The sequence below is a fragment of the Thermobia domestica genome, chromosome 1, assembly GCF_964235325.1.
Source record: "Thermobia domestica chromosome 1, izTheDome1.hap1.1, whole genome shotgun sequence".
Classification (NCBI taxonomy): Eukaryota; Metazoa; Arthropoda; class Insecta; order Zygentoma; family Lepismatidae; genus Thermobia; species Thermobia domestica.
The window spans coordinates 342,759,277-342,883,205 of record NC_137454.1 but is presented as its reverse complement, the minus strand read 5'-3'; the positions used below and the strand labels follow the sequence as shown (position 1 = coordinate 342,883,205).

The 123,929-nt window shown below is 34.8% G+C and overlaps 2 protein-coding genes across 2 annotated transcripts; one reads left to right on the top strand and one right to left on the bottom strand.

Annotated features, from left to right (window-relative positions):
• Nucleotides 1-5,071: 5,071 nt before the first annotated feature.
• LOC145681292 (histone-lysine N-methyltransferase SETMAR-like) lies at nucleotides 5,072-5,461 on the bottom strand. The gene has a single exon (XM_081752936.1). The coding sequence runs from the start codon at nucleotides 5,459-5,461 to the stop codon at nucleotides 5,072-5,074; it is 390 nt and encodes a 129-aa protein (XP_081609062.1).
• A 17,714-nt stretch (nucleotides 5,462-23,175) lies between these two features.
• LOC145681288 (uncharacterized) lies at nucleotides 23,176-86,685 on the top strand. Its single transcript, XM_081752922.1, has 6 exons — nucleotides 23,176-23,231; nucleotides 24,685-24,864; nucleotides 40,167-40,289; nucleotides 60,059-60,149; nucleotides 73,528-73,825; nucleotides 86,627-86,685. Exons 1-6 carry the CDS (start codon nucleotides 23,176-23,178, stop codon nucleotides 86,683-86,685), a joined length of 807 nt encoding a protein of 268 aa, XP_081609048.1.
• The last annotated feature ends 37,244 nt before the right edge of the window (nucleotides 86,686-123,929 follow it).

Here is a 123,929-nt window from a genome sequence, read left to right as displayed (position 1 = left end):
GGGGCTAAGGGGTTATAGTCCCCCTTTGACGCTCAAGTTTACACTGGGTGAAATGGGCTTCAATTCTGCTTTACACTGGATAAATCGGCAAATTATGGTTTAGCCTTTGCCTTGATCATATCCTGGATCCGCCACTATATATATATATATATATATATATATATATATATATATATATATATATATATATATATATAGATAGATAGATAGATAGATAGATAGATAGATAGATAGATAGATAGAGAGAGAGAGAGAGAGATATGATCACATATATTTCGTAGACTAAACTCACTTTATAGGAGCTTAGTCTCCCATCTTTAGTTTAGGTTATCTAACTAAACAACTGGAAAAATTAAGTGAATTTAATAGAATCAACTAATCTAAGAAATACGCTAAAAGGTAGAGAATAATAAAAACGCTAAAACGCAAATAATAATAATAAACGCATAAAAGAAAAATAATAATTATTATTTAATAATTTTAATGCACTTAAAGGCAGGAAATAATTCGTTACTAAGTATTATCTATAAAAAAAATTGAAATCTGTTTCAAACCAAATAAATTAATGCCTCAAAAAATTGACATCGAAATTAACTATTTATTAGATATTAATTTGTTTGACTTGCCATCGACTTCAGAAATTTTCTCTAGATAATAGAAATTAATTACTTTATACTTTTATGCTCTTTAGTACTTTATTATTATTTTCTACTTTCTAACGCTCTTGTTGAAGTCAATTAATATTGTTCTTTAAAGGAACATTTTTAGCTAGAAGCTTTACTTTTAAGTTATCAGTATGAAATGGAGCTAAACGGGCTGAGAACTCTAACCTTCATTAAATTACTGCTACCAGTAAAGTAACACACCACTGATGGAAGGTATAGCAACAATTGTACTCTTTCCTCTACAATTAACTGCTGTATCCACATTATAAATCAATAAGGATGGGAATTGCTTATTCCTGCATTAAATTGGAAATTTCTACATGCAATTATTGGCAAAGGGCATATTAGAATAAGACTTTATTATTCATTAAATTTTCATGGTCAATGTAATGAACTCTTATTACAGAAGCGTGTATACGACGGTAGAAGCGAGTGAGAAAGTGTGCAAGTCTATATAAATGAAATGAAAACAAAGAAATTACTTATTGCGTATATTAGTTTAACCTTAATGCAAATATCCATTTAAAAGGAACGAAACTTTTAGAAAACAGTAGCGACAATATATATTTTAAAAAGCATATCTTCTTGAAATTACTTAAAGTAAGTAGAAAATTTAATGTGAATATTTACGCTGCAACGTGTTTGTGCCATGTTTTGTTTCTGTTATAAACTACGAGCTCCTTCGTGGCTAAGCGGTTAGCAGATGCGCCTTTGGTGTGAGAGAACCAGGTTCGATTCCCGGCGGAAGATCATGTGGTTCGGAATTCACGTTAATCAGTAGGTCTTGTCTTATATATCCTCGCTACTGAAAGGGACATTAAACTCAAAATCAACTCAACTGTTACGGGTTATGTCCCATTGGTTAAAAAATTCTGTTGATTAAAGTTGATTATATATGTTTTTCAGGTATTTGTAAGTTCACCGTTTGATTATCCGGAGAAATTACATAACTACATAACTTACGAACTTAAAGGACAGAAGAATACGCATGTATACAGCTTGGAGCTTTTCTCTATTGTAAGTTCTCCTAGTTTAAAGAGATTGACAGCACATCAGAGAAGATGCTTATATCAGAATGAAATAAAACTGGATACTGGTTACATATACAGCAAAGAAGCCTGCAGTTTACAGTGTCAATACAGAAAGATAATGGAAAGTTGTGCATGTTCTCCGCAATTGTTTTACAGCACAAGTAGGTGATGCTTCCAGCATTTTATAATTTCCAAGTGGGGGATAAATTCTAGTTACTTTGTATAATTTTGTATATGAAGAAATTTTGATTAACCTTTTTCAATTTGTTGTCGATATTTTTGTTGCGAGCGGTTCCAAATTACAAGAGCATATTCCAACTTGAAACGTACATATGAGTAATACATTTTCATGAGTGTTCCAATGTTGCAGAGTCCTTTCCACTTCTAATTATGAATTCTATTTATTTAAAAGCATCACGAGTAAACTTTAGGATGTGATTATTGAACATTAATTATTGATCAAATATAATATTTAGATATCTAACAGTGTTAGGTCTGTTTATAGAAGTATTACTAAATTTATAATCATATTTGACGATATATTTGTTTTCGCTCAAATATAGCACATTGCATTTGTTTATGTTTGTTCCAAGTTTACTAACTGAACGTCAGTTCACCATACTCTCTAATACGTATTGTACTGTACAACGGTGGACACTTCTAAATGGTACACCTTAGCCGTAAATCTCCATATGGCTGTACCATTTAGAAGTGTCCACCGCTGTACAAGACAATCATTAGTGCATTTTATATTTTGAAATCTTCGCGTAAATCTCCAAACCTTTCTTAACAAGTTAAATTTCACTTGCAAATCCTTGCAAACACCTCCAGAAGAGACAAATATATTCACCTTGCTAATGAGGCGGCTCCAGGCATTCAGTTAATGTTGCCCTCAAACGCTTTTCATTTGGATTCAGCTTTTCTTCTGAAGCAAGGAGGTCTTTATTAATTGAGAAGACTACCAAACTAGAGAATTATTTCACACGATTGTCATTAATGTCGGCACACTTAGCTTATAATTTATTAAGAACTTCTTATATCATGCCAAGGTTACTATATTTTCTACGATGTTCACCTTCTTGGAGGGAAAAAGATCTACTTGAACGTTACGATAACTTCATCAAATCAGGTTTAGAATCCATCCTCAATTGTTTTCTTCCTCATAATGCATGGCTACAGACATCCGGTTAATTTTGGAGGATTAGGCATCCAACGTGCCTTAGATATGGCTATTCCCGCCTTCTTGGCATCATTCTATGGTTACAAATGTCTAATCAAATCAATTCTCCAACACGATATTATTTCTCCCGGAATTTCTGAGATTGAGTATTGCTCTACAACTTGGTCACTATTAGTTGGCTTAGTATTACCGGAAATCAACACCAGATCAAAACAAATAACATGGGATATGCCTATCATTAAATCACACCCTCCTTTTTACTCCAGTAGGCAGATAACTGCAAAGCCAGATTAGTCTCTTTTTCCTCAAAGCCCTACCTTCGCCCACGCTCGGCCTTCACCTAAGTAACGAATGCTTTCGAATAGCCATTGTGTTACGACTAGGGGCAGATATATGTGAAGACCACAAATGTCAAGCATGTAAGAACGAAGTAAATAAAAAGGATTTACATGGCATCTTGTTTCAAAAGCGTAGATAGACACTTTCGTCACTCAGATGTTAATGATAACATAATGAGAGCGCTAATCTCGGCCGGCATATCTGCAACAAGAGATATCATAGGGTGTAGCAGAAAGATGGGAAAAAGACCAGATGTGGCCTCGACTAGCTTAATCGCTAACGCTCTCGCCCTCGATGTGAGCGGTCCCGGGTTCGATTCCCGGTGGGGGCACTCGGTCGAAAAAGTGTAAAACGCTTTTTCAGGCCAACCACCCTGAATGAGGTTTTCCTGAGAGTTCAAACAGGCAATGTTGGCTCAATACAGGGTTCCATACCCAAAGGTAAAGACCTAGAAGAAGTTTTCGTAATATAAGACACTGAAATGAAAGATATGAATGACACGATAGAATAAACTGAAGGACTTTCTATCGTCTGTTAGAAATATTGTATTTACCATTGTTGATATATATTTCACTTTTAAGAAAATGTATTATTTTCCAGCTAGATACAAGGCATGTGATGTGAAAGGTTTGGCTTGCATTGCAACTGAAAAGAGTAAGTAGGAGAGCGTTAAAATAAAATTAAAAGTTTATTTGCAAATTCCTTTATTTTTAAAATTATACAAAAACATAATTAACTTAAACACTTTAATGATTAGCACGTCTTAGACTCGATAGAAGATGATATTGACTCAGTAAATTCAATTATTAATTTTGAAACTTTGCCTAGTAGTTTTGGCTTCTATGCTTGGCATAATTCTACCATCTATGCTACTTTCTTTCTTATCCCTTCTTTCAAAGCATCACAAACATGACCCCATTAAAAGAGTTTATGTTACATAATGTGTAAATGGAAGTAATATCAATATGTAAAAGAGCCTAAAATTATTAAATCATAAGTTTAACAAAGGTTCTGCTCAATATTAATGTATGATTGACCGAATATATTAGTTTATAATGTTAAAAATATCAAATAACATAATCATTCATACACACAAAATATTTTTCACTTTCAAAATACGAGGGTCATTTAATTCGAAGTGGCAACATAGTTGTGAAATAGAGAGTAGTGAATCACTCACCTCAAGAAGCTTACAGTCCTTCGATGTAGTCTCCGCCAGCCTGTTGAATCCTTCGCCAGATGTCTGGTAACCGTTGAATACCTGTTAAAGTCCCACTTTGTGAGAGAGTGTTGACAGTGCGCCCTAAGGCACGAACAATGCTGGAAATGTCTCGGAAACGTTTGCCTCTGAAAGGTTCTTTCATTTTTGGGAAAAGATCAAAATCGCAGGGGCTCATATCGGAGGGTATAGTGGGTGCTCCAGTACCTCCCAACCCCATTGTCGTAATACGGCCTGTACTGGATTGGCTGCATGGTATCTGGCATTGCCGTATAGGATAATTGCTCCAGATTCCAGGAGGTGTGGACATTTGCACCAGAATGCTGGTCGCAAATGGTGACTGAGGTATGAAGCATAGTATACAGCATTAACGGCAACGCCCGGTGGAACCTGATATGATAGGTTAATGTCATCGTCGTCGTATGACATGATCATCATCACCGTCACGTTTGCTGGCTCTTGCCTAAGCTATTTTTGGTCATGGAGTTTCTGGGTAGCTCCATTCACTCGACTGACGTTTCAATTCAGGCTCGTAGGATCTTCCCCACGTTTCGTCACTTCCAATAATGCAATGAAAGAAGTCATCACCTTCCTCATTGTAACGTTGAAGATGTAGGCGTGCACATTTCCACCTATGCTACTTTTGAACCTCGGTCAGAGCATGGGGTACCCATCTGGCTGCAATTTTCCGCATGCCAAGATCTTGTATTAGCACACGGAACACTGACCCGGAAGAAATGTTCAGCTCTTCCGGCAATTCACAAGTCCAGAGCCGATCACCGTCAAGCAGTGTTAGTAGTCTTGCATGAAGAACTTCGTCCGTAGCCGGTCGCATATGCCCTTCATCGTGCATTTTGTCTGTTGACTGTCGTCCCGCCTGAAATGCTGCAACCCATCTCGCCACTGCCCGATACCGTAAAACACCCTCAACACAGGCCTCTACTAATCCTCTGTGATTCGTCCTAGCATTTCGCCCTTGTGCCACCTGGAATTTGATAAACACATGCTGTTCTGCACGCGTGAACATTGTGTTAGGACAGTATTTCACACAACAATCACTTTAACAATGTCTACTCGCCACAACACCGTAATATGGGACCGCAGCAGCGTTGAACTGACTATTACACATCCACGGAACACACTACGTTCGTCATTTGTCTCCTTACCTCACGACACTCAAATCACATTACCAGTTCGAGTTAAATAACCCTCGTATTTCACATTGTAAGTCCTTATTGCGTATTATGTTACCCTAGAGGTAACTGCACAAAATAGAGTTTTTAAATTATATTTTAGATAAAGAAATGAAGAAGATTTTGTACAAGATATTTTTCACAAGATGAGTGAAATATATACAATACTTAGTAATTCAATGTGTAGAATTAGGAAATAAATAATGAATATATTGGAAATTGCTGAAAATCATTAGTTGTTCTTGAAAAGTAGGTAAAACTGTCATCCATTTTTACAATAATAACAACAAATATACATACGGATTAATAATCTTTACAGACCTCCAGTCGAAGGAAACATGTTCTTGTTATGCTGGATGTGATGAGTATAAATTTCAATCAGGATTACTAATGTCTATAAGGTAAAGTATGGTATTATGTGTTTCAAAAATTTTTAATGTGTAACGGCTAAATATTTCACTTGTTTCAATCAATTTAATTATTTTCGAATCTTTTATGTGAGTTCCTTACAGAAGTTAGAGTGAAAATTATATACAAGATTGGCTACGAAGATCATGCTACTCATTACTTTCTTAATGAAGATAGAAAGAGATACTTTAAGACAATAATAATATTTGATGAATCACGCAGTATCAAATAGAAAATATCCTGTACTTTAACATAGTTATTACAGAAATAACATTTCAGCGTTTGCTGTAATATAACATTCTGTCTTTAGCTAATTTCAGCTTTATACTAACTAGTCGGAAGATTAACCTTTTTAAAATATTGTGATTAAAGTTGTTGCATTGAATTTTCTTCAATACTGAGGTAAAATATTTTTGTAATTAATTTATTTATTTATTAGAGAATTTGTGAGGATATTGGATATTTTGTTATTTATATTTGAAAGAGTGCCATAAATAAGTTATTTCATTTGGGGGGGGACCTTACTTATTTTTAAGTATTTCGATTAAGTTCTTACCCGTTACCCTTATGTTTTCTTATAATATATTCTAATTAGTAAACATTGTATATTGCCTTTGTCCGGTTTAATAAAGTGATATTCATAATACAAGTATTTTAAACTCCTTGCAAGTGTTTGATTTTAACCGAGGCAAAATAAGAAATTTATAGTTTAATGGATACCACACATGCACACAGTACTTTATACATAATAGTTAACAACTCTTATTATACAAAGAAATACCTTATTGAACTTATTTAAAAGCAGAATAATATTTTCCTGATATGTTATTTAAAAAATGGCTTTTCACAACTATTTAACTGTTTTTCCACTTTAAAGAAATGAAATATCAATAGCAAAGATCTGTGCTTTTATTATAAAATCCCTGGGAAAAGGAGAACCTATTTTCATTCACCAATACACCAACACAAGAATATAACATCAGAGATGTAAACAACGTATATAGATTACTTAATGCATTTAGTTCTGATTATTAACAAAAGTAGATATTTATAAGATAATAAGACTAACCTGGTAGTGTTTTAAACTTTCACAACAGGAGCTACAGATAGTACTACTAATCAAGTTCTCCATAATCATTCTTTCAGAAAAATAGCACAGTTTGCTGTCCGAAAGTGCAGTTTACACTTCACACATGTGTCCTCCCATAACATTTACACTCTCACAAAACTAGGAGAGACAATATTCGTTATGTGCTCCTGAATCAAATAAGGTATTTAGAGCCACTTTCAACATGTTAGGAATATTACTAATTTCTGAAAGTGCTAAAATTTTACAAACGACTAGTTTATATTAATTTACACACTTCGCACACAAATACATACATTAAATTGTTTAGGAATACTTGTCCATGGCACCATGTGTTTCATCAGCGGTATCAACAGATACAATTACTAACAAACTTCTTGAGATAGTTTGAAAACTGAAATGAAATCTTTGAGTTTTACGTCCCTCTTTTATGCCGGCTAGGATAAGGAGACAGTGATGATGAAATAATGAACGAAATGGTGGAATGAAGAAAGTAGAAGGAAACGGAAGAACTCCAAGAAAACCCACGCACACGGTGTTGGTTCAGATGGTTTTTGTTTAGAAAAAAGTGTCGTAGTCTTGTTTTAGTTGGAAATGCATCAATTACTGTATTTGATGCACATATAAAGTAGCAGTTCTTGTTCCATTCACAAAACAGCCAAACAATATGTTCACTCCTGTTCTGATCTATTGTGCAGATATGATTTTAGTCTTTTCGGAACATTAAACGATATTTCTCAATGCACATGATGACGGTAGAGTCAGTGTGGTTTAAAATAAGGTTCTGTTCTGTGGAAATATAAGCTTAGGAAGTAAAGCATAAACATCAGATATGATGTTCAGGTTAGATTAAATTTCCACACTTTTAATATAGCCTAATTTCGCACCATATTTGTTTCCGACTCATTGAATTTTGTTCCAAATTTTTCAACAAAACTTTCCAATGTATTTTATTTAGGAAAATAGATTATTTAGGGTGCCAAATTTGCATACCTTGCAATATGATATTGCGTTTATCACCTAAATTGCTCACGAAGCATATAACGTATTAAATAATATCAACTCAATAACGGTTTTCCCCAAAATGTGCCGAAGTTTTGGTTGAGACCTTGGCTGTAATAGTGAAATTGTTAATTGGACTTTCTCTTAGACTCGTTGACTGATATAATCAATGGTACTTTCCTGAGGAAATGTATCTTCCGGAAGAGATATTTCTTTGATTCATATATCCTTTTCATTTATTTATTTGTTTATTTTTTCAAATAAATACATTGAGTATCTGCTAGAATAATACTCTTACCTTGCAAAATACATTCAGTCCATGATTCCAAAAATGTATGTAAAGATAAACAAATATACAATGTTGTGTAGAAATATCAGTTGTACGTATAGACCCCTAGTGTCAGACAATGAGTGCTGCTTTTCTTTCTCACGTAAAGCTTCAAGAATTAGATGGTATGTTTTCAACGTATCTGCTGCAGTTTGACTGCGAGATGGTGAAGTCAGTGTTGAAGAACTCGATATGCCGGGAAGTTTCACAACACGTGATATCTGAATATCTTGAAGGTGACCATGAAAAACCACGGACGAAAAATGCAAAGTAATTATGGACAAATTTTAAAAGTTAAAAAATTCTTTGCAATCCCTGATGAACATATATGTAAAAATACCAGATTAAGCTGATACAAATAAGAATGTGTATAGGCCGCATGAAGATACCCTTCTATTAAAATAGCTTGAACTCCTGAAATGTACCTTCTAATAACGATTGCACAATCATGAGTCGGCCAACACATAAACATATCACCTTTTCTTCGGAATCACGCAAAGCAATTGCAATAGCTTTTGATTTGGCACGAGCGTTTAACTCATGTTTTAGAAATAAAAAAGTAAGTATTCTACTGGTTTATCATCCTTGACACACCTTACACATACACTAAACTGTTTATTGATATTAATATCACGTGTTTTATCAGCTACAGAGGTTGTTCAGTATACATTTGGCCAATTTCGACTTATCTAAAAAGTTTCAAGGATCCATGACGCCAGGTCCGTAAGTACTTGATGTGTTTCCCTGGGATCCTGGCAATAGCCCGAAGGCGTAATTTCCACTATAATTGGCTTCTCTGAAGAACTGGGATAGGAATCTTGTCCCATTCCCTTTAAACAGCTTTCCAAAGTCCTTCCACAGTTGTCACACGCCGTTTTCCCAAAGCCCGCTTCAGCAATCCAATTCCACAATAGTCCAAAGGACTTGCATCTGGAGATTTAACAGGTACCTCATTGAAAGGTATCACCTGTATACCACTTGCCTCCTCCATCTCAATGTAGAATGCGAGGGACGATCGTGAGGTATGTGATGAGGCCTTGTCCATGTAAATGTGCACCAGATTGGCGTCATTTCCGTACATTGTTGGAATCTCATGCTCGTAGATCGGCCGCATGATCTGTTCCTGAAAATACTGCGAATTTATTTTGCAGTTCTTTGAAGCCCTACGAATCTTCAGTTTACCTCGGTAACAGTAGCTAGTAACGACCATGAACCCTTTTGGGAAGGATTCTTTACAGAACGGACCCACTTTCTGAAGTTCTTGACACCTTTCTCTCAGTACATGACGGCTCACGTTTTGCCGCAGTCGGAAAGGTAAATCCATGCTTCATCGAGCGTTACGACGTAATACATCCATCTTTGTTTTGCCAGATGCCGTTCGTACAGGTGCCTGGCGTTACACTTTCTTTCCTTTTGGAGGGCATCAGTGAGAAGATGGCCGCGAGCTTTCATGACGTTTTCCTGCTTGAGTTGATGGTGTAACGTCCGCCTCATAGTCCCCAGAGACACGTCAAAACCTTTGTCTTGGCATATATATATATATATATATATATATATATATATATATATATATTTGCATTGCCATTTTACGAAGTTTCCTCTGCATGGTGGAGGTGGCCTTGGTGCATTCCCGCTTCCTAGGCAACTTCGTTGGTGATCCAAATGGTGGAGCTTCGTTGTCCTTGTACTTTTTAAATAACATTTTTTATTCCACTTAAACTGATGTTCCAACCATTCTTTATGCACTGTTTTCTAATGACAGAAATACTAAAGTGGGTGTCATAAAGAGCCGCAACATAGCCTTCCCAAAACAGACTTCGTTTGGGCGGCATTTTGACCACAGAGAGGAAACCCACACATTTGGAAACAAATTTAACACAACACTCACAACAATGGCCCTGTTGTGTGCGTTATTGTCGTCCGCGCGAAATCAACCCTGTTCCCAGAAAGCAACTGCACAACACTGCAGGACGCCACGAGCCAGGTCGGGTGAGTCTAGTCTGCCCGGGGAGGTGGAAGGAACGAAATCGGCCAAACGTAGGCTGAACAACCTCTGTATAATACTGATTTCTCAGCTCAACTTAATCTTGCAGTAATAACTTTTTTGACTGTTTCACCATAACGCGACAGAAGTCCATTTTGCATTCCAGGTTGTGTTTGCTGAGACACTATATATTTTTTGGAAGGAATCAAAGTTAGATGGGATGAATAATAAATGTAAATTAAAGTTTCAAGTATTACCCTTTCAAACTCCTTCAAAGCAAGATAACTGCTCCTTTTCCCTAAACGGTGTTCATGAATAATAATAATAATAATGATAATAATAATAATAATAATAATAATAATAATAATAATAATAATAATTATTATTATTATTATTATTATTATTATTATTATTATTATTATTATTATTATTATTATTATTATTATTATTATTATTATTATTATTATTATTATTATTATTATTATTATTATTATTATTATTCAAAGAACGATTGATAAATGAACAAATCTAAATCAATAAATCATATCTTGGGGACACATGAGACTTGTAGACGGGCAGGAGCACCCTCAGGTCTAGCTCTAACGTAGCCATTTATTTGAAATAAAGGAACAAAAGTTAAAAAAGTAGCTAACTGATTGCAAGCGTAATTTAAACGTCTGAATGCGCGAAAAGGTCAAGCAATCCTATTTAAATTTTAGTGAAGTTACGTGGTAATGGTTAGTAGTGAGAAGATAACGTCAGTAAATAATACAATGTGCACAAATGCTTTTGAAATAAGTTAATTCAAGCAATTGCAATTCAACCTTTTAGCAACCCTTAGTACATAACACATACTACAAAATTTTACATGATATAAATTTTATACCTAAGTGATTGTACCGGAATAAGGAAATAGCGGTACATCGTTCATCGAAGAGAACTTTCACATCCTGGAATGAATGTGCCCAGCATTGTCCTACTGAATTAAAGTGCCCGAAGCTGTCATAAGAAATGGTACCAGTTTGACCTCTAAAATTATCTCATATAAATGTCACTTGCTCAAGGTGCTAAAAACGTTACTATAAGTATACTCAATAGTTTCGATAATGATAAAATTATGTAAACAAACACGTAAAAGTGTCATGTTAAGGAGTTTAGTTATATTGAATGTAACTGAATCGCACCCAAACAACCTGACGTTTTGTAACAATTGGCTTGTATTCTACGAAAACAAGATGAGGAAATGACTAATAGATATGAGGGAAAACCCTGTAGAATAATACACGCTTACATTCCATACCTATTCTGTCTATCAATACAAAACTAGGTACACACATTTCCTACTCCCTATAGTATTTTCCGAGATATATTTAGATTGTGTGCTTTCACCCGGGGCCACTCCAGGGGGTTTCAAAGTTGATGAGAGGGTTTTCTGGAGGGAATTTTCCCAACATTCACTCAATTTTCCCCGTTCAAGTAGATTATGGACCCCAATAAATAGCACCTCTGGAAAGCTTGTTTCATGCTGAAGAAAATGAACTATAAACCATGACTTTTCAATGAACAATGTTGATGCAATAGCTATTTCACTGTGAGTCTACGATTTTCCTTATAGTAACAGGTTCAATGGACCCCAGGGGCTTACTCTCCTATCCATGGTACCTAATTCTTTGTGCATGAACATATTTTGTTATGTTTATCGAATAGACTAGGTTTGATTCGGATGTCCGGATGACACGTTCATGTCCGTTCCTTGTGAGTTAAGTGATAGTTTTGGTTTGGCTACACATATGTAGTTCTCCAGATATGAGGTATACAAGAAAAATTTTAATTGAGTGAAATATATTGGATTTTTTAGAACAGGGGCCACAAAATTTTTTGAACGGCCCCCTAAATCGAGGTTTCGTATTTTTTTACGGAATAAGCACATCATACCGAATTAAGTGATATTGCTGGTTTGGCTACACTATATGTAGTTATCTAAATCTAAGGCTTACAAGAAAATTTTAGCCTGAAATATATTTTATCTTTTGATTCAAAAAGAGAAGATAAAGATTAAATTAAGTAAGGAATTAATTCGTAACTAATTGATAGCATCCCTATAGTGGACTCTAAATAAACTTAGTATCGACTGTTATGCTTAATTTTGTGAGTTATTACAACCTTAGTTGAAATTTGGTTCTATTTAAAGCTTGTTTTGTGTACTGTTTCTCCATATCCACTCTGTATTTTCCAGATTGCTTTAGCAAATATTGTGCTCCAGGTATTTTTTCATGCAATGAATATATTGCAATATTGTCAGCATTTGATAATGGCAACGTAGAAAATGTATTCGACGTACAAAAAGAGTTAACTTTGAAAACAACTCAACATATATTTTGCACGATCTGCGTTATTAATATTTACACTCTTCCTTTCAACAAACATACGTATATGTGTGTGTCAAAAATAAATGAAATCTTTGAGTTTTACGTCCCACGTTTATGCCGGTTAGGCTAAAGGAGACGGTGATGATGAATAATGAATGAAATGGTGGAATGAAGAAAGTGGGAGGAAACGGGATAGCCCCGAGGAAACCCACGCACACGGTGTTTGCCCATCACAAAGATGTGTGTGTAGAAACAGAATTAGATTCGAAAATGGCTAAACAATGTCTGAAGTATAATTCTTGTAAAATCATTCATAAGCATAATTCACTGGGAACTAAAGGAAAATTAATAAAACAAAACTTCTATAGAAAGTCAGATTTTTAAAGTGTGAAATTATGAAAACAATTACACTTTTTGTTCAACCGTTTCAACCGTTTACAGAAAAAAGTGTCTGTTTTTCAATTTTTAAAAAATGTTTTCTTCGTAATAATTGCGAATTAAGGCAAATTTGTGACTACACTACGGATCCGTCCACAGCTTTCAACCAGCACTTTATACCTCAAAATTAAGAATAGCAGCAGATGTGATAAATTAATTGATTATTTCAATTGTCAAATGAGAAAGAATTTATCAAGTACAGTTAATTAATGGAGCAATATCGAGTACAAAGTTATTAATCCTTCTAACAATTCCGACAGTCTTTATATTTTCAAGCCAGGTATACTTTGTAAAGCAAAACATAATAAAATAGAGTATTTCAGTGAAATTTCCCACTTTTTGAATACACAGATTGATGCATTAAAACGAACATTAATGCATTAACATAACCAAGTATAAATGATAGCTTACCTCTGGAAAAAATAATTTACAATTACAATATGTGCTGAAGTGTCCCGATTTTTTTAGATACACAATTTGCCCGGTTCACTGTTGTTAATATACATTATCTGTTTACATCAATATTATTTAATTCGGATACGACTTTTGTCCATAGGCCTTCAGTGCTAAGTGGTTTGTTTCTGTAGACTTCGTATATTCACAATAAATAATCCACTGATGTTGCATCAGGTGATCTCGGAGGTCACGAGTCTTAAGAGATAAGAAACTCCTCGAAAAAGTTGAAAAAACTGTGGATTTGGTGACAAGGCAAAGACTGATATGTACAGAAATCCAAACACCTGATTTTGTGTATCAATATACATATATTTTATTTGCTAACTGTGGATATAAGAGTTATAACTACTTAAAAAGTGAGGAGACCAACTAAAATTCCGGTATACTAGAACTAATATACAATGTACACTAATTATGTAATCTAACCTATGTAGTAGATAGTAGGAGTGTTCAAAGGAAAGTAAACATAACCTTTGTGAAGCGGTAAGCGCAATAGCCTTTTACTTTGTTGTATTTTATAGATTACCTGATCCTCTTATAGTGTACCAAATGGTGACATTTCCTAAAATGCGCTTTAAGCGTGACGTTTTGTTCGGAGATCTCGAGATGTTAGGTAAGTCTATAACTATACACTGATTGAAAAGGATTTTGAAATCATACCCAATTCAGAGAAATAAATTGACATACTACATTGTGGGAGTTTATAATTAAGAATTCGGAACATTCGATTTTTTAAATTAAGAAATGAAAAATGATATAAATTATTCAAGAGGAACCATGAAAATACTACCAAAATTTATGTTTTACATATATATCTATGAATTAAATCTTACGTGAGTGATTAAACTGAATGTTTTAAAAAGGCAATGAAAGAAACAAAGATATATATATATATATATATATATATATATATATATATATATATATATATATATATATATAAAGGTAGATCATATTTTATGAAGCTTCCGTTTACATGGATATTAATCAGTCTTCATATTACATTACTAAAAGTAAGTTTAGAACTCAAATGTAAAAAATAATGACATAAAATATACAGTGCGTCCCACTAGCTTTCGAATCCGAAAAAAAGTTATAATTTTCGAACAAATGTACATAAGAAAATGAAATTCACAATACACGTACCTCGTTTCATGTTAAGAAAGGGTTGAACAGAAGCGCACACGTCAAAACAAAGACGATAGGTGGCGCCAGGGGAAGTGCTGCTTGGCGTGGTGCGCGTGCGTTAGTGTGACTCGAGTCGCTGCATCGCGAGGATGGTTCTGTATGCCGTACAGGAACGCGTGTTCTTTGTTAAAAAATATTGGATATCGGGATCGTATCAGACCGTTCAACGTGAATTTTGCCGAAAATCCGCATGTGTACCATGAGATTCCACTTTATCCCTTGAAGGTGGGAGTTTGGTGTGCAATTTCCTGACAGCGTATCATTGGACCCATCTTCTTTGAAGATACAGTAAACACTGTAATTCATCTTCAGTGAATTTGTGAATCAGCTGGACGATCAAGAACTGCGTCACGGTTATTTCCAACGTGGCCATGGCAGAAATTGAGTCCTTTTTTGATGACAGGATAATCTTCAAAGGATTGTGGCCGCCAAGATCCCCGGATTTGGCACCACCTGATTTCGTCTTATGGGGTTTTCTTAAAGGTTGTGTCTACAGAAACAACCCACGATCACTGCAAGAGTGCGAAAGAACATTGAGAATGCGATTCATGAGATCACACCGGAGACTATAACGGACCTTTCACAATATGGAACGCCGTGTACAAACATGTCTTGACGTCCAGAGAGGCCACTTTCAGCACCTGCTGTGACAGTCATGTATTCAGCATGAAACAAGGTACGTGTATTGTGAATTTCATTTTTCTATGTATATTTGTTCGGAAATTATAACGTGTTTTTGGGGTTCGAAATCTAGTGGGACGCACTGTATTTACCTGTTTTATAATACTGTACATCCAGAAGTTTGGATTCGTAACACAACTCTTGCTTCATGGAAAGTTAACATGTTATCATACTATTGATACATGGTACCTAACCACATTTTTAATAGACACTGTTCATGGATCTTGACAATTATACTTGAACTATTTTAAGATCTCTTTAAAATGCCATTTGTCACATGTATAACAGAAGAAAAATACTAATCATTTAAAAAGGAATCTATTGTACTCAAAACCTTTGAAGAGAAATTCTAAAGTTTTAGAGACGTAGTGACAAAGAGGGATTTTTAAATGAAATTTCCAGTTCCCACTACTATGCAATTTAGGGCAAACGAGACAAATGATTTATAAAAGAAAGTCACTATGAAATAATTACCGGTATTAGAATTAGTGGACACTGAAAACCCAGAGAAAACCCATTGACACGATATTGTCCATCACAAACTCGTGTAACTCTGGATCAAATCAGAGAAGAGTGTACTACCACTTAGCATTATTCTTTTTCGTAAACCTCCTACAGATGAGAAGCCATAGTTTTATTGAGAATGTGAGTACAGCAGTCCATCTTTACTGCAAACTCAAGTTATATTTAAATGATTACGTATTGATCAAAATGAAGTTTGTAAAGTTTTCAAAAGTAAATATGCATTTTCCGAAGATGTGTTCTAACATTAGCTGCTCAATACCAACATAATATGTTTACTAAATTTGTTTTTGTGTAACATTAAATGAAATTTTTAACTTTCTTTCCTGTATTTCTTTTAAACGTAGGGAAACACAAAGTAATGAAATTCAATGAAATATTTTGTATTACAGTTTCCTTTGGTGGCATTGGTGGTCTATTTTTCGGAGGAAGTTTGATATCAGTAATCGAGTTCTTTTATTTGTGTTTTCTGAAAGTAGTGGGAATTTCTCGCCTTCAGAATGACAGAAATCCAAGCAGCAGGTTAAGACGAGAATGTGCTCAGATATTTTGTAAGTCTCAGGTAGTCCCTATCGTAGAGTTTAACAGAAGAGAATATGCTGAGAAGAAGAAATTAAGAAATAGGTATGCTAATACACAAAAATGCTATATTATTAATACATATAGCTCTTATTATAGAGATAATAAATAACAATAAAGTCACCAAAAATATGAAGCAAATATCAAGGTGGGTCTTGAGAAGCCACGTCGGCAAAAAATTATAGTTTTATCGCTATAAGCTGAGAGAAGTACATTAATCTTGACTACGACAATGATGATATTGGGTTAATTTTACTACCTTAGAGTGTTGAAATAAAAGTTGTTGGTTATAGAGTGTGTCTATAAAAGAACTTCGGGGTTTTAAGGCAAAATATTTTAATTAAGTAAAAAAACTTACATACATGTGTTATACATGATTGGAAAGCTTACATTTTCACGTTTGTTTTAACAATTTAATAAAGTTCGATATGAGCCCCGTGAGTATCACGGCACACAACAGACTTAGTTTCTATGAGCCAAATAACACATTGAGCCTTTTGTTGTGGCGTCACCATAGCGCGAAGCGCAACAATCCATACGGCACTGATTCATTGACTACCGCAGTCGCTACGTCGTCTCCAGGTCAACGCTCCGCACCGCTGGCACCTGTTGATAAAAACATTTCCAATTAGTATGACTAAAACTTTTTGAGCTAGTCGTTTCAGAGAAATTAACTAAATTTTGCTCTCTTTTATCGTTAATAAGATATGAATTTTTAAAACCCCAGAGTTCTTTTATAAACACCCTGTATTATACCTATACTCCACTTAGAATGTGTATGAATCAACATTGTATTCCACTTCGCTAAATTCAATTTTCCATACTTTTTCGGTACAATTGAAAATATACTGTATTTTATATCAGATACTATTGAAGGTTTGAACATAAGTGCTCATTCCTTTATTTAATTACTTATGTTTCGTCAAGACAGTGGTACCAAGGTATAAGCGAACAAAATCAGGAAACAAATATTTTGTAAGGAAAGTTTGCAAAATTCACTTTATTACTTCCTTGTTTTTAGAAGTAATTAAACTAAACTTATGTTAACGCAAATATCATTTAACTGTAATTTAAATTAGGTATAACTTGCACTTCTACTTTAATTAGGGCCTGAGTTGTATCGTTATTTATCTAAATACAAGCCTTCAGTTTTGTCGCAATAGAAAAATATTATTAAAAAGTAGAAGTTCTAAATACGAATTTCTGTCAAGCCAATGACGAGATCAAGTTCGGAGTATTTGAATGACCACTTATTTCATATGCTGGATACAATCAAAGTAAACGATGTTTTTTTGTCTGCATACGATTGCTATGTATTTTGTGAAAGAATTCAATTTCCGCGACTAATACCAAAAAGATTACAAGAAAAATATCTACGAACCAGTAATTATGGCCATAACTTTGTACGGAAGAGAAAGTTGAGCCTTTGCTTATAGAGAAAAATAGCTACTGTAAAAGAACACAACAAATGGTTCAATGGATTAAGTTATAAAATAGAGAATTTCATGAGAGAGAGTGCAACTATAAATGGATTACGTTAGAGTCACAATTCGCGGCAGGTTTATATTCCCTAGGTTTTCCACATACATTTTCCTTCTTAGATATGTTTCAAATTCTACTCCCAAGATTGTTTAACTGACAATTTAGTTTCATCATCTACATTATCCTGTATAAAGAATACCATAATGCATTTAGACATATGGAGCACTGTCCATTATGCTAGCATCCGAAGTGGCTTTTAATGTAGAAGTTCTTATTTCTCATATATCGTGTAGTATTCTTCTAACAATATTACAAAAGTATGTACCGGGTATTTATGTGCACATGATACACTTTAGAACTTCAAACTGTTAACACTAGAGTTGAAATCAGATTCCAACGCAATGAATTGGCAATGCAAAGTTTTGTAACTCCTATATATTACACTCTAATCATTCTGAAATTCTGAAATCTACTGAATACAATACTAACCTTCTTCTTATGTGAATTTCTGTATTGCGCTACGAAACGGTTCACTCATAACATTCATAGTTATTGTCTTTGATAGATTGTCACAGTAAGATAACATAAACCGTGAATTTCTATAGTAGAAAACTTATTTTCTGATTATCTTGTAATAACTTAAGATAATCAGAGGACCAATTCTTCCTGCATAGAGTTCTGTATTATATTGGAAAAGCTGCAAAATTAGACCTGATATAATAATTCTCTATACTATATGCAAAAAGGCCTAATTAGAGAAAGTACCTATATACACTAGTAAAGTATTACAAAAAGCAAATATTTAGAGTTAACGTTAAGACTAGTAAACTGTAGGAAATTGGTACTACTACTACTAATACTATTAGAGCAACAATTGGAGCTTGCAACATTTCTTATATAATGGTAACACTGGGGATGCATGTGCAGCACCTATCCGTTACTATTTAGGAATCATCTGTGACAATATATTATTAAAATACTTATTTTAGTTTTTATTAGAAACTTTTCTTTAACCTTATATTTTTCAAACCCATTCCGCCCAAGAGAGGTCGATAGTCCAAGCCGACTTTTCTAAAAAAGAAGATTTCATAGAGTTAATTCCAAATGTTCGTTGCTCAGGCCTTATCTAGTTTAAATACATGAAACAAGAAGCGTGATATGCAGAATTGAACAAGATCCTGAGAATATATAGCTTTCTGGATATCAAGCAAACTGCCAACTCAGGTGGACAAGAAAATATGTGTATTCATTTCATTGATTATTAGCCCATTATAAATAATGTCAACAGCGAGTTCCACACTTTGTGCAACATCTCAAACAATCATTTTTTAAACATTTTTAGTATTTGATCAGAAAATTTCCGCAGCAGTGATGAGACACTTTCTCACGAACTCACCTTCCATTAGCGTTTTTTTTTTTTTTTACCTATTTCATCATTATGCTGATGATGTAAATTTAATAGGGGATGATAGGAGAACAGTAGAAATAAATGCAGAGATCTTATTAAACGCTTGCAGGGACATGGGTTTAGAAGTAAATGCAGAAAAAACTAAATACATGGAAGTGCGTCGGGACCGTAATACGGCAAATTGTGGAGGCGTTAAAATATTAAATAATGCTTTTGATAAAATAGATACTTTCAAATATTTAGGATCAATATTAACAGACGAAAATCATATTCACGAAGAAATTAAATGTCGACTAAAAGCAGGGAATTCGTGTTACTATTCGGTTCAAAATCTCTTGTCGTCGCGAATTCTGTCGAGGAATTTGAAGCTTAAAATATATAAAACGATAATCATGCCTGTTGTTCTGTATGGTTGTGAAATATGGTCGCTTACTCTGAGGGAAGAACATAGACTGAAAGTATTTGAGAACAGGATCCTGAGAAGAATATTCGGACCCAAGAGGAACGAGAATGGGGAATGGCGGAAGCTTCATAACGAGGAACTACATAGTTTATACGGTTTACCCAACATTGTTAGGGTCGTCAAGTCTAGGAGGCTTAGGTGGGCAGGTCATGTAGCTAGAATGGAAGAAAGTAGAAACGCTTTCAAAGTCTTGACTGGTAGACCCATAGGAAAACGACCATTAGGAAGACCTAGGCGCAGATGGGAGGACAATATTAAGATGGATCTCGCAGAGATAGGAATACAAAGTAGAAACTGGATGCAATTAGCTAAGGATAGAAGTCAGTGGAGAGCTTTTGTGAACGCGGCACTGAACCTCCGGGTTCCATAGGCCATAGAGTTAGTTAGTTAGTTAGTTATTTCATAATTATCACGGTTGCTTTGACCTCTTCCCTAAACTTTGTAAGAAATTCTGCTGTCATTTTAAATTACTTTCTATGCTGTCTACTGTGTTCACATCGAGCTACTGTTGAAGATGATGAGAATTGGATGCATAGTTTATCTCATAGTATCATTTCAATTGCATTATTTTTTATACTGACATTACTCATTATTCTGGAATGCTGTTCAACACCACCGTACTGAAAGATGCCACGAAAACACAGTTACGAGAAGTGTTTGTCTAATATTTCCTTTACAATACAAGCCAATTTAGAATTTTTAATTACAATAATAAGAATATACATCTTCTTATAATAGCAGTAATTATAATACTTCTTCATTATGTTCCAGAATATGGCTGAAGGAATTCCTGAACAATTCGTCCATTCATGGACTAAAGTACATTGGAACTGCTCCGAACTGGATTTTAAGGTAATTTACATCTTCGTAACAGAAGTTCATAGCATTTTAAATATACTACCACAACCAATGCTGACTGTTCCATCCGCAGCCAACGTACTCAATCTCACTGACAATTTCAAAATATTTCTGCCGGTAGGTGTAACATAAGCGCTTTTACTAGGCAACCATACTGATGGTAACTCATCAGTGAGATTTTGCCAATTCGTATAGGTCTACTTAAAATATGTTTTAGCTTAAGGAGAATTACTATCACATGTGGAATGACAAAAGCATTTCGAAAAAAAACTGTACACTTTTATTAATATAAATTTTCAACAATAATATACATATAACAAATATCAATCAACTGCCTATTTTCTCTTTCAGGAATGTCTGGTTACAGTTAGTCTATGCTAAATCATTGTAAGGTTTTTGTACTTGCAAATGATCTTCGTTTGTTAATTTTAAAAAATACATATTATAATTTTGAATAATGTTGTTCAAATTACGCTTACAAATGCAGGAAGCGTTAAAAATTTCGAGTATTAATGTCCAAATACATGTTGATATCCCCATAAATTTAGTAGAAATAAACTACTGTCACACGACAAGACATAAAACTAATACAAAAAAGAATGGAGAAATAATAAGAAAACAACCAACTAACTTTTAGAATATAGATTATGCATTTTAACACTATCACAAACAAACCCATTTCCCACTTTCATGTTGCTTTTTTTTCTTATGTATTACTGTGCAACGAAAAAATTAAATGTCGACTAAAAGCAGAGAATTCGAGTTATCTTTTCGGTTCAAAATCTTTTGTCGTCGCGAATTTTATCGAGGAATTTGAAGCTTAAAATATACAAAACAATAACCATAACTGTTGTGTTCTATGGTTGCGAAACATGGTCGCTTACTCTGAGGGAAGGAACGTAGACTGAAAGTATTTGAGAACAAGATCCTGAGACAAATATTCGAACCCAAGAAGAAAGGGAATGGAAAATGCCTGAAACTTCATAACAAGGAACTACATAATTAGGGTCATCAAATCTAGGAGGCTCAGATGGGCAGGTCACGTAGCCAGGATGGAAAAATGTAGGAACTCTGTCAAATACTTAACTGGAAGGCCAATTGAAAAACGACCATTACTAAGACCTAGGTGCAGATGGGAGGGCAATATTAAGATGTATCTTGCAGAAACAGATATACAAAGTCGAAACTGGATCCAATTGGCAAAGGATAGAAGTCAGTGGAGAGCTTCTGTGAACGTTAAACCTTCAGGTTCCATAGGCAATTAAGTTAGTCAGTTAGTTATCATTGTGCAACACTAATATTAACACTGTCTTAAAGGAGCTATTCGAAAACATAGCTCTTCTTTTCTTTACTTTTCGTGTACCACATAGCTGGCAGGGATAGATCATTACTAGCAACATCGAAGAAATAAAAACACAACGTAGAAAGGTTGGATAGAGCTGACATACAGTTTTGTCATTTGTCTCAAACATCTGATTTAATTATTTTTTAAACAAATACTAAACACTGAAGGATTTTGAATAAATGAGAAGGGAGTGAAAATAATACTTCGAAAGTACTGGTAATTCAAGTCTACTCTAATTGGAGAAATGTTCCAAGTGGGGGAAATTTCGTAGCTTTGGGTGAATTTCCCATTACTGCTCAATCTTGATTAACTTCTAAAGGGTTCTACTTATTGGACCTTGATGATGATGGCCAATCAATACTAAAATTTTGTAAAGATATGTGTTTTATTAAATTCAACATAAATAATAATTCAATATGTGTTTTATTTATTTATATGTGAATCTATTTGCTGTTTTCAAATTCAACGTCAATTGCAGACTTTTCGAATTAATTATAAGTTAACAATTAATAGAATCCGAGTTTTCTACACCAAAATAAGTTCACTATTCATCTATCCATAACTTGCAGAAGTGTCTATTTCTCCCAAGGACAGAATAATGATGGATTCCCACGGACAGATGGATATATTTTTCTCATGAGAAATTGCTTTCGAACCAATTTATTTAATACAGTTTGTGAACAATTACAATGATCTTTGACAACACAGTGAAAGATCTACAATTATTTATAAAATTGTCATGTTGTTTATGATGTCAATAATAAATATTTCTATTTTTTCAAACATCATTCAAAGATTATGTATCTTATAAATGTAGAATACTTTATTTACAATTTTATTAAATATAAAATTTATCTTTTACTAAAACTACATCATTCAAGTAAATTCTCACTAAAGTAATAGACGGTATTGTGAAAGAGAAGAAACTACAACTGTTAGGTTATATTAAAATGGTTAACTCCTGCTTCAAGAGGAAATACTTAACTATGGACCGTGATGACATATGGTAAGTTGCGTCAAATAACCTTTAATTGATGACATAATATTTACAGTGTGAGAATAATACTTGGATCATATCACCGGGAAGGTCTCTGACTGATAAGGCAGGTTTAATATTACCTTATGAGTGTTCAACAAGTCAGTTTCTTCCATTACAAGTGGTAGTATTTGCATGAGAGTTAGGAGTATTTGTGATATTGTTAGGAGCACGACTGTCACCTAAAAGTACTTAATAGTCTACTTTTGGCATATACAGTACATAAGAGAAAAAAAAACAATATTTTCTAATAGAATAAAAACTCTCCATTATTATGACAGGAAATGGCATACCTTTTAGCACTATAAAACTAGCTTTTTAATATATTCGTGAAAACTAAGCATGACAACTTAGTTCAAAATACGTCGTTTTGTTCAGTTTGATGTAATCTATCAACTGACACATCTATCAACTTCAGATATTATTTTAGTTAAAAAGAAACTAAAGACTAAGGGCCTTATGCAGAGACGTTCTGACGCGTGATTAGTGCCATCTAAGGAATTTGACTAACATCGGTTTTCTGCAGTAGTCAGGTCTTTAGTATGACGCTAATCATACGTCAAAACGACACTGCATAAGGCACTACGAGATTATGATAATTTTAGGGTATATCTCATTAGCAATACCATGCACTTCACGGACGTATGGTCTATTGGGACTATAAGGCCTATCCAAATATTTATACGTTCAACTCAAAAGAACGTTCCTAGTTATTAATACATGTGTTTTATTAACATACTCTTTATTTTTAGAATGCTGCGTACAAACATGGGACAACAATAGTATCTTTCTAAGTTTAGACCCTCCAAGAACATTGTGAAGACTATTCTTCCGTCTATACTCTTTATCACATGAGAATAGACGGAGACACATCATTTCGTCATCGTTTCCATCAAAAAAAACTGTTGAATGGAATACACAAATTCGAAGCGAAGCTCAGCAAGTAGTAAGACTAGCGTTTCGTAACACCTTGGTAAACAAGAACAACAGTTAAAGCATACCGTTTACAAGATAAATTGTGGGATTTCGTATTCTTTTTTTAGTGTACGACAGAGATATGAAAACTTGAAAAGAAAGAGCATTAAATAAGTTTTAAACGCTGACGGAAAAGAAACAAAATAATAAAAATGGAATGTCATTATCGATACTATTAACCCAAGATACTGTCATTTCTTTCTTTCATAGTCAATGTGAAGATAACTACTGTATTTCCATCTACACTATTATACTGTATCAAATACAAAAAAGACTTTCTCACCAACACCGACGTCGTATTGATCGTGAAATTTGAAAAGGAAACTTCTTTTACATTGAAAACAAAGAAAAAATCCCGATCAAATAATATAAACAATTTCAAATATAAATCTTAATCTATATATAACATAAAGCACATCATTCTTATGGTAAATATATACTTTTTCAGGATGTTATGGCTTTCAATATGCATTGGTTTAACGACATTTGCCTGTATGACAGCGTATACTCTCGGTCTTGAATACTACTACAGCTCTGTTGCGTATCAAGAGGATATTGATATCAGCTATGGGAATTATAGTGCACCTTCCTTGGCTTACTGTTCTCGTGACGTGGAATGGAATGAATCGTAAATATATTTTATTTATACATTTTAGAAAAATTCTAAAATCAGTTATCTAGAATAGCATTTACATTAGTATTAGGCACTTAAAGAAATAGGATTTACGCAAACTGGTCTATTAGTTTGGAAACAGATCCTTCATTAATTATTTCTGTTATACAGTTCTTCCATTACATCAGTTAATCGAATGGCGTACGAGATGACATTAGTGTCTCAAGTGTCCAGGTATATTGTATGAGTTGCACTGTGTCAAGCCTAACTCCATTTGACAGTTGACAGTTGAAATTAGTATATGTACAATCCAATAAGTGTTATTGGACTGATGGTACTCAGTTATTTGGATAGCTATATATTGTAAAATGTACGGAATCAACATGTTTATTGCCGAAATCTGTGTGGAGAATTTCATTTTCCTATGCTACATACGTCCCTTTCCGTCTTACATGTTACATCATGCCGCTGCAGAATTTCTGGCATCTAACTGTCAACCTGGGTTGGTGCTGTTAAGTTCGGAATGAAGCATTATTACTAATAGAGGACTTTGAGTAAACCCAGATTGTTTCCATTAGCTAAAAGTAGATCTTAAATTACCTATATTGCTAATGTTTGATAAACGCACCTATGAAGTGCTTTGAGTCGACAAAACAGAACCGACTGTATAAAGGAGAAACAAAATTAAAGTAGAAATTAATATGTATTTCGTATCATATTTAATGCGTATGAGTGAATGTTTCGTGTACCGAAATGTCATATGTAAGTCAAAGTGTATGACAATTCTCAATGTAAAGGGGGAAAGATGAACCAGATCATGTCTGAAACGCAGATGATGATCACAACCGAATTCAAGAAGTTCCACTGAGCAAGATACAACAATCTCTGATGCATTCATTAACAGTCTATTTGAACATCTTCATGAATACAAGACTCTAAATAACTGACTGCGATGCACTACTAAAGATCGTGACTATGAACGGTGTTACTTAAAATGTTATTCTGAGTTCGACTCTAACTTCAAATACAACTACAACTAACTGCAACAAAATAGACTGTGGTATTTATATAACAAAAATCCATGCATTACAGCACGTCGATTCCAAAATTTGGGTCAAATCGTACACGTGCGTATGAGATTTCTCTGAAGAAATCTTAGTTAACGAATTTCCTTTATCATTGAGCGTCATGCCAGCTTTCTATATTTTGCATAACTTCCACAACGCTGTCCGTTGCAATGTGTTTTGTGTTAACATAGAATTACAAAAATGCTTACATTCACACAACGTCATTTCAGACAATTTACAACATTCACATATCATGTTTTATGAAATAACAAATACCAAAATCAAAACAAATAAACTTTGATATTTCCTACAACTGAAAATTGAAATGCACAATATTTACAATTAATAAGAATAAAATATTAACATTCTTTCACATAACCATCTTCTGTATATTACATACTTCAGTTATATGTTATGTACGTCCATCTGTATGTGAGATCATAGTCGCCTGTATCTAATTCTTTTTTCGTACCAAAAGTATGTTTACAAGGAACATTTATAAAAGGAAAATATTATAATACATCGTATCTAGGTATTCAAGATGTTACATACGGTTGTATGTTGTCTAGAAAGTACACAATTTACGCATGTAAACTACGTTTTACGTATAGCACATACGTTTTTCTCAGTGTGTGCCGAAAAGAAGAGTGAACTTGGGACAAAAATGTGCTATATTTTACAATTTTAAAGAGCAAAAATTGCGCTCTGGTCTGTGAAGAAATTTATTCTGTTTATGGGAAAGATACGTTATCAAAAGCAACAGCCAAAAAATAGTTCGGTCCCTTTCGTTCTGAAAATTTCGTGCTGGTTAGCTGGTTATAAAAAGAAAGTCAAATTTGAATGCCACGTGATGTGACTGAAAAATATTTACTTGACTGACACGCTCTTCATGGATTGGTCATCAATATCGAATGCTATTTCGTCTTTAGAATGAAGAAAGAGAAAGAGTCTTTACAATGTATGCTATCATGTCCTCTGAAGTGGAGATCGAGAATGAACAACGATTTTATCAATGTGATTTTACTAACAGTTAATAAGACTAGTATTTTATTACAATTTGACGTTTACCTCGCTTTATAATTCAGTAGTTTCCATTTCAGCGAACAGTAGTAATTCTTTATCTGCAAGACAATACTCATTGTGCTTTATGAAAAAAAGATGCAATAGCGCAGTCGGTAAGTCGTCTGCCTTTGAACTTGGTAACTCGGGTACCAGGAGTGGTATGGTTGGGAATTTGTAATTCTGTATTCGTTCCAATGTGGCTCTGAGCTTAACCAGCTCCTTGAAAATGAATATCTTCTTAATTTAGCGAAATAAAAGCACTAGCGAAAGGTGTTGAATATAACGTTTCGAAAAATAGAACACTTATGCCCGACTGACTGATGTATGGCGCAGAACCTGGCTTTTTGTAACCAGGACAGAGCAAACAAGTTGCTCATAGAAGTGGAGAGACTGAGATAGGTGGAAATCGAGATGTTGTCAGAGTACTAAGGTTACTCGTAAATACTTCACAAGTAAATACGAAATAACTTGACGTTCAATAATCCCTCTACTCAAACTAATGTTGAACAGATAGTTAAACCTTCAGATGAAATTGAAAATTAATATTAAAGACTTATTAATCATTTTGGAAAGTTTTTCAAATACGTCAACAGCTCACTTGAATTTGTAAGCCTTTTTTTTGTAAATCTTCAGCCGAAGGTTTTCTACTATCCTCACAATGATTCACTTTGTATTTCAGTATTTTTCAACACTAATAGCTCAGCAGAAAGATTCTTGAACTTACTGGAATAGTATTGTGAGTATTTTACACATTATATACAGAGAAATCACTGATATGAAGTCACTAATACTTTTAACCTTCTAAATTTTAACTTATCACTAATATTATAACTTTCTAAATTGTAACTTAAGTTCCTTTTTGGAAAAATATTAAAATAAAACTTTCAATTGTTAAACTATAAAAGTTCTAGCTGAAACGATCCATTGGCGTAGACAAAATAAGAAATTATGAGCGAAAATGGGTTCGTTCATTTGCAAGATTTTAGTTATGGGACTGAATTGTTTACAACATTGAGTAGTAAAAGTGTCAGGTAATCTAAAAGATCCTGAGCGTTTTGGCACCAGATGGTATTAGTAGTGATGGGCAGTGGGTATATTCCCTGTGAGAAGGAAAATAAAAATTGGGAATATTCCAGGGTTTTTTTCTTGGCATATAAATTCCCGGGAAGAAATTTATTTTCATTTCTTTATTTTATTTTCAAAATTATAAGAACTAAATGGCTAATTACTTTATTTTCATTTATTATCATTTACTACCAGGTGTTAAATAATTTGGAGGTTAAAATATTGAAATTTGTTGACTATACTTTTTATAAAAGTTAATAATATGATTTTTAAATTTCCATTTCCATTTGTACTATAAATTAGCAAAACACTAATTTATAAATGAAAAGGAACAACTCAGTAAAGTAATCGAGAAATTCTGTGGAGACAGAGTAGAAATACTATCAATACACCCCAAATCACCGTTAGTAATAGATGTGTCTGTCCGCTGTCAGACTCGGAGCTTCTGAATAGGTACTCAGCCTTCTCTTACATATGAATTAACGCATGAAATTTCGAGACATGGGTAGGAAGAAAGGTCGCGTGTGGCAATGTTGCGTCCAAAATTCTTTAAGATAAGTCAGTATCTTGAAAATATTGTGGACAAATATGTATGCGCAAATGTTGATAAAATGGTGAGACAAGTGTTTTCTGGCAGTTGCCCAACTTAATTTGTTTATAACATTTAAAAATTTAATATATTTATAACATCAGTAGTAGGGTCAACTTTAGAAAAAACGCTTACATATAAATATAAACTGTATAGTTGTGTAAAATTATATGGACTTCCCATACCAAATATTTTTCAACATATTTACTCCCATAAAATATATTGTGAGTAAATATAGATTTGTGCATACTCTCTAAACATAATAAAATAACATAATACCGTTCAGAATATAGTTTTTAAAGTATCCTCTGGAGAAAACAGCAATATATATATACTATGATAAAAAAAGGAATTTGATTTTTAAATCAATATAATAATAGAATGCAAGTTTCTTTCGTTTACTCATAAATTTCCGGAATATTTCCATTTTTGGGAATCTTCCCGGGAATTTTCCCTGGGAATATTCCCAAAAAATATATTCTCGGGAATTTACCCATCACTAGGTATTAGTGAGTCAATTCTTAGGATATGAATTGCAGCGGGTCATATTTAACGCAATTCGACAATATGCAATCGAAGCTAGTAGATATGCAAAACATGTCGAAATTCATATAATCAGAAGAAAGGTATTCAGTAGCGTTATTTTAGATTTGGCTTGGGGGGGGGCAAGACCCCTTGATATAAGTAAAATTTCGCGTTTGTCACTGACTTACGACTATTATATTGATAAAATCTATATAAATCTCAAACTTAAGAGGGGGCAAATGCCCTTCCCTGCCTCCCCTAAATAACGCCCCTGAAAGTATTGTGTCGTGAAGATGTGTGAACATTCCGCAAAACTGTGCTACATTTTACAATTTCATCCCGATAAGAATGTAAATGCTGCGCAAACTCTTGAAAAAGTGTTGTTCCTTTTATGATAAAGATGCATTATCAAAATGAGACAGCCAAAGTATGATTTACGATATCTAAACTGCTACTCGCAGTAGGCGAAAATCACAGAAAATATGGATAGTATTCTTACCAAGTTTGACGAAAGTTGGTTTGTAGGAAATCGAGATATGCTACTGACCTGGATATTCATAAACAAACAGTTAGATTTGGAGGATACTGGCAACAAGAACTCGATATTTGAGTACTATATAATCCAACTTGAAAACATTTTTTAGGCTAGCCAAAGCTAGCAATCTCTAAGAGAGCTAATTAGGGAAGGGAGTTTAGAGGATTACTATGGTAATGAAAAATTGATTGTTGGTCTATGGGTTGTGTTAGTCATTTAACTTTATTTATTATGATCAGCAATCTAGTGGAAAGGTTATTATGATCTTTGCGATCATAAACATACTTGAGGTTAAGCTGGAACATAAACAAGGTGCAGACGCGAGCATAAGTACAACCTAGTATTATACAGAAAGAAAGGTTAAAAAACATGTACAACATAACAGATATGAGAAATCGGATACAAAGAAAGAAAGTTAAAGAACATGGACATAAAGGAACATAAATCACGAGTTAGGCTGGGGAGAGACATGCGGGAGGCAATGCGAAAAGTACGTCTTTCAACAATGGCTAGTTTCTTGTAGTATGAGGAAGGAGCGAAAATCCATGCCGGAAATCCGTAAGTGAGAATAGGCTGGAGAAAAGCCTTGTATGTGTTGAGAATAACGAGTGCTTTGAGGCCCCAGATTGTACCGGTTAGTCTTTTAATGATATATAAGAGGTTAGAAGCTTTGGTTTCAACGTGGCCAAGAAGTGGCTTCCATGTTTAATGATGATCGAAAATTATACCTAAGTGTTGGGAATGATGGGTTCATGTGGGAATGATGGGTGTATTATGGACATGAAGTGACAAAAGGGGTGGATTCCGTTGGACTTTAGTGCGTTTACAGGGTGGTATGAATACAATAGCTTGGGCCTTGTCGAAAGCTTTTTCAAGATCGAAAAGGTTCAGATACCATTGGTCAATGGAGTTGTAATGATTAGTTATGAGTGTTGTTAGACGAAGTAGCTGATCGTTAATAGAAAATAAGAGACGGAAACCAGCTTGATGAGTCGGAAGTAGCTGGCGGTCTAATTAGTATGGGTTTAGGCGTTTCACTATAATGCGCCCGAATATTTTGCTGAAAGTAGATGTTAGCTGAATAGGTCGATAAGAAGAAATATTGGACTGTGGTTTAGCTGATTTGGGGAACATGAGTGTCTTGGATACTTTCCAGTCTGTTGGGAAAAATCTGTGCGTAATTTGAACGTATAATTGAGTGCCAGAAGAGTGGGTTTAATATGTCGATAGGTGATGGAGTCGAACCTGGTGGGATATTGCGTTTGTGTTAGATGACAAAAGTGAGTTCCGATACTGTGATAAGACTGCTAAGTACATGATTATAGAGTGTGTGAGAGACGTAAGTTTGGTGTGAAGGATAGTTAAGATCAACTTGATCAACTGGATGAGTGTTGTCTGTGTTATCTGACTTTGAGGATGTGAATATAGTGTGTAGAAAACCAGCAGAGGCATTGGCTTTGTCAGTGTCGGAATGTAATGGCGTATCTTGCAGGAGAATTGGATATGGAGTCTTAGAATGCTTGCCATAAAGAGAATTGAAACGTTTCCAGTAGCGACTAGGATAGGTTGTACTGGAAAGGTGATGGCAAGTTTTCACCCACTGGCGTAATTTGTAAGCAGAAATGAAGTTAGTCTGTAGGCAGAATCTGGAAAAGTCTCCAAAATAAGGAGTTGGATCAACCCAAGATAGTAAAAGCAACCGGTGGCCCTAAGTCATGTAGTCCATTATCCTGATCATTTCTAGAGCGCCAGTCGCTTGATGCGAGTGGAATTTCCCCCCTAAACCCCCTCCCTCGTCTACTGAAACTAAAAATGAGCCTTTCTAATAAAAGGTCATATCTCCGAAACTGACCAAGATATTACTGAATTTCTTGCTAAATAACATAGGATTTGGTAGTGTGGATGACGAGACGATAGCACGCACAGAAGAATTTGTGATAAATATCTACACCGACTCACAAAAAAATCTCGACCAATTTTGTCTGTGCTGATTTGATCGGTCACATAAATTGTGACCAACTTCCACCAACGAAGGATGCTCTAATGCCCAACATCAAGTGAACACACCTTCAAACATACATTTAGCGCCACGCCAGAGACTCGAATATTTACTTCCTTCAACTCGAACATTTTGGTTGACAAACTATGAATGGAAAATTGGTGCCCAAATGTACCACTCAGGAGACTATGCCTAAACGTTGCCCAGAGTTTAAGTCTTGTATATGTAAACATATGTGGGACACAAACAATTGCAAATGTGTCTGGGCTTCAGTGGAGTGCATTAGAACCTGTAACTGTAATGGTAACAAGTGTTATATCTTACTTATAAACACTTATGTACCAGAAATTGATTCATCTCATGAGGATTCAAAAGGCTAAAGAAATATGTAATTTTAAAAATAGTTTACGCAGATTTGATATGATAATGAAGAATATTATTATAATTCTGCTTGTTTCCAGTAATTAATAAGTATTTAATGAAATTCGATGTAATATTCTCATACATTACATACACATATATTTATTGAGATTTCTGCTAAGACATTTTTTAAAGTGGCCATTGGGAAAATACAGGTCATTCTTGATTTTAAAAATGCCCTTCAGGTGTACAATGATGTTATCAATCTCCCTATTTATCGCATGTAAATGGTGTTTGCCCTCACTTAAGACATCTTTACATATGTTCTTACATTATTTCCATCTCTGCTTTATCATTATTGTAAGATAAGCGTTTTTGTTAAAGAAATAAGGATTTATTTTCAACGACCGGTGGAGATACCACACACAAATAGAGTTGAAAAATTGAAATCATCCTGAATATCAGCTGCAAATGGATTTTAACACTATAAAAGTCATCTCTACTTATATCAAAGTTTTGTGATCCTTATTGCACGGTCGTATCAAGTGACAGGAAATCTAGAAATGATCATGCCAGTACAAGAGAGCTCAAGGGGGAAGGGTGAGAACTGTTCTTCAAATATTGAGAAAAAAGTCAGCTTTTATCTCGGAAACAAAACCTTTATTGAGTGATGGAGCTGAAATTCAGTGGTGCCATTCGGTGCATCAGCACTCGAATCAAAGCGCACTTGCCTTCAAACTTACCTCTCTGTACGGCTACTTCTGGAAGTAAACCTAACAATATTGGTACCATTGGAAATATAATTTAATGCTCTATAAATTTAATTGGAGATGTTCTTTTCATATCTCATCTCATTGGGAAGGAAAAGAGCAAAAAATGAAATATTAAAGAAAATATATGTCTGTTTTTAATGTTTATCTTAATTTTTTTCGAAATCCCGTTGGGTCTATCCAAAGCATGAATAAAACAATCGTAAAGCACACCTTGTAGATATAATCGAAAAAAGAAATTAATTAATATCGTAGTTAGTTTCGAAGATTATTAGAAAGACTCATTTTTAGTTTCAGTAGACGTGGGAGGGGTTTTAGGGGGGAAATTCCACTCGTATCAGGCGACCAGTGGTCTAGAAATGATCAGGACAGTTGACTTTGATTTAGGACCACCGGTTGCTTTAACTCCCTCGGGTTGAACAAAACCTAATAAGCACGTGTTCTGCCTCCCGACTAAGTTACAGACTATTCGTTGAAGTTGATGATGACGTCTAGGACGTCTGCATTGAAAACGTTTCTTTCATCGAATGTCTGTCGATGAGGAGAAAAATAACATGCATGTATTCGGTATTACTCTTACTTTCCTACGACGCATTATGCTATATTTGCTGCTGTCATAAGTTGATTGATTGACTAATTAATTGGGATTTAATGTAAATTTCCAGCACTATTTTTATGTGAGAGTGGACTTAATGTATAATAAAAACAGTACACGAGTTTTAATTCAAGTTAAGCATTTTCCTCCCGTGAAAATCGGTATTATGCACGCACCACTTGCCCCCCAAAAGACGAGCCTTACCAAAATAATATTCCAGACGAGTACTAACATTGCGAATGAGTGTTATTGTATTTTGTAGGAATAATAAACATGTGATGGAAATCATCCAATAATCACTGGAGAAAACTGCTGTAAAACTTTTACATGGAATCTCCCATAAGAAAAATGAACTTTTCGCTTACGTCCCAAAAAAGGGGCTAAAAAATGACTTTCCCTCATTTACTGTTAAAATTTGAAAAATTCTGACATATTTCAGTGAGAACACCAAATTCCGTCTGAGGTGTACGTGCCTTGGAAGTGAATCAGGTATCCCTCCCATCGGATTGTTTAGTGACCAGGTTCCCGGATTCAATTCCCGATGGGAGAGAATTCGAAATTTTAAATGTCATCGATGTATTTGTGTTCGTGTCCCTGTCGTTCAAGGTTACTGTAAAAAAAAACTGTGAAACGATTATAACCGAGTATAACGGAGACAAATTACGGAGAAGAAACGATATGAGGCACCAGATTCGAGTTAAGGGTTCGAAATACTCTTCACACCACTTTCTCCTTCATGTTCTTGCGTGTTTGTCTGTCTTTTCTTAAATTAATTTTGAATTCACTGAACTATAGTATTTTATCATGAAATAAAAGTTTGATCGTTAATAAAATATTAGAATGTTAAGCGTGTGCAATTTGCTACATGCACGAGTGTTTTTTAACTCTTCCGCTACATGCACTTGCTACATGCTCTTCCGCTACTTTGCTACATGCACTCGTTCCGTAGTTTAGCGGTCTTGGGTTCGATTCCCACTGAGATAGTTAAGGTATTTTTATTATGTTGATACTTGTTATGTATAGTAACATGAAAACAACGTGGGGTACTCGGTCGAAAAAGTGTAAAATGATTTTTCAGGCCAGCCATTCCGAATGAGGTTTTCCCGAGTTTTCCTCATTCACACAAGGCAAATACCGGGGTGGTACCTAACTTATAGGTCCCAGGCCGCTTCCTTCCTTCCCCAATTATTTCTTCCTTCCCTTTCCCCGAATTGTGTGCTCGCTGAGGGACGTCATCACCCCAAACGTGAAGGGCTAAATGACCTTAGATGTTGAAAGACCAGAAACCTAAAATCCTAAATCCTAATAACATGAAACATATTCAATTCCCTCGGTCTTACAAGTTAGAGTTAAAACGACTTTTTTTTTACAAGGTAAATGATAACAACATGACGTCGCATGTATACAACCTTGATTCGTATTGTCTGAGAGGGTAACGTGTTAAGGAAACAATTCACTAATACATAAGGGTCATTTTTGGGGCCTAGTACGAATCATGAATGTGTCTTGAATTCATTATTTCATTGTAGATTTTTCAAATTATTTCCACGATTATTACATAAAATAATAATATTTTCGTTCGCCATTTCCAACAAATTCCATATATCCGTTCAACCAAAATTTGTAGGGATTCGAGAGAAGTGTCCGCACTACCAGGACATGCAGAACATCCCCTCTGCTTACGTCCCTACAACTAGCTAAATGTTAAACGAAATATTTCAAGGCAAATCACATGTAGAAAGTAGAGCTACTCAACTCACAAGATCCCTAAGAATATTTGTTTTTAAGTACTGGTTATGCAGGGCTAAGCTAAAGACTTGATGAGAATGAATAAAATATTGGAATAGAGAAAGTGGGAGGAAGAAGAACCCCAAGAAAACCTACACATACGGCATTTGAACAGCGCAAAATCTACGGGAAAGGAGCTGGGTTTAACCATCAAATCCACAACACTTCAGTAATAATAATAATAATAATAATAATAATAATAATAATAATAATAATAATAATAATAATAATAATAATAATAATAATAATAATAATAATAAAATTTTTGAATTTGCCCTTAAATTAGGCAAAACCTACAGAGAAGTTGGGATTTCGGGGAGGGGATTTCGTACCTCCAAGATACACTTCTGCAACTACAAAGATTTTAAACGAAAGTGTTCCACTAAGGTTTCATATAGAAAGAATTCTGCTGTATGTTTTAAGGAAAATTACTGTAATAAAAATAAGTGAATATCGTTGAACAGTAAAGCATGTAATAAACTAACTTTTAGAATATGCAGACGTAATTATAAAAGTTTTGCTGCAAAAATACTATACAAACCATAATTAAATGAACTCTGAAATGAAAAGTAACAAAATAGCGTATTAGATTCAGTCTACAGAGCAATCGTTACTTAAAGAATGGACATACACTATTTCGAGAATCGAGAGAAGACGAGAAATGTTTACGATACTTTTCGTCTCGTCTCGATTCTCACCTCCAAAGCGAGACGATAATTTGAGTTAGCCTTGTTCCGTCTCGAATGTAAAATGTCAATTCTCGTCAAGATTTTCTTTGTTTTGTTTTAGAAACGAGATTAGAAACTCCTCTTGTCGTGGGCAACATTAAATAAAACTGAAATATTCTTGTCAAATTTCACGTTTCTGTTTGTAATCAAGCAGACCTCAGCGATAATAAGCTCCTAACTTTTAATCTTTTACGAGTTAATTATTATTATTTTATTTTTATTATTTTATTATTATTATTTCTGAAGATTTGACAGTTCAAGTATTGAAACATGCGAGTATTCAAAATCTGAAAATAATAAAACATGCGTCATCGCCGATCAATCGCCACAAAAATCCTAAAGTACAGAAAAAAACTTGCCCGACGTGGATTCGATCCGAGTACCTCCATACTACTGGTTGAACGTCTTGACCACAAAACCACGATCACTACGGAGTAAGTGATTCGTCTTTAGTGTGTTCACGATTGGTTTATTTGCGTCCGCTTACAAAGTTTTACATTCTATTTCTACGTTTCAAAAGTTTTTTTCTTATTCCTTTTATCATGATATGAGACAATGATCTTTGGCGTAGTTTATATTAATAACTTGAGTTGTTCTTAAACCTTTAGTTCAGAAGTTAGTTTCTTCTTCACACCAAACTACAGATATGACAGATTTATTTCTTATACTCTGCATTTCTTTCAAAGCAGCCGAAATTACCTGACCAACGATTTCTGTCCGGGACTATACATGAAAATATACAACACCTTATTTTCTCATACTCACGTTTGTATAGAGAATATAATTGCGATCACCGTAGTAACGGGGAGGAAATGAAGTCATCAGTATTTCAGTCTATTTTACATTTGTGTAGTCCTTACTGACAAGGTACATCACCCAATCATCTGGCTCCGATTTCGATTATTTTTTTGGCTGATAGAGGACATGTATTCATTATTTATGATTACAAAATTTTTTGCTATGGTGCATGTTTTATATTTTTAAAATAATTTTTAAGTGTTGTGATGTGGCTATTAGAGATTAGTGCAGAAGTCCCTTACTACCCATTGTAAACGGAGTGTTAATGAAAGAACAACTATGTAGATACATATAAGGCCTAGAGAGAAGTCGTATGGTAGTGACCAAGACGGCAGCCATCCTGAAATCCGCCATTTTGAATTAAGGTCAAGTTTTCTAAATGGGAATAGGGTAATATGATACATAATTTCAATCTAGAATTTAATCAGGAAGACAATGGTGAAGTTAATTTTAACCAGTAGCGTCTTCTCTGAGTGTGCAAGTCGTGTGTTGACGCCCAACGAAAAATGAAGAAAAGAGTATTTTAATTTAATTAAACGATCGTCATATATACTGTATATTTTTTTTAAATTTTTAACGAGGCAGAATCAACTGTAGAAGTGGAGAAGAACCGAGAAGTACTGTGCGATCTCTGTCATGTTTTTAGCAGGCACCTCTGCGAGTAAGTCGTTGGCAACGCTTTGGCTGAATTTTCACTGCTTTAGAACATTCATATTGCGCATACGCTTCGTGTTTCTCACCTCCTGCTTCTGTGATCCAAAGTGTTGCTTAGGAAATCAACATCTTGAGTTTTCTGCTTCTCTCAAGCATTGCCAAGTCTGTAGATTTATCAGTGGGTGGACAGATATTTTATAGCTTTACGGAATTATTCTTTTTGGGGGGGGTGATGTACGCACTTTTTTATTGTTAAGCATATCGTTCAATTCATAAGTTAAGGATGCAATTGACTTCTTGCTAATATACATGTAAAGAATACGGTGAAAATAAATATAGTAATTTATCTCTGGATCCAATAAAGTTGCGTTAGCAGGGTCAATAGATATTTAAAAAAGAGCATAGACGTTAAGCTACAGAACGGTTTTTCATTCTGCCTTTTCCTTTCCCTAATTTTTCCTAGTTTTAATTCTCAAGGCTTACGGTTTCAGGCCTCCTATTATTGTTTCTAAAACATTACTCGAGAGGTTTCTACGCAAAGAAAGACGAGCCTAGCTGGAATTCAAGTAATTGTAAGTGAATACAGTGAAACCTCTGAATAACGGACACCAAGGTAACATGAATTTTTTTCCGTTATTGAGAGGTATCCGTTACATAGAGGTTACATAAATTTTATTTCTCACAACGGTAATTGTGTGCTGTAATATACAGTATATGCATTGTGTATGAACGTAAGTACGTAAAATTCAATATGGAAATACTCTGTTTAGTAGGTATGCGAATTACTGGAAGGGATGAAGGAAAATTCAGTTAAATAATATTTCTGTTAAATAATATTATTGCTGGGGGAAGTGTTAATATATTCGTATGCAGGTACTGCAAAAGATAATGCGTGTATGCTAATTTTTTTAAGTATATGTTATCACCCTGTAAGCGTTTCTCATTTATTTCAAATTCTCAGAACCTTCTCAAAAGATGCGTTAGGAACCAGCTAATCGGCGAAACATTTTTGTTTAGCGAGAAAGGCATACTTTTTCCTCTGCAAGGGTAATAAATCTCAGTAGCAAATGCTCTCTGAGAATCCACAGTACAGTTGCGGAAGAAACATGTGTGTGTGTGTTTGTGTACTGGCACAGTATTTTCGTTGGCGATGGAGTGCATATGTTTATTGACACAGCCCCAATCACAGAGAATATCCTCTTAGGGAAAGTTGAAAAGGAAGCCGGGAAAACAACAATCCAGACTTGTTCCAGTATGATAAGTAAAAGAAAAATATTGCTTTTCTAAAAATGTAAAAGAAAAAACATTGCTCGTTGAAAATATTATTGTTAAACAAACAATGTTAGCTTTGTTATCTATGAAGTTGTCGGGAAATATGCAAAGCCCAGAGGCGAAAGGACTAAATTTGTTAGGGAAGCGAAGATAGTTCGCATAGAATTTCTAGCCACTACTGACCCTGCATGAAGGTATTGAAGTTTTTCTAGGATTTCCACTAGAAAGTATTTTATTGCGGGCAGAAAAAAAGAAGAACTTCAAGTTCAGTTTGAAGTTGTTCTATTTGATGGTGCACCAGGTCTAGACTCATGATAAATACGCTTGTGAGGAATAATATATCGCAGAACCGAGAATAATTCGTGTCCGTTTTGAAGAGGTTATTGAAATGTCTGGGCGGAAAAGGACTGTCCGCGTCCGCATCTGAGAGTGTCCCGAAAAGGGAGGGTTTTTTTCCATAAGGGAACATGTATTTTTGCCCGGACAAAAAAAGTGTCCCTATTATAGAGGTGTCCGTTATTGATAGGAGTCCGTTAAGGGAAATTTCACTGTAATTGTTTCTTTCGGTTTTCAGTTTCATATTTTGAGGTTATATCCTAGCTATATATAACACTCAGTGGCGTATTTACGATTTTGTTTCGGGAGGGGCTTTACTAACTTTCGGGGGGGGCTTTGCCTGAAAATGTAAAATTTCTGCAATATATTTAATATACTTTACTATAGTAAGTAAGATTTCGGGGGGGGCTTAAGCCCGGAAGCCCCCCCCTAAATACGCCACTGATAACACTACATGAACTGACATAAATTAAAGGGGTACTTCCGATTGACGTGGAAAGTTGAAATTCTGCATGATAGGTTTCCAGCACTTACTCACAGGAAAATTCCCAAAAGTGAATATTTTTCATTTTTAGGGGTCTAAAGGAAAGATGAAGAAATTCCCCATGTTATTTAAATGAACCTTTTTTAACCTATAATCTCATGTTTTAGATACTTGGAATTGAAATAAAAAATTCAAAATTTACTTATATAATTATTATAATTAAATTATTCCTTACGTAATGACATCCTCTTTGATTCATCTTTATAATTTGCAGACTAAATTGTTAGAAGAAAATGGCTATTTATAGGTTGGCGTATTATGGAGGAACAGTCACGGTTCTTTACTTCCGAAAATTGCGAGATATTCCAGGCACAGATTATATTCAAGAAATCGAATGGTTGGCAAAATATGGCCACTATTAAATTCGTATGTCGAATGCAAATGCCACTAAAATAGTTATGCGTAAATTGATGTAAATTTATCACATTATTTTCGATCTTTGCTCATGGGGAGAGGGGGTTCCCCTCTAGTTTCGCCTATGGTCGGGAGAGTTAATATATTTTAAGAATTTGAATGCTAAATAATTGCATAATATGACCAAAAAAACCAATTCATTATGTACACGGAATCTTACAGGTATTCTTTTATGTTGTATCTTAAAAAATATATATTTTTATTTATCTATTCTAGATTTTGCCCAAAGATTATGAGAGATTGTTCTATCAATGGAGTACCAATTGATTGCTGCGCACATTTCGCATCAATTCCATCGGATCTACCTAACTGCTATGTCTTCAACACTTTGCAGAGAAGGTAAATTCTGCACTCTAAATTCAATAATGATAAAAATATAAAGTATCAGTGTCACGTGTACACCAAAATGAAGGAGTTTGATTTGTATGTGTGACAGTAGCTCAATTATTATTAAAATCGTAAGTACTAGTAGATTTTATACTGCTTCTGACTTTAGTAGAGAGATTAGAGTGAAGATGACATATATCCTTAGAATGTTTAATTGATTGCAGAAGTCCACTTCCCGCTGTCTGTTATCACTTTCACTTTATAACTATCAGCGTAAAAACCGGAAATATTGAATTCTCTCACTTCCAGTGTGACTAAAAGTCTAAGAGAGAAAATTTTACCAACTCCTAGACATTAAATCGATTGCATAAAGCTGCTTCTCGTTAGGGATGCGCACGAGTCGAATCGAGTCGAGATTTAAGCCTGTCTCGACACGTCTCGAGAAGATGTTGTCTCGACTCGTGTCTCGACTGGAAAATGTTTCAGTCGTGACTTGTGTCTCGACTCGTCAGACTCTGTCTCGACTCGACTCAAATTCGAGTCGAGACAAAATATACGAGTTAAATATGGCACACATCAGCCTGAACATTATGACTACCTACCTAATCGTCAATATGTCGACCTTTGGCACGGATAACAACGGCGACATGTCTTGTCATGCACGCAATGATCCTTGGTAGGTCGCTAGAGAGAGTTGACACCACATATGCATACACAAGTCACTTAATTCCCGTAAATTCCGTGGTGGGGGGCGATGCGCCCTGACGTCACGTTCAATCACATCCCAGATGTGTTCGGTTAGGTTCAGATCTGGCGACTTGGGGGATCAGCACATCACTTGGATTTCGCTCACGTGCTCCTCGAACCACTCCATCACACTCCTGGCTCGTGACACGATGCATTATCTTGTCGAAAAATGCTATTACCGTTGGGAAACATGGTCGTCATGAAGGGGTGTGCGTAGTCTGCAAGCAGTGTGTGATCTGCCTCGGCCGTCGTGGTGCCTTGCTCGGGCTCCACTAGACACATGGATTCTCACGTGAATGTTCCCCAGATAATAATAAAGTCGCAGCCAGCTTGTCTCCGTCCCACAGTATAGGTGTCAAGGAGCTATTCCCTTGGAATACGACGGATTCGCACCCTCACATCGTTATGTTGAATAAGTTGTCGGGATTCATCAGGCAATGGAACACTCTGCCACTATGCCAAGGTCCAGTGCCGATGGTCACGTGTTCATTTCAGTCGTAGTTGCCGATGTTAACATTCGCACATGAGTGAGTCGTCGGCTGTGGTGGCCCATTGTTAGGAGTGTTCGGAGCACTGTGTGTTCTGACTAGTGTTGTGAAGGTCTGGGGAAAAAACGAAAATTTTGGGTAAAAAAAAACATTTTTTTACGGTTTTCCCGAACTTGAAACAAAAACGGAAAATTTGGGTAAAATTGAAATTTTCGGATATTTTATTATATTATGCTTTCGAAATTTAAACTATTTTGTATTTACTAGTTTAGAGTTAAGATAACTGACTACTTATCTTTCTTATATTACAATAGGGAAATTTTGTGAACAACTCATTCAGATAATTACTTCAAAGTTAGCACCGTGATAGAACGGAGTTATGGCTAAAAAATAAACTATAATATATTCCTAGTTAGCTTAATTAGTATAGGCGCATGGCAGGGAAGTGTTAAAATAACGGGGCAACAATCATTTTAGTTAATATGTTAAATCAAATATGTATTTTATGGAGATGTCTTCCTGGTTCTATGTAAAATTTCCGGAAATGTTGGATCCATGAGAAAAAAATCATTTGTGTGGAAATATTAGCAAGAACAGGAAAATATAGTTTAAAAAGTACTTCTTGGCTTGATGCTAGTCATCTTACTTGCTGTAACATGTCTGCAGCATATACAGTAGGAAGTCGAAAATCCGAACGTATTGGGACCACAGGTAGTTCGGATTTTCGAAAATGACCAATAAAATGCCATTTAGGCTTACATATACTGTACGGTATGTTCTTCTATCGATACAGTGGTTATTCGGTACATACAGTAATTACAATACCGAACGAAAGGCTACTTACATTTAATGTTTCTAAAGAACCTGCTCATACACTAAATTATACTGATCTTGTAAGTCACACTTAAAACTTATAGGCCTAGGAGAAAACAAAAAAATAAAAATATGTATGACAAACAGTTACGTATGAATGAACTTTTGTAAAAACACTGACTTCACACAATGTCGACGGACACACTATTGTTTCTTTATCGCTAGCGTTATATTAAGACAAAATGTAAAAAGCTTCTAGGGACCGCGTTTGGATTTTTGACGTTCAGATTATAATTATCAACGTCCTACTGTATATACAATGTATTTCGCTAACGGAAAAATACTTAAAGCAACAAGTTTTAATTCTAGTTTCTAGTTTTCCGATTTCTAGTAAAATCCCTCTTTATTCTTTGTATATTTTTCGAATAACTCTAAACGAGAGATGATCTTATTTACATATACACATATATACCGCACCAGTGAGTAAATTTGAGCAGCAACAAATATATTAAAGGGTTGAGTATGTGAAACTCCCGTTCGCTATTATTACAGACTAGCAGAATATTCTTCTTCGCACTTGGAGAATAGGTTTCATTTTGAACACCAAAACTGTTATCAATGAACTTATGGAGCCCCAAAACTATGAATTCGACATTAATATTGGTAATTTTGAATTACCTTTACATGTCATCATTCCCTCTTAGAGTACTAATGGGACTGAATGTGGAATTAAAGGGCCGGAAGTGTCACTGTTCATCTCAGCGGCCCCGAAAACTATCGATTCGACACTAAAATCTTTCATTTTTACGGATGGTATCGAAGTACAGTCTCGGTCTCGTCTCGGTTGATAGACAGCGGTCTCGGTCTCGTCTCGAGTCAAAAATCGCCATCCCGGTCTCGTCTTGGTAAACAGATGCTTGTCTCGGTCTCGGTCTTGAGGACCAAATATCGGTCTCGTCTCGAATGTCTCGAAATAAATGGTGTGAAATTAAACTTGTGAAAGTATTGTTATCGCACACTCTGTCGTTTCCGCTTCTTATTTTTTGTCTTCATTCTTGACAATTATGGTACGCTGTACCTCTTCATAGCTAATTTGCTAGCGCTAATGCTTCTCATGCGCCTGTTCCAGGTTCAGTCATCAGTGGGTATATCATGTCTGGGGCAAAACCGTAAAGTAACCAATATTTCTCTTTTTAGCAATAGCCTTTGTCTCTTATAGCCTCAGTACTGCCTACACAATTAAACTCTATTAAATTAACTCCAGTACTATACAGTAGTTTATTTTCTTCCTTTGAATCAGAGCTGATCAATATTTCCTAACGGATAACGCAACACATAGCAGCACGAATGTATTAAATCGGACAGAAATTAAAATTTTACAATATATGATTTATTATCTAAAACATTCTGCTTTGCGTGTTATTTTAAAAACAGAACATAACATTCATGATCTTAACAAATAGGATAAATTATTACTACAATATATTTTGTTTCTAATTGATCGAATGCTTTCTTAGCGTTTCACATCTCCGTGTTTAATTTACACTTTATAACACGAACTTCCTGAACCTTGTGGTGGGAGCTAAGGTACTCACCTTTGCTATGTGTGGTCTTGTATTGGATCACCAAACAAGTTAGATTCAAAGTCCAATATTTCGCATAGTTCGCGTCTCAATTGAAGTACATTCTGTTTCGTATATAGGTTCATAAGGTCGTAACGCATTACATAAACATATATGCCGTAGCCGTAGCTAGGCAGGAACAACTGGGACAGTGTCCCGGGGTCCTCACTCATAAGGGCGTCGAAAAAACCAGTCAGTCTTACAAAATTTCTACTCTGAGAACTAAAGAAAGGATAATACCTAAGAAATTGAAGAACTTAGTGCTATAATTTAAATAACTTGTCATGGATACTGCAGATCTATCTCTTTGTACGCTAGGAAAAATGTCGCCCCTCGGTGGCGACGAAATCAGCTTTGGGGATGCACAGAGTTCTTGTTACTCATTTAAGTACGACAAAACAATAATTTGTTTCCTTTTGGAATTATCTAGTTTCACTCTTCGTACTACTCTTCGCAGTAGTTTATGTTAAGTTTTAGAAAGTTCTAAAAATTATTTATTTTTATTTATTTATTTATTTATATTTTATTTTATTTTATTTTATTTTATTTTATTAAATTTTATTTTATTTTATTTTATTTTTTGCTGTGATTAACCATAGAATTTCAATGATGTCACGCAGAGACGTATGCAGACTACAGCACGCTTCATCACAATTCGCGTGGTCCCAAGTTCGATTCCCGGCGTGGGTACAGTTGAACGACCGAAGTGGTTCCACTGTAATCAGTAGCTCCACGTCTCCTTTAGCTGCCCTAGCATATGCCTGGGACGTTAAAATAAAACAAACCAACTCAAAAACAAACACAATGCCTATTACTAACTGTAAGTCTTTGAATAATTGCATATGCACTGAAAAAAGCCAAGTCCTGATTTCAGGAGAAAACGAGGATAATATGCTTTCTGTTGGAAACACCATGACAAGACCGTGGTGTCAATCATAATACTGGGTGAAACATCCTCATTTCCTATGGCGACGTAGTAAGTGAGAGTGGTGCTTACTGTTGTCATAGGAGTAATTGGTGCTTTCACTTACTGAAGTACACTCATGTCCAAAATTATTGTCGCATGTCTATAAATATGTTGTTGTAGAAATATAATTTGATAACGAATTCGCCCGGTATTTCTTATAATGTTAGTATGTGTATAATCGGCAAAAGACACGTATGTGGCAAATTCCATGTCAAAAGAGCAGTAAATAAGAACAATAAAACGAAAATAAAACTTTCTTGTCCATTTAGCAACATTTTGTTTTACTCACTCTAATTTTCGTATTTATAATTCTTTTCCTATGAAATTTACCACAAATATACATTTCCCGATTATATATATAGTATCAGTATTAAAAGTACCCTGCAAAATGATTATCAAATTATATACTTACAAGAAAACAGTTATAGATATGCGACAATCATTTTGGACATGAGTGTACGTAGCTACACGAAATAAGAGTGTTACACCCAGTATTACCATTGACATCAACGTCTTATCATGATGTTCCCAACAGAAAGCATTTTATCCTCGTCTTCTCCTTATATCTGGACTTGGCTTTTTTCAGTGTAGCTAAATGGTATGGATCGAGTTTGAGGCGGTCGATGGTCAAACTAAAACACGTGAAATGTAATTAGGGTGTAATTAGAACTTTAATTAAGCACGGTTTTAATTCAAAGTGTATGCCAGGCCTAACAAGTAAAGGTTCTCTCCCAAGAATCGGGGATCCGGAAACTGTGCATACATTTAGATAGAGGAGGGCCATGAAGGAATGCTGTTGAAATATGCAGGACCGACAGCAAAAGATAGATCAAATGTGGCCGCTCGAAAGTCATTTCAATCGACTTTTGCAAGCAATCTCTCATCCACTTACCATGGGCAGAATGTTTTAATATTTTGCAGATTGATATATGTATGAACACTACACATCTATTGGATTGAAATTTCGTGGACGTTGACGTATTGAACCCAATATGGCCGATCAAAATGTCAATGCATATATATATAAGCTGAAATACCCATTCTTTGCACGGGTTAGATAAATAAAATATCTATGTAAACAAACAGAACAACGGAAGAAAAAATATCGGCCATTTTTACTACTGTTACATATCCTGGTAAACACCCCCTGAGACCCCCTGGTTTCAGGCCGATGGGGTCTGTATTTCAAAGTCAACACCTGTGGGGGTATCACCATTCATCTTAGTGACCGTCAAAAAACTATGAATTTGACTCTAATATCGGTCATGTTGGACGATTTTTATATTTCTCGGTATTATCCCGGGGATGGATTTGGAAGTAAATGCGATCCGAATTTCACCATTAACCTCAGCGACCGCGAAAACTGAATTCGACAATAATATCGGTCATTTTACTACTTTTACATATATCGGTAACCATCCTGCAAGTGCCCCTAACAGCACAAGATTTGCTAGGCATGTGCCATTCAGGTATCCCAGCTACTTTTTAGGTACCCGACAATTGGCAAATATGATATTTATGTGCTACGTATGTACTTCAGCTACTTACAGTTTTAGGTACTTCTTACACCTAATTGATATTTGCAACTATGTACCACAAATATAGCATTTATATACCTGGATCAGTTTCGGACTCTAACAGTCATTTGTTTCTATGTTGTCACTTGGGACATATATCTCTCATGATCTAGGTACATTCTTTATGTACCAAATTTCACAGAAGTAAATCCCCACGTTAATCGGGTTTGCATATCCAGGCTCCTTACTATGAAAACATTTACGATCACACAACCCCAATCATTTCACAGATTCAACCTATTGTATATAAGTTATTAAGACGTAAAATTCAATGTTATTTATACGAAAAAGACTTTTATGCATAACAACATCTGTAACGTCCAAATATTCACCATAAACTTATAGAGGTATCGCCATAAACAAAAAAAGTGTGGAGCAGGAAACAACTTTACACAAAACTCAAAAGAGGCTTAGTGAAGACATACAAACTGGTCGAGGGGTTTGGCTCATTAGTCTATCAATCAGAAGTCTATGTGTTCAAATTCTGTAGAAAGTACTCATTTCTTTTTTTTTCCTTAAAAGTGTGTTCCTATTTTCATCAGAGGACTGAGAACATTTCTTTGAATAAATCTTTGGCAACTACTTTTCCCTCAAATTCGATTAGAAGGGAACATTATATGAATTGCAAATCTAAAATCCACAACTGAGAACAAAATATTAAGAATGTTAAATATCTCATTATTATCCTTTGATTTATAATGAAAAACTAATTATAAGCATTGACGATTTCAGAAGATTTTCCGCCGGTAATGATCAATATATAAGTGGGAGAGAACTGATAAAACATTATTAGTCCACTTTGAGCATGATCGCAAATAACTTATGGCCACGAAGGGGCAAATTTATGTCGACAGGGTCTCAAATTCTCCCACAGGTCATGCCCTGAAATCACCACTGTTTGAAAGGTTTCCTTAACAAATAGAATATTACATTGATTTCTCGTTCTACGTTTTGAAATGGAAAAATCATAATTTTAAAGAGAATTATAATACGATGAGCATATAGATTTATAGAATTAATGAAATAAATATTTTTGTGTAAGTTATCGATTTCTAATCGGATTAAAACTCGAATATTCGTTTGCATCGCACTTTAAAGTAAATCCTCTATATATAATTCTTACTGGAAAGTATGTTTAACTCCAATTCCTTAATCTGTATTTTTAATCATATATTTTTATTGTAATACTTACACTATTCAATGTCGTATGCACTTCATTTCCCACGTAAATACTGCATCGCACGATTTGAAACTTCGTACTTTAAATAAAAATAATAATAATAGTCATATCTTTATCAGAATTTGAGGCTTAGACAATAAATTAATTCAACGTGGTCTTTATTCGAAGTTCTATTTAATCGAATCCGATAGAAATACGAAGAGGAACTTCGAGAACAAGTAAAAAATGTATTATTTTGGTGGAACTGGAATTAAATTTTAAGAGTTCTTTACAATTTACATACAACACTTTTCTTTCCTTTAAGTTAACTGATTTACCGAAAGAATCTGAATAACTTGTCTCTATTTTCTACTCGGTTATATATGTTTTACAATCATTTCCATTAATCTTGAATTACAGGAACACGAATACAAAAACATCTAAGATAATTAAAATTCCAAAACTTCTCCATTGGGCATCGAACCCGCGACCCGGTACACCTAAGCCACACGTGCTAGCCACTAGACCAGCGGGGAGAACGAATGAAATGTATTTTGTAGTGTCTGAAGTTTATGCCTATTTCGCCCTGATATAATATGACTATTGATGTTTCTATGTTTACCGTATCCGTTACTTGAGGAAAGATATACGTTATTCATATAGGTTCTATTACGTATTCGTCCATAAATATTACATAAATTATCAGAATTATTCATGATCTTCCATGGAAATTCACTGGTGCTTGCACAGTAGACAGTGTAATTGGAAGGCGAGTTCAACAGAGATTATATCTTTCGGTGACATTATTTTATAGCTATGTAGAAGAGATAGCGAAAACGAGTCTACATAATGAAAATGGAATTTCGATAGGAGATGAGGTTTATGCGATTTGGGGTTGATATGGTTGTTATTGCGTAATCTAAAAAGAAAATTAATAAGATGTAGAAAACTTGTGAATGGCTTGTGAAGAATATGGGATGAAAATAAATGTTAGAAAGACAAACTCCATGGTGATTTTAACGAAGCGATCGGGGTCAAATATAGGAGAGGGTAAATAGCAACGAGTGACTAGTTTTGGATATCTGAGTACTATTATTAGTGATGATATGACATGCAAAAGTTAAATAAATGCAAGGATAGAAATGGCGAAAAAAGCCTTTAGGATGAAGAAAATACTATTTTGTAGGACCTTGAATATAGTTGAAAAAAGACTTATAAGATGCTTCGTGTAATGTATTTTACTCTATTATAGGACAGAAACATAGACATTACGCAAAAATGATGAGAAACAATTGAAGGCTTTCGAGATGTGTGCGTGGAGAAGAATGGGGAGAAATAACTGGGTCGAGAGGAAAACGAATGAGAGGGTGTTAGAAATGAAAGGAAAAAATATTATTAAGAAGAGGAAGAGAATATTTGTTGGGATATTGGTTAAGAAGAAACTGTATCATGAGGGATGTGCTAAAGGGTATGATAGAAGGAAGAAGAGGAAGGGGACGAATTAGACTATATAGAAACAGAATTAGGCTATTGGCGATATCAAAACAGAAAAAAATGTATGTAAATATGGAAACGTTAATAGAAGATCGAGGAGCATGACAGCTTCTCAGCTGCGATAAATCACCCGCTGGTAATGGCGGAATACCACTGATATAATGATGCAGATGATGCATAGTAGAAACAGAAAGATCCACTTTACTGCCATTGCTAATACGAATCACAATGCAAATTTCTACAGGCTGTCAAAATGCCTCGCTCCAAAAGCTGTAGAAAACTATCTGTTACTATGCGAGGGAAATCAACAATTGGACATACTGCCATTCACATAGCTAGGGGTAAGGGCTGTGACGAGAAAACAGTGAAGATATTGATTTAGCGGGGTGAAGAAGGTGGTGAAATAATAATAATAATAATAATAATCTCAGAAATTTGTATTTATTTCCACCAAGACTTTTGCATACCCTCCTAGTGCAGTATTATGTTTTTAAACGGTCATTATAAAATTGCCAAGTTAAATTTTAGAGTCATTGTAAGTGGTAATTTATTTATTTATTTCACAGTTTATTTTTGCCAGTAGCTTTTGCCCCTTACTCCCTCTTCATGCTTACTCAGAAGGAAGGTGCGGTCGCTAGGTCGGAAACCACTGACAGCCTGTTAGAAATTTGCACTCTGACTAATATCAGTACTCTGCAATCTTCTGATTCTACTGCGTATGCGCCAGTGAATTTCCATGGAAGATCATGAATAATTCTGATAATTTATATAATATTTATGGACGAATATGTAATAGAACCTACATCAATAACATGTATCATTCCTCAAAGTAACGAACACGGTAAAATTTAAAAAAATCAATAGACATATTACAGCAGGGTGAAATAGCTATCAACTTCAGACACTACAAAATACATTTCATTCGCTCTCTCCGCTGGTCTAGTGGCAGAAACGTGCGTATTAGATGTGTGGGGGCCCGAGTTCGATTCCCGGTGGGAGAAGTGAGAAATTTTAACGGTCCTCCCTAGCTAGATGTTTTTGTGTTCGTGTTCTTGTCGTTCAAGGTTAATGGAAATGATTATAAACTTATATAACCGTGTACAAAATAGAGACAAGTTACTCAGATACGTTCGGTGAATCAGTTAACTTAAAGAAAAGAAAAAGTGTCTAAGGCATTTGTCTGTAAATTGTAAAGAGCTTTGAAAGGTTACTTCCAACCCCATCAAAGTAAAATTTTTCTTTTACCTGTTCTCGAAGTTTCTCTTTGTATTTCTATCGGATTCGCAGGTTGAATTCATTTATTGACTAAGCCTGAAATTCTGATAAAAATATGGCTATGTTATTATTATTGTTTTTGTTATTATTATTATTATTATTATTTAAAGTACGTAGTTTCAAATCGGGCGATGCAGTATTTACGTAAACTAAATGATAATTTATTTGATAATGTTTACTAGTCTACTATACATTTGCGAGGTTTTGCTTTGGGAAATGAAGTGTATACAACATTGAATAGTAAAAGTATTACAATAAAAATATATGATTAAAAATACTGATTAAGGAATTGGAGTTAAACATGCTTTCCAGTAAGAATTATATATAGACAGGATTTATTTTAAAGTGCGATGCAAACGAATATTTCAGTTTTAATCCGATTAGAAATCGATAACTTACACAAGAATATTTATTTCATTAGTTCTATAAATCTTTATGCTTATCGTATTATAATTCTCTTTAAAATTATAATTTTTCCATTTCAAAACGAAGAACGAGAAATCAATGTAATATTCTATTTGTTAAGGAAACCTTTCAAACAGTGATGATTTCAGGGCATGACCTGTGGGAGAATTTGAGACCCTGTCGACATAAATTTGCCCCTTCGTGGCTATAAGTTGTCTGCGATCATGCTCAAAGTGGACTAATAATGTTTTATCAGTTTTATCTCATTCATATATTGATCGTTACCGGGTAGGAATCTTCTGAAATCGTCATTGCTTATAATTAGTTTTTCATTTCAAATAAAAGGATAATAATGAAACATTCAACTTACTTAATATTTTGTTTTCAGCTGTAGATTTAGATTTGAAACTCATATAATGTTCCCTTCTAATCGAATTTGAGAGAAAAGTAGTTGCCAAAGATTTATTCAAAGAAATGTTCTCAGTTCTCTGATGAAAATAGGAACACACTTTTAAGAAAAGAACGAAACGAATACTTTCTACGTGGGTTGAACGCATAAACTTCTAATTTATAAACTAGTGACCAAAACCACGCGACCAGTTCGTATGTCTTCACTGAGTCTGTTTTGACTTTTGTGTAAAGTTGTTTCCTGCTCCACACTTTTTTTTGTTTATGTTGATATGACTATACGTTTATGGTGAATTATAGGTCTTGCAATGCATAAAAGTCTTTTTCGTATAAATTACATTCAATTTTACGTCCTAATAACTTACTAACAACAGGTTGAATCTGTGAAATTATTGGGGTTGTGTGATCGTAAATGTTTTCATAGTTATGAGCCTGGATATGCAAACCCGCTTAAAGTGGGGATTTACTTCTGTGAAATTTGGTACATACTGTTTCAGATACCCCAACAGCACAAGATGTGCTAGGCATGCGCCATTTAGGTGTTCTAAATTTATCTCCCACATTTGATGCATTTGTTACTTCTTTTTCTAAGCGATTGTGTACTAGAAGCAAGCAACGCATCAACTTTATTAAATGACAACTGTCGCCGATGATTTGAAAGTGAATGTGGAAGAACCATGAAATAAACTAAATAGACACTCGTCATTTTGTTATAAAAATTACATGGTGAGCAGATTTTATCTGATCCCAAACGGATATTAATCTCAGCGCCCACCAAAACTATGAATTTGACACAAATATATGTCAGTTTGGATTTTTTTACATGTCTTAGTATCCCCCCGGTGACCCCCGGCCCATATACAATGGTAGCTGAATTTGAAGGCATCGCTACTAGAAGTGTCACCATTAATCTCAGTGACCACGAAAATATGGATATGACAATAATATCTGTCAGTTTTTAATAGTTTTACATGTCTCGGTAACCCCAGGCCGCAGCCGAATTTGGTGAATTTGGAAGTGACTCCCCCTGAGACTCTCTGGTTTGAATAAAAAAAACACTTCGTCTTTGTCTGGGACCTAGATGAAGGTACCCGTGACCAAAATTTGACAACTCTCGGTCCACTCGTCTGGTCCCTAGACCTCACACAGGCAGACAGACAGAAACACGCAAACTCTTTTTTATTTATATTATTTCTCTCTCTCTCTCTCCATATATATACATATACAGTGGCGGATTCAGGATACTATCAAGTGAGGAGCTTAACCATAGTTTGCCACTTTACCCAGTGTAAAGCAGGATTGAAGCCCATTTTATCCAGTATATACCTGATCGTCAAAGGGGAGCTATAGCCCCTAAAGTCCCCCTTGGATCCGCGCCTGTATATATATATATATATATATATATATATATATATATATATATATATATATATATATATATATATATATATATATATACGGGGTGTTTCAAAACAACACCGACACCGTTTGGAAGGTGATTACTGACACCAAGATAAAACAAAAAACTTAAATCATCCTGGGTGCACAAATGCTTCTTTTGGAGTTACAGCCTGCCGAAAACATGAAAAAAATGGACTTTAATGGTCTATAGCTCTAATTCTATGGGATCTACCATAGTCGGGTGAAGACTTCAACTAAGAACTAGTATGTGCCCTATCCAAATATCCTTGTATCAGTATCCTGCGGTAATTCTGCAACAGTTTTTACAGAGGTGGTTGATAGATTCTTCAAATTATATGCCCATAGCCAAACTCCCTCTATGAAAATTGTTGCGTGAGTACCGCAGGATTCTGAAATATGTATTTTTGGATTCTAAAACATATATTAGTTCCTAAGTGAAGTCATAACCCGATTACCGTAGACCCCATAGTTGAAAGTTAGAGGGCGCCGGCTAAAAATGTTCAAACATTCTCGGTTCGGGTTTAAAGTTCTCAACGGCTTTAGCGACTCGGCTCACAGCTCATTCACTATCGAGCCGAGTAAACAGCTCACCTAACCGAGCCGAAACAAACCGAGCTGATGCTTACCACAACTGAGCCGGCTCGAGCCGATGGCTCATCTGAACCGAGTCAGTGCCTCATTTACACCGAGTCGGCACGAGCTGCTCGCTCAGTTGAACCGAACTGAGCCAGTTAACATCACTACCCGAGTTGGGCTTCTGCTTCTGCTCAAAAATACGACCGTGAGGTCTCAGCCTTGGTAGTCAGAACTACAGAATATACCGGTACTTATATTGGTACTCACGACATTTGAGGCTGTCTCGTTATAAAAATTCATCGTCGTCTTGTTAATGGAGACGGGACGAGATGCATGATGTGTACCATCTCGTGAGCAACACTAAAAACAATCCACATTACTGCTTACATTTCTCATAATTTCGCTTTGTAGTCTAATCAGGAGATGATTTCAAAACGAGCTAAAACGAGCTAAACGATCGAGCCGTTCATCAAACTCGACCTCAAAACAGCGACTAGGCCCCGAATTCGACTCGAGAAAATTACCTTTGACACGACTCGAAACTCGACTCGAATTCGCTTCGAGTTTCGAGTCGAGTCGAGTTTTATCTCGACTCGTGCCCATCCCTACTTTCCTTTGCACTTTATTTTGGGCAAAAATATAGATTACATCGTAAGCTTTTATTTTTTTATTTTTTATTTTTATTTTTTTTTTTATTATTATTATTATTTTTTGCAAACTATAACATTGATAGAAATAAGAGAAAAGATTCTGCAACATTTCAATGATAGAAGAGAAGGGAGAAACCTTGTTTCATTGTGATGACGACATTGAACACTGTTGAACTCAGCGGTGAATAGAAATGAACGCAAGCTTAATGTTAATTGTAACTAAACAGATTATTGTTATTTGGATAGGCTATTCACAAATGTAAAAATTCCACGTTATCCATATGAGCGTGTATAATAAATATCTGAAATTTCCTAACGAGTATGAAAGAAAAAATCATCCTAGAAAAATTCTCTCTTCATGCCACAGACCATATTGGCCTACCTGTAAATACATCCTTGGTGTCCAAGCTGTATGCGAATATTTTCTTCACACATTCTTCTCAGAATCTTATGTGCATAAATTGTCTCTTCCTCTTAGACGATAACCGAGTCTGTAGTGATAAACATGATGTGACAGTTTTTGATTGTCTCTGGGTAGATGTGTGAATTTTATCCAGTGTATGCTACCAATTCTGCACCATACGCAATGAATTTCAAACTTTGTAGCGTGAAACAATCTGCGCTCACTCTCAGCCAATTTTTTATCATTGTAATGAAGAACTTTAACAAAGCCATCTTATTAAGAAATTCCTATGTAAATGTGTAAACTTATTCGGTAATCTATATGACTATACATAGTTTCTCGATGACTGCTTAAATAATAAAAAATCTAAAGCAAATTTTAAAAAACTTTATACCTTCTCACTCACCCTGTATCAAGATAAGCTGACTTTTCTACATAGTCCCTGTAAGAAGCTCAAGCAATTATCACAGTGCAGGGCACCTGAACACGTAAGTTATAATATCTTGATGTGATATTCTGTTATGGCGATTAAAAATATGTTTATTACCAACCGGGCGTGAGTTTCGCATAGGTGGTACGAAAAGAGAATTTCATTCAGCCACGAAGATACTAAAAATATATGCCAAACATATCGATGTAACAACGGAAATGATTCTACTTGGCCATTCACGTTTATATCTCCGTAGAATGTGAGAGAAGTGACGAAGGAGTGCAAGTAGCCCCGTAATTACGACGAAGTTCTGTGCAAAAAAATTACAAATGCTTTTATATGTGTTGAAAGTTATGTGCCCTTTGGGAGTAAATGTACGAAGTGTAATAGGTAGATACCGCATGACACGAAGCATAAATTATTATAACTTCCATTATATGGAAAGTACAAAAACAGAAAGAACATAGATACAAAAACGTTATCACCGACCCGAAGGTCATTTTTTCGAATTTAAAAGGAAATTGGAAAAGATAGTGTTAATTTCAAACTTTATTAACCGAGCCTCGTATATAGAGGAACAATCTTGAAGCCTGTTTCATCAGTTTGGTATTTTGTGCATTTGTGTTGCCTCACATCGATTCTACGGCCATATATGGTCGAGAAACAGGGCCTTTGTTCACGTGCTAGTAACATGCTTGGTAACTGTCTCCTTTTATTTTATTTTCGGGACTGTTGAATTTCCACCCACGGACTGTGGTAACTCAGGGCTGATTAGTTGTTGACCTTGCTCCTGAAGAAAATTAATAATATGTAAGTTGTGTTTCGGCAAGGGAAACTCCAGTCGTGCCAGTGTCTCTTAAGATGCATGACCCCAGCGAGCCCGCCACCCTTGAATGTAAGCTGGGTGTGCTACTTAAGTTAATTCGCGCGCTTGTATTATCGAAAGTTGGCTCCTCTTTTTGTTTTTGGGGTTGATCATTAAAAGTGATTCCGTGACTATACGAAGGTGAGTCGTAGTTGAGTGTTACACTACTAGTGAATTAAAATTCTTAGTCTTACTTAACAAGTGAGTTCCAGGTTGTTAAATCATAAAAAAGAATTATGCCATTGTGTACAATTGCCGAGCATTACCAGTAGAAGATTATAGCGGACTCTTGAAATTAACCGACGCACTCCTAATACTATTCCGGCTCCAGTACAGGAACTTTTCTGTTGACCTCTTTTGCATGCAGTTTGGATTTGACGCCAGGACCCAAGTGGCAGCAGCAGCGAACCAACTGACAGGTCGAAGATTATTGTGAGTAAAGTGAAACCTTAATTTATTAATTGTGCCACACAGCCACCTATGTGAAAAGAAACAAAAATAAAACAGGTTAGGACGGCCGCAAACACTGTTCAGTAAAAGTCGTTTGTTCATTTGTAATCTTTTATGTCTTTTTAATTTGTGTGAATCATATTCAGTATGATATTGTTTTGCACAGTTTAATCTGTTATTGTGATTTGTATCGTAGGGTAATTTTTATTCGTTAATATCTGTGCTTCAGTTAATCATCTATACATATTTCTAATTTTTACGGTACCTATGTTTTGTCTACCGTTCTTTTCTTAGCTTTCGGCTTGCAATAAAATATAGGTACGGATGGAATAGTGATTAACCGTAGCGAAGGTGGGATGAATGCACTAAATGAGAGAGGGATGTGTAAACACGAGAAAAGTCAAAACCTAATTTGAGTGTTATGATTATATTTACTAAATTCTAATAACGACACAAAAGCAGGATTCCAATGTATAGGGCATAAAAGAAACAAATGCCATGTGTGGTTACTAGGATACAACTACATAGTCTTTGTTACATGTAGTTGGTTACCACTAAGACCGGCAGTATGTGTCTGAATGTAGTTAGCGAAATCCCGTTGAACTTTGGAAGCACTACTGCACTGCCATTTGATCACTGATGAAGAATCCTTTGTGGACATGTTAGGTTGCAACTCTGGCTCCGCTATATGTAGTGCACATTCCTCTGTCTCTAGTTGTATGGTCTTTCTTCACTTTGTATTCAGCTTCTCCTCACCCTCGGTGTCCTTGCAACAGTTGTATCAACCTGGCATCAACAATTGCACCATGTTCATCCAATTGTATCAATTGCGGCGTCCATTTCATCTGGAATTTCTTTTAAGACATCATTGGGTTTAAGTGTATGTAGGCCAGTACCTTGAAATCCTAACACTAAATTCTGCCCACAGCGTCACGAATTACAGTTCAGAGTCTGCCAAGCGGTAAGGGTAACATGTACCTTCAGAACAAGTGTTGCCCGGGCACTTCGAATATCCCCACTGCCTTCTTCTTGGACATGCATATATATCTTGTCCCATGACTTTTGGTTAATAGTTGCAACAGAGTTTGTACCCTGGGGCTTCCTGGTACTTTCTTATTATTTTTATACTGTATTTCCATCTGAAACGATAGTAAACGTAAGTAAATATTAATCACGTGATACAATAATAAATACAGACATACAAAACAACCAAACATATATTATGTTCAAGTAATTTCTAGGTGTCCTAGTAGCCCTGGTTTACGATAAGTACTTTCAAGCGGCTTACTGTTAAAGAAGACTCCGTTTAACATGTGCATGTGGGATTCCATAATAGTATCATAAGAAGTAAAACTTCATGAAATTACAAATATAAAAGATTACAATTTGGAAACGATATCCTGATTTTTATCCGATAAATTTATCTGTATTTTACCAGTTGAATCCTAAACAGAAAGCACTATTGCTTATTTTCAATACCGTCATTTTGTTCGATTGCTACCAAGAAACGAAATTCAACCATTCAGTTACGACTATTTGTTTATATCATCTGTTAAAAAAAGGTGTACCCTTTACGGAAAGAAGTTTAGTCACTGTGTGCATTACCATTTTGCATTCATATCCTTTATCACAAGAATCCATTTTCTCACAAAAATTTAGCGACACACAAATCAGCAAATGTCCGAATCGGCAGACAACATGGTTAGGACTAACTTAAAAGTACAGATTATTGTTTAAAATTATTAATGTATTGACCAATAGAGGACAAAGATGCTGTCACAAATATTGAATACCTTGACGGCAACTAGTAAAAAGATAATTTAAAAAAGTATATATCAAGTTGTGAATTTACCTGTACTTGAGCCTACGTGAACAATAAGGTTAAAATTTGCAGTATAGGTTCAATAATTTTCTCAGCTTTCTTTCATTTCTGTACTTGTTCTTATTCTTCCTTTTCTTTTCTTTCTCTTTTTCTTCTATAAGTTTTACACTAAAACGTCACGTTGAAAATGAACTCGCAGTCGTTTCTAAGCTTTGCTCAGGCAATAGATAATTCTATATTTTATGGTTTTAAATATTTATTAAATGCTTGTTATTTCAGTGATTGAGAGGTTATGTGTTTCGTCTCCAATATTATCAACAACAGGAATCGTATAAGAAATTTTAATTGAATACACACTTAGAAGCCCACTACACTTTCCATTAAATTAAATTTTATTTTGTTTTTTATTTCAATTCTCACGTGCTACTTACAACAGCACAATGAACAATATCTTGTTTTAATGGTACATTAATTATTTTCAATTTATTTGTTGCTGGAATGGAAGTTTAGCATTCTTTTCAGCAGTGAGGCTATATGAGATGTAAACTTACTGTTTAACGATTGATCCGAATCACATGTGCTCCCACTTGGAATCGAATCTCAGTCTTGTGCATCAGATGCGTGTACGTTAACTGTATAACTACGATTGAGCACTTTCTTTTAAAGTAATATTTAGTAATACGATCTTAATCCGTTCTTTCAGAACCCTGTTAGAGTTCCAAATCGTTCGAGTTCCAAGACAAGTTTTCCCTTTAAAATAATAGAAACTTGAAAAATCCGTTCTTGGGTCTCACGAAATCTAATTAGTTTTACAGTAAATGCACTGGAATGTAAGATTAAACATTAACAAGTAATGATAATTCTTGAATAAAAATGAACCTTTTGGAACCCATGGTGAACACTAACCAGGATCCTTTGCAAAGTGTTGCACTCCGATTTTCATGAAATTTTGTAGGTAGAAAAGAGACCTTCAATGACTAAGCGGGTCTTTTTTCTGCTTAGCGACGTTTTAATCGGGTCAAAACCCTCCTCTGGAGTTGATTCTAACTTATGCTGAAATCACAGAAAGACAATAACAATTTAAAATTAAACTTCGTACACAAATAGTAGGCATAAAATGAGTGAACACGCATTTTTCTCTTTCCCGCGGGAAAAACGTTTAAGAGAGCAGATGCCCCTTCAAGACATGTTGTAATGCGAAAGTGGAACTTTTCGTCAATCTTTAGCGTAATCCCTAAAAGTGCATGCACGAACTCAAATTTCGAACACTTACAGTAGCCATAAGATAAGCGAACACGTAATTGTTCTTTCCTGTTTAACGGGCCAAAATGCCCCTCTTAAAGTGTTCGAGCAGACCCTAAAATTCACGTTATTATATGATGTTAGTTAGTCGCAATCACTTCACAGATTTTCCGTCATTCTAAAACACTACTTTCGGACACTATCATCATTTCGAGTACGTTAATTTAGACTGCTCACTGGACACCTTTTCGACAGCTTTCAGGTACATGGATCGTTAGTGATCAAGACTTAAACACTGCCTTTTTGGTCCTCCTGTTTAACAGTACGTTCTTATGCGCTTACAAGTGCAGACTTTATTTTACATGTTCTTGCATTTTACGCATGCTATAGGTAAGATCACACATACTGTATTATGATTTCCTATATGTTCCTATTTGAAATCAGTATTCGTATTTTATTCAGTGAATTTTGCAAAATTAAGCCCCGTAAAATGAGATAGCACGCGACCAATTATCAGTATCCTCCTAACGCTGTGCTATTGAATGGATGATGCATATTTTGAACTATGAAACCCGTGCTGGTATAGAATGTATGTTGTAACTTCACAATTTACTCTGTAAATTATAAGGTATTTTGGTATTACAAATAAATCTTAAAGAAACCAACGGTATATTGTTACTTATCATTAATTTGAGAAGATGGTTTCAGTACTTATATAGGCCTATGTGTTTCTTCTGAACGCATGACGAGGGTGAACTTTGAAGTTCCTGTTGTCAACTGCATATATCCTGATAAAATAAAAATAAAATGTCATCTGTGTATCCTTGGTACGATGTTGAATAAAGGATAAAATGTATTTATCATCTTAGTTGTGACAGTATAGTGATATCTACTGTTAATCCTAAAATATTTATTTATTTACACACTTATTGTTTCTAATCCAAGCTTTTGTTTTTGAATATGTAGAAGAAGTGATCCGTATAAGCCTGTTTTCATGCCGCATAACCAGGACGTGAACATAAGATTTACCTATATTTGGGAAGGCCAACCGTTGTGGGTAAGTGAGATTTAACAACGATTAACATAATTTAGTTCGTTATTATATAAGTGAGCATTAACCTTCCAACTTTTACCGCATTTAAAGCAAAAATAACTTCCTTTTTTGCGAACAGTATATACATTATGTTCCAAGAAGTCATTGCAGAGTCCTACCGATGAATGGAATTAATTTTTCCTGGCACACACGCATAGTCCGAAAAACATGGAATTAATGAGAATAATCTGCACAGTTTGAGCGTCGATAGGGGTTAAATTTGCTTCAGGTTGGTGCACAAATACGAATTGAGTAACTGTAGGGGGAGTATTGATCATTTGAATGAGTCGGACAGGTGATAAAAAGGGTTCCATGCTCAATTCGCTGTTAACCTCCGCAGTCATCCATCAGGAGTTTCAGGAGTCATCCATCAGAATAGGTACATCGCTATCGCTCCATACTGTCAGGACAGAAATGCACGCTCTCGAATTAAATGAAAGAGCAGATGGTCACATGCCTAACCAGACGGGTTCGCTGGCATGCTGTAACGCCAATAGAGTTGAGTTGATTTTAGTTTAGCGTCCCTTTCAGCAGCGAGGCTATATGAGACGTGGACCTACTGATTAACGTGGAATCCGAACCACATGAACTCCCGCCGGGAATCGAACCACGCTAACCGCTTAGCCACGAGGGAGCTCGTAACGCCAATAGAATATGGGAAGTGTAATAATAGAAAATTGTGCTATGAAGTGATACATTAAGCTCCACATGTTCTCACTGGTCAAATAGATGAGAGAGTCTGGATGTGGCATCAACTTAGTGAACACATTTCAGCTGACGGTGTTGTGGCAAAAAGTGCAATTCGTTGTTGGTGGAATTATTGTGTGTTGCATGTTTTGAGTCTGCTGCTTGTAGGTTCTGGTAGCATGTGTACAGTACGTGAACATTTTGGATAATTTACTGCTTCCTATACTAGAGCAATTATATAGGATGGGATAATGTTTTTATGGAGATGGAGTGTTCTTTGGTTCCGAAATGCTATTTATGATATGGGTATGAATAATAATTATGAACAACAACAGGACTGGCCTCCTCAAAGTCCCAATATCAACACCAACGATCATCTGTGGGATAAATTGCAGTGCTTTGTTTGTTATCACAATTCGTCGCCTTCAGTAGATGACGCCTTCAGGGAGATATTAGAAGTCAAGTCTTAAGTTTGTTGGAAGCTATGGAATGGTTCCCAGGACGATGCACTATGTGATCCAGGCAAATGGAAGCCTGACAGTTTATTAGATTAGTCTTTAACTTTCTGACTCTTCAGATATCGGCTCTTCAGTGACTTCTTGGAAAGTTCTGTATCATACTTCATCCATCGTTATGGGTAGTCATAAACGAGGACCTAATGTATATACAAAGCCAGTTTATGACGCTTTTCTTCTGTGCAATTTGAGGCAATTTGTTATTGTTAAGATTTTAAGCGTCCGTTGATTTAAGAAGAATATTCAGTCCGGAATATAGGCAAATACCGTCTGAGTAGGAAAGTAGCACTAACAATTGTTGGGAACGGTTCAGTACGCTGGTAGAAGAAATACGACAAGAACTAGAGATCCGTAAAATTAAAGCGTTCCAGGAAGCTTTCCATCATAGCCCAAACAAATCAATTCAACATTTCACCGAAGAAACACTCATTCCAAAATCTACCATACATGGTATTGTGCACAAAGGAATGCAACTGAGAGCGTACAAGATCCAGCTCCTTCATAAGACCAAATAAATAATAAAACCCAAATGAAATGTTTTCGAGATTCCATCACTATCTCGCATGATGATGACAATCAGTTAATGAGTAGTGTTTGTTCTCTCACAAAAAAGCCTTATGTACTTGTGCTAAAGTGCATGGTTTATATTCACCACAATTGCAGAAGATGGACAATGAATAATGTCCAAGTGAGATATAGCAAATAGTGATAGATCACTAGTGAGATAGCCCAAACCTGAACATGTCACCTGCTTTGATCTAAAATTTAGTAAACTTGCCTTTATTCTTTGAGAACGTCAAGCTCATAGGAGATATATCCATCAAATGCCATGCTATTGTCTGTATAGTAATATTCCAATTAAACGAATCCCCATCACATTACACGATAAGGTGAGACATATCCGTAACGATCAACTTCCAAAGAGATGAACAGGAAGAGGATGTCTCATTACATGGCGTCGAAGGCAATGAGACTTGATCCCTTGACTTTCCTGTTATTTGAGGGCATACAAAACCCAAATCTATCTAACTAAGGTGAGAAAACTAGATGATCTTGGACAACAAATAAACCATAATTGTCAGTTATATGATGCCTCAAATGCTGCAAAAGTATTCGCTAAAAGTTACGATATCGGCTTGACATTCGTCGGGAAACCAGAAGAGCATATGCTGAAATCTACTGACCTTCCATATTAGCTTGCAATTTTCATGAGTTTCTACATTTAAAATGATCTGAGAACTATTGTTTTGTTATTCAAAGAAGTATGTACAAGGTGGCTACAATTAAAGTGAAGCTATTCATTGCGGTCCAGTGCGGGCTGTAATCAACATATTACATTGAAATTTGTTAAATATGCTAATGAGACTATGCGGAAGCGAATGACACTGGGAAAAGACATTAGTTAAACTTTCCGCCACCGGGAGAAAATGTGGCGTTGTATAGGCCATAACACAAGCGATCTCTCTCCCTTCATACACAAGATTGCATGACAAGCAGCATGGCTATTGATAAGATAGATCGTGTGCTGTTAGTAGAATTTTTCTGTCAGAACGGGAGCAATTATAGTGCAGCATTGAGGGAATATCAGCGTCTGAAAGGAATGAGAAGAGGATCGCTATCAGGAAATGACTCAAAGAAGATGGTACTGAAATTCGAGACAGCGGATGAGTTGACTGTGGCTCCAGAAAGAGGAGGACGACCAATTCCAACGAAGATTGTTGATGAGGTTGCTATGCCTGTTGTGAACCACTCAGCACGTGCTCTATATTCGCAACCAGTACTTGGGCGGTGTCACGGGAATTGGGCATCGCATGTCAACAGTAAGGAAAATTCATAGTTTCATTATAGACTGGTATCCTTACTAGAGATGCAAGGGCTCGGAAAAAACCGGCTTTTTGGAAAAAAACTCGTTTTTTTCTGCTTCGCTTTTTTGCTTGGGAAATTTTGGGCTTTTTTGAAAATTCTGCTTTAAATTGATAAACCAGATTTTGTTTCGCTTCTCTACAACACAAAAAGTTATTTAATTAGTGGTTGATGCCGATAATAATATAAAACCTCGAAAATAAACCATGAATTTCGAAAAGATATTTCAAACAGTTTTACTTCTCAACATATTTACATTATGAATTGCAAAGGATTAACCAATGTATATAATAAGATTTTTTTAACCTCCTACATACAAAAGTAAGCAGGGTTAGCAAGAACCATGGTTGTTTTTGAAAATGCCAAAAACCCGTTTTTGGGGGGTGTTTAAACTAGGTTTTTTTGCTTTAAACCAGGTTTTTTTGGGTTTAGATATTTTGCTTTATGTATTTATATTACATATTGACAGAAATAAGTTTGTTTCGCCTTGGTGTTATTATGCAACAACGGGGTTATGCTGGAAGAGGTCACATAAGCTTAAGAGGGAGAAGGAGTGAGCCACAGCGGCCGGAATATTGGTGTTCAATTTAACATGGGATCTCAGCCATTTTTTAGGGAAATCATGGTTTCATTTCGTTGTTTCGCAAAAATGTCTCAATAGCTCACTCAATATGATGCATCTCATTTTAAAGGTGCAATTTGAAATCTGTGCGTGATATTTTCTTCTTATAAATACAGATAATTATAATCCAAATTCCCATAAGAAAATGATCAAAATTAGAGAGAAAAGTCTTCTGTTTTTTTACAGTAAGGAAAAGAGCTAAAAACTTCGGACTTTTTTGAGAATGGAGTACTATCTTTGTATTTGTGCGCTACTGTACTATTTTTTCGCTGTTTCCAAATACATTCATTACACAATCGATGAGAAATTATATCCTTCATCATTGAATCTACAGAAATCAGAAATCAGATTTTTTCGTGTTCACATACTTAGCCGTCTAACTGCTAGATGGCAGTATAGTCATTCCTCATCCCACTTTCCTTCTCAGCGGGAACCAGTCCTTTTGAAAACCTACTTTGAACTTCTTAACAGGGGCGGGAGAAAGGAAATCATTGTGAAGAACGGGAACTTCAAACACGAGGAATGGCAAAATTTATGACCTCTTTAGTTGATGGTTTCTGTTTCAGCAGTACAGTGTATTTGTAGATGGTTTCTATGAGAACAAGTAATTTGTGTTTGTAGCGATAAAGTCAACCTTTCGACAAAGATTTGTGAAGGAGAAGCCGAACCAAAGTCTTCGTTTATGTTTTCCAAGAAAGAAATGAAAACTTCCTGTAGGACTGAGAATATACATGCAAGAGAAAAGATAAGATACATTATTATAATCTTTAGGGTAGATTAATCCCACAAATATTCTTTGTTTACCTGTCAAAAAAATCAAGAATAATATAGAGCTCTTTCATCAGCTTCTATCGTACAATACTAGACACACACATATTATATACAGCAAGGTAGGCCTAAGGTGGTGCGGGGCCCGATTGGGAACATTTTGTGGGGCACCGGGTTTATAACTAATTTGCACCAAGGTCTGTAGAGCCTATATATATATGTATAGGGTCTAATTCAAATGTCAATACAGACAGTGAATGAATTTTTAAAATGCATGTTTCACCCTTGTGCTTTGCAATTTTTAAAGAAGGTTCTGTACCAGTATTTCATAGTTTTCATCTCTTACAAGTAAACTTATCGATGTCGAAATCTAGTTTCTTGACCAACTTGGCACAGAAGTGTAGAATATCAAGAAACGAGCGTAAGCAAAATTTAAAGTGTTTCTGTCCATAAAGATGGCCGCAGTGGCGAAAAACTTGACTGACCAGAACAAGCCATAACAATGCGTTTTAAATTTGAAAATTTCGTTTTATTTGTAAAACGGGTAAACGGATGAAAACCAAAACCACATTAACCGACACCGGGGAAGTAGACATCTACTTGAGGGTATGCTTATCATGGCTGCCATCTTGTATCTCACTTAACTTCTATTTTCTTTTTAATAGGAAGGCGGTCACATATCAAATTGGGCTAGACTTTTACGAGAAATACAGTGGTGCAGTCTATGTTTCCATAAGTTTATATTTGTAAGAAATACTGAAATACACATTGATATAAATTAGTTGGTTCAAAGATTCCTTAACAGCTGTATCTTTTTGAAAACAATTGAAGTCAGTGAAACCTAATGTACGCTAGTGAGAACATCGTAGGTAGCTACTTATGAAAGGTATAATCAGCTTGAAATCGTCACCGACTGTAGACAAAATGAAATGGTGATGAGAGGATTACAAACTTCAAGGAACTGATTGCAGATGAATGACATATTTTCCATTGGGTTCTTCTAGTTAGAACACAAACTTTCATAAGCAGCCACCTATTCAGTATGCACTAGTATACATTCGCTTTTCCTTACTTCATTTTTCAAAAGAAAAAAAAATCCACGGGATTTTTCGCAGGAGAGGGCAAAAGTTTGTCTTATGGTTTTGAATTTTTAATATAACTATAATAAGAGAAAGGATATGCAAAGAAATCGCACTGAGGCTGATTTATTTGATACCTTCTCGGTAGTATCACATGACGTAATCAGTAAAAACTCCAGGGACTTTTACTTACTAAGGTGTTCAAAATAAAAAGGGTGTGTACTTACAATAATGATATACATTTTTACACAAACTCAAAGACAACAATATTTTTACGCCCAGGGATGTGTGTAAGAAAATTTAGGGGAGTGTTAAGGTGTGCAAGATACTCCCCAGACATACTATCTATTTTTACAACAGAAGTTATAAACATAAAAAAACTAAAGAAACTACTGCAGCATTAAATTCAGAAAATATTTGCTTATGCCCGGAAACTTAATATAAACTATTCATTTACTTGTTAGGGAGATGCAATACCTTCCCTTGTGGAGTCCATGGATATACCTGTAGTGTAATATGCTGTTGTGTGTACTTGATAACCGAGAGTAGCAGAACAGATTCACTTGACTGGGGGCCTCGCGAACATAATATCATGTATTAGGAGCAAAATTTAGTCATAGGGACCACAACACACTTGTTTGCTTTGGGCCTAATATACTGTTAAAACGGTACTGGAGAGTACATTAGACTGGACAGTAGAGTAGACGACACTAGCGCGGGGCCCGATTGGGAGCAATCGGTTCAAGGCCGGCCTTGAAATATTATATATATATATATATACAGTGGCGGATCCAGGACATGATCAAGGGAGGAGCCATAGTTTGCCTCTTTATCCAGAGTAAACAGGATTGAAGCCCATTTTATCCAGTGTATACCTGAGCGTCAAGGAGGGGGGGCTATAGCCTCTATAGCCACTCTTGGATCCGCGCCTGTATATGTATACTATTTGCACTGCCAGATTTTCGTATAAGAGAAACAAGCTATAACTTAGGACCCCGCTCTCTTGGGGGCTCCAAAATCTAAAGAAAAACTGGATATGCATTTCTACAATATAAGGAAATTAAAAAAATAAAATAAAATTTAAATATACGTAGCAACAGTGCTTCCTACTGTGTAGCCTACATTCATGTAATTAATGGGGCTCCTTCTGCTAGTATGCTTCCTAAATTATCTCTAGTTTCTTTATTTCTGTATGTAGGGTGCCTATGTTCATCTGGACACATAAAGGGCCCCCATTACCTTAAACAGCTTGGGGCCCCACTAAACCTAAATCCGACTCTGACTATCTATTTATGCATGTTTGCTCTCTCTCTCTCTTTTCGAAGCAGTGTTTCTTTGATATTGCTTCCAATTCTGGCAGGTTTTACCAAGGGGAGAAGAGTCCTTACTCATTCCAGGCATTCAAACTAGGGACTGGACTACTTGCTTCCAACATTCCGTCCCTCATGTATCCCGGTCTGAATCAATTGTCTAAAGCCCATAAAACATTCGAGTTCAAATGTAGATGTTGCTCATCAGTGTCGACACCTAAATATTTTTCAATCAACGGTAGAGGTGTTTGGTACCCTCAATCTGTCTCCCTCTTATTAGCGGAGAAACACTCTATATTCGGTAGTAATTCTTTTTTTTTCTTTTTTTTAAAAAGTACTGTTTAATGTACAGTATGTAGTAACGCATAGGAAACTAAATTTTAATATACCCTAATAGTATAGAAACGCATCATACGGTACCTTACCAAAATAAACACCCTGTGCCAAGGATGGAAACATTAACAATAATAAAAAAGATAATAATAAACATTTTAAAGGAATTCTTTTATTAATCAAGTCGCACTTAAAAGTAAAAAACAATTTTGTTTATGCATGACTTTAAAAAAAATGAGATGCACTCTAATATAGGCTTAAAGTTACTTTATAAATTCTTAAAATGACGCGCCCCATTCTTTTTATTTAGTATTGCACAAACAAAATTATTTTTAACTTTTTAGTGCGAGTTGATTAACACAAGAATGTTTTTAAAGGGGGTTTTATCATTTTTTTATTCGTTGGACACATTTTCCAAATCTTAAAGTGAAATGCAACCAGGGAAACCAGGGCTGGTTATAGGCTAGTATTTATTTTAGGATAAAGAAGTTGAAAATAAAAACATTTAAAATTTGCTTTTAAAATAAATAGATATATTGCTAAGTATGAAAATAACAATGGAATGTTGTATTGTCACCGGACTTACGTCGCTCTGCAACAGTTCTTAGTTCTATGACGTTAGGAAATAAGTTCAATTTATACGAACACTTATTCAATGTTTGAAACAAACACGTGTTACGTCATTGTACACTCATGCCCAAAATGATTATCGCATATCTATAACTGTCTTCTTGTAAGAGTATAAAGTAATAATGATTTTGCTGGGTACTTTTAATACTGATACTATGTGTACAATTGGGAAATGTATATGTGGTAAATTTCATAGGAAAATATTTATAAATACCAAAATTAGAATAAGAAAACAAAATGTTGCTAAATGGACACGAAAGTTTTATTTTCGTTTTATTGTTCTTATTTACTGCTCGTTTGACATGAAATTTGCCACATACATGTCTCTGGCGATTGTACACATACTAACATTATAAGAAATACCGGATGAATTCGTTATCAAATTATATTCCTACAACAACATATTTATAGATATGCGACAATAATTTTGGACATGAGTGTACCTTCCTGAAGAAGGTGACACATCTTTTAATTCTATTGCTAATGACGCGGTCTATTTCCTAAAATAAAAACCAACAACCAAGTAGGACATATGCTCCCTCCTGTCCTTCTAAGCCGGTCCCTAAAGCTGAATGTAACATTGCAACCCTTTCCTGTTGTAATAGGATAAAAAAACTCAGGATGGTCAGCCACTGGTATCGAATCCAGGACCATTCGAATGTGAAGGTGAGAGGGTAAATCTGGTGGTCATATTTTGAAAAGAAAATAAGGAAATGGATTCCACTAAAAAAGAGTCACATTGTCAATACATTTCAGATCTTTGCCTAGGTTTTCTGCCTTTCAATTCCAAGTTGTTGTTTTTTTTTTTAACCAGGAAGGCTCTAAATAAATTAGAATATCGACTCTCCCGTTTTTTTTTGTTGTTGTTTTTTTTTAATATTGGCATGGTTCTTCATTTTATATCAGACTCTTCCCGCACTATTCTGTTATTTACCATATGTAGAAATCCTTTGAGAAAGAGACAGGCGACAAGTGCTTTAGTTCTCTATGGTATGTTTGTGATCGTTGTAGATATTTGAGTGGCTCTCTAGACACGGGACTGAGGGCTGATATCATGTTGGTCCCTCTTTATTTTTTCTTCAGTTCTGTTTCTCTTTTAGCCAAAACAAGGAATTTCACTCTTTTGTCCCATTTGCAACCGTAACCACCCCCATCCTGCGCTGTCCAACTTTGACCACATGCAGGGGAAAAGAAGGAAAAGGAGGGGTGCCATTTGCTTTGACGGCATTTCAGCAACAACCCCATCTGTTGCCAAAATAAGGAAACACTTTGTACAGAAAGGAGAAACTGAGGAAGCTGATACCTTCGATTTGTCAAGATCACTTGAGTCCCGCCGACTCTTAAAGAAGTCCGGTTAGTAAATTTCTTAAATTGAGAAACTCCCGCCCTAGCCATCGGGAAAATCCCGTCATTACTCTAAATGTAAAACAATAACGGAAAAATCCTGTTATTGCTTTGCATGCAAAATTTAAAGGTCAACGTATCATAATCAGTACGCTAAAACTGAGGTATTAAATTACAAATTTAGTACGTACATATCATTGAAAGTACAATCCAAGCTAATGTTGGAAGCAACGTAGGCAATCGATAAATTTTGTCAATTTATATCAGTATATTTAAGCAACCTTGGCTTCTTTATAAAACAACAGGTATTCAGGCATGCAGAAATATACAATTTAGTTTCGTTTCGTATGTTCAGGCTTAACATCCTTAAGTAATACCAAGGTTATTAAGGAGAAGACTTTCGCTTAAAGTTACATCCGAACCGCTACTTTGTTTACGCATGAAAGAAGGGTTGTGGTTTGACCGAGAATTGAACATGGGACACCTAGATTAAAAGGTAAAAAGGAAATAAAACTAATGCAGATGGTTTGATGTATAGAAACGTCACCATGAAGTTCACACGATTCGCATTTTTCGTACCTTTTTTTTCGGTTTAAACCAGTTGTTTATTTAAAAAAAACAGCTGGTGTAAACCAGGCAACCCTAAAAGTAAATACTTCTTTAGAAAAATACTCAAATAAGTAGCAAAATTCTATGTAGTATTATTAATTCAAAATATTCCATACCCTCTTTTTGGAACAAAATAAAATTAAAATAAAACTTAGATAGAATAAAACTTAGAATTCTTTAGAAAAATACTTAGATTTATATGATACACTTAAAGGCTGCACATCTAGAGCTTTTGGTTTTGTATATTCTTGAAATTCTACAGTTTTATATAAGCACCATCACGGTTTACTCAGTCCTCAAGTTTTCTGTATTTTTAACAAGAGGGATTCAACATATGAAGGTTGTGAGGTAAGAACACAGTTACCCACAATTTTACTATTTTAGGACATTAGAAATTTTCTGCTGCACAATCCATTTTGAAAGTCGGAGAGCTGATTTTTCACATAAGACTATATATGAGGGATTAAACGAAGCGGTATGCGTTGCTGTCTATCTGGTGCTGCATAACTCAGCAATTGAAAATTTGTTAGTTACCATGTTCTTGGCTCACACCCTTCATATCATTATGGAACTCTCTTCCCCCCCCCCCCCCACCAACACCCCAAAAAAAAAGAGAACTACGGAATATATTTAAGTTAAGATAAATACAACTGCACAACAAACATGACTGAGTAGAGCTTTTGCACATCTATCGGGAAGTCCGAGATTCAACTCAGCATTCGACCATTCTGACAAAACTTATCTTCATTCCATCTATGAAGTAGAAATAGTGCGTGTACTGTGAGTTGGTCGACTTCCTTTCTTATTGTTTTTAAATCGTTATTATTACTAATTACCAGCAGTGACGGTTTTGCGAAGGTTAGGGGGCGGTCTTTCGGACTGAAGCCTGATCCCCAAAATTACGGAGTGTGTAAAACAAACGAAATACCTATTAGTTATACCTTTACTCATAAACTTTAAGCTGCCGTCAAATAAAAATTACGAATGTTTAGAAAAACTAAACATTAGTAAGAAAAAACCCTCCCAAAATACTTTTCTAAATCCGTCACTGATTCTCAATATAAAATGATCTTCAAGGTTGTATCCGGAAGATTATCGCTAAATACATAAACGAAACGAAATACAGTATTAGTTATGCCTGTACTCATAAACTTCAAGCTCCTCCCAAATAAAATTAGGACATTTTAGAAAATGAAACAATCAGAGAAACACGTCCCAAAGTACGTTTCTAAATCCGCTACTGATTACTTGTATAAATTAGTATTCAAGGTTGTAACCGGAAAATTATTGCAAAATCGTTGCACAGCTATAGTATAACAGAAATGTGGAAGTACGGTTAGACGGATTTATTGAAAAACGTACGCTTTGACGGATATATAGAAAAACGTAAGTTTAACTTTTGCGCTAGAAGCTAGAGTGCTAAGCTCCTAGAAATGAACCACAGACGACAAACTGAAATGATCCCGAGAAGAAAAAAATTTCGATAACTCAAAAGTTAAACTAAAGTTAAATAGCCTCTAAAATTGCCCTCAAATACTACATTCTTCATGTTAGCTTTAATTCGTAAAACATGTGCTCCATCCATCTTGATGGTGAATTTTAGAGCGAAATATGGCATTTAAGTCATGGAATTCTTATCTAACTGTAGAATACACTATAAGAAAGCTATTTAGATAGAAAAATCATGAAATTGAAAAAAGCCAAAATTTCCAAAATTCTCGTTTTTTTTCAAAAAAGCCAGCTTTTTATGTGAAAAAAACCATCGATTCAAAAAAGCAGGCTTTTTGGCATCTCTAATCCTTACAGAATTCACACAGAGCAGCAACTAAAACACCAAGATCCGGCGCAACGCCTTGAGTTTGTCCTTTGGCTTTTGGCACAAACAAAAATGGATGGCATATATCCGTGAAGTATCCTGTGGACTGATGAGATGCATTTTACACTAGAAAGGGAAAGAACCCGTAAAACTATTGAGTATGGGACTCAGATAATACACTGTGCGTACGGGACTGTGTGGTGTGGATTCACAGGAACGTTCATTATTGGCACGTTTTCTTTGAGATGAAACCAGAAAGAGTTTTCACCTGTACCATCACATCGGCTCGTTATAGGAACCTTTTAGTGCGACATGTGATTTCTACCTTACAGGCACGAAACTGTTTGGAGACAACTGTTTTTATGCAAGACGGAGGAAAACCACATATCGGTAGCTATATGATAGATCTGCTTCGTGAAACCTTCACTGCTGCTCGCATCATCTGAGACTTTTCAGACTCGTGACTAGCAAGATCCCATGATTTAAATACGTGTGAATTCTGACTGTGATGATATCTGTAAGCTCGGGTATACTCGGAAAATGTCCAGTCGCTGGTGGACACCATAAGGTGACATGTGTGCTGGAACTGCTACGAGCAACTATTGCGCACGTAATTTGGCGGTTGCGACATGTTTTTAGTGGCCTGTGGGGCATGTTGAGTAAATTGGTCACTGTAACCAAAAATGTTAATAAAGTTATTCCCATTGCACCTTTTGTTACCAATTAATGGAAATAAAGTTTTACCTTTTGATATTCTAAAGTTGTTCTCTTTGCATCGTTTGTTACAATCATCTACCCTTCACCTTGGTTGTAGCACATTTATATCACATGTTTTACCTCTTCGACCTAGATAATCATCCATACATTCAGGACTATTTCTGCGTATGTATTACCTGCGTAGGGTCAAATTTTCTCCTCGTGGTGGATAGTGGAACTAATATTTTTCAGTGTAATACACTTTTGCATAGTCTCATTAGCATATTTACCAAATTTCAATGTAATACGTTGATTACAGCCAGCAATGGACTGACGTGAATAGAGGTACTTTAATTGTAACCACCCTGTACATTCATTATTGGTACGATTGGTATACTGTATGTTATATTTATGTTAAGATACTAAATAGTAATATTAACGTAAGTTTACTGAATAATTCATTAGCAAAAAATATACAATTTAATATCAAATCTTGTATATCATTGATATGTTCTTTCGTAATATTTCTTTTCTAATGTAATATTTCTTTCTTAAACCAAATACCGTCTAACAGCTCTGTTCTATAGGCTAAATATTAACGAATGTTTGTGCTAGAATTGGTGATAATATGTAAATGGTAGCTTTACTACCAACGATTATCAATTTTAACTTAAAAAGAACATATAACTATTGAAATAAATGATTGTGGAAGAATTAGAGAAATGTGAATGTGGGAGGAAACAGGAGAACCCGTGGGCAGGATGTTGTTCACCACAAACTCACTTGGCCTGAGATCCAGCCAGGGACCTTAGTACCAGAAGTGAGAACTTTATCATTCAACCTCTGTGGTCTTAAGAATATGTAGCAAAACGGGAAAATTTCTAGATCTAGAAATACGATATTGTCATTACAAATTTACATGGCCTAGGATCAAAACAAGTACCCCCTCTCAGCAGAGTGGAGTGCTCTGCCACCTTACCCTAAGGAACACTAATGTGTATATTGGTTAAAGGTTGTATTTTTTATTATAATTCTCAATTTAAATGTTTCATGTAATTACGTTTTTACAGATTCTAAGTCTCTCAAATTATGAGGTTCCGTTACAAAATAATTTTGGGTCTTCAATTATGGGAGAAACGGCACAAGCTTTAAAAGAGTATTATGCTATTGTTGTTTTAAGACCAGAGGTTTCTGTTGAAGATGTCCGCCAGATTCCAGTGTCATCAAGAAAATGTAGATTTCCAGAGGAAAATGAAGGAATGTGGGCATTTCCGTACTACAGCTACTCAGCTTGTATAGCACAGTGTAGAGTAGAACAGAAAATGAGGTTATGTAATTGTACTGACGTTATCGTGGGATATAATACAGGTAAACACTAAGAATAGTGAAGACAAGTGTTGTATTGAAGAAATAATTCAATTGTTCCTGGTGACGTGATTTTAGTAAGTCTTCTTGGGATATCGGCCAGGTGATGATATGGACATCCGATATATGCATTCGAAACGTCGGATGTCAATACCTTCACTTGGCTGATAGCCCGAGAAGTCTTACTAAATGTTGTATTGGTTTACGATTACGACATTGTAAATGCATACATTATTGTTTTTCCTTATGTTACTGTATAAGGAGATGGGCGGCTTTACGTAGCAATGTAGTATCTAAGAATAATTTTTGTTTCTAATGTATAGAATAGAATGTTTTACTGTTAAAGAAAAAGAGGAAGCTTGGTTCAATAACTCAGAAGTAAAGAAAGAACAACTTGTATATAGCTATCATTGTAATGCCACTGTAATCACTGCAGTTACTACAGTGTCACTCTAATTACATCATTTCCCATAGTTTTGAAGGTCTTCAGTTAAACAAGTTGTGAACTGAAGATAAATGTTGAGGCATTGTGACTTGTGATGTTATTAGGGAGAGAATTAATAAAGAAATAAATAAGCAAGAAAAAATTATGCTATTAAATTAGTGAGTAAGGATTTGAAAGTCGAATTCAAGTATGTTCAACAGTGTCTTTATACACACTAATTTGGTAAAGGCAAACGTGGTATTCTGAACCACTCATATATTATGAGCCGCCCTCAGAACCTTTTCATACACCGTTTTGAAGCTGGCAGTGACGACTGAAACTGCTGGTTTAGTCATGCTTTCTACCATTATAACTTTCTCGTTCTGTTGTAGCTAATATTTTGTGAATGGATATGTTGTTTTAGTTTTATCGATTGGATCAGGGCCGCCCACAAGGGGGATGTATGGCGCAAGCTGCGCCATTGAGAAAAATTTTGGGGGAGGATTTTACTCTACTTTCGAACTAGCAATTTTACTGTCGGAATAGCATTAAAACACGATTTTGAGAAGCTAATTTTCAAAAATTTTCCGGGGTGAACCCCCGTACCCCCTGCTTCGATACTCGATGAATGAAGTACCGCGCAAGTAGCCGTATAAAAGGAAAGGTTGGTTCGTTTTAAGAGAGAAGGGCCGCCCACAGGAGGGATGAATGGCGCGTGCCATCGAGAAAAAAATTGGGGAAGAATTTTACTCTAATGTCGAATAAGTAATTTTGCTGTCGTCAGAATAACATTGGAACACGATGCGATTTTTTAAAAATCTCGAGAATGAATCCCTTGCGTCTTACTTTTCATGTACAAGGGAATTATATCAATATTTTGTAAAGAAAAAAATAATACTACTAATTGTAAAGAAAGAATACCTGTGCCATACACAGTGTGTAGAAGTTTTTATACCCTTCAATATCCTTAAAGAACATATTTAGTATTGTACACTACCAAGACTACTAATAAAAGTAATTCCATTTTTATAATTACTACTGCCCCTACTACTACTACAAGCATATAAAACTACTACAGGAAATAAAAACAACAACAAAAATAACAATTACTAGTACTATAAAAACTACTGCTACACTGGGCAATTGTTTTTAGAGGACTTGAGTTTTGAGGAGGGAAGAGATTATTAGTTTTTGGGGGGAGTGCGCCATCAGCTTTGGAGGGGATGGGCACCCCTGGATTGGATCACTTTGAAAGATTAGTATTTCGGCTTTAATTATAGTGCTTATTCAATGAAATTAATCCTAGTATATTATTGCAGCGGGTAAAGCCTGTTTAAAAGATTCCCTTAAGAAAATACTACGTTATTTAAAACTTATTCGTACAACGATTTATTATGAGTTACAACGATTCGTTGATTCGTTGCAATTCCAATAGCGAGGGTTACAACGGGATCCACGAAAACTTTGGCTATTGAATAAAAAGAAATGAGGCTCAGTTAAAGGGAAAAGAAAATTGAAGGATGCAATAAAGATGATTGACAGGCTACCAAGAAAACACAAACTGAAAGAAACCATACAGTAAAACTGTAAAAATTAAACTTCTTGAAGATTCAGATAAGGAGATAAATACGTCTTAGAAACGCCAATAAAAGTGGAAAATCTCTGTAGTAAAGTAATTTGTTTGTTCTGTGCGTGCCTATTTTCGGTAGATAACCTAGGAAAACTGTGGATTTGTGATATCTACAAAATGTAAGCATACAACAACTCCGCTTGATGCGAAAATGTTTACATTTGTACATTTTGTAAATATGCATTACAGAAGAAACCTCTTTCAACTTTTGAAATTGTATTATGTTGAATTTGCAATGACCTTCTAATGAATGAATTATATTGAATTCTCTTTCGCCTCATAATTCGCTGTATACACTTCTGTCCCTAACGAACCTTCGTTGTTGATTTGGGTTGTATCTTGGTGGTACGGTCTGATTTGTGGGTTGATTGCCGTTTAACTTGAGTATTGTTGTAACTCGAATTACTTGACTACTCGGTATAATGATTGACTGAATATTGAATTAGAAGTATGAATTTGTTTTGCGTGTTATCGTACAGCACTGGTAGTACTGGTTGTTTTGTTCTGTCGTTATTATACTGTACACTAGTTCGGTTGAAGTTTGTAACATGCCTCTAAGTGCTCCGTCCTGGGCCGCTGGTTGTAATAACCAGGACAATTATTAGTATGCGGGATTCTTAATTTCTATGTATATTGGCTATATTTTGCAAGTAAGCATTTAAAATTTCCATGCAGAATTATCTGGAGTTAATCTATATTTAGAGTGAATTTCAGACTAGAACTAGCTTAAATATTACCAGTAAACTGCTATTATCTTCATAAATTAACAAAAAAATTGTGAATGAATACTAAGGTGATATGGATAAGTAAAAGTAACTGTTTTTCTAGCTTGATAAATTTTATAACAAAATTCATGAAAAATTAAATATGCAATACAGAATAATCTTTAATTAAATATCAACAATTTATAAATAAAATTGAAAATCCAAAAAATATATATCTGAGTTGACTGGTAAATATGAAATCTTCACAACAAGAATACAACTTTCGGTAATTAAACTAATATATATAATAAATATAATACCTCCTAATCCTTATAATTCCAATATGAATTCAATATTTGATCTGCTGGAAAATTTTAACAATATATATATAGAGTATATTAAATAATCAAGTTTTAACACTCACCCAATTAAATATGCTTTGAACAACCATCAAAATCCTTCAGGAGGACTATTTCGAATAACCTCTGTTAACACGCTTTTCATATTATCACACCAATTATAGATATTTCGGTATAGAAATTAGAACTTTCACAAATATAATAGGTTGATTTTTTTTTTGGTAGCTTTTAACAAATTCACAAAATTCTTGAAATTTATATCACGATAATTATTCAACTATACCACTTTCTTGAAAACCGTTAAAGATTCACATTAAGCAGAGATAAACCTTGCCCAGTTCGACATATCGTTTCGAATGGCTGTTCAAACTTCCTACAGCTCATTCGAACGTATGTGTTTTCAGAGATTTCCGCTAGAAGGCGCTCTAGTACCCTGAAGTGTAGGTACTGAAAGCATAACCTTCTAGGATATCATTGACATTATAACTTTTTTTTTATATATATATAATGTGATCTCATCACACGTAACAAATATCGCCCTCCCGGCTATAAAAAGTTGGCACAACTTTTTATTTCTATTTTAAACCATAATTTTAAAGTATTCTTATTCTATATTTAATTATGAATAGATAGATTCTGTTAATCTTTCTAGGTATCTATTACTATTAACTTCCACCAGCTAATTAATCAACTACTGATTCTAACTAACCATCACTCTCACTCTATTCGCTACATACCAAACGAAAAAATTAACTGAACTAAAGAAAAAAAATTTCCCCCATAAATTCAAACACACCACCTAACATTCTATTAATCCCAACTACTCTAGTTAGTTAATAAGTATTAGTTATTACTAATAGTCTCTATCTATTCATAAAGTTTTACAAAAATTCATTCTCAATATGTTTCTATCTATATCTTCAGGAGGTATTCCTACTCTTTCTTTTGAAATTAATTTCAGTAATAATAACAATATTCATTATACTCATCAAACATAGCACCATCATTATTCCAATCAATCTTCAGCTTCGTTACATCTGGTTGAGCTTCGTTACATACATTCCATAAAATTTTCCATGCCGGAATTTTCACTAATACAATTTTTTACAGACATTTTTGGGACATAGATACAAGACAGCCAGATCTGGAACACTAACAAAAACATATATTAGAAACACATTAAAATATTTTAAAAACAATTTAATATATTATCTCTACTTAAATAAAGTTTATCTGACTAGATGGTTTGTAAGATTTTTTTTATAATTCTGACTAGATCAATTATTTCTACTTTTTTTTTAACTTCAGTTGGGAATCAAGTACAGAAATATGCTTAATATATTTAATATTTATGATGCATTTCCTCTTCTTTCTCTATACTTTTTCGTCAAACTAACATGACTCTTACGGATATCTCTGGGATTGTCTACATTAACAACTCTTATGGTATTCCTACCCAGAAAACATTCGATCTCGAATGGTCCACACCATTTCGCACACAAAGATTTTGTTCTTTTATCTTTCATCCGAACAAGTTGATACGTAATCTTTTATATCCTTCAATATCCCATTCCATGTAAAACGAGCACAGATCTTAGCTATAGATTTATTTATACTAGCATGAGAACCTGGCAAAATATTTGAATGAAAGAATTCTATTATACTAGGAACTAATTCCTTAGGCAAACATACTTTGTATGGATTTCTTATAGCTCTTGTTTTCTTACATAATATGCCTTGGATTAATTTATATCCTTCTACTTCCCTTTTTGCTCTTAATTCCCTTATAATATTACCTAATTCAGGGTCCTTTAATTGATGTTCTTTAATTGATATATTAGCAAAAGGCATATTCCAAAGGTTAATTAGACAATAATTATTTACCTGTTCAGAGTGAGAAAGTTCAGTTTCCATTTCCTCAAAATTATTCTGATCATGTAACCTTGAAATAAAATCAGCTGTTATATTCATATTAGAGGATATAGATTTTACCTCAAACGTAAAAGCAAATAGTCTGTATAACAATGATCCATAACGTTTAACCCTTTTCATATTCCTCAAGGCATATACAAGTCCAGAATGATCCATTCTTAATTCAAAAGGTTTATGCAAGTAAGTACTAAAACGTTCCATAGTTTCTATAGCTGCTAACATTTCTAGCAAGTAAATCGGCTTATTAAAGTCATGTTTCTTTAAGCGTCTACTATAGAATGCTACAGGTACCAAGTTATTATTATCATCATATTGTTGTAGGACTCCGCCTAAACTTTTGAGACTGCTATCTGTATTGACAATAAACTTCTTATTTAAATCGGGTAATTTTAACATTACATGATTGGCAAATAATTCCTTAATATCTTCCAATGCTTTTTGTTGTTCCGGTCCCCAAACAAATTCAGCAGAAGCCGCCCTTAAACGATCTATGGGTTCCATAACCTCATGGAACTGCGGGACAAACTTTGCATAGTATTGTAAAAAACAAGATAAAGAAATTAATCCTTTTTTTGTCTTTGGAGCAGGTAACTTTCTAATTACTTCTAACCTTGAAGGGTCCATGTACATTTTCCCATTTTCGATAATAAAGCCTAAATATGATATCTTATTTGAAAAAAAGGTACATTTCTTTGTTGATAAAGTTAAACCTTTTTCTTCCAATAACCTTAAAACTTTTTCCAATAATTGCTTATGGCTTTCTATATCTGAACTTTTGCAAATTAGGTCGTCCATATACCATTGAACCCCTTCATCTTTCAAAGGATACAATAAGTCAGTTAATATTTTAGATAATACATGACTCCCTGCTGCCAAACCAAAAGGTAAGACTTTATATTCATATAAACCCCTATGCGTAAGAAATGCTGTTAGATGACGGCTTTCCTCTGTTAAAGGTATGGTTAAATATGCTTTCCGTATATCCAGATGGCTAAAGATTTTACCATCAGATAATTCAGACAATATGTCTTCTATCCTTGGTGTGAACTGAGTATTTAAATAAAGATGACGATTCAAATCAGAATAACTAACTATTAATCTCTTTGTTCCGTCATTATTATTTACTAAAAAACAAGGGAAAGCATAATCACTGTTACTTGGTTGTATTAAATCGGCCTTTAACATCTCATCAAGAATTTTATCCATCTCTCTTTGAGAACTCCGCGATAAAGGGTAAGCCTTCTTACGAATAGGAGTGTAGTTATTTAATTGGATTTTATATTCAAAGTCTTTAATTTTACCAACATGTGATGAAAAAACAGAAGGATATTTACTAAATATCTCGTTAACATACCCTTGTAATTCAGGATTAGCTTCTAATACAACAGGATCCACCCTCAATGGACTATCCATTTGGTCCGACTGGATGTTGGGACTGCTATCCAAAGATGGTCTAATAGATGTGGCAACACTGCAAAATCCCTGTGCTGGAACTACCGGATGTCTACATCCATCCGTATCAAAAGTCTGAACTGTGGACCTTTCCAACAAGTCTGAGTCACGCAGAAATAATTTAGAAGTCTTATGGTCTGGTTCACTGTAAAATAAATCACACGAACGAGTATCTCGATTTAAACAAGGGGGGTGGATATTTAATGTATAATGTAACTGTATGTCCACTCCTTCCAAAGGGAGAAATAATTTATTATTCACTAAATCAATTTTCGCTTTCAAGAGTTTTAGTTCATTTATTCCCAGTATAAATACTGGTTCTAAATTTTCAACTAGGAAAAACTTTAGTCTGTAAACACGATTCTTAAACTTGATGGGTATAACGACGCACTGATCCAGTGTTAACTTTTGTTTATCAACACCTACACCAATGAACTTCTCATTTACCATATTCACTGGGTAGTTCAACTGCCGATTCCATTGAATAAAGCTTTGTCTATTAATTAACGATGCTGTAGAACAAGTATCTAAGCCTCCTCTAATACTTTTACCTAAGACAAATGCATCGACAAAAGCCGCAGTCAATGTTCCCAATGAGAAAGTTTTTATATTTTCACTTTTATTTCCATCAGCACTAATTTTAATCCCATCAATAGTATGTTCGTTTTTATTATTATCTTCTATTTGTTTATAATTACTAAAAGAATGCAAATCCTCTCTATATAATGGTTTGCTATTCTTCCTGCTGTTCCCTCTAGAGCCGCCATTATTTTTAAAGTTTCCGTAATATTGCTTACGCATTCCTGTTTCACATTCCCCCACATTCACAGGATTCACATTGAACACCATATTCTTTTCTCCCAAATGTTCACTATTATGTTCCCCTCGGGATCGAGTCCGGAACCCCTCCATAGGAGTCTTCATCCGATCATTATATTTCGTATGTGTGTTGTATCCCGCACTACTATTATTGCTTCCATCTTCTAACAAAGTACTTTCTAAAACTATTTCTTCCCTTTCTGGAACTTCGGACCTCTCACTTTTAGTCTTTAACCGTGACCGTAGACTATTCCCTGCAAAGCGTCTTTTATCATTGCTATTATTAAATCTAAACTGTTTGTTATTATCACCCACACTACTAGGTAAACCATTAGTTTGAACTCCGGTTCCTATAATCTGAGTCGGAGCCCTTAACCGGTCACTATTTGCTGCAGAGCGTCTTTCCGAGTTCACATCCATATTTAATTTAACTAATTGTTTTTTTAAAAGGTACTGTTTGTTAGAAACACAGTTTGCAATGCGATGTTGTCCACCACAAAAATAACACTTAATCCTATTTCTCGAATTTTCACTTTTTTCCGAATTCCTCACCAGTGCGGTATACATTTCTAAATTACGTTGATGTTTTTCGTATTCCATTATATTACCCATAAGATCATCTAATGACATTGGATAGCTATATCTATAAATTTCAAATTTGATTTGAGGTTGCATCCCCTCCAGTATAATATCCAACAATTCACTAGATCTACTATCATTAATAGGTCCGTAACATATTTCATAAGCATCACAAATATTATTAACATACTCAAGCAAATTTTCTTTAGGTCTTTGTATCACTTTTACATAACGATTTATGAGTTCTCGCCTACCTATAGGAGTTATTAATCTACGAAACAAATATCCTGATATTTGCAACCAATTATTTGTTATTTCATACAATGATACTAGCTCCTGATTTAAACGACCTTCAGCTTTACTCAAAGCTGCTATCAAAACAGACTCAACCGGGAATATTTTTAATTTAATTATTCTTAGAACTGCAACCAGAAATTGAAATAACTGTATATCGTCTGTTCCATCTGTTCTTGGGATATACTGTATTTTCTCATTAAATAAATTACTGGAAACACTTCAATTTAATTTATCAGCCCGTATTTGAAATGGCATAAAACTATTAACCAAAGGTTCGCTACTTGCATTCATTTCTTTTACCTCTATCGAGTCTTTTTCTACAAAAGGATTTGTACTACGATTTTCTTCTTTTTCTTTTATGTCAGCTGTTTGCCCCAGGTCAATAAACGGGTTTGTGTCCGCACTGACACGACTAGCACTATCTACAGACATAAGCGGTTGGAACTCGTTATGCAACATTCCACCTTCTGCTAAACTCGCCGTGGTGTTGCTTGCTATAGACCATGACTCAACCATTTACCTGGGTTTATCAACAGCAGAAATATGTAATGACCTTGACTCCCTTCCGGAATCTAAATACGATAAATCCCATCGTTGACCTTCAGTCTGCGGTACCACAACTCCTGAATCTCCATTTACAAACCCATTCAAAAATAAACGTGGTTGATTTCTTTCTTTCTTAAATTCCATATTATTTACCAAGCAAACAAAAAGAGCTATTCTAATGCAACTTAAATATCGAAAATAATTACTATTCCTTACGGTAAGCGAAAACCCTTTCACAATCATTGGCAGTTTTATTGCTATAGGCTATAAATTTTACGTACTCTGAAAATACTGACATTTAATCAATCCTAACTGAACTAATTTTAATATCCTCCTTAACATAATTCTAATTAAATAGATATATACAGATTGATCCTGAAAAATGTCCATATATTTAATAGCTTACTTAACAACTTTCCCACCTTAGTCAGATTTTACCAAACAAAACCCGCAATCTTAACATGTATTTTACTTCGTTTTTTGAAGTTAGATTCGAAACGATATGTTTGTAACGTGCCACTATGTGCTCCGTCCTGGGCCGCTGGTTGTAATAACCAGGACAATTATTAGTATGCGGGATTCTTAATTTCTATGTATATTGGCTATATTTTGCAGGTAAGCATTTAAAATTTCCATGCAGAATTATCTGGAGTTAATCTATATTTAGAGTGAATTTCAGACTAGAACTAGCTTAAATATTACCAGTAAACTGCTATTATCTTCATAAATTAACAAAAAAATTGTGAATGAATACTAAGGTGATATGGATAAGTAAAAGTAACTGTTTTTCTAGCTTGATAAATTTTATAACAAAATTCATGAAAAATTAAATATGCAATACAGAATAATCTTTAATTAAATATCAACAATTTATAAATAAAATTGAAAATCCAAAAAATATATATCTGAGTTGACTGGTAAATATGAAATCTTCACAACAAGAATACAACTTTCGGTAATTAAACTAATATATATAATAAATATAATACCTCCTAATCCTTATAATTCAATATGAATTCAATATTTGATCTGCTGGAAAATTTTAACAATATATATATAGAGTATATTAAATAATCAAGTTTTAACACTCACCCAATTAAATATGCTTTGAACAACCATCAAAATCCTTCAGGAGGACTATTTCGAATTACCTCTGTTAACACGCTTTTCATATTATCACACCAATTATAGATATTTCGGTATAGAAATTAGAACTTTCACAAATATAATAGGTTGATTTTTTTTTTTGGTAGCTTTTAACAAATTCACAAAATTCTTGAAATTTATATCACGATAATTATTCAACTATACCACTTTCTTGAAAACCGTTAAAGATTCACATTAAGCAGAGATAAACCTTGCCCAGTTCGACATATCGTTTCGAATGGCTGTTCAAACTTCCTACAGCTCATTCGAACGTATGTGTTTTCAGAGATTTCCGCTAGAAGGCGCTCTAGTACCCTGAAGTGTAGGTACTGAAAGCATAACCTTCTAGGATATCATTGACATTATAACTTTTTTTATATATATATATAATGTGATCTCATCACACGTAACAAGTTAGACTATTATTGTACTCTGCTCGTCTGCTCGTTCCTCTCTGCTGCAAAAACTAGATATTGTTCATCATTTGGTAATACAGCTAGCTACTTGCGCCTGTCGCACCAGCCATATTGCTTAGTGTTATGTAGAAGAAAACGAACTCCCGTTAACCTATCTTTTTGAAAGACTTTTCTGAAATTATTCAGCCCACATTGTTGTATTACTGAGCACTCCTTCACCTTTCCTCTGAGCAGTGGTCCATTTATGACCGGCAGGTAATATGACCTTGGGTTACAGGTGTGCTCCTACCTATATCAGTTTCATTGCGAGCAAATTGTATTGCCTTCTCTTTGCGTGTTGCACGCTCTTGTGCTGTTCTATCGTGAATGTGGAGTTCACCAAGATTCGACCTTCTGGTGATCTGTTGATTGCACTTGAAGCAATGATCAAATTAACTTCCCTTCCCATAATAGTGACATTCTGAGTACTTGAAATTGATAATTGGATAACGTTTTCTAACAATGTATACATATGGGTTGCATTATGAATATTCGACGTAACTCAAATGTTTGTTCCTAGATGTGACCAGTACGTTATTCTAAGAAATTATGCAAATAATTAAAAAAAAGAACGACGAACTTTAAACGTAGAGAAGGGAAATTGTATTTAATTTAATCTTTCCCTCATAATTGCTTAATGCTATATGAAACAATATAAATTTTTTAGAGGAACGTCGATTACACCTTAAAGTTTTGTTGTGTAGTGTGGTGGATTATTGTAGTGTGGTCATATCACTTCTGATTTTCAGAATAGCCCAGATTTGTTTCGTTACATTTGCGGGAAATTATTCCTCGGAGACAAAGACAAAGAATTGCGGATTTTATGAGAATTTTGCATATTTTCATATGACACTTGGATATCATGGTAAATCGTGGACTTCACATGATGTGTACAGATCCTGTACGGTATCGTTACGAAACTGGAGTGCGGAAAAGAGGTCAGCTATGTCATTCGCAACATCAATTGTATAGAGGAAGCCTAAAATTATAGCGACGAGTGAACTTATGTTCCTATGAAATTGAAGGTCACAACATTCGTAACAAGAAGAGGATGGTGTGTCCCCAATATTCCAACATATTTTGTTTAATATTAATTCTAGACACACACAAAGAGAATATACAGATCCTTCATACACATAGAGATTACTACTGGGAAAGAAAACAGTCGCCAATATGCAAAACGTTGAATCTTGGTTCCAGAAAATTATTGCAAAGAAACATTTAGTCAGTCCTGAGAAAGTTGTGCTTTCTGCTTTTCATTTAAAATTAGGATTGATTAAACAATTTGTATAGGCACTTGACAAGGAAAGATAATGTTAAAAGTTCATATGTGACCAACGTCCATCACTGTCATGTGGCAAAGTGAATAACCTTCGTCGGGGCAAACATTAGGAAATTACGTACTTAAAAGATAAAAGCCTCAAGGTAGAAATGACTGAAATTGAAAAGACCTACTTAGGTAACATGTATAAGTACGGTAGTTAATTTCTTGTGGAACCACAAAAATCATGATCACAGGTACGTTGTTAAGTGTATGTTACTTAAATTTCAAGAACAGGGTATCAGCAACATTGGAATATCAGTATGATGCCTGACTAATGTTGGTTATTGTACAGCTGAGTAACTTCAAAAGAGAAGCACAAGAATGTTAGGATAGCTTAGAGACGAAAGCGTGATATGTTATAAGGACTTCGTTGGTTTCCATTGTATGTGAATATAGCAGGTTGTATATAGTAATCTGTATGAGTATGGAGGATCTGTACATTCTCTTTTTGTGTGTCTAGAATTAATATTAAACAAAACATGTTAGAATATTTAGAGTAGTGAGAACTTTAGTCTGAGTAAAGGTAAAAATAATAATATACCGGTATTAAAACAGTATATAATAATGGAGAAAAAAAATTTTTAAATCTGATTTGTAAGAAAGCCTTTCGTGATGGGTGAAAACGAATTTCACATTAGTGATCAGCATCACACAAATAATAAAGTTCACCTATTAAGCGAAACATATCGCTGGTATTAATTTGCATCCCTATGTAATTTGTTTATATTTTTCATTCCTTAGTATATATTATGTATATTTTTTATAATGCTATTCTAGAGAGGTTTGATACAACAGTACTGACTTCGGTTTTTGTTTCGCATATATATATATATTTGGTTCGGCAAAAAATATATGCAGTACCATATTTAAGAATGAAAGTTTAGTCAAGCTTATTTGCGGATGTGTTTGAATTTCTGTTCTAAATTTTAACTTTGACAAAACCAAAGGAAATAATATCACAATTTTTGGACATTTATTATATTTAAAAAGTGTATATTTCTTAGATTTTTCTTTAAGGTAGTTGTTCGCAGAGTATTCGCTAAAGTAGAATTCAGTCAATGGCATATCTAAACACAGTAAATATTTTATATATTATTTTTGAAAAGATCTGATTGTATCTTTGTTCATTTCTCTTAGGCAATCAGAAGCTGTGTAATGAAGAAGAGAAGAGATGTATTGAAACAATCAAAGGTTGAGTATTGTTCAGTATCCAATACAAGTTCTTTATTCTAAAATAACCATTTCTACTCTCAATTATTCTGGAATTCCGATTTCTCGAAACTCTAAGTATGAAACAATTTCCTTATCTTAGTTCTCTTTCCGTGCTAAGAATTTTAATAAATTTGAATATGTACTTTAAAAGTTCGATATATGTTGTTTAAAATTGATCGTTTTCTTAAGTTAAATTACTAGTAATATTGTTTATTTTTGGTATAAGAAAGGCAAATATGCCACAACCACTATTTGTAGGAAAACCAGTTGCGTATAGATTCTAACTTTTACTCTTTTACACACTTCTACAGGATGTCCTACTTAAAACCGATACGACACACATTTTACATTGTTTTATATTATGTAATTATCGCAAAGTTATATCCTTAGAAATCTGTAATTTCGCGATATATACAAACAAAGTGATATAAAATGTATTTTGCGTGAAAGGTAGATAGACAGAGAATTGTCTCGATTTTACGTGAGACATCCTGCATTATCTATTAAAAAATTTAATGAATCTTTCACTAACGCAGCACGTACTTATGTAACTACCAGAGTCTGTCTTTTCGTTTCGTTAAAATCGACCGAATATTTTATTTAGAATTCAAATTACCTTGGACCTATCAATTTCATCCATAATGATTTTATTTGATGGTATTGCGACTGATAGTGGTTGAGAGATCACATTTTCAACACTGATGTAACTGCCATAAGTGTCCACCATTTTCATCTATTTCCGGTGTTATTCACTTATTCACTTTTGAGGATAGATGTGCATAAACTAGTTCTTAACCGTATAAGCACTCTTTCATATTTACAAGTTATGTATGTGTGTCACTCTTAAGACAATTCAAACAACAGATACAGTTTTCCACATAATAGTTCATATTTTCCTCATACAGTGCACAAGTTAATTGCAAAATCAAAAAATCTTTCCGGCAGTGTAAATACTATCTACTTCACCGACTGGCAACAGTGTATATTTTAACGTCATTATTTGTTTCTTCTGACTTTCTCAAAAGCTACACATGATAATTCAGTTTCATTTTCTTCATCTCAGTTGCTATCAATTGATTGATGTATGTCTTAAAGCTGGCCAATATCATATTATGATCAAAAAATTGAAGTTTAACAGTATATAATAATTTTTAGGTTAAATCTTATTAACTGCATTGTAAACTGTCATTTTACAAGTGTTTTAATGTAAAGCTTGATTAATATATGATTCAGGGTCAGTTTCATCTTAAGTGATATCGTGATTAGCATACAACACACATTTTTAAGCCTACAAAGAAGAAACATGTTATTGATTTTCAAGGAAACTAGGGATGAAAATTTACTCAATGAAATCTATCGATTGCAATATGTTTTACCTTTTGACACTGCGCGATGGTTTCATGAATATGAGGCTTTCCTTTACTATCAAACTTACCTAATACTTAGGAGTCTTAAGCACCGTTTTGCCATTTTACAGAAAATGCAATTGCGTCTTTGAAATCTGCTTCATTAAGTTATCTCGTAAGTAAGAATATTACAGTAAAATCACGTTTCTACAGCACAACTCAGAAATAAGACTAATTGGAGAAAAGTACACTATAAAGTATCTTATTTGTTCCTTTTATATTAAAGAGTACATTTCTTTTCCTGATCGCTTACAAAATGAAATAAAATCTAGGTAAGCGTGGTGTTTCAGTAGCAGAGTGCTCACCTCTGGTGCATGGGGTTCCTGGTTTGATATTAGCTTCAAACAACTACGGTTTATTGTGGACAAATACCGTGTTCGTGGGTCCTGTCATTACCTTCGAATTTCTTCATTCTTCCATTATCATCCATATCATCATCGTCTTCCTTTAGCCTCGGTGCATAATCATGGGACAAATTGGAAGCCCCATTTGTGACTGCCCGTTTCATTACAGAAACTTTCTCAATAAGACGCTACCTACCAGGTGATACGTTATTCTTTCTTGCTAATGACATTAAATTCATATATTCCATGTTATATATTTATTTTTACTTAATTGTGGCATTCTGCACAATAAGTCAAATAATTCATTGAATGGAGAGAAAAGAGCAAATCAGTATATGCCATGGGATTTCTTGTTCGAACAAATTGTTTCTAGAGCAAATAGAGCTCATGGTTCAACGACAGAAATATTCTAATAAAAAATTAGAAATATTCTGAATAGCAGTTAGGCTTAGTGGAACAAATTTACAACTTATAATTTATGCATAAACTAACACTTCAGTAAGCAACGTTTTTTTTTTTAACTAAAGACATATTTTATGTAGGAGTTTATGCGAAACAAGTGAGTGTATCTTTCTATCTACCTGAATACATACATTACATTTATTGAATGCGTTAAAATTCAAGTTAAAGAAGGTTAAAAGTATTATACCCATGTTTCCTATTTCGAATATATTAACAGAATATAAGACTCAATAAAGAATCAACTCTGCAAACAATATACTTTTACCAGTGTTAAACTAATATCATATCCAAAATGGCTGCTTGTGGCTTTAATTTTGTAACCATAACATTTTCTTAGTTTGACGTCCCAGTTATGAACCAAGGCTAAGGAAGACGATGATGATGAGGTGGATGATAATGATGAAATGATGAAAGTGAGAGGAAACAGAGTAATCCCAAGAAAACTGCCAAACGTGGTGTTTCTCCGACACAGAGCCCTCTTGGTGGGGCTAGAATCAGAGATATCATGACGAAGAACGAGATATCAACATAATTTTATACCAAAAAAGGAGTTTGAATTTTTGTTTCTTGGTTTAAGAGACACTTTTTTATGTCAGTGTGAATTTAGGAACCCCATACCAAGCCAATGTATGCTTCCATTACCCAAATCAAATACAGTTGTAAGATGGCACTTTGCTAATCGAACAGGCCATGAGCTTTGCTAGAAAAAGATAGATGAGTAACAGGAATTGTACACACACCGCATCAAGTTATTCAAGATTTATTAAATCACTCGTCATCATCATTCATTAACAGATTCATTAATGACATTATACTGAAAAAAATAACGAATATGCATAACAAAGTTCATAACTTGAAGTTACCTTAATAAAAAGAAATCTCTGAATAACAGACAGAGATTACACAGAATTCTTATGACAGGTGCCTATTATTAGGTGATTACTAGACTTCGGAATTTTAGGCACGAAAAACTTACGTTTTAGGCGCCTAAAATAGGGGCTCAAAATACGAAAATAGGTGCTAAAAATAAAAAATGCTCTAAAATTTCAAATGTAAATTTCCCAAACATCTTTATTTTTGTCTTTCAACAATACACACACACACACACACACACACACACACACACACGCGCACACACACACACACACATGGTTTTCTTTATGTTTGAAATGAAGTTATTTACTTCAGAGAATTCACATCTGATGGTTTCAGAAATCCTGTGAAAAGTATGTGCCATACAGGTAACATGAATTAAATTGGGGTACAAGGTTTTCATATGTTTAGAGGTAGCAATCATGTAGGAGGCACCGTCGGTACAGCGAAGGACAACTTTGGAATCATCTACAGCACTGAGATTTAAGTATTGCAAACTTTTGGTTACAACGTAAGAAATTGACTGGGCATTTACCTTCTGGATTTCATTAGGATTTTCTAATTTTAGGCAATTTTAGGCTTTTAAAGGACAAAAATGTAAAATTGGCGCTAACACCTCTTTCAAGACATTTTAGGTCACTAAAACATTGTTTCAGTAGCCCTAAATTTTCATAATTCGTAAAGATCCAAAGTTTTGTTGCCGTACTGAGAAAGGGGAAATGGGCATTTGCCTTAAAATCCGAAGTCTAGTGATTACACAAAGATAGGTTACTCAGAGCTTATGGGATAATTGTATGTAGGATACAGTAAATTTATTAGTTATGAATATAAATATACGCTAATATTGAAAAATGTTGTACTCACTGTTCTAATTATTGGGATGATTTTCGAAACAGGGAAAAGAAAAATATTCCCTTTCTAAAAAGAAAAAGAAACATATCGACTTTACGTTCTCTATCTTTGAATTTCCAAGGGAAAATTCAGGCACCAAGAGAAACAGGAGCAAATTTCTGAAGTAAGAAAACAATTTCTGCATAGCATTCTGGCTCAAATGACTGACTTTTCGAAAAACAAATTCTTCTATTTTATAATTCCTCCATGACTCAACAAGTTTTCTAGGATTTCTACCAGAAATCAATTCATTGTGAGCAGCGAAAACAATAATTCCAGCTGTTCCGTTTGGTGATTTCGAGGTAATTGATTTATGATACATTTAGAAAGAGAGCGGTCGTCGAAGCAAGATGTGTTTCGTAGATGTTCTAGCATTTAGTGAAACGTAAAATCATTGAAGCGTCGCTTGAAATTAGAAAAGCAAACTCTAGTGCTTTAATTATAAATGTCAATAAATTGATTCCATATTTCGTAGCTGTTATTCAGAAGCTGATACAAAAGTAGAAACATCTTATTACGTTTGTAATAAATAAATTTTCCCCGAAAAAGTAATGGTAAGGAAATATTCAGTTTGGATTCCTCGGATATAATTAGAAGAATGAAAACAAAAACTCACTACCACAGAGGAACTAAGAAAAATAAAAGGAATGTAGATGATCACTATCAAGTATTTAACAAGCTACGAAAGGAAATTGAATAGAAATTAGAATAGTATGTAATAGCTTATTAGAAAACAGAGGATACATTTTAATGTGCACTAACGATCTTCCTGAATGCATAGGAAAATTCCCATAAACTAATGCCGAGGAATGACAGTAAACTTTCTAGATTTATCATATAAGCTAGTCACTGTAATAATCTTCAATAAGATATGAATTGGATTGTCGAGTAGTGCAAAGTAACATACTAAATACTAATATTAGCAAATATAAGATTATGAGTTTCACAAACTATTAGAACTCAGTGCAATTTCGATATATAATAAATTATACTGACCTACCCATTGCACTTACTACAAATTATTTAAGTGCAATATACAATGCGAAATTTACATTTAAAACTAACATTTGTAGTACAATAAAATAAATCAAACAAATTTTTGGTTCATTCTAAGAATTAGTAGAGAATTTAGCAAACTTCCCACTGTATCAACTTATGTTCGCTCCAAGGTTGAACATGCGATACTTGTATGGAACCCAAATATAAAAACTAAATCAATACAAATATATATGTGTAAAATAGATAAAATTAAAAAATCAGTACACGTTTCTGAAGTGTTTTGCTTAGAATAAACAAATATTTTTTTTCCAAAAACTGAAATTTGTTATTCACTAAATAGGAGTTTCGAAGCCATAATCCTTAAGCAATGAAGAACAATACATGACATGATATTTTTGTATAAAATACTTAATAATAAAATAAACTGCAACGAGCTTTCAAATTAACATATCTAATATAAAAACGTGTATTGAAAACTATGTCTTTTATCGTACAAAAGCAAGGATAAATGTGCTGAGTAAGTTACCAAACATGCGGCATTGCAATGTACAATAGGGAATGTATTTAATTATATTTATTATAAATTTATATTTATTTATTTATAAATTGTATAATAGAGCTTCGGGCGTAAAACTGGATAACCCACAAAAGTGAGACTTCTAGAAAATCGAATTTTAATTTTTGTGAAAATCTGTATTGAAAACTAAACAAGTAAGCATACGAATAAAGTAATACAAATATGAAATAATATTAGACACTTTTCGTTTCAAGATATGACTATTAAACTTATTATTAATTGCAATGAACACAATTTTAAACCATTTGTGCCTTCAACATGAGTGTAAAATGTGGCTTACCATGTTTTACACAAATGAATAAAGTGTACCCCCTGGTATACTACTTCAATAATATTACTATAAAAAATACTTACGGTTGAGGAAGTCTGTTAAGGTACAAAATCGCTCCAACACATCAATGTAAGAAACATTTTTTGTGATGATTTTAGCTGCTTGTACCCATCAACGTGTAATGACTTGCACATAGGGTAGCATTTTCATACCTTATGATTAAGGCCGTGTCCAAAAGTGCATAGTGCACACTTCGAGGATGCACACTCGAAGTCTACAAATGGAGTGCACACTAGATAGTGTACACTTCGTCAAATTAGCTTTTGATCCACACTTGTTTACAGCGCCTCATCGTGGTGGAATATGGAACATTGATAACAAAAGAAAGGGGAATTTCGAGTACTAGAAAAAATTAACATGCTTTTTTTTTTTTTTTTAGATGAATGACTTTCCAGTTATATTAAAGATAGATGTATCGTACAGATTGACAATATAGGGTAACCATAAAATGACTTAAAGAGTTTCTTTCATGTATGCCAGGTGCTTCAGCTGTGCTGTATCTGCAAATATTTATCAGCATAAAAACATTAAACTATTGGCGATGTTCTATTTTATTAGGCATGCTTGCGCGAGGGAATATTTATTAATCCCCCGGAAGAAAAATACCACTGGTGGTTAGGACGCTGATGACACTGTTGCGAAGTAGCTTAGGAATTTTATTGCAGGTGAAAGTAGGCAATTTGCAAGAGCGTTAGGACACCGAAGGTACCGAGGGGAGCGCTATTTACAATAATGTGGCTTAAAACAACTTTGGGAGAGAGTTCATACTGAGTATAATTCCTTTATGTACAACAATGACACTATAATTGTCGTTCTACTGTATTGCTTCAGTTACAGGCATACTGATTAGACTATTTCTACCGTTGAAGTTCCCTATATGTTACTCTTTCTTTGTGAATCTATACATTTTACCCGTAAATCTTCAAAATAGTGTCTCCATATTCTGAATCTACACCAAAAGTTAACACTTTCAAGAATGACAAGGAAAGAAGTGCTGGAGTTGAACAACATGAGGACCAAAATTTACAGGAAAAAGCTATTATGTCACTATGAAATACCAATTTATAAGGATCACGTGTACTCAAGGTGGATAACCCTAATTAAAGTAATATGTAAAAATAAATAAATAAGATTACTATCTTATAAGCCCGCTTAAATTGAGTTCTGTACATTGCATACACTTCAACATTTGCGTGCACTTCACTATGCTTTCGGCGCCCTACATCTTTCTTGAAATATACCTCTGTCTCTCCTACATGCTTCCCACTACGAAAATGGTTACTCAGTGACGAAACAAATCCACTCGTCCAAATATAATCATAAAAAGCTATTATTAATCTAACAAGAATTTTATGAAAATTAAGAGACGGTTTTGTAAAAAAATACAGTATACAATGTAGTGGCTCTCATTGTTTAACTATACGGAAGGAATTATTTGTTCATAATCAATTCATAATGGGTACTGTAATGGGATTATATGAATTAAAAGGAAGGCAAGTCTTTACTTTGACCATTTCATTCAGTGAATCGTTCAATGAACCGATTCGTAACCCAGACTGAAAAGAACGTGCCCTGCGAGCCTCAAACTTGACTTCACTCGCTTACGCTCGCTCGGCAATAATATGTGAATTAAATGTTAAACTTTGGTATAGAAAGGAACCAACCTAGTTACGAACTTATATATATATATATATATATATATATATATATATATATATGAGCTAACAGGCAAGTTCTCAAAACCAGAACCGAAAGATCAAATCGCTGAATAAAAAAATAAAAAAAAATATATGAAGTGGCCAAAGTAAAGACTTACCAAGAGGAATTAGTGAAATCTTTGAAAAATGTGGATAAATAAATTTTTCATCTGTATTTCACTTTTGAGCAGCTGTCAAAAATGAAAATGTATGGTAATTGGTATATTACAGTCTCTTAAGTACAAGGAAATACGGTAGCTTTGAAAGGAATTTGTTTAAAATCAAAACTAGAAAATTACGCAAATCTACCTACGAATTAGCATTTGCTGCAGCTGTAGGTGTAGGTATAGAGAAATGGATAATCTAGGTATTCATTATTCTATGATAGAGCTAAACATTTTAATTCATGCGCCATTAAAAGTTGTTATTTACGTGCAAATAGCTCAATTACCGATAGTATAGCTATTTCAATTAAGCTACAAAAACCATGTAATATTTAAACACAAGTGCCTTTATAGCATTATTAAAGAAACTATTTGGTTGCTTTCCCTATACAATTTTAAATTTCATTGTAAATACGTTTGTTATTTGCGTAACATTTTTATATTCCACTTGTAAAATCATTAATTTGTATATTTTTCAAGTAAACTATTATCAGATCAACCCACAAATATATTCACTTCAACAAAAATAATAAAAATATGTCTTTTAAAATTTTATTAAGTCACTTTGACATTATTGTTGTTCCTATTACGAAGAACTCCCATCTTAAGTACGCAAGTGTGCTAACCTAGTGTACATCCTCGCACACTACGTACTATGCACTCGCAGACTTGTGAACTTGGACCTTTTGACGCACACTAGGTGACGTCAGTTCCGGAAATAAGCGTACTTCGAATGCACACTTGTATCTTTCGGACACGGCCTAAGATATTCCATGTTCTTCCTGCTTAAATTTGCAGTACTTTCAGGAACATAGTCAGGTCTTCATCATAAGGTATATCATATAAGGTTCAATATAATCAACATCAGTAAATATCGCCTAATCTACTTCCTATTGTAGAGGTGCGTACATTATCCACTATTTCCTCCATCTTTATTGTGGGTTTCCATGTTTAACTTGAAACATGTTGTGGTTTTGTGTGCATTGTAGTCACCTACACCATCAATCGACGAATTTTTCAACCACTAAATATGAAAGACTTACGCACTCACTCAAGACTAAATTATGCCAGTTCAGAACTCAATTTCATTCGGTCGGTGGGTTACTATGTTTTACATCCGAACCCTTATATTTATTTATTTATAAATTTATTTAATTATTTTTCTATTATTTAATTAGGAAAATAAATATAAATATTTGTGCTGACTGCCTCATAAAATTTAAAAGTGGGATTGTGAAATATTACATTATGAAAGACGACCACTGTAATTGGGTATTACAGCTGTAGTGTTCTGCTTCAATAAATAAATTATATGGGAAGAAGCCTTCTGTGTGCACGTATTTATTTTTACATTGCAGGAAGATATATTTTTGTACTAAATAAGTATGAATTTAGAATATTTTTTTCTCTGTTATGGGTAGATTACTAAACTTGCGGGGGAGAAGACTGATGGTGTTGATATCCTCGTATAAGGGTGTCCGTAAAGGAAGGGTTCTGTCTCATAATAATGCATATAAGTTATTTGTCTGGACAAAATAATCTATTCGTTATGTAGTTGTTCATTAACGAATCTTTTACTGTGTAGAGGTCTTGGTATGTTGATATGTTTTAAATAGTAAGGAACTGTTATGTTTCTTCCTTCGAAGTATTGGGAACAAACGTAATGAAACATCACTTCTCGTTTTCATATACAAATTTGACTTCGTTTCTCACTCTTATACAATACTATATATATAAATTCAATTCATTTCATTTATTTATTAATTTCGATCGTTTCTTTATATTTGTACGGTTATAAAATGAAACACGTCAAGAACTTAATAAGAATTAGAATGTTATACTTGTCTTGCATTTTTAGATCAATTAGAGCCTGTGAATACATTTGAGGAAAAGGAATACGGCCTGAACTGCAAATGCCATTTATCATGTCTTCAGAATGATGTGGCAATAGTAAGTGGTATTAGGTGAGTTACATATAAATATTTAAAAAATTGCCATTATAAAATCATTCTTATTAATTATAATATTTGAACTAGAATCTGTTGTTAAAATTCATATGTTTGCCTTTTTCTTCAGCGCAATAAAGTCATTTCAGCTTTGTATTGCCTGTACAATATTTGTCTTTTTACATACAAATGTATAGCACAGTGCGTGTTAAATTCGTGTTGGATGTTGTATTGTATATTAACATTATGCTGTTATAATTGCACTAATTTGTTGCTTTTCCAGGGCAATAATGCTATTTTAAGTTTCAGTTGGACGCTCTGATAATGATATAATGCATAAATTGTCATTACTCACACTCAGTAGAGTTGTAACTTTGAAGAAACAGAGCAAAACAACCTGGTAATCGACATTACAAGTGCTATGTGCCTTAAACTTTAAGTCGGTTGGTATGGAGTTTAGCATACCTTGCAGCACCAAGGTTATATGAGACGCCGATCTTGAGTGCAACGTGGAGTTCGAATCATATTAACTTCCATCGAAAATGGAACACGATTCTCCTGCACGGAAGATACGTACACTAACTATATTGCCATAAGGGTAATCATGAAATTTGGGAAAAGCTATACTGGAAATTAAAGATGGTACATTAATCCTAAGGACAACTACCGAAGTACACTGGTGTGCAAAACTTAAGGTCGAAAGTAACTTTCATTAGCTATGTCACTACAAAGTGGCATAGATCGGTCTTGGACCACATATAGAAAGTAGAGCTACAGTATGACCGAAAACAATAGACAGAAATACATGATCAGAAAAAGTGGCACTGCGGCTCATGATGTCCCTTGATATTACTAGAGTAGTAAAGTGGTCCTTACAAGGGATGTGTGATCACCATGGAAAACGACGTATGCTGGGCAAAGTTGGTAATGAGTGGTTCTGGTATGTAGCTCCATTATTTCACTAGTACTGCTGAAAAGTGCTACATAAATCTGTGTGCATCAGGGAATGCTGCAAGATATCTCCCATAGAATTCCACACTTGCTCGATGAAAACCAAGACTTGGGAGCGGGTAGGCAAGTCCATTGGCCGAATATTTTTCTGTTGCAAGAGCTCCAGCATCTGCACTGTTCAATGTGGCCGTCGCGCATTATCATGCATGAAGATGAAATCGCAACCAACTGCGCTCCTGAAAAGACGTATTTGGGAAAGGTATAGCGATACAATGATGTCGACTGGCAAATGTACCTGGTTAAAAAATTTGGAGAACGGTGTATGACGATAAGTGACAACGTTCCTGAATAAACTGCATGATCCTACCTCTCGTGAGGTGAATGTACATTCAGAATAAGTACTTAAAATGAACCTTCTCTCATCTGAGAAGAAAGTGTAACCCACTTCTCGGTTAAGTCTTGATATTCTTGACACATTCGCAAAATTTGTGTATGTCAATGAAACACAACGTAATGACCCTCGGCTAAAGAGACCTCCATGCAGCCGATGTGCCACTGTAAAGTGTAATATTGGGCGCTTTGCAGTCCTATTAAATGTGTTTGCAATTGCATCCGCTCTTTGACGTTGGTTCCGTCTTGCTTGTTGCATAATGTAACGACCGTCCACTGCTGCAGTTTAGCGTAGCTGGTAACTGACACTAGCGATAACTTTCGTGAGCATCTTTGTTTTATTATGTAGATGTAAAAGTTCTAAGGAGGCTTAACCGAGTTCTCACTGCTCAATTTAGGAATTTAGCACTGTGTGAATCTTGCGATTTCTTTCAATAAAGTAAACTCCTATATCCATAATAATCAAAGTTGAAATATGGTGTAATATGTAGTGACACGAATGTTGATAGTAGCTTATTATTGATGTTAGGAAGAAGAAGAATAGTGAATATTCTTACTCAGTTATAAATATTTGAAAATTGTAATATTGTAGTTTAATGTAAATTGTATTAGAATCGAGAATATCCAGAATAATATATAAACATGGAAAGTGCTGCCGTTTCGTAGATGACACTTTAATATATAAAAGTTAAAGACAATTTATCCAGTTTTTGTGACAAAATTTAATAAATAAGATTTGAAAATTTGAAAATTTTCAGAGAGCTGAAATGACGTAATAGATGTTTTTATTTATTTGTTGTATATGATCGTTGCTGTGAACTAGTGAATAGTTAAAATAAGAAGATCTACTTTTGGTTGTTGAGTGTCGAGTAGCTTGTCTGTGTAGTCAACCATAGAGAAAACTCAAACTCGATAACGTCAGCTTGGACTTTTGTGTTGTGATTGTCTTTGTTATTTAGTTGAAATATAAAGAAGCCACCACCAAAAAACTAGCGTGTACTTCCGCATGTTCCTGCGAACAATGTTTACATTTCTTCTTTCCATGTGTTCCATTCCTCCTCGAATTCGATAGTAAGTGCAAATTATTAACACAAAAATAATGTTAAGGTTTTGTATTCAAAGATTTGGTGAAAGACTTCCGTTTCCCTCTTAAGGTTTACATTCACAAAATCAGTCTAAACGAAACAAGGAGCACATTTTTACCAATTTTCAACTTTGTACCCCACATAGTTTGGTAGATATGCTGAAAGACATAAAATTATTCGGGTGCCCCCTCTTCCTTAGGATATTCAACTACCAAAATCATCTTTACACTAACTTTCTCCCTACACTTCATGCTTTATAAATACATTTGTACAAAATTGCTAAATTCTATGCCTAACAGTGTTGGAAATCTGGGGAACACAAAAAAAAGTATACCTCTATTTCTCCTAAGAATATGTAATTCCCCAAACTTCGCTTTATTTACAGTTTAAGTTGCAAAGAGTATTTTTATGGAAAATTTCAGTGTTTTACGCTTTACAGTGTAGGATATTTGGGGAGGGTTATCTAATGATATCAGAATAGTAAGGAAGTGTAACTGGACTGAGGGTCAAATCAGTTTCCCATCCTCGTGGGAAAATACTATACACTCTCTTGTTCAATCGAACTTTAACTTTTGAATTTCATTCTTGCTACACATGGATTTTTTGTGTCAAAAAATATATGTTGTTTTTCCTAGTTCTTACGTGTAAAATTCACTTAACTTTATCTCAGGTGTTCGCTAACACGTAGGATACTAGGTGTCCAGGCACAGCCCTTGTAAGTAGTTTTACATTCCTACAGTATAAATTACTGAACACCAGTTAGAAAAGCTCAGTTATGTAATTCATCTACAAAAGAAATTGTTTAAATTGCTTTTATGCTTACTTGTGCGGTTATCGAGTTCGAACCCGTCACACTTTTCATATATATAAAGCGTAACTCTGTATACCGACAAACCAAAAAAGTATACCATCTCGCACAAAATATAGACAGAAATAGCAGTTTCAACGAAAATAGAAAGGGCTGCATACGATTCGTAATGAACAGAAATTCATCATCATATTTATATGTGATTTCGTCGTTTAAACAGTTAAAAGATATACGAGTATTAAGTTAAATACAAAATAAATTCATACTTACAAACAAGGGGCATTTGAATAACTATGTAGTAAAACACTGGATAAGAACACCACGTAGAAAAAGGGTAGTATTAAAGCTAGTTGAATCCAATTCATTTAAGAGAGTATATATATATATATATATATATATATATATATATATATATATATATATGAGCACAAATTGATTACAATATTAGTCTAACATTAAGCATAGTTGCGTTGAGGCAGAAAAATAACAGCAAAATATCAAGCACTAATTAAAATATTTCAAACAATAAGGTATCCAAATGTTACCGGATAGAATACGTAATCAGATTCATTATTAAATAGAGAAATCAAAAGCTTTATTGAATGAAACATCTACTACAGTTTATTTCTAATCATTTCTGTAATGAGAAAATTACTTGTGTTTATTCCGTATTATTCTTGTTGAATTTTATTGTTACGGTGTAATGCACTATAATATATTAATAATGAATAACCGAAAGATACGTATATATAGAAGTGTTTGCATGTATGACACATATTCCACGATCTATTTTTCTGTGTTTTGGAGGAAATTTACATTATGGCATAGTGTGTCATAGTTCCACGGACTTAATTATTTTCAAAATTATGTTCTAAATATAATATTCAAGTTTTAAGTTGAAGTTTAGGTTTATATGATACAATCATCACATCTGGCTTTTCTTTTGCTCTAAACCCCAAATATCATGCAGTAGTAATGAGTTATAATATACTTATGTAAGAGAAAATGGGAAGACGTCTCAAAGTCTTAAAATCAAAGGGTTGTTGATGATAGAAGTGCTGGTGTAATGATTTTTACGTATAAAGTAGTATTTTTGAAGTGGTATTCAACGAAAGAATAAGGATTTAACCAGAGAGGTCTGCCGATGAAGCAGATTTTAATACTGTTTGCCATTCTGTAACATTAAATGTTTCAGATATAATTGCCTGATGATAAGATTTTAAATGTGAGTACGTGTGAGCCTAATTAGCTAGAGTTATTTACTTACAAACATATTACTAAAGATTGCCAAAGCCTAGCAATATCTCAAATGTGTCATTTTTACCTTCATGCAGATCTACTTACTTATTATGCAGTAACCAACTTTTCCCATAGTGAACTCAAATATCAACTATCAATTTTATAGGGTGCTTTCAGTACGAAGGTGCAGTATACCATTATCTAATAATAATTTTAATAATATCTTTCAAATGTTTTCTGTTACTAATTGATTTCGTATTAATACGGTTTCAGTGGGGAAGATGCAAACAAAGGAGATATTTGCCACGGAAGCTATCTTTGTAGACTTGGGGTAACTCAGCGACGTATTACGGTTGTTCGTGGCGCATTGGAGATAACAGGTCTATTATTTAATTATTATAATATAATATAAATAATATAAATTTCCTTCTAATTTAATGGAGTAGCAATGAATACAGATTTATTGATTTCCAAATCCAATCACAAACTCAACAAAGTCCTTTGTGTAATGTCGCTGTCATATCTGAAAGACATAGGTGGGAACAGTAAACTCTAAAACCGTGAATAGGGAAATCACATTTTGAAATATCGTATACGCAGGATTACTATATTTTGACCGGGACATACTTGATTTGAAGGCTCTTGTCAAGGTGTTCCGCCGGTTGATAATCTTTTCACTCTGTTTTTGTCTTCCCTATTTTCATTTCAGTATTCTAAATATTTTTGATATCATGTACTTTTACACTAACAGCTACACAACCCCTCTTCATTTATAGTATGTTTGAATATTGGTAGAGTGTACCTCATTACGTCATACAGTTCATGTATAATGTTTGGATTTAAGACACATCTGTTCTAACGATCATTATAATGTACTTAACAGAAATGAAGGAAAAATGGTTCTTCTGCTGGTCAGATATTTTTTACCAACGAAATGAGTGAAAACGATTCTTCCAACGATGTGTCACGGTTTGGAAGATCTCCCACAAAAAAAATGTCACGAAATAATAGGAGTATGATAACTTTTATTATACCTAGGTACAATATGTAAATGTTTCTTAACCCTCAAAGGACCAAGGGGGGCTATAAAATGTTGAATATTTGTGAGCCCCTTCTCCATATTTTTATTTTGTGTCAATAAGTATCTAAAATAATTGTTTCGATGGGACAAATCTTTCTCCTCTGTTTCGTTGGTTAATAATAAAAGCAAAATTCGGCGGTGGACACAAAATAACCCCCGTTGGTCCAATTAAGTACCTTGAATTTTGGATTATTTTTTTTCTTAAATTTCTGCTTTTAGCTGGCTACTGTGTTCATATAGTAGACAAATGACTGTCTACATCTTCGCCATTAGCAGTACAAGGGTGATACTCCTTTGAGAACAGTTGTACAGTCTGTGAACAGTCTTTGTATAGTTTTCAGTTCGTTGTGTTTCTTTTACAAGATAATAATGAGTAGATATTTGTCTGAAAAAGAAATAGCGGAGGAACTTTCTTCTGATGTGAGTGAAACTGAGTTAAGTGATTTAGAAGATGTAAGTGAGACCGAGAACCATGTAAGTGACATCGAAAACATTTATGATTGTGACGATGAAGTTTACCATACATAGTAAGGGAACGTATGTTTCTACAAAGTACATAAGCAAATCTGGTAGAGTGTACATTGATAAACCACCACCTTGTGTACGAAGAACAAAGCAAAGTATTATACGTGAACGACCTGGACTAAAGCCAGGTGGTGTTGTAAACAATAATCGTGAATCTTTTCTGAAATTTTTCACAGACAAAATTCAATCAGAAATCGTGAAACATACCAATGAAGAAGCATCTAGAGAAAATATTGACCCCACCAATGAAAGTGAAGCGCTTGCACTTATAGGAGTGCTTATTCTGATGGGAGCAAAGGACGACACTAACTTAGACTATCACGATTTGTGGTCTGAGGAGTTAGGACGTTCTGTATACATTGCAAGCATGAGTCGGAACAGATTTCGTTCTCTCCTCAAAATTATTCGGTTTGATGACAAGGCTACGAGAGAGCAAAGGAAAGCTAAGGACAAATTTGCACCTTTACGCGAAGTGTTCAACCTTCTGAACGACACGTTTCCAAAGTATTGTAAACTTGGAACTAATACAGTTATTGATGAAATGCTTTCCCTTTTCCGCGGAAATTGTAAGTTCAAATTTTTATGAAAGAGAAACCTGGCAAATACGGTATACTCATCAGGATGTTAGCTGACTGTGATCACCGATACGTTTATAATATGGAAGTGTGTGCCGGTAAGGAAGAGGGCACAACAACTGCCTCAAGAGGACCAAAAGAAGTAGTGAAACGACTTGTCACTCCTATAAAGAATACAGGTAGGAATGTCACTACAGACAGGTACTACACGTCTGTAGAATTGGCTGAAGATTTGTACATTAACTATGGTCTTACATTAGTACGAACATTACAAAGCAATAGGAAACACATTTCTGAGGAGCTGAAATCCATCAACAATAGGGAACTACATTCTAATATGTTCGCATTCACTGATCCCAACAGTGGAAAGCCTCCGGTAACAATAGTGTCCTATGTAGCTAAGGAAAAACCGAAAATAAAACTTATATTACTACTGTCAACTCAACATAATGATGACAAGATATCAGATACTGAGGGAAAGAACAAATCAGACATAAATTTATTCTATAACGCAATAAAAGGTGGTGTCGATACAATCGACCAAATGGCACGTAAATACAGCACCAAGAGAAGTACACGGAGATGGCCACTATCCGTCTTTTTTACGCTTATTGACATCGCTTGTATAAACGCATATACCTTGTACACAATGAACTTTCCTGATTGGAATAAAACAAAAAGTAATAGAAGGCGCTTGTTTCTTCAAGAACTGGGAATTGAACTCATCAAGCCAAACATTGAAGAACGCGCCAAAAATGTTAGGGGTATGCAGCGTAATATTGTTTCCTCAATGGAAAACGTACTGAAGAGAAAAATCACCATACATCGTCAGGACATTACACGGTCTGCAACAACAGTCAAAGGTAGGTCTCATGTATGTAACTCCCAGGCGAGAACGAAACGTGAAAAACAAAACAAGCTTCCTAAAACAATAATCTGTGTACCAAATGCAGCAGATTTGTTTGTGGGAAACATAGTGAGAAAGAGAACATTTGCGAGAATTGTCAGCTCGACACTGAACACTCCGATTGAATACTCCGTTAAAAGTTCCACACTATAAAGTTACTTACATCAATAGCATATGAACAGTGGCGTACATTGTTCAAGAACTCAAAATTAGTATGATGTAAACATTGCCAAGATTATACATTTAGTATTAGCTTAACATAATAACATATGAGAGCTATGTATGGTATCATCCGTCCAATTATTTTTATTGAATAATACTCAGCATACAGTTACATACAAATAAGCCTAAATACCCATGTGGACATTCATAAACATTATATGAAAAGGTGTATTTGTTATTTATACTAAATTTCACAACAAGAAAATCTCATTTAAGTGCAATAATACAGTGGACATTTTTTAACCCCCCCCTTGGTCCACAGCGAAACAGGTTGACGCTTGGTCCTGCGAGGGTTAACCTTCAATTTAACATATTTAACGAGGTGCAATATGTGAATGTTTCTTAACCTTCAATTTAACAGATGATATCACTTCATGCCTCCACATATTTAAAATTACCATTGAAAGAAACAATCTCAGTTTCACATTTTTAAGGTCGTGATTTGATTTTTTCCTTTACCCTCCATAAAAGCAAATTCCCTTCGAAAGCAAGTATGTTAATCTCTTAGCACACAATTTAGTAGTTAGTTACAATTAGATTTCCGACTTCAAGGAATAGCAATTGAATTATGCTCCTTTTATGTAAAACATCATAACGTTGATTAAATTTTTGAGAAAATTTTTATTAAAGGTAAAATGTATAATTAATTATTTCAGTTTTGTATATTACAATAAATAACTGCATTAAATCTATATACTAAAATCCCTTTTTATGTACATGTTCTGCAAAAACCATATTACTAATCTTTCATAACAAATCAGTTGAATCTTTTCAAGCAGAATTCTGAAGTTGTATCAATGCTATCCATTTTGGTAAATTTGGACTTCTATTCAGTAATACAATTGTGAAGATATCAAAATTTGCAACAAAATATTTAATTTTACTTTTCTTCTACACTGATTATTTGTTTTCCAAATGATATTACAAATGTTTTCTTCCTTAAAAATGGATAATATGCTGTTTCGTAAATCTATTTTTAAAGAAGTGAGATTCGTTCCAAAGAATTAGTTGACTTCCAAACTACGTGAATTGAATACTCAAACTTGGAGTAGTAAACCAATAACTACTGGTTGCAATAGAGGATATGTTTATTTGAAATGTTGAATCCATTGCAAAAAAAAAAAAAAAAAAAACCTCTTGTCGCTATCTCTTTCCGCTTTTGTTTTATGCTGATAAACGTTGAAACTATTACCACTTCTGGTTTGAATAGAAAGTTAACAGAGCAATGAAATCAATTTTTTGGATGTTGCATCGACTGCAGAAAACTGCTTCTCGATATTCTTTTTACCGTTTTAACTTTATGTAAAAATCAGTACTGAAACCGGAAATACTAGTAAATTTTAAACTTTTCCGGTTTCGGTAGAATATTGTGATGGTGAAAGTATGTTCTCTTGAGATACTAAATTGATTGAAAAAGCTGCTTGGCGATATCTATTACCACTTTTGTTCTATGGCGATAAATGTTAAAACCGGCCACAAATTTCTTTTAATAAAATAATTCTATTATAGCCGTCAGGCAACTCTGAAAACGAGCTCAAGTAGCTCTTCTTACATTGGTGTTGTGTGTGTTGGGGCAGGGTAAGGAGTTGTCCAAAAATATTTTTAGAAAAAGAGTACGGTCGGTGCCACTAATGGCACCTTTTCCGCACTAGCCGTCATCGAATTTCCAACAAAAGTGCAAAACGCTCTACCCTACTATAGGGCCACTTTTTTACAGGACGGATAGGGATTTCAAGAAAACCGTAGACCTTTACGTTCACGGCCCTAGTACCCCTTCTAATTGTCACAGGGACATGAACTATACCTCGTTTTAAAGGGTATGAAACGCAGATTTCAACGTGCTAACGTTCGTGCCCCTCATACCAAACTTGAAGAAGAAGAAAGTTTTGAGGAAAATGAGATATTTTGTTTTAGGAAATTTGTCAAAAGCTGGCAACACTGTTACTTGTCGTGCGCAGGCAAAATATTTTCATGGGTACGCCAGTCATTTGGTACAGTCATGCGAAAATGAAAGACGAAAGTTTAATACCAAGTGAGAAAAAATTTCGAATATGTTTTCTACGAGAACCACCCTGTACATATTTTTTCGAAATATTTTAGTCTACCCTGACGTCCCTAATTGGCACAGACATAGAAGCCATATCTCATTTGAAAGCTTGTGAGACACATATTTCAACGAGGTAACTTCTGTGCCCTTCGTGCCCAACCCGTAAAAGAAGTTGAAAAAGAAATTCACAAAAATTGAAATAAAAAATACATTTTCCCGAAGTTGGCAACACTGTTTTGTTGTTCAAAAGGATAGCCATACACAGGGTATCATTAGTTAGGGTGTTTATTTACCTTTATTGATAGCACCTTTATGCTTGTAGCTGCTTTGGAGGGAGAGTCAGCCTTCCCCAAATGCTGAGGGGGAGGGGAAACTTGTACATCCAACTCTCCCCCTACTCTTCCGCAACTGGATTCCCGATTTACACGAGATGCACACCGTTGAAAAGCTTGATCCTCCCTAAAGAGATACACACCTAAATCATTTCTCTAGTTTAATTAGGGGCGAAGTAATGGAGGTTCGTCCTGTGAAGATTGAATGAACAGAAGGTAACGGTATTCTAAATTTTGGTGTAATTGCTTGAAACTGTTATATGTTGCTGACCGTTTGGCCACTACGAGGCCACTTTTTTTTTTGGGAACAGTAGAAGGTAACTGCATTCTGAATTTCGATAGAATTGCTTCAAGCCATAATATGTTGTTAATATAGGATCCTGAGAAAAGTTTCAATGGGCACAACCACCCATCTCGACCGTTTGACCACTTAAGGACCACGTTTTTTGGTAACAGCAGAAGGCAGGTCTGGATTTCGGTGGAATTGGTTGAAACCGTGATATATTGTATATATTGTGATCCTGAAAAAACGTTTCAATAGACACAACCACAAATCACCAGGATTTGCCCAAGTGGGCCCACCTAAAAAAAACAACCTGGGTTTTTGAGCTTTTTGTTAGTATACTGTTAGTACAACTAAGGTGAAAATGATTACATTGAATGTGACTTTTATCAGATTTTGCACTTTCCTGGGCGAATTAGATGCTTTCACTTTAAGGTATACAACAACATAAGACTTTTATAAACTTCTGAATGCACTGAATCGATTTTTAAAAAAATATTTTAAAAAACCTTAGCTTGAGGTAATTATAGAACAAATTAATGTATAGATTATGCTTATAGCCTGTTTGAAGTAAGATATGCAGTTTTATATTTTAGAAAATACTTTCCGTGAAAGGTGTGCTCGCTGACTCGGCGACGCCGAGGGACGTTATCCCCCATCGGGACGTTATCCGGGTTTAAGGCCGTAGGTGCCGGTTCTACCAGTAAATGTGTAGTGTATTAGTAAAACTATTAGTATTATTGTTTTATTAACTTTGATGGTAACACAAGTATTCTTCAGTAAAATTTGGTTTTCCAACAACAACAGTTTAGTTCAGTTATTTGTTGCTACTCTTCAAATAAGCATTCTGCAGAATCAACACCAGCAATAGCGTAAAAATTCTTGTCAAATTTAAGAAGCTTAATGCTCGGAGTTCCGATGATTACGTAACTCTTACTATTTCAAATGCAGAGTTCAAACTTCCTCACTAGTGGAAGTTTCGATGAACACCAAGAAAAAGCTGCATTTTCGAGAAAAAAAACAAACGTCGCGAAAGAATTACTTGGGAAATTCCCGCAATTCAACGTACAAAGCGTCGCAACTGAATAATTCAACAATAACACTATTTATTTTACGCTGGAAGATATTGAACTTCATTTAAGACATTTTGAAACATTTACTTTATAATATATGAATTATGTCTGTGTTAATTGTTTTAAATTAATTTTCTGGAAAGAGCCGTCTTGCAACAAGTGCTCGGGAAACTCCCGTAATTGAACGCACAAAGTATCGGAAGTGAACTCCAACAATAAAACTATTTATTTTACAAAGGAAAATATTTATGTCGTATAAGACATTTTGAAACATTTATTTTATAAAACACGAATTCTATATCTTTGTTTTAAATTAATATATTTGGTGTTCATATTTGGCGAACGTCACTGAGGCTCCTGAGATGATTCGATCTACATTTGTTGGTTCGTCTGCCTGTACCACACATACTACAGGGTATCGTTTTCGGTCTTCTAAGTTTAAATTTTCAGGGTACAAGCAGGAGACACACTAAATTTCCTGTATAGATTTTGGCGGCATACCAACGAAAAATTTCAAAATGGCGGCCATTTTTTTTTTCAAAATAGCGGATATCCACGCTATAAAGTGCAATTTTTTTGGCTTTTTAAGTTGACATGTTCAGAGTAGAAGCACGAGACAGTCTAAATTAGTTGTATATACTTTGGCAGCGATCCAACGTAAAATTTCAAAATGGCGGCCGTTTTTTCAAAACTGCAGTGAATAGAAAAGTGTTGTGACAATTGTGATAAGTTGTGACTATGATAATCTTGAAATATAAATCATATTTTAACACTTTTACTCCAAAAAACATTGAAATATTTGAAAAAGAAACAATTTAACCCGAAAATTCCCGAAAAAAAAACATGAAAAAACCCAGGTGGGTTGGGCGTTTTTTAATAAAACTGGTTTTTGCAAACCCTACAAATCACTGACCATTTGGCAACTACGGGACCATATTTCTTAAAACAGTAGAAGGTAAGGATATTCTGGAATTTTGGTGGAATTGTATGAAGCCACGAAAAGTCCTATCCAACAACCCGGAAAAGGGATGAGGAGAGTAGCGTGTAACATCATTTAAGCATAGACAAAATTCTGATGTTCATCTTGAGGGACAAAGAAAAACCCTGGAAAGCACTATACAATTTTTCTCAGGAACAAGACATCTACAACGTATCACAGTTTCATTCATTTTCACCGTAATCAAAAATATCGTTATACCCGGCTGTTTTCAAAACTCTCGACCTGTAGTGGCTATACGGTCAACGATTGATGGTTGTGTCCAATACGACTTTCTCTCACGATGAGATGATCTACAACATATCACAAATTTACTCATTCTTACAGAAATCCAGAAAATCGTTATACTTGGCTGTTTTCAAGAAAGTAACCCTGTGATGACCAAACGATTAGTGACTTCTGGTTGCGTCCATTAAGACTTTTCCTCAGGATGTCAATATCTACAACCAGTGGCGTATTTACGATTTTGTTTCGGGAGGGGCTTTGCTAACTTTCGGGGGGGGGCTTTGCCTGGAAATGTGAAAATTCTGCAAGATATTTCATTTACTTTACTATACTAAGTAAGATTTCGTGGGGGGCTTAAGCCCGGAAGCCACCCCCCTAAATACGCCACTGTCTACAACATATCACTGTTTCAGTCATTTTGACCGAAATCCAGCATATCACTATCTTTGGCTCGGCTTCTTTCAAAAAAGTGTCCTCGTACTGGCCGAACGGTCAGTAATTGGTGGTTTTGTCCATTAAGATGTCTTCTCAGGATCACAATATCTACAACATATCGCAGTTTCAAGCAATTAAACCGAAATTCAGAATGCCGTTACCTTCAGCTCTTTAAAAAAAATTAAAAGTTCTGCAGTGTCCAAACGGTCAGTGATGGATGGTTGTATAAATTGAGACTTTTTCTCAGGATCACAATATTTACAACACATCACGGTTTCATTCATTTTTACCGAAATCCAGAATACCGTTACCTTCTCTGTTTTCAAATATGTAGGCAAACGGTCAGTGATTGGTGGCTGTGTCTATTGAGACTTTTTCTCAGGATCAAAATATCTACAACATATCACAGTTTCAGTCATTTTCACAAAATCCAGAATATTGTAATCTACGGCTTCTTTCAAAAAAGTGGCCCTGTAGTGACCAAACGGTCAGTGATTGGTGGTTATGTCCGTTAAGAATTTTTTTCAGGATCAAAATATCTACAATATATCACGGTTTCAGTCATTTTTACTGAAATCAAGAATATCGTTATCCTCGGCTGTTTTCAAAAATGTGGCTCTGTAGTGGACAAACGGTCAGTGATTTTTGGTTGTGCCCATTGAGACTTTTTCTCAGGTACACAATATCTAAAACATATCACGATTTTAAGCAATTCCACCGAAATCTAATTTCCGTACTATTGTGCGGGTCCTTTATCATTTCGAAGGGAGCCATTGCCGAATGAAACTCTTTTCTCGCAAAAACGACAAAACCCATTATTTCCTACTTTGAAGTCATCTTTGCATCGATAGAGTTTCTTTTCTTCAATATGGCCCTTTTAATCAAGAGGGCTCATTTTTGAAAGGATAAGGAGGCCTTAACCTATTTTCAGAAAGAAATCCCCCCAAAAAATACGTGTCGATTTATTTTCGGTTTACCATATATGTGCCAAGTTTGAAGAAAATCGGATAAGTGGAAACCGTTGTGAAGCTACCTCCTTTACATTTTCATTTTTTTGGACTTTACCTGTTTTTGCCCCAAAGTCCAATTGCTTTCTGCCTACGAGAGACTTGGGTGCAATATGTCACTCAAAATGCACTTCCTCCATTCCCATCTCGATGTCTTTCCAGTGAATTGTGGATCTTTCAATGACGACCAAGGAGAGCGATTTCACCAGGATATTTCTGCAATGGGACAAAATTACAAAGAAAAGTGCAGTTTCAATGTTAGCGGATTTCTTCTGGATGATTCCAAGAGATGCTCCAAGAGTTCCTCACAAGAAACAAGCATAGAGACGGCGTGTTTAAAACAGATACTTTTGGTAACTTTTGCCAATACAGTTCTTGTCCTGTAGCGCTATATGCAAAATGTTAAGAGTGCTATTACATCTAGTGTGCCAGGAGAACGTTATATTTTTGGTATTCATATTCAGTGTCCAAACATTTATAAGAAACAGCTATTTTTATTTCCGTAATTATGTTAATGTTTGTTACTTTTACCTTTGCAGTTTCATTATCATAGAGTTATATGCAAAATTAGTACTAAATCTGAATTCGGAACACGCATTTATTGTGTTTTTCGTGTTCAGCACTCAAAAAATTATAAGGGACGGATATTTCTATTTACGTAATCATTTCAAAATTTGATTACTTTTAACTTTACAATTTCATTATATTCATTATATATTTCATTATAAGGGACGGATATTTCTATTTACGTAATCATTTCAAAGTTTGATGACTTTTAACTTTACAATTTCATTATAATAGTTTTCTATGCAAAAGGTAAATTATGCTATTACCACTAAATCTGAGCTAGGAACATATTATCATAGTCATTTTATTGTTCAGCGTCCAAGAGATTATAAGGAATAGCTACTTTTTTTTTTAAATCCATAATCCCTTCAATGTTTTGTGGCTTTTACCTTTACAATTTCATTATTATGGCTTTAAATGTAACATGTAAACTGTGTACTTACAAGTAAATCTTAGCCAAGAGCACATTTTTATTGTCAGTTTTGTGTTCAGTGCCCAAAAATCAATAAAGGATGACCATTTATATTTCTGTAAAAATTCACTGTTGCACAGTGTAATAATTATTGCCTCACGTTGAGAAATATCATATTTAGATCTCCGAATTCGCGATTAACCCAATTTTCGATTATTACCTTAAGTTTCACCAACATATTTTACTCCTAGAGATTTGTTATTATGTAAAATGAATGTATCAATATCCATAACGTAACTTTCTAAATACAAACATTAAATATTTTGACATTTCTTTATCATGCGAAAAGGTACAAATTCATATGGGATTGGTGAGTTTGATATGTCTGACTGCCATGTGTTACTTTCAATGGACATAAAAATTTAGAATAAAACCTACAATATCTGTTTTGTCATTGTAGTCTTCGTCTGTATCCACATAATTTTAAAATCGCTCATAAGTTAATCAGATTCCATGACGAAAGAATTTAAAGTCTGCAATTAGTAGTTCCCAACCGCTTGTTACAGCACCTGCTCATCAGGGAAAGTTCTTCTTTGGCAAGAACTATCGAAACGCGGAAATAGTTGGAAGTCGGTGGGAAAGACGTCAGGATATTATGGTGGGTGAGGAAGAATTTCATACTGTGTCCGGGAGAATTTCATACTCATTGAGTCCGTGAAATTTCGACGTACAAGATGAAAATGCCTTGTGTATTGGACATCCTGGATGCTTGCGGACAAGTTTGCGGTCCATTTTATGGAGCGTCTACACTGTAACGATCTGCAATAAGGATTCATGTTGATGGATACAGAAGACCGCTGTACCATGAAGAACTATTCAAGGAACTACAACTTTTGGTAGACTGGTAGTTTTGTAAACTAACCATCCTGGACAATAATCATGATCAAACCATTATCCTAGGAGTTTATGATTGCCGTAGCAGATCCATTTTTCATCAGAAGTGACAATCCGATGCAAAGAACCTTCTAAGCTGTTCCATAAACTCAAAAAACCGTAAACTTCTAAAAGGCGATCCTTGTTGACTGGTATGAACTCTTGTAACACTCAGGAGTCCAAATTTTCACGCTGCAAGGAGCAACAGAACTACAATGGTATGGATTATGTCTAATTTGTCTCCAATTGCACGAAAAACACATTCCCGAGGATTCGTCTCTACGGTCTTCTAAAAGAGTTCATCAAAATGAGTTACTAATTTACTGCCACGGGGATAATTTTCAATGTTGTGTCACTTGCACGATAGTTCACAAGCCAACGGTTACTCCACCACTCTTAGTTCAAATGCATTTGTGATGTTTTAGCAGCTAGATACGCGGAATATTCCAGCCAAAGAAACAACAACAACAGAAAACCTTAGCGATTATGTATTCTCCATGGTGCACTTTCACAGGCTTATGTTCAACGAAACACTGTCCCTTAACTGGTGGAAACCCTAATGTGTTTTCTTAACGTGTACGGAATTTGTGATGTCGTATGCGTGACCACAGTTCATCCATTGATTACATAATACAGGATGGTTTCTCACCAGATTTAAAATCAGATATTTCAATCGCATCAAGTCAATATTTCCTCATAATTAGTTCTGTTTTCAGATTTATTATTTTCTACAGTAAATATAGTGGTACAGATTGTAGATCTTTTGAGCAACAATACTCTTTATACTTTGGATTTATTCCATGTTTGTAATAGAGGGTGTATCAAAAGTCCGGGATCATGGACCAACCCAATTATGCAAAGAAGGAAATACAAAACGAAAAAATAGACAGAGAGGAAAGCTGTTGGCAATAAGTGGTTTTCAATCTAATGTGGAATCTTTCCAATCACACTAATTGTTTGGGATCCACATTGAACAGGTGTAATGACATGGGGAGTGTGCACGTTCTTGAGTAAAGGAACGTAAGTAGAACACCTGAAATTCGTTTCCTAATAATCTTGCATTTCTGGAACTGACAAAGTTGCTTTTCCATTCAACACAATGCGTCTATCTAAAAATAAAAAATAAATCTATTACCAACAACTTTTTCCTCCTGTATTTTAATCTTTCCTTTCCTTTCATGAGGATCAGCGATCCCGGACTTCTGATTTACTCTTATTGTTCTATTGAAGCATTTCTTCTATTAGTAATTACTGTCCAAGAGTAAATAATTATTCTTTTGCAGTGTCCCTGGGCGGAGTATTTGGTCTCTTCATTGGAGCAAGTTTGATGAGTGTTGTGGAACTGCTGTACTTTATATTCATTAGACCAATATTTCTTATATTTATGCATAGTATGTAAAACTTGCAAGTTAAGGGAGCAGCTTTGAACACCTCTCTGTGCCTGAAAATTGATAATAGCATTGGATAGCGTTTAGTTTCATAGTACAGTAAGATGTGAGTCCATGTCGATAATATAAAGTACGTAGAAAATACTGTAAGTGCTCAATAAGTATGAATATCAAAGTGAATATTCATATAATGGAAAATAATATTGTTAACAAATCGTGACAAAATGTTTGAACATGTAAGTACATTCACTAGTTGGAAGACAAATTTAAAAAAGAACTGTTCGTCATGTCAAAGACCTGAGGATTTTTCGAAATCAGCACTTATTGTTTGAATTAAAATTGGTTTGTTCTTGTTGTGGGCAAAAAGGTTGCTATGTTGCATATCAATCATTGGAGATTTTCCTCGAAAGAAGAGCTATAAACTGAGCTCATTTAAGTGTTTTAATATAGTATTTTTCTTTAGTTTTAATGATAGCTCCATTATGCAACTGTGTCGTCATTACTTTTAGAAATAACAAGGCTGCTGTTATAGGAATTCAATTGATATATATATATATATATATATATATATATATATATATATATATATATATATATATAGAGAGAGAGAGAGAGAGAGAGAGAGAGAGAGATGAGCCTAATGTGTGCACCAAGGTTAAGGGAAACTAAACGATGAGGTGAATGAAATGGTGGAATGATGCAAGAAGAGGAAACAGGCGAACCTCTAGAAAATCCACTCATACAGTGTTTGTTCACCACTAAGTCCACTTGGTGGAAGCTGAGATAGAACCAGGGACTACATACCTCAGAGATAAGAGCTCCACCACTAACGCATGAAAGACCCCTGTATTTTTAATAGCATTAATTTTACATTGGTATTAATAGACGAAAATACACACTACTTTAGTAATTAAAGTCTATCAGTCTATCAAAAATATTTTATATATAAACTATTAGATTTGTACTATCTTTCACCTATAATATTGTATGATCCATTCAACTGGTCTACAATGGATTTTTTTTTTTTTTTTTTTTTTTTTTTACAGAAACGAAAGTAACCAATCTTTATAGATTTCGAGGCACTGAACACGAACATCACACTTAAAATTAGTTGGTAGCTCACGGTTGCCAGTAAATGTGGAATTTGCCTTTAAAAATTCATGTTTTTCACATTTAATTTTTAGGTTTTACTCAGGAACGTATAACGACGTCCTTATTCATCGTTGCGAAATATGTTATACCTCTTTCTATACGTCGATGACCGTACGTTCTGAAAATTTAACAATCATTTCGGTAACCGGTACCGTTGGGATATTATATACCATATATTCGAAAATATCCTCTTTTTTAGAGGAAAATCCGATTTTTTAAATTTTTAATGGCACCCCTGCAATAGTAAAATTATAATTTATATTTGAAAAGTAACCTGTTAATATTGGGAATGTTTTCTGCAAATGTCGTCATGATCGAAGCGAGCCGAACTGTGAAAAAAAATATTTTCCCTTCTACCGAAATGCCGAAATTTTACATACCTTTACAACATTACATTGAAAATGTAATATTGACTTCTGTATGCCGAACAGAACTATAGGACAATACATTCAAACAATGTAATTATCATTTCGGTAGTCTGTACTGGGGTGGGGGATTTTATGTACCGAAATATTGCACGAAAAATTCCCTTTCTGCAAAATTCCTACTTTTTCTGTCTACAGCTGGCAATCCTGCAATAAATAACTGGAAGGAATGCTGGAAAAGTTATTCTAAGACTGGTAAGATTATGTGCCATCAAGAAGTCCGAACTGAGAATAAATATTATCCTTTGAACTGAAATACCGCAAATTTCCCCTGTCTTCTACATTTTTGGCCAAAAAAGTAAGTTGGTCCTCGGACCTTCGTTATTGCTGCACAAAAGTAAATTGTACACAAATTTATTGCCTTGGATAAGTGAATGCACTCACCCTCAATGAATGCGCCGTTTCTTTGTCTTCCTCTTGTAGGTTGTGTCTGGAGCATCCCTCTGTAGCGTCCAGCAGAAATCAGCCAGCATTGCAGCTGTCCACCAACCCGTGTATCGATGTTCCATGAGAGATATAGCCCTGTGAAATCTCTCGCCGTGTTCATCACTGAAAGCACCACAGCTCTCTGGAAAGATATCGAGATGTGAGTGAGGAAAGTGCATTTTCAGTGTCATGTTGCAGCCAATGTTTTGATAAGCAAGAATTAATTCATCCACAAGGTCCCTGTAATTGTCGGCTCTCCTGTTTCCCAAGAACAATGTGGTCAAATTACGGAAACAACGCCACGCATGCAGCTGATCAGGGTTTAGAGTGGCCTCAAAATCAGGGTCATTTAGAAGCTGGCGTATCTGTGGACCAATGAATATTCCCTGTTTGATCTTCTCTGTACTTAATCGTGGAAACTTCATGCACAAATATCCGAATGCTGCTTCATTCGTGTTCACTGCCTTTACAAACGCTGCCAGAAGTCCCAACTTAATATGCAGTGGTGGGAGAACAATTTTCTGAAGGTTCACTAGAGGTTCATTGATAATATTATTTGAGCCAGGAATCAGAGCTGTTGTTAAAGGCCACTCCTTTTGTGTATAGTGTTTATCTCTTGCGCGACAGTCCCACTCACATATATAACAACAATACTTAGTATAATCTCCTTGCAAACCCAACAAAATCGAAATTACTTTGAAATCTCCACATACTAGCCATTCATGCTTATTGTAACTAATGACTTGTAGAACAGATTTCAACGTATTGTACGTTTCTTTCGCTAAAGCAGCATATGCGACAGGGATGGACGGTCTTTCGTTATTATTATGTAACAGTACACCCTACAGGCTTGTTTTGGAATTATCTATGAATAGTCTCCACTCGTCCGGTTTGTATGAAATATGTAGGTCATGAAACAATCCTTCAACATCACTGCAGAATGTAATGTCACCTTCAGTACTGAAATGGTTCTCAAGTTCTTTCTGACGATCCCGAAAAACTGACACTCGCATTGTTTCAGCTAGAAGGTTCCACTGCTGCAGTCGTGAGGCTAACATTTCAGCTTTACACATCGGGAGGTCTAAATCCCTAATCAGATCACTGAGTTTACGTTGTGTGATTTTGTGTGTTTCGCTGGATGAAGATGGCGTAAATGAAGGATCAACAACACTGGTGGATTGATGCAGTTCTTCGGCTGGATGTGTAGGATCAGCATTCTCGCTATCGCTGCTTGATGTTGTTGTGATTGGGGGAACAGTCACTGGCAGTTCTTGTCCATGAGGCACAGGGCGAATTACAGATGGGATGTCACGGTATTCGATATTTCTCTTCCTTTTGGTATTGATTCCTTTTTTCAAGGGCGGTGTCATACAAAAATAGCAATCAGACACATGATTTGTGGTTTCACGCCAAATATCAGGCACGCCAAACTTCATGGAAACGTTTTTCCCATGCATCCAAGCATTTAGTACGGAAGAACACGACGTACAACATACGCGTGGAGCCCAAGATTAGTCTTGGTTTCCCACTCGACAACCGAAATACAATGAATAGGCTTTCCTTACTGCATCAGTAAGTTGTCACCTTCTATTACCACAAATAGCGTCTGCACAAATATAACAAAATTTATCAGGATTGTTCTTGCAGGTGCGGGGCATTTTCATGAAAACCGACACTCGTTCAAATAACACAAATACTCACAGTTTAATTCAAATACTTTACTGTATATACATTCACCACCAACCACCTCTCAACCAAGGCACATTACAGTACAGTAAAAGAGAGCGCGGACACACACGCGCACGCCGCCAACAAGTTTCAGCCTGTCGAATGATCAGGTGATTGGATCGAGGGCACATGAGTAAGATTCATGCATTGTTGCCAGATGCAACAAGCACAACTTGCTTAATGACGGCAGCAAAACCGTTGTTACACTTCTTTGTATATTACTATTATAACAACAACGCAATTAATTTGTTCCTTAAGTACGTGTGACATTTATCGCTTCGAATACGGTCATCCCATGGGAAAAACATTTTTGTGTGCATGTGAATAGAATATAAATTGTTGGTGTCAACGTATATTTTATGATTATATTTATCCGAGTATGCCAGTGCAGATATCTATTGCAGGATTGCCAGCTGTAGGCAGAAAAAAGTCGGAATTTGGCACAAAGGGAATTTTCGTGCAATATTTCAGTACATAAAATCCCCCACCTCAGTACAGACTACGAAAATGATAGTTACATTGTCTGAATGTATTGTCCTATAGTTCTGTTCGGCAAAAGGAAGTCAATATTACAGATTTAATGTACATGTTGTAAAGGTATGTAAAATTTCGGCATTTCGGTAGAAGGGATAATATTTTTTTTTCACAGTTCGGCTCGCTTCGATCATGACATTTGCAGAGAACATTCCCATTATTAACAGGTTACTTTTCAAATATAAATTATAATTTTACTATTGCAGGGATGCCAGTAAAAAATTTAAAAATCGGATTTTCTTTCAAAAAATGGATATTTTCGAATATATGAGTATATAATTTCCCAACGGTATCGGTTACCGGAATGATTGTTAAATTTTCAGAAAGCACGGTCATCGATGAATAGAAAGAGGTATAACATATTCCGCAGCGATAAATATGGACGTAATTATACGTTGCTGAGTAAAACCTAACAAAATAAATGTGCAAAACATGAATTTTTAGGCAAATTCCACATTTTCTGGCAACTCTGAGCTAATTTTAAGTGTGATATTTGTGTTCAGCGCCTTGAAATCTATAAACATTGGCTACTTTCGTATCTGTAAAAAATAAAAAGTGAACATTTGTTGACCAGTGTTATTTGTAAAATCCACACTTGTATGAGAGTTTCAACTACAGAGTAGTAATATGTAATTTACTTCAATTTTAATTTTTATGGCTTGTTTTGACTAATGTTGGTTTAAGAGAATAAGAAGAGTAAACCTCTAAGATCACTTGTGGTGCGCGGAACGCAGTTTGTAAAACCTATACTAGTCACTTTAATGTATGTATTGTGTGAATTTGTATTTGATGTTCACTTTTTGCCTGTATCATACTATGCATAATAAAAATGTGTTTAAGAAATTCGTTTTAAGGAAAATTGTTTAAAAGTTCAGATTTGTAAAAAAATAATCACATGGTTTCTGTGAATATAATAACACAATAAGAAACCTGTAATTAGTTAATTTCACTTTTAATTGTGGAAAATCGAGTTGTACCTTGATGTACTTCCACTAAATGCTTTACGAAATTAACGTTTCTTTCTATCTATCTATTTATAGTAAGCTATCTTGTTGAGCTATTGTGTTGTAAACTAAAATTTTAATGCTTATAATAGACGTATGTAGCTCATAACTTATTAATGGTAGACATTTACGTTAATTTAAGGTAGCGTGGATATCACAGAGCGTAAAACACATGTGAAAATGTAGCAACAAAAGTTAGGCTCTCAGTTTCTAAATCGTATCCTTAGTCAAAATGTAGGAAGTATCAATTTAGGAAGAAAGCATGTAAAAAATTGAGAGATATATTAGTAATTTATCAATTCTCAAATTATACCTAGCGCTAAAACAAAATATTAAAATACAAGATGGCCTCATGACTTGAAGATGACGTTAGTAAGATGGCCATCATTTTCACGTAGACATTCCTGAAACCCTCCAGCAACACCATGAGTTGTATGGCGTAACATTCCACAGGAAACTAATTGTTTTTTCAATGATGCGTGTGTTCAGGTCCTCAACTGACTTAGGTCAGTGTTCGTACACTTTTGTCTTTAAGTGACCCCACAACAAGAAATCACTGGCTGTATGATTGAAGCCGGATGAAAACGGGCTTCATCTGACATCCACATCTTGTCAATGAACTGTTCGTCAGCTTCGAATTTTGTCAAAATTACTGCACAATAATTTCTGCGTTGCTCGTGATGGTTTAGTTTCAGTAGCTGTATGATGAGTCAATTTACGAGGGTGACACAGAAAGTAAAGCCTCCAAGACCACTATAAACTGAACAATAATATTGCAAACATTGTAAACTGTTTAGCTTTAATGTATTGATGTTTAAGCTATATAATGTCACTCGTTTCACCTCCCTATTCCTTCTCGTTACAACAATCCATTGCATCCAGTTGTGACGTTCGGTTATAATAACGTGCTGTCATTGAATTTCTGATTGCGGAAGGTTGTGCGCCCAGGAACATTCATCGCCGGCGACGAGTCGTGGATACACAATTACGACCCAGAAACGAAGCGTTAGTCGATGGATTACCGCCACACGTTCTCTCCTTAGCCAAAAAATTCAAACTTGTCCCATCTGCTGGAAAAATATTGTTGTGAAAATATTCTGCCTCATCCTGCCTATAGTCCGGATTTTGGGCCCTGCGACTTTTGGCTCTTTTCCAAATTTAAGGATAGGTTTAAGGGCCAACGCTACGGTTGTGATACGGAGATGGAAATAGCAGTTTGGCACTGGTGTCGGCATGGACCACATCAATTCTTCGCCGACGGCATGAATAACATTGTTTTGCGTTGGTGCAAGTGTATTGCCCGTAATGGGGACTATGTTGAAACGTGATGCCACTATTTGTAGCTCACATTGCAAGTTTTCCACTTATGTCGAACACAAATAAAGGTATCACCTTGGAGGCATTTCTTTCTTTATCACTTTCGTATAATATACAAATTTCATTTAGTGCTTCACAAGATATTAAAAATATTAGTGGAATATATTTTAATTTACCTATCCACACTCCGCTTTAAATTTAGTTTAACGTCAGTGAACATCTGTACAAAATATCAAGGTTTTAGTGTGTTCCTAATACATTTCTTTAAACTCAGCACCTCTTAAACTAGAATTCAGGAAGAGGTGCTGAAGAAATGAATGAGGATGAGGAAACTATGTACGATGCAAAAACAGTAATGGCTTCATCACAGATATATTCACTTACATACGTTAATTAATATTTCTCTGATACAGGGCATTCTTACTTTCTATAATGGCAGGAAAATGGCCCGGTTTTGTAAACGAACACATTAAGCATGTGCATATAGGCGCAACGTCTGTGCAAAGAAACATAGGTTAAACTAGAAAAAATAGAGAAAGCGAGGGGAAAATGATAAACCGCCCTTCAATTTAAAAAGAAAGCTAAAAATAATTAAACTTAGAGCTACGAAAGACGCGAGGCAAATTTTAACTAAAAGATTTTTTTCTTAGTGATTAGTTGTGCTAACCATGAACATGAATTAAAAAGAAAACAAGTAGTAGCTCTGAGTTTTGCAAACTAGTTGAAAAGAAAATATTGGATAAAATTTAATAATAAAGAATGTATTTATGATAGTTAAAACAAACTAAATTCTTGGCACGACAGTCCTTTGGTTCCTACCAGCGGGCTTGCGTTCAAAGTGGGGATGTGTAGTCAACGCATCGACACCTGAAGTCCCTAATGCCGGCTTTCTAGACTGGAGTCCGCTACTTAATATTTAGGATAACTACCCAATTGTCCTCACGATGCTGGGTCAACAGCGAAATTGTTGAGTGCCGCTCCGGAAATTGAACCCATGACCATCGGCACCGAAGGCATGCATAACCACTGTTTTTATATATAAAAAGGTAACAGTTTTTATCAGATTATTTAACCTGTTGAACGCTTTGCACGGAATACACTGTAACCATTATGACACCACACAGACATAGAAGTAAATGAGGACAGTTAAAAACACCTATGCATGAAGCGGGATTTGAATCCAAGACATTCACAGAAAACGATCAACAGCCTAATGCCGCAGACCACTCGACTGTGGCTGTCGGGTTTTCTTGGCTAATCTGTAGCACATGTAAAGTAACTGATTATTTTAAAAGTTGCTCCTAAATACTGACAATCTAAATCTTATGTATCAAATATCTCCTGCGATAATACCATATACTCTCCGTCTTCTATAGACGAAAAGCTACAGTTACCCACATTATCTAATACAGAAATAAGTTCTTTTTCTCTAATAGCTGCTGATGGTGATAGTCAAGGTTCACTGAAGCATGATCCCAAACCCAAACTGAGATATTGATGTCACTGGAACGCCTGAAAAGTCATTGTGGGTAAGTGAATTGCCCACTTGTCGGGATGAAAGGCGATGGTGAGTGAAATACGGGGCTGTCAGAGGTACTGCTTATAATAATTGGGATTATAATATTCTATGTTGCTGTAAACCCTCTTCAAGAAGATAACTGTTAATCTTAGCTTTGAAAATGTTACATAAGGAGTTTTATTGCTATCATTAGGTTGCATTAGGAATTATCAGATTTATTTTAAGGCTTAACTTCCACATCTATTCTGATTTACGAATATTTAAATTATGATTATCCCCTTAAGGTCAATTAGTGATATTTTAAATAATTTCGAAGCAACTTTATATATGGTTAGTCTTGTTATATGGGAATAATTGAGACAAAAAGCAGTCTACAGCCAAAGTCCAAAAGAATCTTGACCGACCTCCTGATAAGGCACGTCTCTCAGCAAGGTGAATTGTGGCAATCCGATACCCACATGAGGATATCTTTCGTTCAGTGTGAAAGTTTCCATAAGAACCAGTACTTTAATCAATGGAATGTGCTTTGCTAATTTTTCCTCAATGTGAAAGTACGTAACTTTATTGCTAAAAAAGAAAAGGCCTTTCAAACAAGTCGCCAATACAGTTTTCGTATTTGAACACAGCACTCGTGAAAAGTAATGTTAAAGTGCGACTTGCCCCTGAAAAAGAATATTTATATGTTTTTAGTTTCTCGTGTTCCCCAAAATACATATGGAATTAGTGCAAGTGCCTTCCGCTCGCATTACCTAGGTACAAACGGCTACGATATTGGTACTAGCACATGTTTCGGTTTCCAGATTTCAAGTATTTATCTTTCAGCTTGATTCTATGTATGAATCCGAAATTTCAAATCTAGATAAGGGACACGAAAATTCATAGTTTATTCTCGGTGCTTATATTGTGATTTAGTAAATAATTATTAAATCTAATTGTAAGGTATACATTTGATATTTTGAGCAGATTGAGCAAGATAAATATACGTAAAAACTAGTAAATACTTGTTTTAACTGTTTATATATTCTTAACTGTCAATGAAATAGGTGTATTGAGGAGTTTTGAATATTCGAGTTTTGTATTCCGGTTTCAAGTATAAATATGTGTGTATTTCATCTGGGACTTGCAACCTCGAGACTTGTAGATTCGACATTCGAACTCTCATCCGGATCAAATCAGATTTCCTTTAGTAAGGCAAGCATTTGATCTTTAGTGTAGAATAAAGGAGTCAAATAGACCTGTGAATATTCGTCTTAATTTTCTGTTTTCTTCTTCACTGTCAAGACTTCGTGAAATTACTTTCGGCGAATTTTAGATATACAAGTTTATCGCAATTTGGGTGGGATGTGGGTTTGGATAAGAATCAAGATCTGAGGTCCGGATTTCGGATTCAGATACGAATTTCGAACCCAGATCCGAGATTCGAGATCCGGATCCAAAGGATCTGGACCCAATCAGATCCGGATCTTCGGATCCGGCCATCCCTAGTTTTGTCGCCTTTCTTGTGAATGGAACAATGATTGATTCTTTCCACTCTTGTGGCATTTCTTCCTTGTGCCAGATAAGGAGGATGAGTTTGCGTATCTTGTTCCACAATTTTTCACCTTCTGCTAAAAGTAGGTAAAACACAGCCAGAATTTCGTCTACACCCGGAGATTTGTGTTTCTTTAATTTCTTTATAGCGATTTCTACTTCTATTTTGATGGGTTCTGGAATATACAGTTCTGCGTTGTGTATCTCCCTTTTTCCACGCAGATTAGTTTTTGGCTGCGTGCTATGCAAATCGTCAAAGAAACCTTTCCATCTATTTAAAATGCTATCTGTATTAGTGAGAACTGTTCCGTCAGTTTTCTTTAATATATAAGAACGAGGTTGTAGTCTTACTTAAATTCGTTGATCCCTTATACATGTCCCGAATGTTTTATTTTCACAATTATCTTCACGTTCTTTAATT

Bases quoted from the DNA above. Each gene is read 5' to 3' on its own strand.
- LOC145681292 (XM_081752936.1), bottom strand. From the start codon at position 5,461: ATGTTCACGCGTGCAGAACAGCATGTGTTTATCAAATTCCAGGTGGCA.
- LOC145681288 (XM_081752922.1), top strand. From the start codon at position 23,176: ATGGTTAACTCCTGCTTCAAGAGGAAATACTTAACTATGGACCGTGAT. The intron at 23,232-24,684 runs GTAAGTTGCGTC...ATACTTTTTCAG, and splicing joins ATGGACCGTGATGACATATG to GATGTTATGGCTTTCAATAT. The intron at 60,150-73,527 runs GTAAGTGAGATT...ACGTTTTTACAG, and splicing joins GGGAAGGCCAACCGTTGTGG to ATTCTAAGTCTCTCAAATTA.